Source organism: Carassius carassius, chromosome 50 (genome assembly GCF_963082965.1).
Source record: "Carassius carassius chromosome 50, fCarCar2.1, whole genome shotgun sequence".
Classification (NCBI taxonomy): Eukaryota; Metazoa; Chordata; class Actinopteri; order Cypriniformes; family Cyprinidae; genus Carassius; species Carassius carassius.
The window spans coordinates 16,260,412-16,375,766 of NC_081804.1; the positions used below are offsets into that span (position 1 = coordinate 16,260,412).

The following is a 115,355-nucleotide window of genomic DNA, read 5'->3' on the forward strand; positions in this document are numbered from 1 at the left end:
ATATGTTTTTTTGTAATTTGTTGTCATTTTTTTGTACTACTTATTGCAACATTTCTCATATTTGTAATGTTTACTGTGACGAGAGGGGCGTGGCCGAGACCCGTCGGAATGGAGCGAGGCCAGTGGAGTTAATGTTAATAGGCAACACCTGTGCCACTCACCGGTCTCGAGTCCCATGGAGGAGCTCCGGAAGGATAAAAGGAGGAGTTTGAACAGTGTTGGATGAGAAAGGACCAGGCCTGGATTTTATTTTGTAATTATGGTTCTGTTTGTGTGTGACAGTTGTCCGTGAGGGGCTGTTGAGCTGTTTTGTGTTTATTTTGTTATTAAAGTTTTATTTAAATGTTCACCAGTTCCCGCCTCCTTTTACCCATATTACAAACTTTGTTACATTAACATTTTTGTATTGTCTAAAAGTTTTTCATGTAATATTTATAATTACTTTTATTCTCGCTTTATTTCAGTTACTGAAAACTATATTAATAGCTTTAAATTTTTTCTAACAATAACAACACAAGTATTAGTTTGCTTTCATGAACATTCAGTTTAGTCACATTTTTTTCTTTGTCTTAGTTACATCGGCCATCATGGACACTCATCACTCATCATCTAACCAACACACCTGTTCATTTTCACCTCATTATTACACTGTATATTTAAGTTGTTGCTTCTCAGTCACTGATTGTCCAGTCACCATTATGTTTGGTGTGTTTTGCCCTGCCAGTATAACTTCTGTTAGAATAGTTCTCAATAAACTTCATGTTGGAACGCTACTCTTCGTCTTCCCTGCAACTACCCTTGACATATATACTCACTGGCCACTTTATTAGGTATACCTTGCTAGTACGGGGTTGGACCCCCTTTTGCCTTCAGAACTGCCTTAATTCTTTGTGGCATAGATTCAACAAGGTGTTGGAAACATTCCTAAGAGATTTTGGTTCGTACTGACATCACAGCATCAAGCAGTTGCTACAGATTCGCCTGCTCATCCATGATGTGAATCTCCCGTTCCACCACATCCCAAAGCTGCTCTATTGGATTGAGATCTGGTGACTGTGGAGGCCATTTGAGTAAAGGGAAATCATTTTCATGTTCAAGAATCCAGTCTGAGATGATTTGAGCTTTGTGACATAGTGCTGCTTATCCTGCTTGAAGTAGCCATCAGAAGATGGGTACACTGTAATTATAAAGGGATGGACATGGTCAGCAACAATACTCAGGTAGGCTGAAGCATTTAGTTGATGCTCAATTGGTACCAAGGGGCCCAAAGTGTGCCAAAAAATATCCCCCACACCATTACACAACCAGCAGCCTGAACCATTGAGAGAAGTGAGGATAAATCCATGCTAAATGGCAAATTCTGACCCTACCATCTGAATTTCAAAGCAGAAATCGTGACTCATCAGATCAGGCAACGTTTTTCACCCGGTGTGGTCTTCTGCTGCTGTAGCCCATCTGCTTCAGGGTTCGACAAGTGGTTATTTGAGTTACTGTTGCCTTTCTATCATCTCTAATCAGTCTGCCCATTCTCATCTGACCTCTGACATCAACAAGGCATTTTTGTCCCTACAACTGCGGCTCACTGGATATTTTATCTTTTTCTGACAATTTTCTACCAGAGCCTTGTCATGCCATGGATGCTATGCAAGTTTCCCCTAAGAATTTTTTTGGGAGAGAGGCTATAGTACCCGTGGATTCGGAGCTTGGGCCAGGACTGATGAGACTGATTGCCAGTGTGATTGACACACCACTGATGTCAGTGCGAGCAGCTGGCATCCCAGTTGTCTCTAGGCTCTCAAGCGAGGTGGGCATCCCACTGTCTGCTGCGCTGTCCGTGGTGGCAGTTACCATTTTGAATGTGTGGGCTGCACACTGCACTCCATAGGCCTCTCCTGTCCACAAGTCTGCCATAGAGACCTCTCTTGCCCATGATTCTGTCTCAGAGGTCTCTCCTGTCCACAAGTCTGCCATAGAGACCTCTCGTACCCATGATTCTGTCTCAGAGGTCCCATGAATCTGTCTCAGAGGTCTCTCCTGTCCACAAATCTGCCCTAGAGACCTCTCGTGCCCATAATTCTGTCTCAGAGGTCCCATGATTCTGTCTCAGAGGTCTCTCCTGTCCACAAGTCTGCCATAGAGACCTCTCGTACCTATGATTCTGTCTCAGAGGTCTCTGCTGTCCACAAATCTGCCCTAGAGACCTCTCATGCCCATAATTCTGTCTCAGAGGTCCCATGATTCTGTCTCAGAGGTCTCTCCTGTCCACAAATCTGCCCTAGAGACCTCTCGTGCCCATAATTCTGTCTCAGAGGTCCCATGATTCTGTCTCAGAGGTCTCTCCTGTCCACAAGTCTGCCATAGAGACCTCTCGTGCCCATGATTCTGTCTAAGAGGTCCCATGATTCTGTCTCAGAGGTCTCTCCTGTCCACAAGTCTGCCATAGAGACCTCTCGTGCCCATGATTCTGTCTCAAAGGTCCCATGATTCTGTCTCAGAGGTCTCTCCTGTCCACAAGTCTGCCATAGAGACCTCTCGTGCCCATAATTCTGTCTCAGAGGTCCCATGATTCTGTCTCAGAGGTCTCTCCTGTCCACAAATCTGCCCTAGAGACCTCTCGTGCCCATAATTCTGTCTCAGAGGTCCCATGATTCTGTCTCAGAGGTCTCTCCTGTCCACAAGTCTGCCATAGAGACCTCTCGTGCCCATAATTCTGTTTCAGAGGTCCCATGATTCTGTCTCAGAGGTCTCTCCTGTCCACAAATCTGCCCTAGAGACCTCTCGTGCCCATAATTCTGTCTCAGAGGTCCCATGATTCTGTCTCAGAGGTTTCTCCTGTCCACAAGTCTGCCCTAGAGACCTCTCGTGCCCATGATACTGTCTCAGAGGTCCCATGATTCTGTCTCAGAGGTCTCTCCTGTCCACAAGTCTGCCCTAGAGACCTCTCGTGCCCATGATTCTGTCTCAGAGGTCTCTCCTGTCCACAAGTCTGCCCTAGAGACCTCTCGTGCCCATGATACTGTCTCAGAGGTCCCATGATTCTGTCTCAGAGGTCTCTCCTGTCCACAAGTCTGCCCTAGAGACCTCTCGTGTCCATGATTCTGTCTCAGAGGTCTCTCCTGTCCACAAGTCTGCCCTAGAGGCCTCTCGTGCCCATGATTCTGTCTCAGAGGTCCCATGATTCTGTCTCAGAGGTCTCTCCTATCCACAAATGTTCCCTAGAGATCTCTCGTGCCCATGATTTTGTCTCAGAGGTCCCATGATTCTGTCTCAGAGGTCTCTCCTGTCCACAAGTCTGCCCTAGAGGCCTCTCGTGCCCATGATTCTGTCTCAGAGGTCCCATGATTCTGTCTCAGAGGTCTCTCCTGTCCACAAATGTTCCCTAGAGATCTCTCGTGCCCATGATTTTGTCTCAGAGGTCCCATGATTCTGTCTCAGAGGTCTCTCCTGTCCACAAGTCTGCCCTAGAGACCTCTCGTGTCCATGATTCTGTCTCAGAGGTCTCTCTTGTCCATGAGTCTGCCCCAGAGGCCTCTTTTATCCAATAATCTGTCCCAGAAGTGGCGGCTTCTGCTGCAGAACCTCCCGAGGTGGTGGATCCCTCTCATAATTAATTTATCTATTTATTTAATTCATTACATTTATATAGCGCTTTCTAGGCACTCAAAGCACTTTACATAGTCAAGGGGTATCTCCTCATCCACCACCAGTGTGCAGCATCCACCTGGATGATGCGACGGCAGCCATAGTGCACCAGAACGCCCACCACACACCAGCTTACTGGTGGAGAGGAGACAGAGTGATGAAGCCAATCAGCAGATATGGGGATTTTTAGGAGGCCATGATGGTCAGAGCCCAATGGGCGAATTTAGCCAGGATGCCGAGGTCACACCTCTACTCTTTTCGAAAGACATCCTGGGATTTTTAATGACCACAGAGAGTCAGGACCTCAGTTAAACGTCTCATCCGAAGGACGGTGCTTGTTGACAGTATAGTGTCCTCATCACTACACTGGGGTGCTAGGACCCACACAGACCACAGGGTGATCACCCCCTGCTGGCCTCACTAGCACCTCTTCCAGCAGCAACCTAGTTTTCCCAGGAGGTCTCCCATCCAGGTACTGATCAGTCTTAGCCCTGCTTAGCTTCAGTGGGAAACCGGTCTTGGGCTCCAGGGTGATATGGCTGCCGGCAACGTAAATAAACTCACTCGTTGTCCTGTCACCACTGTCTGTCCAGTCGCGGCCAAGGATGTCATTTTAGAGGTCCCTGCATGCTCTGTCAGTGGACAGTGGATTCCTGCTCTGCCTCCATGTTCCTCTGGATCTGATCCATGGCTCAGGACCTCCATTGATCCACAGTCTGTCTTTGCTCCATGGCTCAGTTCCTCTGGTGCTTCACGGTCTAGGTGTACCTCTGCTCCACAGTCTAGAACTGCCCTTGCTCCAGGTCCACCACTGCTCTAAAACCCATGGTCTTGCCCATTATTTAATAGTCCATGTCATGATCCAGGTCCTGTTCCCCTTCCCCTTCACGGGCCTGGCACTCCATCCCTCCCCCTGTTTCGCCTTCTCTCTACCACCCTCCTGGACTTGTTAGGTTTGGATTTGGGCATCTGAAGGTGGGGTGGGGGTGTAACGTGGGGTTTGGGTTTTGTTTGAGTTTCATGTTCATTGGTCTCATTAATTTTATTTTGGAGTTTAGTCATGGTTCCTGTCTAGTTATGTGGTTCACTTGCCCTCTTGTATTCTTGCTATTGGTTCTTTTGTTCATTATGTCATGTTCTGATTGGTTGTCCAAGCCATGTGTCTTGTTCCTCATTGGCTGGTTAATATCAAGTGACCATTATTGTTTGATATACTTAGCCCCTCATGTTGCCCTTGTATTTTGTCATGTACTGAACATATTAACCTCTGTTTGGGGAGTGGTTTCTTGTCTGTAATCAAGTCTTTGTTTTTTGTTTGGATTTCACGCTGTATAATAAAGCTGCACTTGGATTCATCTACAACTTGACATTCATTGGACAATTATTACAGTTAACGTTGTATTCTGGTTCCTAGAACGTTCCCAAAAAATACATTTTTAAAATGTTCTTTCTTTTCTACATAACATAACTCTAAAAATAAGCATTACGTGAAATTGTTAAATCTAAGTTATTTTATTTTAAAAATAAAAAAATAAACCTCCATACAACATTATTTTATAGTTGTAAAAATATAAAACCTAAATCTAGAATGTCATTATTTGGTACCAAAAGCTAACGCTAGGGAAACTTGGTCAATAGAGATGAAATTATTTTGTGTCCAGCTGAATTTCTATCAGCAATTTTCAATTTCACACAGAAATATGAGTCTCGTTACCTCACAGTGCGACACAAAGGGCAACAATTGTGGATGATAATCAAAACCTGCTTTAATTTACACCTCATTCCAACCAGAGGAATAAATATTGATTTCATAACTGACTGGAAAAAATAATTTTGATAAGGGCACAAACCCCTGTGGTGCCATAATAGCTGATGACATGAAGATTACAGTACTTACCAAGCAGACCTACCATGGTGCATCTCTGTGGAGCCTGATAGTCTTTATCAACATCTAATTGGGGTTAATTAGGCTTTAAAGTAACCTCACTGGAAATGCTGTAGTTATGAGGAGATTACATGATGAGCCGCTGTGAGCTTTATACATCCGAAAGACAAGGAGAGAGGGAAAAGTTTGCCTTACTTGATGGAGAGATGGTGAAAGTTGAAGCACGGAAGGAAAGAAGGCTGGCAGGATAGTGTCACATGGAACGGCAACATTTAATGACAAATGTAGGTGTGTGTAGCGTCTGTGTGGTCCAACGTAGTTTGGAGATCGAAATGAGACTTGCTGAAAGCTGTGATGTGATTATTTGCTCACTTCAACCAAGTCAATATGACTGTTGTGTTGCCGTCGGCCGAAAAAAGTCTCAAAACTCTGTGCAATAACCATGTAGTGGAAGCTCACCCCGAAGACATGAACGAATGTTTCATGATGGATTGAGAGTAAACAGTGGAGAAACAAATGAATTCTTTTCTCTTGAGTTAGCAGAGAAAATGCCAAGGTTAACACGTCTGTATACACTTTTTATATAGCAAAAGACAAAACAAAAAACAGTATTTTCTTTAAAGTTTGTTATTTATTTATTTGTTTTTTAATTATGTAGCTTTTTTATGTGTTCTTTTCTTCTTTTTTAGGGCTTTTCACACTGCGCTTAATCGCGTCATTCTAAGCCCTGCTTTCAACTCCAGGTAGAGAAGTGTTTTACACTTAATTTAGGGAACGTTTATATGACAACAATGTACTGTAAACAAAACCTTTTTTTCTTTGTGTTTTTGAAAAGTGTCACATACAGATGACAACATTGTCGAAAAGATCCCCGTTCACAAAGATCGGCGAAAACGACTAAAAACGTTGTATTATTCCTGCCCGGCCAGTAGTTGCCGATGTCAGTTTGTAAAGAAACACTGCACACCTGCACACATACCAACAGCATTTTTGTAGATTACACAAAATCAAATTTTCTCCTCCAACTTCAAAATCACCAACAACCTTTTTTTGTAAAGGACGTTTGACTTTCTTTGCATGTTCGCTTGTAAACACTTGCTACTTCTGCCTACGTCGCACGTGACCTTTACAACGTGATTACATAATGCGTGAAGTCAAGCTAGTGCAAGATGAGCATTTGTGGTTAAAAATATATAATTTTTATTTTTAAGACAATGACTGATCGTTTTGTTAGATAAGACTCTTATTCCTCGTCTGGTATCGTGTAGAGCCGTTTGAAGCTGCAATTAAGCTCTAATTTGGACCTTCGGCCCGTTGTCCACCATTGAAGTCCATTATATGGAGAACAATCCTGGAAGGTTTCCTCAAAAACCTTCATTTCTTTGCGACTGAAGACAGAAAGAAATGAACATCTTGAATGAGATGGGCGTGAATAAATTATCAGGAAATGTTTATTCTGAAAGTGAACTAATCCTTTAACATGATCAGAATGTGCATGTCTTCACGTACAAAAGAAACAAGTTCAAACAGGGCCCCTGCGTCCTAATTTTTATACCATCCATCCTAAATAGTATGAGAAATTACAATATGTGTGTCCTAAAGCATATAAATTGAAAAGAGTATGTCAGAAGACCCCGGATGGTCTTTGAAGTGTGGATCCGTGCACACTCTAATGGTTAATATTACCCACAATCCATTGCACTTATGCAAAGGATTTGGTTCAGAACTAAGAACATGAAAAAAAGTGATAGAAAAAGACTACAAACATGGCGATGTGGCAAGGTTTAGTTAAAGGGGCTTAAATTACTAATAATCAACATTTAAGCTTGTTTAACACAAACTCAAGATTGGTGAACTTTTATCTAGATATGCTACTATTTAAAAGTAAAGTCATATTGTTCTTAAAGGGACAGTTCATCCAAACATGAAAATGGTAACCATCTATCATTTATTCACTCTCAAGTTTTTCCAAATCTGTATAAGATAACAAATTAGTAAAAATCTTAAAGGAATATTAATCCAAAGAATGCTAGTTTGGGAATGACAAATACATTAGCATTCCTTAGGGCATTCCTTTCTCTTTTTTCCTCTATTATGCAATACCATGTAACTTGTCATGACCTGTCAGACTTGAATAAATAACACTAGTGCTATATGAACACTTTCCCGGGGAGAATTTTGTAACCGAACATTTATTAATTAGAGTACATGACTCAACCTGAAACTCTAAAAATGAAAACCCTTTATGAATATATAGCCTACAGCATTCATACTAAAGGAACTTTTCACACCACAAGATGGTGCAGTTTCATTACAAAACATATTTAAAACGGCACAGAATGAGCTTTTTACAACTTATAATAATCAGTCTGTTGTCAGTTATTAGGTTAACCTGCTAGCCTATTGACCTAGGCAACTTTTTACACATTATTTAGTCTAAAACTGATGGTTAACATTTCAATTGTCATCATGTATTAGATAATTACTGTATATATAAAAAAGCCATATTCTGTATGGTAAAAGATATTCAGTTTCTGCAGTACTGTGACAACACTAATCTACTGCCAGTAATAGTTTTCCTGTGCATGTTTTCCTGGAGCAGTCTGTGTTGGTGAAACCCTCACGCCAGCTCACTATGACACAGCACATCCTCGAACGAGGCTCATTCCTCTCGAGGAACACACTGTACTCACGGACTAGAAATATTCACAGCATCCTCTTGCCAAATTGCTTCATGTATTCATTTTTCTCTCTCTCTAATACATAGGCCTATGCATTTTCATTGTGAGGTTTGCTATTTGTATGTCACACCCAAAGAAAATTAAATAATCATAATAATAATAATAATAATAATAATTAGATTCATGGCTTCGGTAGTCTGCAACATTATGAGAGAAATAAAATACAATGTGAAAAATGGAAACTACAGGGCTACAGTTAAAAACAGTAAACCAGGCTAGGATTTTTATTTTGTTAAATTATATATTGAAGTTATATTATATTTTATATTATATAATATATATTTTTTTTCCTGTAACATTTTAGTTGGACTTTCATCTAACCTTTTATTTGTTTTATTTATTTATTTTTTATTTTACTACTTGTTTCATTCAAAACTAAATAATGTTCTCACAACCAAGACAAAACGTTTCTAAAACATGTTTAAAACCGAACGTTTTGAACATTTAGAATAAATAACGTTTGTATAACTTAATGGGAACGTTAGCATTACGTTCTTACAACATATTTATGTTAACTATGTTTTTTAGTTTACGAACAAATAAATACAAAAATAACAAGAATACTCGCATTAAACATGCAATATCATGCAATAAATGTTTTGTGGGCAGTTCATTTGAGACATTAAACGCGTTCTAGATACCATGAAGCTTTCCCCTGATGGACGTGACTTCCGACACGAGATGCGAAGCCACGCCCCCTGATTCATATGCAAATGAAGCATGTGAAGTGTGGCGTTCCTCGCTTTATAAAGCTGCGCGGATCCTCTTCCTTTCAGCACAGGTGCGGAAACATTCCTGCCAGACCACACTGAAAACCACTACAGAATCACAGCTACATACAGGTAAGACAGGTAGTTAGTAGTTTAAAACGCATTAAATAAAAAAAAAGCTATATATATATATATATATATATATATATATATATATATATATATATATATATATATATATATATGTGTGTGTGTATATATGTATATATATTTATATATTCTACCATTAGTATATTGTGTTGCATTCTCACTGAAATGTGCAGACAGTTAATTTTCATTCATTAATGATGAAAGCAACAGTTTAGCTGTGATGTGACAATGACGCACATCATAAAAAATACTAATAATTAGACGCATTTAACTCCTTTGAACTCAAACACGACCTGTTGATGCTTGTTTTAAAATAAACATTACGATCAGGTATCGACCTTTTAAGCAAATGCATTTCTTTAGTCGCGAGCGTTATTGGAGCATATGAATCTTGGTGCATCATTCGTGTTGTGCGTCACTGAAGCCTACGTGCTTCAAGAAGTCTGTACTTGTTTTCTGAATTGCAAAGAGGTCTGGGACTTGTGATGATGGGTGCATTTGGGGTCGTCCGCATGAGGACATAAGAGTCCCGGTTTGCAATTTTTTTCTTTCTTTTGCGCAAGATGAATCAGTATTTAATTCAGCATGTATAGAATTTACACCTCCACGGTCTCGAAATTTGTTGAGTTTGCGTCAGCTTAACCCCACCCTCCTTAAAATGACTTAATTACTGTGATAAAATAACGAGAATCGGTGTTATTTTATTATATAGTTGAGATTATATTATAGATTAATTTAACATTTAGAATTCGTTAATTTTACTTATTTTCGTGTTTATTATTATAATTATTATTAAATACGTCTGTACACCAAGTTACTAAACTAAATAATTCCATGGCAAAGTCTCAGGATCAAATACTTTTATTTTGCATATATTATTATTTATATATGTATTTATCCAACAATACAAAACCAACTGCAACTCTAAAATATTCTTATTTATTGGTTAAAAATAAAATGAATAAATGCAAATTTAATCAATTCATCAGTGCATGTTCTACAAGGTCTCTCAAGTGTTTTCTAGTGATTTTAAATGACTACAGATCAATGAGAGGCTTTTAAGGTGAGTTCAGCAGATCTTTTTTTTACGTGCTGTTTGTTTCAAAATGCGGTCTTCTAAGAAGCCATTCAGTCCTTCTGTCTTGAAGAGCATCGATACTGTAAGCATATTAATAATGCATTTAAAATGCATCCTAACTGATGAGTTTCTGAATTCACCTGTAGTTGAAGATGGCCTCTACAAAGGAGAAACTCATCGCTCACGTGAGCAAGGAGGAGCCCACGGGGCCCACTAACAAGGTGACCGTGGTGGGTGTGGGGATGGTTGGGATGGCCGCCGCCGTCAGCATCCTGCTCAAGGTCAGTGAGTCACATTACAGAACGCATTATATAACACAACAACACTCAAATATAGTGTAACTTCTATTCTGAATTAAACCAGTTGAGGTGAATGGGCAATAAAATGATATCATAAACTCAACATTTACCAGAGGTGGAGAGGATTGTATTATCAAGTCCGTGCATGTGTTGGTTCAGGGTCTGACTGATGAGCTCGCCCTAGTGGACGTGATGGAAGATAAGCTGAAAGGAGAGGCTATGGACCTGCAGCATGGAAGCCTCTTTCTCAAGACGCACAAGATAGTGGCGGATAAAGGTCAGATTTCATAATCTACTGTTACACAAAAATGTGAGTGGGAAAAAAGTGATAATTTATGGTTTATGATATGGAGCAGATCATTAAATTGGTGCTGGTTTGGTAATCATGTACTAGTGAGGTAACCCTGGGTCTGAAATATGTAATGTAATTACAGAATAGTTTACCATTTAAATAACAGTAGAAGTAAAATATTAAAATTTAAAGCAGCAATCAGCAATTTCAAAGGGAACTGCATTTTTATTAGTTATATAAAATATTTTGAAAAGGAAAGATTTATTTTATTTTCTTTACTTAACAAAAGTGCCCAGACACACCACACTGACATCAAAGTAGTAGCATCTGGGCCAAAAAGTTTTGCTTTGAACACACTGCAAAGTCTACAGACTATGGCCAACTAGCACTTATGTTCTGTGCCTGCGTGAGAGAAAACGACTCTCCATACCAGCAGGTGGCAGCAGTTTGTGTTTGTGATTTCAAAAGGAAAACCGTAAGAGTTAAAACTATGGATGTAAAAACCTTAAAGCTGCATGAGAAAATGAGAAGAGCTCTTGACTTTTGTTACTTCTGTTTTTCTTCTTGTATACTGGTTCACTAAACTGAACAGTCAATCAGAGGGATCTGAACCTCTGCAACAGGTTTTGCCATGAAATGTAACATGCTCATTCATCTAAAAAGCTGTGGTTCGACTGGTGCCAATGGTGTGAAACTCAATGCAAAAAAACATAGAAAAGATGCTCATCACGCAAAAAAAAAAAAACATAAGACTTAAATAACATTTGGTTCCAATAGATCCTACGTTAACATGTTGCTAAGCTAACAAAGTGCAAACGCACAAAGATATTGGTTGCATTGGATTGAGCTCATATTTACAGAGCAACTAATCTGAAGAACTCTTCATGCACAGCAACTCTTGATCCAACACACCTTTCTGTAATTATCAAGGGCTCCTGAAGGTTTTAATAGCTGGTTCGGATGTGTTTGATCAGGGTTGGAGCTGACTCTGCAGGGAGGTAGATTTTCAGGAACAGGAATGGGCATCCCTGTCTAAACCAATATTTGCAATTATTTAGTCTTAGGGTGCATTTGATAAAAACATCATGAGCATAATCAGATTGTAGAGACCATTGGTGCCAGGAATATAGGAATATAACAGGAATATAGAAACCAAGGGAGCATGAGATCTTTCCAAAATTGATCATTCCATATGATTTTCCAGACTACAGCGTGACCGCAAACTCCAAAGTGGTTGTTGTGACCGCTGGAGCACGTCAGCAGGAGGGCGAGAGCCGCCTGAACCTCGTCCAGAGGAACGTCAACATCTTCAAGTTCATTATCCCCAACATCATCAAGTACAGCCCCAACTGCATCCTTCTGGTGGTCTCAAACCCAGGTATGTCATTCCTGGGCCATTCTTTTGTGCTCAAAGTTTTCCGTTGACGTCATGTAGTCTCCAGAGACCGTAAACGGATGTCGTCTTCTCTTCAGTTGACATCTTGACCTACGTGGCCTGGAAGCTGAGCGGTTTGCCCAGGAACCGTGTGATCGGCAGCGGCACAAACCTGGACTCTGCTCGTTTCCGTCAGCTGATGGGAGAGAAGCTGGGCATTCACCCATCTAGCTGCCATGCTTGGGTCATTGGAGAACATGGAGACTCCAGCGGTGAGCACTGCAAAGATGATTGGAAGCACAGATGTGCTTCAAGAGCACAATGAACACCAATTATTTTCTTCATGAAATGTAAACTTTCACTTGCTTCTGTAGTTCCTGTGTGGAGCGGAGTCAATGTGGCTGGAGTGTCCCTCCAGAGTCTTAACCCTGACATGGGAACAAATAAAGACAAGGAGGACTGGAAGAGCGTCCACAAGATGGTGGTTGACAGGTGAATAATTTGTAACCAACTAGACATTCATATGTGGTTTAGAATGACATATAGAAGGGTTTTAGGGAGAGAGGCCAAGGGTTAGGAGTCGTTTCTCTTTATTTGTATATGATCTCTGATAGATGTGTACTCTGTTGCCATTAGAGAGTCTATAAATCAAGTCCTTGTGTAAATGTATTTAGTCTGGACTCCTGGTTGTTTATCTGTGTTTAACATAAATCTGGTTTGTATTGGCAGTGCGTATGAGGTTATTAAGCTGAAGGGCTACACTTCCTGGGCTATTGGCATGTCTGTAGCTAACCTGTGTGAAAGCATCTTGAGGAACCTACGCAGGTGTCATCCAGTTTCAACTTTGGTCAAGGTGAGATTCTCTTGTTTATTTCTGAAGACCAACCATATTCATTAACCAAATATTGTGAACCATAATTTTTCTAGCATGGAGAGTCGAAACATAAATATGCACATACTCCATATAATAATAATAATAAATTCCAATTTAAAACCACAAACTAATTACTATATAGGCAACTGCCTTCTATGGCAACATCCTGGTCCAAGTCCAAGTGAAGAAGTTGAGAAGCTCTTCATGGACACCAACTTGTATGCAACACAAACTTAAACTTTCACAGTCGGTTTCAGTATTTTAAGTTGAATTGTTAGCATTTTGCTACGCTAACAATCTTATGTACTGTGTACCCAATCTGAATAACTTCTTGTGTGCCACAGTGTTCATCACACAAAGAGCATTAGAAAATGCAATTATTGAGGCAGTATGCATCTACATTAGCGTAGCAACATGCTAATGGAAAACTATCAGAAGCCATTGCAGGTTGTTTTCAAACCAACCAAGTTTTCTTTGTAAGGTTTCATTGCACAATTCATAGTTTCATTCAATTCTGAATTCGTCTGTCCACCATTTTGGATTAAATGCTTCTCAGTTTGTCCCAGTGGTTTCTGGGAGTGAACTTCAGAAGGTACATGTGGTGCTGCTTTATATTAGGCCAAAATGAGGTATCTAATAAGGCCTGTGTTGTCTAAAATTGTTTTTTAGTCTATTTTGGGACTAAGCTGTTAAAAGCCTAGAGAGCTCCATTATCTGACACTTGTTGCATGTTCACAGGGACTGCATGGTGTGAATGAAGAGGTCTTCCTCAGCGTGCCATGCCTCCTGGGTAACAGTGGCTTAACAGATATTGTCCAGATGACCCTGAAGTCAGACGAGGAGAAACAGCTGGTGAAGAGCGCTGAGACCCTGTGGGGCGTTCAGAAGGAGCTGACCTTGTGAACCGCGGTTTCCTCCAAAATGTAGCCAGTGTCGCAAATTACAAACCCTGATGAGTCCTGCATATCTCGGTCCCGACCTCATAACCTCACAGTCTGTAATCATCATTTATCTCTACGCCAGTCTCAGACCTTCAGATTGTAAAATCTTATTTAAAGCGATTTTAGCTGTATAGGAGAAAGTTTAATCTGGTTGTCCTGACAAAGATCATAAACTTTGTAAAAGTTTGTGTCTGTGTGCGTACTATTGTATATTCAAGAAAAAAGCACTTGTGAACAAGATGATGTGCAATTTGAGATTCTTATTTTATTCCTTTCTGAGGTCAGCTAGCATACCGTACTTAAGTCCTGTATCACAAAATGTATCATTTCAGCAAGAACAACATGTAAAACCAAAGCTACAAAATATCAGTTTTATAAAACTTCATGGTATTTACATGTACAACAAAATACTAAATGTTTAAAAATCAGCTCAGAAACCAGGATTTTATTTTTAAGGCAGGATTTGACATCAAATTATTAAAAGACATGACCACGATAGTCCTTATTTGTGAAATAAGCAGAACAAAATGCATGTAAATTAGTCAAAACTTTTCATGCATAACTTTTTGCATTGAATTTCATTCAATGAATTGCCTTAGAATTTTTTTCACTTACAATTTTTAATTTCTAAATTAAATGCAACAACGCAAGAACGGTTTAGAAAATTATTTTTCATTTTTGCATTGAATTCGTTCCAACAATTTAATTTGCAACTGTTTTAAAAGTATGGAGTTGTGAACAATTTTGAAATGTCACATTGAATTTAAAGCAACAATTTTATCTTAGAATGGTTTTATGAACAATTTCTACATTTAAACACAACAGTTAACTCAAGAATGACTTTGAATTTTCGCATTGAATTTGAAGGAACAGTTTAACTTGGAACTGTTTTACATTTTCGGTTACATTAAATGACAACTAATGCAAAAACGGTTTTATGAGAATTTTTGAACTGTCATGTTGAACTACCTTAGAATGGTTTTACGAACAATTTTGAATTTCTACATGAAATCCGACAAATGATATTGAATTGTTGCCTTTAATGGAATGCAAGTTTACCTTCTATTCGTTTTTCATTTTGAATTGTTACAATGAATGAGAGTAAACCATTTTAAAAATGTTGTCTGAATTTAATGCAACAATTTGCATAATGTATTTACGAATGATTTGAATGAATTTGTTCAGTACATGTTACATAATTATTGTCCATTTAACATCATGACAAAATCCAAATAACAACATTTTGCGAGGAAATCACTTTACGAGTACAACACCGTTTAAGGCATTTTAGCATCATAAACATCTCAAGATTGCGCATGTAAACACATTGAATAACCCAAGTTACTGACTTTGTACTCAAGACAACCACAAGTGCACAAGTTTTGTCAACCAGAAAAAGCACTTTTACATCTATATCTTGGGATAAAACCTTTTAGAGTGGCTTAATTTGTTCTGAAATTCATTGTAAATTATGGTATAACAAAGTCATATTGAGGTGTTGAAATCTTATTGTTTAGAGAATCCATCATTTGTCATTTGTGTATGTATATACCTTACGTATCTGCTGGAAACAAAATGCTGTTGTCAGTGTATTTTTATTTCTATCAGTGTGGTTTCATAAGCGCAATGAAGCTCAGTTAAGTGGTGAGACACAGTGATGGTTACAGCGGTTACTTGAAGCGTGTGACTGAATAAACAGTGTGACTTATTATAAAAGCTGTCTATCTGTCTCAGAAATAAACTGGTTTATTGGACAAGGTTGGACTGTCTAAACTGTCTGTCAAAAGTTAACTAGAGCATTTCAGGTGCATTAAGTTATATAGCATCAATATCAGGCCAGGCTAAGGTTCAACACCTGATCATTTTTTATACATGCACTGATATGAAACCATGACCATTCACAAGTCAATCATGATTTAAGATCGTGTTCTTTTATTGATCTGCCCGACATCATAATCTACAGCCTGGTACAAATAGGAACAAATATTAGCAAATGAGGGGGTAAAGTCTCACTAAGAAACTCAAGTCTTAAAAATCCAATTCACATCCAAAAAGTGCATTAAGACAATTGACTGAAATGCAACATTTTTTTTTCTTTTTTTTTACATTTGGAAGAAAAAAAAGTAAAAAAAAAAAAAAAAAAAAACAATTACAGTGCAACAGTATAGCTTTTCAGTTTTCAAACATTATTAGTCACCAACCAAACTTTGTGTATTGTAATAACATTACAATAAATCTGGAAACAGTTCCCAAATGCAATGAGAAATAATAAATGAAATAAAATTGAAATATGGAACCATAAGTCGTCACTGAATGAATCTCACAGAAACCATATATATATATATATTTATATTATCCAAAACGTTTGGACTGAAATATTTTAATTACTGCATTACAGTACTGACTATTTTCTTATTACTTTAATGTGACATTTGTGGAGTAAATGTACTTAATTTGTTTCCAAATGTTTGACCTAAATGTACTTAATATTTTACACAATGTAAAAAAATCTTAATAGTCCTAAATGTTTTATGCAGAAAATATACGTATTTATTTTGAGGTGAATTTTTCTGTGAGATTCACATGGTTATAGGAGTATGACAACACTTTGAAACAAGTGTCTGAATGAAACCAGTAGTTGCTATCCACATTTGGGAGCAATTTTTTCATATACTTCTTGCAGAAAAGTTGACTGTGCACGGTTAATAACAGTACTATCTAAAGCCAAAGACCCAAACGCCTGCCAGTTTAACACGAGAAGCTCAAATGAAAGAAGAAACATGAAGTCTAAGACATCTCTTCTACTTCTAATGCTCAGGTCTAGTTTTTCCTTTTAGCTTTCAAATATTGTACCTGATTTCACCTTTTCCAAATCAAGAAAATATAGTTAACCAGTTACAGTAGCTAAAACTCTCACAGAAGTAAAATATGATTAACAGCTGAACTCCCACTGACATGTGACACTAACTGAGATTAGTGATGAGAGCTGGAGCGCAGGGTCAGTAAAGGTCACTCAGTCCGGCCGTCTTTCGCGCTTTCTGCATGAGCGCTCGCAGCTGGAACTGTTTTCGGGACAGCAGACGCACATGCTGAGGACAAAAATAAGACAAATGGGGATGTCAAACGAGAATAGTGCAATAAATGCCAAGGTTGAGCCAAAACTTGCATTGTTCTCTGAAAAGAGAGATCTAGATGGGCGAACAGACCTTGAGGAAGACCTCCAGGTCGATGACTCCTCTCCGAAGGGCTTCTCCCAGGTAAAAGATGGTGTCCTCTATGGCGTTCTCCTCTGCGTACAGGTTCAGGATCTGTTTGTAGAGCGGGGCTGTTGGGATGATCACGTCATCAATGTCATTGTTTTCCGACTGGTTCTCCATCTTCTCCAGAGCTTCGCTTAGTTCCTCGTCCTTCCTCTTGAGGAGCTCGATGTTTCTGTCCACCTCAGCCTGGGGGTGCCACAAAATGTCACGTTTCTGATCTCAAATGCAGAACCTATAGAGTAATTGCAAATGTTCATACCACTTCCTGGTCCAGACGGGACACCATGTCTTCCAGCTTCTGGTGTCCTTTCTTCAGGTCTTCTTCAGTTCTCTTCAGGGCGTCCAGCTCGGCTTGTGCTCTGTCCATCTCCTCTTTCATTCTCCAGCGCAGTTTATCGCTCACAGCTGAGATCAGCGATGCTCGGATGGTGTCCTCACCGATGGTGCCATCACGACTCGGACCTGCAAGGAGAAGACAGACACCAATTTATTGCCACTGATTTGATTTGGGGAATTACCAGCAAGATGGTGAATTAACATAAGTTTCACAGTATTTTAGTTTTTGCATGTTTTTAAGTAAACTTAGGTAGGAATGTCCAACATGCTGAATATTTTTTGATACATTAAGAGATTTTGCTGGCGTTCCTGCAGCTCAAACAATAGAGCATGACTTCAGTAACACCAAGGTCATGAGTCCAATTCAGTTTGGTTGAAATGAAACAATTCAAACTCTTTGCATTTACTATTGAGAAATTCCTATTGAAAAACCTATAAAGACTGGTGAATAAGAAACCATAGTCAAAACAAAAGTTTTATGTTTTAACAATGTTCGACTGTGATCATTCCCCCCATATTACATAATTTGTGCCCCTGAGAACGTCTTCTGTCTGCGATTAGCCCAGCTGAAATGGGTTCATATCTCAGCCATACAGAAACACTCATAAAGCAGTGTAGTTAATGTCATGGTTCAAACCTAAGGAGGAAAGTTCCCTGCCTCTCCTGCCTCTCTAAATATACACAGCACCCTCTCTGTCAAACGTGATGAACTGGATGAAGTTCTCTGACCTCTAGCAGCCCAGAATCTAGTTCTAGGCCCAACCTTTCAGAGCAGTCCAACAAGGTCACTGTAAAGCAGGCACACACAGCCAGGCTGAAGACCAGAGGTCAGGGTCACGAGCAGAGACCGATGTGTAGAGTGAATATGAAGGGTGAAGTGTGTTCTACTGGGTACTTTTATGAAGCTATGTGTCTTATCATTCAGGGAAGTCTGTGTCTTGTCCAATATGATATTTTAGATGTAGACTTTCGAGACTGCAATACATCTCCAATTCAGATTAACTCCAGTTCATACAGAATGTTGTTAATCCAGATTAACTCATATTCTCACCAAAAGATGCCAATTCAGATGAACTCACTCATTGAATGCTGCCTACTCAAATTCAGAGTAAAGGCCACTGATTCACATTAAGCCAAATTTAGAATAAATGCAGCCAATTCTAATTAATTCAGATTCAGTCTGAACGGTTCAGTGTTCTATATTCAGGCATAATGCTTGTTAATTCAGAGTAACACAGATTCGGGTTGAATGTTGCTAATTCAAGTGAATTCAGATTTTAACTGAATGTTACTAATTCAATCCTGCTCTGATTCATATTCAGTGCTGTCAATTCAGATCAACTAAGATTTAGACAGAATATTGCTAATTAAGATTGACTCATATTCAATGCAGCAAATATAGATGAATTCAGATTGACCATTTCTAATATAATTTCTGAGTAACTGCTACACATTTAGATGAACTCAGATTCAGACTGAATTTTGACAATTCAAATGACTGCAGAATTCAACCAATTCAGTTCAGCTCTGATTCAGATTCAGTGTTGCCGGTTCAGATCAACTCACATATTCATACTGAATGTTACTCACTTAAATTCAGTGTAGTTGTTATAAATTCAGATTAACAGATTCAGATTGAACATTGCCAATTAAAATGAATTCAGATTTAAGCTGAATGCTACCAAGTCAATTCAGCTCTGATTCATATTCAGAGCTAGTGATTCAGATCAACTCAGATTTGGACAGAATGTTGCTAATTAAGACTTACATTCATATTAAATGCAGCAAAGTTAGATGATCTCAGACTCAGATTAAATGTTGCCAAATCAAATGAAGCAAAAACTACGACTTTATTCAGCATTGTCTTCTCTTCCGTGTCTGTTGTGAGAGAGTTCAAAACAAAGCAGTGATATCTGGTTCACGAACGAATCATTCGATTAAACTGTGATTCAACTTCTGTTACCAATTCAGATGAACACATTTTCTGACAGAATTTTGCCAGTTCAAATGAATTCAGAATCTTCTTCATTTCAGCTACTCATGATTCAGATTAACCGAGGTTCAGATTTAATGCAAATTTACATCTACCCTTTTTTAAACATAAGTGTTGCCGCTTCAAATGAACTCGGACACGGATGAACTAATATTTAGACAGAACATTGCAAATTCACATCAATACACATGCATATACAATTACCAATTCAGATGGAAATAAGGCTAAGAACAAATCTGAAAAATGACGTCTGAAGACTACAACCTGAAACTGAAAATGGAACCCACGTTTCTTATTCCAGGATTACGGTGATTTACAGTATAACTGTATATGATGTAGTTTAGCAATAAAACCAAGCCAAAGGCAAACATGCCAACTCACCCACAGCAGTGACGGGAGTCTGGGAAGTGTAATGCGCTGGAGCGCCTGTGGCAGGATAAGCATTGCCTCCTGGGTAAGGGTAACCGGGATAACCACTGAAGTGGACACAAATCATTACATAACCAGTTAATCATGCTCTGTAATTATAACACAGGATTTCAAGTGTTGGAAAAAATTCAAATGATTTTAACCGGTTTATTAAATGTTGATTAGACTGTTGCATGATCTTTGACCAGACTGAAGGAGTCATTACCAGGGGTTTGGGTTTGGCCCGTAGGGAGATACTGCTGGCATTCCTGGCATATAGGACTCTGGAGGACACAAAACAAACACTTACATATGCACTGCTGGTGCTGGGAGACCTCTGCTGTTTAAAACTGGCAATAACTGGGAATGATCATGTAAAACTTATTTTATATTATGAGCAATCTGAGCTAAATAATTAAATTGCATAAATATATCTCCAGGTCAAGAAGTGTGTACTATTGCCAAAAACAAAATAAAAAAACAAGAAATTATATTTTGCATAAAAAAATCTGAACTGAATAATAAAATAAAACATATTACATTTAAAAAAAATAATTAAATTGAAACTTAAATTTAACTGAAATAAATAATAAGTATAAGGTTGAAGTTGAAGCAGAAACTAAAACTGAAATAAAACAAAGAAAAGCTAAATATAAATGACAAAAGCCATATAAAAATGACTAAATAACAAAACAAAATTACTTGAATTTAAAGAAAATTAAAAAGCAAAATGAAAAGCTAATTAAAACTATTAATAATTACCATAACATTACATAAGTAATACTAAAATAACATTGATGCATACATAAAAAACAAATCAACAAAATATTTCGATGCTTAAAGCTGCAGTCTGTAACTTTTGACGCTCTAGCGGTTAATAAACAGAACTGCTTGCGTCTTGCGGAAGAACATTGTAGCCGGAGCTACTTCTCTCTGTTTATGTCTATGAAGAATCACAAAGGTACCGGGTTACTCCGCCGCGGTACCCCCGAAGCAATCTAAAATAGTCCCAATATAAACACTTATTATAGGTGTACCCTAGTGATTCAGGACAGGCTAAAAACACGGTTTGGAAAATAGATTCATGGTGTACTCGCTTATTATATACATTTTGTAAATTTTGAACACAAAAAAAGTTACGGACCGCAGCTCTGATTGGTTGTTTCTTACTGGGAGCGGTGCATTTCTGCAAATGGCAAAAGGACCACTGGGAGGAGCCAGAGGAGCTTGATTTTTTCACAGATTATCGGTCTCATATTCTACTGTCAGGACATAATGACAGGTTTAACAAATATGTAAAAATATATTTTTTTACAAAAGTTACCTACTGCAGGTTTAAAGTTTCGTTTTCTTTATAAACAAAATACAGTACAGACCAAAAGTTTGGACACCTTCTCATTCAAAGAGTTTTCTTTATTTTCATGACTATGAAAATTGTAGAGTCACACTGAAGGCATCAAGGGCTATTTGAGCAAGAAGGAGAGTGATTGGGTGCAGCGCCAGATGACCTGACCTCCACTGTCACCGGACCTGAACCCAATCGAGATGGTTTAGGGGTGAGCTGGACCGCAGACAGAAGGCAAAAGGGCCAACAAGTGCTAAGCATCTCTCGGGGAACTCCTTCAAGACTGTTGGAAGACCATTTCAGGTGACTACCTCTTGAAGCTCATCAAGAGAATGCCAAGAGTGTGCAAAGCAGTAATCAAAGCAAAAGGTGGCTACTTTGAAGAACCTACAATATGACATATTTTCAGTTGTTTCACACTTTTTTGTTATGTATATAATTCCATATATAATTCCACATGTGTTAATTCATAGTTTTGATGCCTTCAGTGTGACTCTACAATTTTCATAGTCATGAAAATAAAGAAAACTCTTTGAATGAGAAGGTGTGTCCAAACTTCTGGTCTGTACTATATAACTACTTTGTCGATTGTATTGTGAGATTCACAGAAGAGGTGCTCACGGTTCGGGGGTCCGGCTGCTTGGAAGGCCTGGTAGGGAGGTTGTGTGGTGGGTCTGGAGAACACGGGCGGCTCCTCACCAAACACCACGATCATGACCTGGATGAGCCCGTACAGATCCGACTGAGGCTAATGGGCCAAGACCAAAGAAAAGTGAGAAATCTGACCTGTTCCGGCTTCCTCATATCACATACCAAAGAGTTTTACAAGGGCATAAAACATGTTTTTTTTATGTTATATTAGACAACAGAATGAAATAATTTGCTGTGACGCATGGAGTCGTACATGTTTCCACTCGTGCAGGTAGGGCAGGTAGATCTTGCCGTTGGCGTCGATGTGTTTGCCGGTCTTGATCATCATCGCACTGGTGGGCTTCACAAAACATATGGGAGGGTTGTAGGGATACGTATCCAGCAGCCACAAGCACACGGGAATATTATACACATTCCCTGAAACGGGAAAACATGCGTGGTTATATGATATAATGCTGCCTTCATCTTTACACTATAAACAGTTCTCTAACCCACCTCTATAACTGACTGGAACCGTTCCTGAGAGGCTCATCAGGTCTCTGGAGGATCCGTCATTAAATACTGTGCAGGAAACATCAGTTATTCACGGAAATCTCACAAGAATCGACTTACCAGAGACTCGGGATGAGAGGATCTTACCGTACGCATCCATAACAGGTTTGAGGTCTTTGTACTGAGAGATGACGTTTGTTATCTCCCGCACAGTGAGATCTCTGTATTTGTATTGCTGAAATATAGAAAATAATACACATATATAAATAACCCCACAAACTAATGTTTCTCCACTATCAAGCTTTATCACAAAGAAATGTCTGAAAATATATTGTATCAGCTATCAAAATATTTAAATGTGCATTCAACGATAAAAAATCATGGCAACTATTTCAGGATAAGAGTAGAAAAACTTAACTTAAAAGTACTAAAATAAAAAAAATAAAAATAAAGGGAAAATAAATCATAAACAGACAAAACAAACAAATACATAAATAGAAATTACAAAAAGTAATAATAAATAAAAATAATAATAATAATAATAAATAAATACACTAATTGTAAATATTACTTAATACTATATTTCACTCATATTTTGAAAATGTGCACCGCTAATATAACACTTATGTATAATATCAACTGTATGGTAGTTTATAATTTATTATTATCTCATTAACAAGAATGAGAAATTCTACACAAAAATCTTGATGCTAGATTTTATTTTGTATGAATAATTCTTATTTTTCATTTCTTATGTTTTCACAAGTCTGATCACAACTGTATGAAGCATTTAATCAAGATTATTTAAATGTAGATTCAACAATAATCTGCCATGCGTTATAGGTCTAAACGCGTTTGCTAATGTTATTATTAACGAAAGTTATTATTAAATATTAACTATTTTGACTTCAAAACATATGAAACCACTCAATTCCAGCATGACAACAATCTTATAAGAACGCGAATAACCTGCCAAATACAGTAACGTTAGATATGAGATTATTTCCCATTTTGACACAATAATATTAAACATCCATCATATTTTTACCCTATCAATTTAACAAACTTTTCACATTAAAGAATAAACACAATACTGACCTTCAGCATCTTTTTAAGAGCTCCTTCGTTGACAACAGCCATGACTTACTACACAAATATAAATAAACACACTAAACAGCAAATAAAAAAAACAGAATAAATTTGAAATAAACGAGTGTGTCTGAGCTCAGGCCACAAGAATCCGACCGAGCCTGAAATACTCGTATTAACGCCTGCTTTCCGACACAAACACACTCTAAACGCCTTAATGACTCATTAACACGCTCCGAATAATAATTACTTAATGAGAAAATAATAAATATAGGTGAAATCGACCAGCATTCATCTCGAGGAAGATAAACAATGCGAGCGGAGCGAGCAGCTTCACTTCCGGTGGGAGTGTGCTGGGCGTTTCAAAATAAAAGTCTGACAAGTGGTTTCTTTGAACATATTTAATTCACGTCATCATAATTCATAATTTATTATAATAAAATACATATGTATATTTTAAAAGAGTTTTTTTTTAATAAAACTTCATGTTCATAGAATTTGAGTGAATTTGTTGTGATATCCCACTGTAAATATCTGCATATTTACATATCTAGGTAGGTGTTTTTATAGAGGTCAATATGAATACATGAAGAATAAAAAAAAACATTTAACTGAGCATGAATCATTAGGAAAACCTTGCTTTACAAACGTGTATACTTACATTAAATGTACATTAAATTTATTTGAGTATTAACATTCATGCTGCTCAAATTTAACATTCATTATTATTATTATTATTATTATTATTAAACAAATATTTACAGTTTCATGCAAATGTCTACTTGTACTTCTACATGTGTACAAAATCACACTGCAGATATATCTAGCAAGCTAACAGACGGTTTCATTATGTTCGGAGAAAGGAAGATCGTCCTCTCTGTCCAGCATCACATGTGAGATTTCCTCAACTGAGGGTTTGTGATAAGCAGAACCTGCTGAACAGAAACATTAATGGTAATTTTACCTTAACATCCACACAAGTACACAGATGCATTTTCTTTAAGACTGCAAAACAATATGGCAGCCTTATTTAAATGCCATGTTTTTCTGTTGCTGTAGTGTTGGTGCAGAATGATAATTATTAAAACATAAAATCACATCAACCTTTGGACACCTTATCATATTTTGTTCACCTAAACTAGGTCAACTGCCTGTTTATCTGTTTCCTTGAAGTAATTAGGACAGAAGAAGGGATTCAGGAGTGAAGCTGCTCTATATTAAAATATATGATATGAGTTTATGGGAATGAATAACCAAACTATACTCACAGTCTTTTGGGTAAAGACACATACGTAGAGGAGGAACTTCACTAAACACGACCTTCATAACCTGAATCAAGCTGTGCAGATCACACTGCATCTGTAAAAAATAAATAATAATAATAAAAATGCAAATCATTTAATGAAAAAACAGAAAATTGTAAATGCTTTGTATTTAGGCAGGTCAAACCCATTGTAGCCTGCTCAGGCAGTAGACTCACATGTGTCCACTCATCCAGGTAAGGCATCAGGATCTCTCCACTGCCGTTGACGTGTCTGCTGGCTACGATCACCATCTCCGGCGTGGGCTTCACATAGCAGATGGGCGCAGTGCGTGGATAACTTTCCTTTAGCCACAGACTCACTGAAATATTGTAGCGTTTCCCTGAACCACAACATGTAGAAGTGTTTTGATTGCTGCATTATTAAAACATATGCAATAATAATCTCTTTTTTTCTTAACCGTGAAACCAAAGTAAAGTCCAGTTATCTTTATGGTGAAACTTACCTTCATAAAACACCTCAATTGTTCCAGTCAAACCGACCAAGGTCCTCGCTGTGCCATCATTGAAGACTATGAAGAAATTACAAGAAAAATACAAACTGATTTCCTTAAAGAAATAAGTAAATTCTGTGCATTGTGAACATATTTTTAACAAACACTTTTAAAAGAGTCAGTGGTTTTTTGTAAAACATTAGAATTGCACTCTAAACCTTTCTTTATATAAAATAACTGACGAAGCGCTGTTAAATTATTTAATATCATCAAACCGTACTAAATTTAATAATTTTTTAGTAAGTTTCTATGAAGTAATCTCTTAATTACATAAAATAAAAAAAAATCAAGTCATATTCTTTATTGTCAGTGTAAAAGTAAAACAAAATTTGATATTACTTTAAAATACTTTTCACATTGTTTAATTATTTAAAATATTGTATTATTATTGTATTTAGTTATTTTAAAATTATTATATAATTATATCTATTTATTTAAAGCTCCAAAACATTGTTATTTGGGTCTAAGTTGTAATGCCTAATTGTAATATCCCAGTTTGTGTGTGTGTGTGTGTATATATATATATATATATATATATATATATATATATATATATATATATATATATATATATGTGTGTGTGTGGGTGTGTGTGTGTGGGTGTAAAATTATATATTTTATATTCTATGTAAAGAACATAAAATGAACATTCTAAAATGAAAAAGGTCTAAATAAAAATATTTTTAAAAAGATGGATGAATCACTAGAAAACACTGATTTATAAACACATGACATGTAAAAAAAAAGTATAAAATATACATATCAACAAATAGCAGGCTACTAAACATGAAGCCACTTATTATAGTACATTTAAGTTAATAAAAGCTTATTAAGTGCTAAAAGTAATAATTCTGTATTACTTTAAAAAAACGTATTTTGTTATTTTTCTTATACAGTTATTTTGTGAAGAACTAAATGAATATTATATTATTATCAATATTATTTTAAGCACCAGAGCATTGAGAATAAGATGTTTTTTGTAGATCTTTTAGAGCATCAACATTTAAAACAGCTTGGCTTCAAAACAGGAAGTTGGATTTTTATTATTTGGATGCATATTATTTAATGTATAACAGCCAAATAAAACAGAAGTAAATCTACAGAGTTTGTATAGAATGCTGACAGATGAAAAGCGCTCTGAATTAACTGAACTGCTCACCAAATCTATCCAGCACTGGCTGAAGGGACTGATGCTGAGACAAAACTGTAGAGATCTCTGACAGAACCTCTCTCCTGTGACAATACGTCTGAAAACACACACACACACACGTCTTCAGCACACACTCACCTGCGACTCGTCAAAATGACTTCATATATATATATATAAGAAATCCTCAAATTGTACCCTAGGTAAGACCCTCTTCAGATCACGAACTGGTGTAACCGTCATGACTTCAGATGAAACACAAGCCGACCCAGAGGAAGTGTGCTTTCGCTCCTGAAGACTATCACAACAGGAAGAGTGTGAAGTTCTTAAGAGTCTTCGCTTCAGCCCAATAAACCATGTTATTGTCAGAAAGAGCCAATAGTGAGATTTACTGTGATGAACTGTGATCTACGAACTAAAGGTCATTCAGTACAAATAAACTGCACAGAAACATTACTGTCTATCTGTAGGACAACAAAAGCGTGGAAGGAAGTATTTATTCAGGTTAATGAATGATGTACAGCCACACAAACACACTTACACTGATAAATAAACTGCTGTCTAAAACATAAAAACTCGTGAAGAGCTGCCTTGATGCTCTATATACTGTATAATGTACAGTTCTGCTACTAACATTATTTTTTTTTTTTTTACTGTTACTAGTGATTAATGGTGTAATTAACACACACACACACACACACACACACACACACACACACACACACAACCGGTCAAAAGTTTGGAATAAATACCATTTTTAAAGATTTAAACAAGGCTTCAGTTACTTTTTTAAAAATGTAGTAAAATCAGTAATATTGTGAAATATTATTAGATTTTAAAATTAATGAATATCTGTTAAATTATCATTTATTTCTGTGATCAAAGCTGTATTTTCAGCATGATTACTCCAGTTTTCAGTGTCAAATGATCCTTCAGAAATCATAATAATAAGCTGATTTGCTGTTCAAGAAACATTACTTATTAATAATATTTATGGACACCAAATTAAATGTTTAATATAAGATTTTAAACAGGATGCATTAAATTAATTAAAAGTGATAAGTTAAAAGGTAAATACATTAATAGTGTAACAAAAGATTTATATTTCAAATAAATGCTGTTAAGTTGATCTTTCTATTAATCAAAGGATACTGACATTTCTTTTCATTTTCAGCACTCATAATAATAAGAACTATTATTAATAACTGAACACCAATAATAACTGATAAATTGATCATCAAATCAGCATATTATTATGATTTCTGAAGGACCATGTGACACTGAAGACTGGAGTAATGATGCTGAAAATTCAGCTTTGCATCACAGAAATAAATTATAATTTAACAGAAATTCACACAGAAGGTAGTTATTTTAAATTCTAAAAATATTTCACATTATTATTGATTTTACTGCATTTTTGAACAAATAAAGGCAGCTTTAGTGAGCAAAAGAGATCTGACAATTGCATTTATTTCAATGCCCATATTATTAATTATTAAATAATACATTAGACTTAACAGCCATACCGGGGTGCTTTTCTCGCCCCAATCCCACTTATGTTTCTACAACACCATTTTATTGTATTTTTTTCAGAAGTATATTGATGTAACTGCAAGGAAATATCTTTTAAATATTGTAAGATTTCCACAGACAGAATTTCAAAACAAACACAAGCTTCTTCAAACAACTCAACAGTTTTTATTTAGGAAAATTCAGTCAGCCCGTTTAATTTTCTAAAGGTAACGTTCGTTTAGAACATACACATTTACCAGCACACAGAACTACTGCTCCTGTTTGATTTCCACAAAGCCCTACTCACAAACGTTATGTTAAGACAACCTGCACGTTAAACAAAAAACACTTCTGATTATTTCTACACAGTTACCGCTTTACATACATATATGCTTTCCATGAGGTGCGACTGAGGCGGGACGGGGGTCGTGGGATGAGGTCACTAGTGTCCAGTCTTTTCCGTCGGAGCTGAGGAAGGTTTGTGTGTGACATTGAGGTCATGTGACGTGCCGAGTCCGTTTAAAACCAGTGTTGAGACTTCAAGAACAATAATTTAGCAGAAATCCATAGAGGCGCCCAGCGTTAGCAGACTGGGGTTACAAATAAAGAGGAGAAAGGAGTAAGTCATTAGTGGTGTTTATCAGGCAGACGTGGATGTCCAGAAAGAGGTCACCTGGGGGTCAACGCGAGACCGCTTCCTGTCGCAAATGTCTGTTACGCAGGAGTTCTCACTCGCTTTTGGTTAAAAAGTCGCGTTCAGATGATGAGACGCTATGTCTTCCCTCTCCGATCCAGTCTGCCGCACGGAACTGTGGGTAAACTCCTCCCAACACACACCTGTCAGCTGAGGACAAGAAAACAGGAAGCGATTACTGCAGATCACTGCAAACTAAAAGAAATATTATGTTTTGGATTTTTGTACCATTAAAATTTGTGGCATTTCGTTGCCAATTCTTATTAACGTAATGGTAAAAAAATATCATAATGTGTCTGACTGTTTTTTTTTTTTTTAATTATTAATAAATTAAAGTCAGTACAAAAAACACAATTATAATGTAAAAACATATGTTAATATTTAATAACATGCACATATTCATTAATAAAAACTTGATTTTTGTTGGTTATTGTCATACCATTCTCTGTTTATATTATTATTATTGTTATTTATTATTTTATTATTAATACATACATACATACACACATATATACATATACACACACATATATATATATATATATATATATATATATATATATATATATATATATATATATATATACAATGCATGCTGAATTATTATTTATTACATTTTTATTATAGTCATGTTATCAGCTAAAGACAAAAAAAGAAGGAAAACCATTTTTTCCCCAATGACTATACAATAATAATAAATATTATTATTATTGTTGTTGTTACAAATAGTTAATTTTAATTAATTTCAATTAACACATAAATAGAATAATATCATTAATATTTTAAAAAATTATATATATTTAAAAATTTATATAATTTCAATAAAATCAATAAAAAAGTTTCTGGTCAGTAAAATGTTTTATTTTTAATAAAAGTATAAATTTCTTCAGCAAGGAGGCATTAAATAGGCTCTTTTGAACTTTCTATTTGTCAAATAATACACAGAAATGTTTCTTGAGCAGCAAATCAGTAATGATGCTGAAAATTCAGCTTTGCATCATGAAATAAATTACATTTTAACATGCATTCAAGTAGAAAACAGTTAAATTGTAATAATATTTGACATTATTACAGTTTTTACTGTGTTTTTGATCAAATGAATGCAGGCTTGTTGAGCAGAAGAGACTTTAAAAAACATAAAAGCATGAACGGGGGTGTATATAAATCCCACCATATACATGAAAGATTAAAAAAAAAAAAAAGTTTTATAAAACATTTTTTAATAAAAAAAAATAGTGATGCTTGCTTTAGCAAACAACATTAATAAATACATAAATATAATCTCTCAGAAGTTCTGTCCTTGCAATCAGCATTTCTCATCAGTTGTGTAATTTCTACTGATGACTTGCGGTTTATTTAGTGTTGTGCAGTTTCACACAGTCCTTCTGTGTGTTGTGTCCTGACATGAGGTGTGTTCTGGCACCTGGATCAGGACACGACGCAGCGGCAGCTCATGCAGTCCTGTCCGCTCTCGTCCGGCGGGTTCAGCTTCCTCATCTTGTGCTGACGGATCTCTCGCACCAGCGTGTAAAACGCATCCTCCACACCCTGCACACACACCACACAACCAATGCGCATGCTATCAACAGATCCGAGAAACTTCTCACATCTCACAGATGTGTAACAGGTCTATGAACAGCACTGGAGATGACAACACACGAAAGTGACAGACATACTAGAGTAATGTGTGGTAAATTACTTGGTGTCTTTTTCTCACAGTTCTCATCAGATGAGGAAAACACAAAGTGGCAGTGAGTCATTTCCTGCAGTGTTATACAATACAGCCTGTGTGTGTGTGTGTGTGTGTGTAGGTGGCCGTGAGGAGAATTACAGTCAATCCAAAGAATCTTTCAGAAACATTAAACTTATAAAACCCCTGAGACTAACTCTAGACTCAGAAAGCCAATATCTAGATCCATCATAAATGTTGTCCTTGATAAGCTACAAACTGTAAAATCTTCAAGAAACAACCAGCACTTATGCATAGTACTTCATTACACATTACTTCATTTTTAAATATGAGACTTTACATTTAGACAAAATGACACAATTAAATGCACAACTTGTCTCCTTCACAAAAATATTGTTTTGCAATGCGTGTTATATCTAGTTTGAGGCAGGATTATTATAGTTAACTAGAACTATATCAAATAAATAAATAAAAATGTGCATAATTTTTCCATAAAATAACCCTTACCTAAAATAAAATGTAAAAAAAAGAAAGAAAATTAATTAACATTTTATGTCAGCTAACTGCCAAAGCAACATTTCTCATTTTTATTCCATTAAAACTTAAATAATAATAATAATTAAAACTATATAGATTTCACTAAAAACTAAAATAACTTAACTAAAATTAGACTGAAAAAAAAGAAAATGCAAAAAATTTTAAATAATTCAAAATATTAAAAAAATAGTACCTTAATAGTACCTCAATGTTCCTAAAACGTTAGTTTTATTTTTCAGAATCATTGATTAGATTTTATATATGTATAAAAAAATAAAAAATATACTACTATTGCAATAGCACTGTGCTGTAGTGGTGAAGCCCTTTCGAAATGCTGCTTCATGACGCTTCGAAACCTTTGCGAATCATTTGTTTTGATTCAGTGATTCACAGCGTGTTTGAAACCGACACCTGATTTCAGTAACATTTCAAAACGCTTCAAAGTGTCAGTGGTTCGGCGCGAGGATCTCTGTGAACCCAGTGTCTGTGGTATTTACCTGATCTCCGATCAAATTTATACATGTGTAGACACTTTTAATGAGACATTTATGAAATATATTAAAACGAAGAGAAGTTAACAGACTCTTATTGGCCTGTTTAGACAAAATCTCCATAAAAAAGCCCTGCAAACTAATAACACATTATACAGACACTTCGTAGTTAATGATATTAGATGATTTGTTTGTAAACATTGTTTTTACACCAGCATGTGGTGTTTAGAGCGAAAACATAAATCATTTTGTAAGGCAACTGGTTCAACTGATTTAAAGTTTTAAAAAGTTTTGTTTCTTCTATCAATACTGTGCTGTAAAATAAAATAAAAATAGTGTTTATTATTATTATTATTATTATTATTAATTTCAGTGCATTTATCACACGAAGCTGTGGTAGGAATTCAGAAGGCTTGGAATATTTGCATCGATAGTATTAGTATTTTTTTTTCTGCACAAAACAAAACCAAAAAGCAATAAATAAATAAATTAATTAAAATAATTAAAAACACGAAACAAAGCAAAAAACTAAACACAAAAGCAAAAAAGCACACAAAACAAAGCAATAAATAAATAAATAAATGACTAAATAAATAAATAACTAAAATAATAATAAAAAACACAAAACAAGGCAAAAAAACTAACACACAAAGCCAAAAAAGCACACAAAACACATAAATAAATAAAATGAAATAAATGACTAAATAAATAAATAATTAAAAATAATAATAAAAAAACACAAAGGCAAAGCAAAAAAACAAAACAAACAAAAACACAAAACTAAAAAACACAAAACACAGCTAAAAGAAAAGAAAGGAAGGCAAAGCAAAACATAAAATACTAAAGAAATACTGTATTGTATGTGGGTCAGTTATTTTGTATACATTTTATTCAGATGAGTATACTTTAAGAAATTTTGATGTTGGACACTGACTAGTTTTGCTCTAATAAATAAGTAAATAAATAAAATGACAAATGACTAAATAAATAAATACATAACTCTATCTTTAAAAGCCTGACTGAAATCCTCCCACTGACTGACCTGTCGTGTTTTGGCGGAGGTCTCGATGAAGGGGATCCCGTAGCTGCGGGCGAGCTCCTGCGCTTGCCGTGTGTCCACCGTCCGGGTCGGGAGGTCACACTTGTTACCCACCAGCACCATGGGCACATCATCCGAGTCCTTCACCCGCTTGATCTGTTCCCTGAGCACCAACACAAGACAAGGTCAAACACAACCAGACATTGGATCACAAGCAAAATGTGGACAAACACTGCTAATCTTGAGTTGAACAATTCATTTTTTTAGTTTTCAGCATCATTACTCTTCAGTCTTCAGTAGCTGTGTACTGCCAAAAATCCGGCAATACGATACGTATATTATATATTAGGACCTGCTTCACACGGGACGCGGCGGGACCGAGGCAGCGCCCTCGCCACAGTCCCACAGGGGACGTTACCACAAAAGCCCAAATGACGGCATACTTCAGCTTTGTACACCGAATCAGGAACAATCAGGGAAAATTCTTTCATCCTCCATTACTAGTAGCAAATAGTGATATTAATTTTATTTTTTCAAATATTGATATTTCGTTTTTGAGAATCGATACAGTATCGCCAAACAAAAGATCGCGATAGTCACGTGTATCGATATTTTCTTACACCTGTAGCATTTGGATCAATCAGACACACAAATGTTTGTTACATTTAACAAATAATATCTAACGCCTCATCATCTAACCAAAGGGTCAATGGACCATTCCCCCAAAAGAAAGCTATCACCTCAAAATGGACAGAACAGGCCTCTGGTTCCCTAGCAACCAAAGGCCATACAAATAACACTAGGTTTACGACGCCCAAAAATGTGTCCAAGCAACTCTTCACTCAAGTCTCTCAGAAACAGACTCTTCCCTAATTAATTCATAAAAAAACCTTTCTTATCCTGAACCCCCCCAATCTAATTTCATATGCACGACACTATTCTAGAGACAAAGAGTTGTAAAACTTCCCTCCATTGGCTCATTCACATCCTGAGGGTGTGACATCATCCCCCTATATAGATCAGTGATCACCAGATCAGGGCGGTTCTTCTAGATTCAGGAATTCGAGAAGATGTTGAGCTAAGAGCTCTCAAAACCACACTAAGCTTGTGCCAGGCTTCGGCCTTGACTATTCATTCATCAAGATCATCTGATTCAAACTGGTCTCATCAACTCACTTCAGCAGAGACCAACTGGAGCCCCAAAGTGCATCAGGACTCTTTTTCAAACAGGCGAGACTTGCAAGTATCAATCTCTTATTAACCGATACATTAAGTATCATATGCACCTTTTACAAAGGTGTGTTTGAACTAAGAAACTGATGTTTCCTTAAGGCTGTAGATCTGCTGAATATCAAGATAGCTTCATGTCTTTTTCTTCTCTTTACTGCTTAAGCTTGAGCCCTTTTTCCTATGCCAACTGTATGCATGTGTGTGTGTGTATGTTAGACTAGTTTAAGTGTTTATGTAGTTAATAAAGCCTTATTTGTATCACACTTGAAGTTGTTCATTGTTTGCTCATAACTGAAGTCCCTAATCATGCAGATTTTTGCTACATGCTCTGAGTAGAATTGTAGAGTAAGAAAGTTATTTTCCTTTACCAGGAAATTAATGTTCTTAGAATTGACAGACAGATGACAGTGAGAGGTCAAGTAAAAACTTACAGTGGATCTAAATATGTATAATTACTCATAAACAGTTATGATTGATTATTCATATTTCCACTTTGAGCTGATTCATTACACACCCCTAATCTTCAGTGTCACGTGATCCTTCAGAAATCATTCTAATATGATTATTTTGTGTTTAATTTGTGCCTTAATTATTCCAAACGTTTGACTGATAGTGTATATGATGCAAACTGATTATCGTACTCAAGTGCCACCTACGGCTGATATTAAACAGTGCATTACTGTTCCCATCTTGTACTGTACTTCATGTACTAAAAATCCATTACCCACAAACAACAAATGGATTGATATAATCCAGTTATTTTTTTCCCCTTTTCACCTTTCATGTCTCTCTCTCTCTCTCTCTCCTTTAGTCTAAATGAGTGCTCGATTTCATCCTCCATCTCTCTTTCTGCTGTCCTTTCAGGCACAACTACTGAATATTTTGTGACAGATGCTCAGTCATAATGCAATTTAAGGATCCGACGGGTGTAATCCAAGTTGTGTTTCTGTTGTTTCATCAAACGTGCTGATAAATAACACTAAGAGCCAATAGTGGGCATCGGAATCAATGCTAACGTGATTTCGGCTCACGCTAGATGCCTCTTTCTGTGATTTACAGTTGAACAGGACGCCTTCAGCTCTTGGCCTGAATAACACTAAAACATGTCTAAAACATGTATGGTTTAAATGTGACTTCTGTGATCTGTGCTTCAAACATCGACAATGGACCTTTGTTTGCACACAAAAATTTCACTGAAACTTTATTAATGTGACTGCGCTTTTAAACCGCATTAACACAGACATCTGACCTCCCAACTGACACAATCAACATTCAAAAAGGTTAGCCAATCATAACAGAAGTTATTTACATACAGAAGACTTAAAGGAAACGTTCAACATATAGTTGAAGGAATGTGAGGGCTATTGAAGAGTTATTTTGAGGGCTAGACAGCTGATTTTCAAACACACACACACCTGTACTGATGAATGTCCTCAAAGGACTTGGTGTTATTGATGGCGAAGACACAGAGGAAGCCCTCTCCTGTCCTCATGTACTGGTCCCTCATGGCGCTGTACTCCTCCTGACCTGCAGTGTCCAAGATGTCCAGGAGACACGTCTCTCCGTCAATCACCACCTGCTTCCTGTAGGAGTCCTGCAGAGAGACACCCAGCCCAATCAACACCAAACTCACGTTTGCTTCCATCAGTAAGACCGTTTCTTGTTTATTTCTTACCTAACAGCCAACAATCATAAGTTATTTCACACACATGGACATGATATGATGTCTTTAAAATTACTTTTCTTATAATGTGCCGAATAAAGGACTTTGGGGACAAAAAACGAGAGGGATCAAAGCAGCAAACGGGCAGTAGAGAAGGTTGAGTTGTGTCCTGACACATAAACAAGCATCTCTGTGCTCGTGTGTGTTAGCGCACAGCGACCCGGCCATAAAAAGATCATTGTTTGCCCAGAGATGGGTGTGGCGGGAAAAGAGGACAGAGAGAGCGTGAGGGACGTGTGGAAGCGCACACACACATCCCTCACATTGAGAGCAAACGCAGGTCAAGGGGAAACTCGTGCAGTTTATTTGACTCTGTGTGCTAAGAAACACACAGACTGAATGAATGAATGGTATTTGATTCATTGCCCAGTGATGATGTGAGATATAGTGAAAAGAGGGAACACTGGTCAATATAATAAAACAATGTACAGTACAAGAAAACTAAGGATGTACCAGAATCAAATCAAGCACAAGGTTCCATTAGTTAACTTACATTAGGGTTATAAAAAGGTGGAACATTTCCGGTAAATTTCCGAAAACATTCCAGAAATTTTGGAAACTTTCCAGGTTATTGGTTTTTTTTTTTTTTTTTTGGAATATTCCAGGAATTTTTGTAAAGTTTCCAGAAATTTTCCAGTCGACCCCTTTGCAACCTTAACTAACATATAGGAATAGTTCACCCAAAAATGAAAATTTGCTGAAAATGTACTCACCCTCAGGCCATCATTTGGAGAAATTTAGCATCACTGGCTCACCAGTGGATCCTCTGCAGTGAATGGGTGCCGTCAGAATGAGAGTCCAAACAGCTGATAAAAAAAAAAAGTAATCCACACCACTCCAGTCCATCAGTTAATGGCTTGTGAAGCAAAAAGCCTCCATCAATCCATCATTAAGGCGTTTTAACTTTGTTAAACTTTGCTTCCGGCCAAAATATGAGTCCACAATCCATTTATAACACTTCATCCAGTGAAAAAGACCATCCACTGTTGTCCCCTCACATCAAAATCCATTGATATAGTTTTGCAGAATTGTTTTGAATTGTCCGTTTTCAGATCAAGCACCAAACGGTGCTTGATCTGTGCAGATTTCTCTCCTGATTCAGGCCAGGTGAATTTTTTAATGGAGTAAGCAATATTATGAAGAGAGGACTCATGTTTTAGTGGGAAAAAATGGTTTGACGTTAAAAACGCTCTGATGGATTGCAGGTTTTCTCTTCATTAGACATTAACTGATGGACTGGACTGGAGTCGATTACTTGTGGATTATTGTGATGTTTTTATCAGCTGTTTGGACTCTCATTCTGACGGTACCCATTCACTGCAGAGGATCCACTAGTGAACAACTGATGCAATGCTACATTTCTCCAAATCTGATAAAGAAACAAACTCATCTACATCTTGGATGGCCTCGGGGGGTGGGGGGCTACATTTTCAGCAAATTTGAATGTTTTTCGGTGAACCATTCCTTTAATTATAGGCAATGATTACCTAAATGAGAAACACAATGTAGGCTACATTTCACTGCTTTCATTAAATGAAGAAAGTTTGTTCATTGGCATTGTGAAAGTTATCAGTATTATACTGACCTCTGAAATCTCTGTAACTCTGTACAATAAGTTTCCATTAGTTACTGCATTAACTAACAATAAACAATAACATTTTTACAGTATTTATTAATCTTTGTTAATCTTACAAGCCGATACAAATACAACTGTTCATGGTTAGTTAATATTACCTCAGTTCAATTAAATAATATAAATAGATATTTGATGAATTTTGACAAAGTTACAATTCTAATGAAGATGAATAAATGCTTCAGAAGTAGTTCGTTCATGCTAACTACTGCAAAAAAAGTAATGTTAAAGGAACACTCAACCGTTTTTTGAAATAGGGCTTATTCACATTATTTCCTACATTTAGATAGGTGGGCAAATGCATTTTTGCGTCAGTGCATGCATTGTTTAAGTTTGACTGGGTCGGCGTTAGCTTAGCTTAGCACAATGAATGGAATCCTTTGTTGCCAGCTAGCATGGCCTGAGTAAAAGTGATCAAAAAAATGTAAAAAACCCACCTAATTACTTCTTGTGGCCTGCGTATTCACAACGAGTACAAATAGCGATCCAGATTAACACTAGGCGATTTCCTAGGCAGATATTGACTTGGGACTATATTATGGGGAAGCACAGGCGAAGCACTGCTGCTTAGGCGAAGCACTGCTACTTCGGTGCAGAGATATCACGCAACACATGAAATCCCACGACTTCCGTCAACATACCGGCGTGAATAGTAGCTGCCTGGCTATTTTCCTTACAGTACACGAATGGCGATGAACATGGCTGATTTTGAGAGAGACGAAGAGGGTGACTTCTCAGACAGTCAAGAACCAGAACCATACCTATTTGAACCAGAGTTTACAGAAGATGAGCTGCGTGCTTTGGAAATAGAACGACAGGAGGAGGAGGTTGCGATCGCTCGTGATGAGAGCCAACATGAACTGGTGGTGTGAATGTGGGGGAATATGCCAATCTATGCCGACGGAAATAGAGTGTCTATGCTGTAGAGAGTGGGACATGTTTTTGCCATTGATGACCAGGCTCAACACGTCAGATCAAGATGAGTGTGCCCGAAGTTGTGTCACATCTACAGAGGATTTCACGGCGCTGATCCATTCTGCAGTACTCGATTATTTTTCCGGTGTGACAAAGTGAACTGGAAAAAACGCCCCACGCCGAATGGACCAAATGGACAGCTGTCCACAGAGTAAGTGATTATTTTAATCATGACGCATGTATAGATCGACCCATATTATAGCTGTATTCACATAGAGTTGATGTTTTCACAGGCAATATAGGTTATATAGGAAGAGAAATAAAAGACAACTTACATGTGCACTTTGTTCTTCCTGTGTTGTCAAAGTAGTCTTCTGGTGCAAAATGTTCTTCGCAAACACGATACTGCTTTATTTTGTTGAGAGGCGTTGAACTACAGATCTCCAGAGCTGCTAGCCATTTATTTCTCAGTTCCACATTAGGTGGAATTCTGTGAAACATTACATTCGTGTATGTCCTTTGCTTGTTCTCACAACCTTTTGCTATGCAGGTAATAACCATGTTTGCTGTAACTTCTCAAAATAAATCATCCAAAAGCGAAGACACTCGGTGCAGGTCACGCCGGTATGTTCTTCTTCTTCTGTTTTTTTTGACGCGTTGCACGCCGGTATGTTGACGGAATTCGTGGGATTTCATGTGTTGCGTGATATCTCTGCGCCGAAGTAGCAGTGCTTCGCCTGTGCTTCCCCATAATATAGTCCCAAGTCAATATCTGCCTAGGAAATCGCCTAGTGTTAATCTGGATCGCTATTTGTACTCGTTGTGAATACGCAGGCCACAAGAAGTAATTAGGTGGGTTTTTTTTTATTTTTTTTGATCACTTTTACTCAGGCCATGCTAGCTGGCAACAAAGGATTCCATTCATTGTGCTAAGCTAAGCTAACGCCGACCCAGTCAAACTAAAACAATGCATGCACTGACACAAAAATGCATTTGCCCATCTATCTAAATGTAGGAAATAATGTGAATAAGCCCTATTTCAAAAAACGGTGGAGTGTTCCTTTAATGAATAAAAGCCTATTGTAAAGAGTTACAAACAAAATTCTATTTTGACAAGATATTTCTACAAGAAAGCATGACATATTGTGGATTAGGGGAGTTGCAATATTGAAGATAATTACCATGGGATTTAAAAAGTAAAATACTGATGTCATGCCAGTAAGAAATCTGGTTGACACTCCAACGCAGTAGGTGGCAGCACTGCACATTAACCCCAGCTGCCATCCATCACGAAATGGGAAAAAAAGATGATGACTCAATGTATAGCAATTAATAATCCAATACAATAATTTAGCTAGAATAAAGAAGATATTTCACTGATTATTATACCCATTAACTCACACTGTATGGACAAAATACTCTAACTAGCTGCTACAGCATTGCAGACCTTCCCAATGATATACGACAGACAACTATACTATTTGTATGATGTTACGGTTTCTAATTATCATTAGTATGATCATATTTCATGAATTGTTAAATTACTGTCAGCAAAAGCGGTAAATAGAATTTGGCAAAAAATAATCACTTATTATCTAACAGCTGCAGTTGAAAGGGTAAAAACACAAAGTGCAGTTTTTGATTATGTACTGATATCGACCACAGTGCCCTGATGATATTTTATATATAGCTGATAAACCTTATATATTACTGGCGGAGATCACTCAATGAACACACAAACATTACCTCTATAGTGGGGTCGTATTCATCCACAAAGTGGTTCTGGATGAGTTGTATGGTGAGAGCGCTCTTGCCCACGCCTCCAGCGCCCACCACCACCAGCTTGTATTCAGTCATTCCTTCACTCCTCTTCAACCTCTCTCCACACCTGAGGAGAAACCAGCAGCACCATCAATACAGACAAACCTCCAGCAGTCTAAAGTCTCACTGTCTCACTTCCAAATCTTTGACTATTTGACTAAATATTTTACATTTTAACTAAAGCCTGCAGATTATTACAAGCTGGTTCATTTTGGTGCCTTTTCTGTGGTTATTCATCAATATTAAAGACCAGATACAGCAAGCCGACTTCAAAGAACTAGCAGAGACGAAGTCCGACTGAAGTCACCTACATCTCGGACAAAAAGATATGTTTGAACACAACACAAAGACTACAGCCAACAACGCATGTACATTCTGCACCTGCGTAAGAGGAAATTCCTCTCCATACCAGTAGGTGGCAGCAGTTTGTATGGGTCACTCGTAAAGGACTGTGAATATACAAACGACAAACAACGCAGTGCTGTGTATTTTGATTGCTTTGGCACTCTCACCAAATTTTTTGTCTTGTGTACTGGTTCACCAATGCCAAGTTCACACTGCACGATTTTCAAAGTCGTGGGATCACTGTTGTTTATTTTTCAGTCAGAACTCATTTTGCACAGCAGGATTTTGAGTCGCAGACAGGTCCAGATACTATTAAGCATGCAAAATATTTCATGGGTGTCTGTGATCATCTCAGATCGCGTCTTTGATCCTGTACACTGTGTGATTGTTACCTGCATGAACGAGCATTGATTTGCCAATGATTTTGGCATGGTCTACGTTTTTACAAAACCTGTCGGCGAGTAAAAATCGGGGCTAAAATCGTACAGTGTGAAATCATTACAAGCTTACCAGCCAATCTAGGATGTTTCCTAAAACCATTGTTAGCCAACTAGCGCAAGTTCCCTCATTGGAAACAAAGCTAAATGATTTGATGTTTTACGAAACCATAGTTGCAACGAACATTTGCAAACAGTATCGCAATCTTTTGTGGTCAGAACACCAGTTCGGCATGGTGTGTCACAGTCTTAAGGAGTGCATTAAGGTACGTTTACAAGACAATCATGTACTAAATATGAAAAACTCTTTTACGTATAAAAAGTTTTACGTATAGACAACAATGTTGTCAAAATGATCCCTGTTCACATTTTTCCAAATTGAAAATGACTAAAAACGTTTTATGCTGTTTTAGGCAAACCAGGCCAGTAGTTGGCGATGTCACTATGTACAGAAATATTAACATCTGCGCACATGTGCATTCCTATAGACTGATCACATATTACACATGCGCATGACATCAGCGTTTTCACAAATCAATGATTTTGTAGCTTACATGGAGACGATAATGATATACTTTACAAAAGCTTGTACTTTGAAATCCGTTTTAAAATGTTTGCTTTTCAGGCCACTCAAACCTTATGGAAATTAGGGCTTGGTGATAACACGTTTACAATAATTAATCACAATATATTTTAAATGTTCAATACAATGTCTACACGCCAAAAGCAGTACAAAACAGAATCCCATTAGAAGGCTTTTCCATGGATTTACTGTAGGAACGCTAACAGCACCATGCTATTGTGGCAGAAATGTCAGATTTAAATACGGAATTTTATTTTATTATTAATGTAGACATGTATTAAATGTATTAAAGGAGTAAGTTAAATAAAATTAAAATAATGCATTTAGCAGACGCTTTTATCCAAAGCGACTTACAGTGCATTCAGGCTATCAATTTTTACCTATCATGTGTTCCCGGGGAATCGAACCCCCAACCTTGCGCTTCATAACGCAATGCTCTACCACTTGAACTACAGGAACACTAAAGATAAAAACTAAAGAGTAAAGATTGTTATCTAGCTATAGCATTTGTGCATATGTATTTATACCCCACAGTTACATTTTACCATAGTATTGCAGTGATATTTGTGGTTTTACCTTTAGTTATCATGATCTAATTGTTTGATACTATAGATGACCAACAGTTAATTTTAATAATGTACTAACTCAAACAGTCAGAATATTTTCATATTACCCGATAAACATGAGGTTGTTATGATTTTTACTTTCACATGATTTCTATCCATATCATCCTGCCCTAATTAACAATGATATACACTTTTACTATAATAAACCCAGATAGCACGTACATCTCCAAGATGTTAAAGATCGCTTCATCTGAAAAGCAGCTGCGGTGTACAAACATCTGATAGACGTCTTTTATGATCAGTTTTACATACATTCTAAATCATAAACATCTTTAAGACATCTTCTAAACATCTGATAGAAAAAGTCCTATAGAAGTATTGCAGATGAGCGAACACAAAAAAATATGTCTTGTAGATGTAATGCAGATGCCAAATAGACGTCTCTGTGATTGTGCGTGTGCTGTCAGGAAAACTATGGTTAATTTTTCGTAGGAATACGCTGATTTTGTATAAAAGAATGGCCAAAAGACATAAAAATTATTCAGTTTTTTTTGTTGAAAACGGTGTCGTGTAAAAAGCAAGACCAAGAGTCTTGGAGAATTTCTCCTAAAGAAATCTGGAATGCTCTTTCATGTTTCACTGTTTAGTATTCAGTGACCAAACTCGCACAGAACTGCAAGGAAGATAAACTATGAAATATGAAAAGCATTCTGGCACTTGAAATAAGACCCAAGCTTGCAGTGCACTGAGCTTTAATCTGATAAATGATCATTTGGTGAGTTTCGGTTCAAGTTTCAACATGGTCTAAAACAACATTAACTCTAAATGTGATCCAGCAAGCGTCCCTCATTGGTTTTATTGTTATAGGCTGGTAGGTTTCGGGTGGTTGATGTTGTTTTGTGTGGTGTCCTGTGATTTCATCACAACTGGATTTCCAAAGAAGAATCAGCTCCTGAGAAATGCAAATCAGTGTCTACTATTTCGTAATGTGACTTGTTTTAGTTAGTTATTTCTGCCCCACATGACATGCGAGAGTTAAGTCAAAAATCAAGCATTCATTCCCACAACTTTTCCATTCATACCCTTATTCTAGTAAAATTTTAGCCCTAATTTTACTAAACAAGGAGACCAAATTAGTACAATGTTGCCACGATTTAACTAAAATGTTATAAAACACGGCCACAAATTACATTTGTTGAAAAATGAAACTCTTAACACACATTGCAAACTCTTAAAGGGACAGTTCACTCAATTACTTCACCCCATAGACTGTATAAAAACATGGACGTAGTGTCCGTGACGTCACCCGTAGACTTCTGAAGTATGTTTTTGAAGCCTAAAGTGTGCAGAGCGGGCCGTCGCCATCTTGGCAGCATGTCACCGTGCGACTCTGCCGGACAAATCAAAAATGGGCAAAAAGGCGGGAGCTAGTTGCTGAAGCCACACCCACCTAGCACGACGGCAGTGTCAGCAGCGGCAATCCACCTGTCACTCAAGTGGCCACGCCCTTAATTATGCAGAACTTTAAGTCTTAATATAATTTAAACGGATGAGTTATAAAAAAATTCACCCCCTCACAGTTGTCATGAAGGGCAAAATTAGCTATTTAGACCAAAATCATTTTTTGCACCAGGTTGTAAACATGTTTTTTACTGCTGTAAAGTTGGGTATTTTAACATGGGGAGTCTATGGAACTGACTCCCTTTTGCAGCCAGCCTCAAGCGGCCAGTCGATGAATTGCAGTTTTAGTCACTTCCTTATTGGCCTCACGAGAGAAAGCGGGAGGTTGGCGCTCGCTTCACCCCCATGTCATTCTAAACCGTTATGACTTTTCCTTCTGTGAAAGTCAGTGGAGTAGAAGAAAAACAATTCTTAAAATATAGTAGTTTTTGTTCCACAGAAGAAATAAAGCGATTCAGGGAAATTAATAAATGATGACTTCATGAAAGTTATTCATAAATATCCTCATACTTATTGAGTGGGGGTCGTGGCATTCTGCAAATTTAATTAAGCTAAAAAATAAAAAGATCAAACTATTTTCAATTCTGTTTTTCAAGGTTGTTATTATATAGTATAACAAATATCGTTAATCATTCAATTTTTTTGTAGAGTCTAAAAACTTTGTACATGTGTTTTAATTTTTTTTTGTTTTTCTTTATTGTGGACACACTTATTCGTCGTTGACCCTGCCTCAAATCACATAACACACTACAAGGTGCACTTTAACACACAACAGTGGTGAGCATCTAAAACAGCACCAGACAGACTATATTAGGCCCAGGGAGTGGAGTTTTATTATTAGATATCTATTTTTTCTTCATTGGACTGTAAGCACAGCTCAGGATCGGCAGAGGTGCGTCTGCAGCATTAATGGTTCATGAAAACACTACATTTCTTGGTACTATTGAGACTGAGACTTATGTCCAGTACAGTGTATCTGTGAGTACTGGATGATTAATGAGTAACTCTACAAACACACACACACACACACACACACACATGATTGAGCTATTAAAGGCAAAGGGCAGGGAGTTCATTCATTATGTATGACTGCCTTTAATCCTTGAAAGCCAAACAAAGCACTGGGGAAAATCCAACAGAAGAAATTAAGATTTAAGTAGTAATACATATAATATAAAATAATAATAATAATATAAAAAAATGGTTTTAAGTATGTGAGACAACATTCACATTAAACGTACCTTTCATAATGAGACATATTTCTGCGTGAAACAGAATATTCACCTGGAAATAATGTTGGGTGGGGCCAGGGTTATTTGAAATAAACTAAAACTAAAACCTAAAAAAAAAAAAAAAGAAATTATATAATAATACATTTATTTCAACTAATTTCCAAGTCCTTTTTCATCTTAATTTACTTTAAGTACTAAAATAAAACAGAAAAAAATAAATGTTTAAAGACAACAAAAAATAATAATAAAAATAAAAAATACTACTACTACTAATAATAATTACTAAAACGAACATGAAAGGCAGACAATCTTAAGATATTTAAATTAAATAAATTAAAAGTTGATTCAAATAATTTTTTTTATACTAAAATAACACTTGATCATGGGACTTCAGGAAAGCTTAATTTGAGTGAATTGCGCAAAGTATAATAGATATATATAAATATGTTTTGTTATAGCCTCATGCATTTGGTTACATCACAAGAAAAGGTGTTTCACTGTTACCTTTACATTACATTTGATTACATTTCAATGAAAGACTACAAAAAATAATATTTCAATTAAAATAGCATGCACTAATAAACTGTAATTAATAAAGTAAATATGTCATAATTTGTGTTTAAAAAAATACGATTTACCATCTAGTTAAATAAGAGTACAATGAAAGTCCAATAGTCATTCTCAAAAAAGCATATTATGTCTGCTGATGTTCAGAAGTAGTTTTGTAAAACCTGTGGTGAGTGACAGCATCACTTTCAGTTTCAGTTTAACATGGATGAACAATGTTTGGTCAAATTTAGGCCATGATTTGAATAAGCCTTCCAACTAAACTGGGGCACAGAGAGGGGAGGATGAAAGAGTAACACACACACACACAAAGAGGGCAATGAAAGTTTGATTAGGACCTTCTGTCAGAGCGACATGTTTTTTGGGATGAACATTGGATCAGTAGAGACAAGACTGCAGGTCCCATCGGGGAATCTCCATCCCACGCTCTCCAAGACTCACAATCAGAGCCAAAGCACCGGGGGCTTTCACAGGGTCCCAATGAAGTCCCGTAGTCCTGTACAGTTTCTAAACCTGACACAAGTGTTTTTTTCAGAGTATTTTAGACCCAAGGATGAATGTTCATCCATTTCTACTCACCCTCGAAGCATCCTATATGTGTGTGACTTTCTTCTTTCAAAATAATCCAATCTAAATTATTTAAAAAATTGTGCTTGCTCCTCCAAACCTTTCAAAGGGGTTAAGCGGGTGTTTGTTATAACCTTTAACAATTAGTGGTCAACCAATATACGAATATTTGGCATTTTTCACTCAGTTCTCACATCCTCCCTCTTGTTCACTGTCGTCATTAACAGTTCTGTCTAATACAGATAGAAGTCGGTCTAAAAATCAGACAGAACGGTTAAACAAAGGTATTACATGTATACAAATAAGTAATATAACAATTGCTTTTATATTATTAGTAATAGAAAAGCAGACATGTCTCGTTTGTTGTCAGCATTTAGCAAATACACATTTACATAATTTGAAAAATTATTATAAAACGATTCAGTTCGATTTGGTGAACTGGTTCAAAAAGAACCGGTTACAGCGAATGATTCGTTCGCGAACCGGATATGACAAACTGCTTTTTTTTTAACTCTCTCACAACAGACCCGGAAGAGAAGACAATGCTGAATAAAGTCGTAGTTTTTGCTATTTTTGGAACAAAATGTATTTTCGATGCTTCAAAATATTCTAACTGACCCTCTGATGTCACATGGACTACTTTGATGATGTTTTTCTTACCTTTCTGGACATGGACAGTATACCGTACACACAGCTTCAATGGAGGGACTGAGAGCTCTCAGACTAAATCTAAAATATCTTAAACTGTGTTCAGAAGATAAACGGAGGTCTTAAAGGTTTGGAACGACATGAGGGTGAGTTATTAATGACATAATTTTGATTATTGGGTGAACCCTTAAATAGAATTAAAAAGGATGAGTTATAAAAAAATTCACCCCCCTCACAGTTGTCATTAAGGTCAAAATTAGCTATTTAGACAAAAATCATTTTTTGCACCAGGCTGTAAACATGTTTTTTTCAGCAGTAAAGTTGTGCATTTTAACATGGAGAGTCTATGGAACTGACTCCCTTTTGCAGCCAGCCTCAAGCGGCCAGTCGATGAATTGTGGTTTTAGTCACTTCCGTGTTGGTTTCACGAGAGAGGTGAGAAGGGTGTCGCTTTCCATTAATGAACATTTAATTTCGCAAACTTAGTCAAATCTTGTTGAGATCTTGTGAGATCATTTATATCCTGCATGACTGCTATATATTTATATATATATGATTCCCAATGCACAAAAAACTTCCCAAATTACTTAGTGCTATGTTGGTTATAGTGTTGACTTTTTTATGAAATACTTATTTATTTGTGAAAAAAACATTGTCATCTAAAGCATGTTTATTTTACAAATTATTTAAAATTCCTTAAATATTGATTGAAATAAGTAAATTGATATCAGCCACCCTGCTTTCCAAGATATCGGCATCAGCTGTGAAAAAACCCAATATCGGTCCACCACTAGTAACATATATCTTGTCACAATATATTGAAGCAAAAAAAATGCAACAATATGTATCATGTATGGTTCAAACAAAAAGCAAGTTTAGACAGATTTAATATAATATCAGATAAGGCAATGGTGCATTAAATTTGATAAGCCCAGAAGATCACACATTAAATTAATTACTAAAAATAATTTTTAAGAAAATTTTTAATGAAATGCAATATTTAAAAAAAACAAATAACTATATGTAGTCAGAGACAGAGTGCAAGCATACATGTATAACACAATTCTGTATTTCTAGAAGTATGAATATTTCTATTCAGATATCATGAGGGTATCGTATCTTGAGATCAGCATTGTGTACTGAACCACACTGTGTATTCTTACATCCCTAATTTATTTTATTTCTGCTTTATTTCAGTAAATAAATTAGGGCTGAAATGATTCATCGAGTTACTCGATTACAAAAATTCCTCAAGGCAAAAACTCGAAGCCTCGTTAAATTCCTATGACGCACACCATAGCACGTGATACATTTTGAATTTAGTTGCCGTGATGGCGGAGACTAAAGATGTCCATAAACGGCAGAGAATGTCTCAAGTTTGGGATCATTACATTCTTAAAAAAGACGAGAACAAGGTGCAATGTGTCTACTGCAAAGTAGACCTGGCATTCCACAGCAGTACGACTTCAATGATTCAGTATCTGAACCGAAAACATCCAGTCCATGCTGTTTCAACGTAGCCTAAGCCTATACATTGATGTTCGCTGATTTTAATCCCATACTGTATTTGTAGCGATGTCGTGATGCAGTCTGACTAGATATGTTTAGCTTCGATGTTTTTAAGTAGTAAACATATTCACGTTCAATTGCAAGAGAATATAGCCTAAAATAGGCTTCGTTTTGGAGCCAAATGTTGGAGTTGGAATCAATACCTCTGTGTTTTTTTTTGTTTGTTTTTTTTAGAAATAAGAAACCAAATGCTTGATCTTTTCACAACCACATCATTTTCGTTATTCATTATTTGTTTTGGTTGTTTAAATACACAGCAAAAAAATGTAGCCGATTAATCGATTACAAAAAGAATCGATAGCTGCAGCCTTTGAATAAATGGTCTTAACTGGTTTAACCTGGCAGGTTTAGTGAAAAAATGGGTGGAAATCCTCTTTTAATGGAAGTCTAAGCAATTTTCCCCTTGTTTTGTAATCTGGCAGGTGAATATGGTAAGTTTGATTGCTTAGGAAAGCAGCAACATTCCTCTCGTCAGCAAGTGGCGTGATTTATCATTGAAAAACTACAGGCAAGGCTGAAAGCAAGAACTAGACATCAGCTCTGGGATCTGCCAAGGCTTTAGAGCCGCATACATACACCCTGTCACCATGAGCGGCCAATATGAAACCCTATAGTCTCTCTGGAAGCCCAGGATAAACGTACTGACACTATCAGCTCTGCGCTTTACTGACATGCATCCAATACCTACACTGTAAAAAAAAAAACGTAGATTCTACGGTAAAACGCTGGCAGCTGGGGTTGCCAGAATTCCACCGTAAAGTTACGGGTAAAACATTTTTTTCTTTTACGGTTGGCAGCCATTGTCATTGTTGTTTCTACGGTTAAATCTGGTGCTTGAGTCAATGATTTACTGTAAAATAAAAAGTATTAACTTTAGGAAAAAATATTTTTATAAACAACGGTTTTATACCTTAAAAAATACAGTTACATTGTTGTAGGTTTAACGGTTTTACTTTATATTTACAGTTTAATACCATAATTTAACTGATATAATATTAATATACGAACTTATTGAAGCACTGAAATCTGTTTTGTACCTTTGTATTACACTGGTAACCACCAAAAGCAGGTGGTGATGAGAGAGTCATGTGGTGAAACAAAGCCCATCACAAGCATCTTTTAAATAATAAGATACATAGAAGGTGCACGGTGTCATTCACACAAGCACTAAACACCATCATGGTGAGACTCATTAAACTGAAATATGCAATAAACATTAATTTAACAACATTTTATGTAACATACAAACCTAATAAACATAACAGATGAGAAAAAATTAAGAAGAAACATAGTTATTTCAAAGAAAAAACATCAAATTCAAACAAAATTTGAAATGCAACGCAGAGAATTCTGGGAACGTAAGTTTACGGTTTTTCCCTGTAAAGTTTACAGGAAATTACCGTTAACCAGTAAACAGGTTTGTACTGTAGCATTTTCACAGTTTTTTACCGTTAAAATCACAGTCATTTTTACAGTGTAGGATTTGAAACGAAAATGATTTGCCTAATTGTGATCCCGACAATTAGAGTCATTAAAAATCTTACATTTATAAACATTATGTTAGGGCACAAGAAAATGGTCTCAACAGAATCTGAAGTATCAATTTTCCCTAAGCCTCAACCCTACAACAGGACTAGGACTAAGTGATTTCCAGTTCGGCTCGGACAGTAAAAGGAATCTCACAAGGGAGACGAAGGAATCGAACACTGAGGAACCATAACAGATCCAGACTGAGCAAGCGACTGACATCATAGCCCAAAATAACCAGCACTGGCTAGATCATTACATCTGTCTAGCCTAAATGTGCTGCCCTGCACTGCAAACTCTTTAAGACGATGTTTGTCTGAATGCATGGGAAATACATTACTGTACACAGTAGGGCTGCACAATTCTGAAAAAAAAAATCACAGTTGTCAATTATTCCTTCGAAATTGTAATTGCGATTATTAATTACGATTATCACAATTTATATTGGATGATGTTTATACCATTGTTTGAAGCAACTGCACGCCATATTTTTATATGAAAATAAACAAGCTGAAAACACTAACACTGAAAAACTTGTATGGCTTTGGAACTTTGAACAATTACATAGTTGTGGCACCTGTGATTGTAATCGCGATTAGAAATTTGATTAACTGTGCAGTCCCACTTGCACCGTAATAATTAATTAATACAACAATATATCTCAAATAAATATAATAATAATAATTTTAAAAAGCATAAACTGGTTTTCCGGTTTTATAGTTTTTTCAACATTATTCATTTACGATTCTAGTATGTAATAATGTTTTAGCATTTATTTTTTATTTAAGTTTTAGTAATTTTACTAGGTGATTGTCATGTTTATTATTTTTCCATCTATTTATTTATTTTTTGTTTGCTTTAGTTTAATTTAGAACCCAAACACTAATTGTTTTTAGTTAGTTTCCAAAGCAACATTTCACATTTTCATTTAAGATTTTTAAAAGCATTTCCATCTAATATTAGTTATTAGTTATTATATTCAACCTTGATGATGCATTGCTTGCTGACGTATTATAAGACATATATAATCAGGTCATCACAAAATGTCCTGACTGTCAACATATTTAAATAATTTATGAAAACAATAAACCTGAAAAATAGCCATTGAAATAAAGTGCTTGATTTGTAATTTAAGACTGTCATGGTTTCAATTTTTTTTGGGGGGGGGAGGGGGGGGGGGGGCAAATACTTGAAGAACAAATATTTCTTCCTTTTATTCTTGCCAATTTTAAGGAATAACCAATAAAATGGCTCAAGTGAAAGGAGTCTCTTCAAATAAAGATTGTGTTGATTGCATTACTCCAGTAGGTGGCAAAAAGGACTGTTTTTTTTCATTTAATCAATTACTCAAGAAGACTCGAGATTCATTTAAAAAACTGTGAATCATCCATTAATTAAACAGGAATTTATGAATGACACTGAATTAATTTTAAGCGTGTTTGAATTAATGATTCAAATGAGTATTTTTTTTTTTTTATAGACTGGAACATGTTATTCTGTGTAGTTGTCTGATTTATGGAATCGTGATCTCTATTTTAACCAAAACAAAAACGATTTTAAAACAAATAGATTCTCAGTTAATTCTGAATTAGGAGCCGTTCACATATCGCGTCTAAAAATGCTTTCTCCTTCTTACAAGTGCTTGAGCTCCAAGGCGTCTGTCGTTGCTATGCAACCATGAACTGCGCTCTCCACAATGACGAAGAAGTATCAGCTATGATCAGCTGTTCAGCTGAGCTTTCGATGTTGTCATGGAAAGGTTAGTTGTTTTTATCACGTGACCTGCGTTCGCTTGCGGCATTCTGAAAAGTTGAGATGTTTTTTATCTCACCACGCTACAGCATAAGCGCGGACGGACAAACATCCGCGTCGCAACCGCGTCGCTTCTTTTAAGAGCACGCGTCCATACCACAGACAGGTGGTCGCTGAATAAAACTCCTACAAATACCACGGAATCACGGAACAATGTCGGCAACTCGGCATTATTTAATCCTATGACCAGTGTTCGTAACAGCTGCTATTACTTAGCTATTTGCAGCTCCCTAAATACAATGGCAAGCTGTTTTATAGATGAGGCATTCGCGTTTTCCATTTTGACCCACAGACTTTCTTAGCTATAGTTGCACGCACATATAGAGCAACGTGTTTCCACTTTCAAAGTGTATGGCAATATTTCAGCTAAGTCAAACAGTTAAACGATGCTTTGAAAGTTTAAAACGTACCAGAGCAGGCTTCCAGCACTCAGCTAGTGGGGGAGGGGCAGTGTGAACTGCAGCGTCTCCAGCAACACAGAGCTGCCTGTATCGGCGAACGCAGCAGCCAGTGATGCCGATACACGTAAAATCCTCAAAAATCGGCCCGATATATCGGTTGATCCCTACTCCTCTATGCCCCACCTTCTAAAACGTGTAGATTTTTACAAGGCTCATTGTTCTGAAAAGCGAGGTGTGCTCTGATTGGCCAGTTATCCAGTGCGTTGTGATTGGCTGAATGCCTCAAGCATGTGATGGAAATGTTACACCCTTTAAAACTTAAAAATTCCAACCTCAATACTGACAAGACAAAAACGATATAACCCATTATAAACAAGGCATCTGTAGCATCCAGTGGGGACATAATTACTGATTGTAATGACTTGTACTTTGTTTTTATGCATTGCATCGCAACACGTAAACATAAAACCATGTCTGCATTTGTGATCTGAGAAACAAAAAACAACAAGTGCTACTCTACACTACTCGAAACTCCAGTTGAATCGTCATTGGCAAATTTTTTAAATATAAAAACGTACTTACAGGCTGTGAGTCAAAAGTGCCAGACTGTCCTTGCAAAGTCGGAATTGCCCAACTTTATAGAAACAGACACCGGCATTGTAGGCTACTCTCACAGGAAACAGTTCTTGCCCTCTGTAAAATGGGCTGCACACATCTCAATATTCGGGTTGAATACAACGGTGTTGTAAATACAACTTAACCAGTGATTTCTTGTTGTGTCCTCTTTTGGAAGGCCAAACAATGTAGCTTAGCTTTCGCAAACAAACACAGCTTCTCCACAACATGGCGGCGGATGCGAGAATAACAGTTACACCTTCATTCTTTGCGTGAACATTTGGGCGGTGTTATGCAAATCTTCCCACACAGTGACGTGTTGGGGGGGGGCATGTTTAAATGAGGCGTTTTAGGGGAGCGTGGATGAGACTTAACTCTTATAAAGAATATCTCTTTGGATTTAAGACTTTAGTCTTTGCAACTTTACAGATCTTCTTCATGCACCAAGAGCTTGTAACACAAAAAAATGTAAACCGCATCATATGACCCCCTTAATGAGTTGGTCATTAAGGGGTCATATCATGCCACTGTGAATAGATAAGAATCCTAAAGTTGCAAACACTAAAGTCTCAAACCCAAAGAGATATTCTTTATAAAAGTTTTGACTCGTCACACCCCCTAAAGCGGCTCGTTTAAACACGCCCCACATATCTACATCACTGTATGGGAAGATTTGCATAACACTGCCCAAATGTTCACGCAAAGAAAGAAGGCGTAACTTTGATTCTCACTACAGTATTGTTGCTGCAGTCGCTGTTTCGTTATGAAATCGAAACTACTTTGTTTGGCTAGTTATAACTAGAAATCAGTGGTTAAATTGTATTTACAACACTGTTCCAGAACAGTTCATAATGTTAATTTACATATTTAAAGGATTTGCCACTGATGATTCAAACGCAAATTTTGAGCAGTGTAGAGTAGAGCTTGTTGTTTGTCGTTTCTCCAATCACAAATGCAGACATGGTTTTATGTTTACGTGGCTTGATTTCATTATAATCAATAATTATGTCCCCACTGGATGCAACAAATGCCTCATTTGTAATGGGTTTTATTGGTTTTATCTTGTCATGCTGGTGTTCTGACTGGGACACAGCTTCACCGTATGGTGAGGGGCGTAACATTTCCGTCACACGCTTGAGGCATTCGGCCAATCACAACGCAGTGGATAGCTGGCCAATCAGAGCACACCTCGCTTTTCAGATCGATGAGCTTTGTAAAAATGTATGTGTTTCAGAAAGGAGGGGCATAGAGTAGAAACAATAATGTACAGTATGTGGAAAATGTTTTTTGAACCTTTAACTGCATAAACACATTATATTACACCCAATACACCAAATAATGTTATTTTTAGCTACATCACACGACCCCTTTAATTGATAAAACCTAGTCTCTAATGTGACAGCACCTACTCACATCTTCTTAAACAGTCTTTAAGACTTCAGGAGAACATCTGGTTCCTTTCACTTTATAAACAGTGAAAATCCACAAAACACGCTGTAACAATCAACAACAGGTGCAGTAAAATATCAAACTTTTTTACTTAAGCGACCTTAACTTTATTGACCTGCGTTAAATCAGACAATTTAACTTCCGCAATGCTCTTTATCGAATCCTACTATGTTGAGGAATCTTAATATTCATAAGCGGAGCCTTTGCCATTGGCGCGTTATCAAGCGACGTCAGCGGATACTAATTAGTATTCAGCAAACGGTCCTTCGCAATTGGACCCTTACGACGCAAACTTGGGAAGGACTACTTAATATGCATGAGCTCGTCTTCGTCATAGTAGAATTTTCAATGGTTCGTCCGGTACTACGGGGCGTCACCCGAGTCTATACAGAGAGGCTCGTAACGGTCACATGGATGTCACTAAAACCTAACAAATAAGACAGCAGACAACATGTTTACATTTAGTGTTAGACGTGAAATCTTTTCCGTCAACAAAAAGAAGCAACGGTCAGTCTGATCGATTGCTGAGTCTGGTTCAATGTAAACTGATTCAGTGTTTACATGCTTAAACAGGTTTGGGTAACTACAATATAAACTAATTAAATAAATACTATATGATTTCTATTTTTTTTTTTTCAATTTTCATCAAATAGTTTAAAATAAAACGCTGATTATTAAAATTACTGGACAGTACTGGAATCCATAAGGACCATCGATGACTGATCGTTCACACAAATGTAAACATTATCCATGCATTTATAAAAACGCACCCATAATCACCATAAATATCGTCCAACTGTGTGTGTAAATTAATATAAATATGTGTTTTAGGTGAGCAATATTTCAACTATGAGTCGCTCCTCTTGGTCTCCTTACGATATTACATTGCAATCAAATGATTTATGCTTTAATAACAAAAAAATGATCACTTCACCTCTGATTCCCCGGATACAGTCACTCTTCAGGAGATTTCGATTCTTTCGAGATTTCCCTGAATTGCATTAGATGTAGCAGACAGTCCAGGGTGAACAATGTGCTCCGCTGTAGTGTGTGTATATGTGTGTGTGTGTGTGCGCGCGCAGTACAGCCTACGCCCAGCCCCACATCACACACAGCCACGCCCCTTCACCCAAATCACCAATCCTACTGCGGCAGAAGCTCAGCTTATAAATATTAAGTAGATCCTGGTGACGTTGCTCGGTATCTTTCGCCGATTCCAAAAAAAAAGGCTCATTTCATTTAGCGCCTGAGAGGCTGATCGACTGAGAACACAGCCAATCACAAGGCTTCGTCCCGCCTACTAAAACACAACAACCTTTCGGATTGGACAATCAAGACCGTCAGAACACGGATCCTTATCCTTGCAGCCTTGCACACAGCAATTCAAATAACTGGACAATTTTTTGTTACGTAAAAAAAATATTTATTTTTGGAGAGCAAACCTCATTATGGAGTTTATGACTAAACTGGGTCTCAAATGTATTATTATATATTTTTTTTACTGTTTTCTGAGTCCCTATGCCCTATTTTTTAAATAAATAAATAAATATCTAAATAAAAAAGTAGAATTATTTAAAATGTTGCTTCTAAACACATGGTACTGCTATCCATTAACATTTTGGTACTTGTATTATTGTTACTGGTAAATTTATATATTAGTTTTTTTTTCTTTAAAACATATTTTTAATTTATGTTTTAGGTTACATATTTATGCTGGCCCCTTTCAATACAATTTTGTTTGTTTGTTTCAATTTAATGTTTTATTTGAGTAATTTTTAATTTTAGCCTAAACCAATGGTACTCAAGTCCAGAGGCCAAGGGGGGCACATTTAAACCACATAAAATATGAAGGGCCACAAATTACAATTTGCTTCATAAGACTTTATTTAAGACAATATGTGCAGTTTTATTGATTTAAAGATTTTAAATTAATATTTTAAAGGTTTATTTGTGTGCTACAAGCCATCTCTGGTGTTTTCATAATAATACATTATATCTATAATCCAATGCTAATCGAGGTTTACTCCATGAGCTCTTGGACGTGATTACAGGTTCAGTCAATGTGTGGGAGCACTTTTTGCTTGCTTTAATCCATGCACAGTTTGTTTCTCATGCTATTAAGAGTGTTCAGGAGTATCAACTGCATTTAAATGACAAACACAATCACACTGCCTAATATTTGCGATATACTTTTGAGCATTTTATTATAATAAAAATAGCCTACATTAACTTTCAGCATGACGCTGGCCACAAAATTAATGCAGACAGGCCTGTTGAGTCCCCTAACCCTAGCACTTCAAAAAACAAACCATCAAAAATACATTTATTTAGTTAGTACATTCAGATGAGTTTTTAAAACATCCAAGTAATCAAGTCTTAATGATATGATCACATCATTATCACATCATTATAGTAAGAATTTTAGTAAGTCTCCTGAGCAGGCTTTTTTTCTTTCTGCAGATGTTGCTTATGTGCTCTGTTTAGGGAGAGACTGTTACATGGTGTTTCCACAGTGCACTATTTAGGGTGCCACAACAATACATAAAGAACACTTGTGTAAAAAAATAAATAAATAATAATTTATTCTTTACGTTTTTCGCTTGTTTACGTCCTAATGTAACCGTGAATGTAACATTAATCTACTATAGACATGTTTATGATTTTATACAACGTCACTTATTGTAATGGACTACAAATCCCACGTGGCCCCGTATTTAGTATCCAGGAAGTAGATTCCGTTGCTATGCAAACTTTCCCGCTTGATGACCGATGAGGCAAGAGATAAATGCTACACTGAATATCCCGTTATTTGGCTTCGAAAGGTAATAAATTAACTTAACTGTACGAAGATATAATGTAAATATGTAGTATATCATTTGAACAGCTTACTTAGGCTACTTAATTAATTTAATTTGCCGTTTACTCCAAAACGGTTAACCTTTATTCCAGATATTTTCATCGAAGTTCGCAGATGTCTCGTGAGTCCTCGCTGAAGAAGAGAGCGGGCTCAGCTGAGTTCAGTGGATCTGCTTTATTAAACCCCAAACCTGCTGCTGAAGAGCTGCTGCTCGACCAGAGTCTGTCTCCGGAGAAACTGGTACGATATGGAGGATTTATTGGGTCAAATTATAAACTAAAAGTCTAAAACTAAAAGCCTTAAACCAAATCTAAAAATCTAAATTTGAAACTTAAAGTCCAAATCGAAAATTAATTTGGTATTTAGGATAGGGCATTTTGTATTTAGGATTGGGCATTTGGTATGTAGAATAGGGCATTTTTTATTTAGGATTGGGCATTTGGTCATTTAGCCATTTAGGATTTAGGATTGGGCATTTGGGGATTTAGGATTGGGAATTTGGGTATTTAGGATTGGGCATTTAATCATTAAGCCATTTAGGATTGAGGATTGGGGATTTAGGATTGGGCATTTGAGGATTGAGGATTGAGGAGTGTATGCAAATTAGGAGGCATGGCCCAAATACTGGAGGCTGGGTTTGAAATGGCTGGTGCGCAGAGGCACCTTATGGACAGCAGAGGGAGCTCCCAGTGCTAAGGAGCACACTGTAATGAAAGTAATGTAATTGTAATGTAATTCTGTTTTTGTAATGAAACAGAGTGAGTGAGCGGCTTGAGCGAGGACTGTGTGATAACTTCAACTTAATGACAGCTTTGTAACATTTGTGGCCTCAAACACAAAGTCACCAGTGAAAGGAGGGCTATCGGTCTGACGACGAGAAAGCAGCAGAAAGTGCAGCAGGCAAGATGCTAACATTAGCTACTAGTTATATAAGCTGATATTGCTATCATGCAGACCGATAGCCCTCCTTTCACTGGTGACTTTGTGTTTGAGGCCACAAATGTTTCAAAGCTGTCATTAAGTTGAAGTTATCACACAGTCCTCGCTCAAGCCGCTCACTCGCTCTGTTTCATTACAAAAACAGAATTACATTACAATTACATTACTTTCATTACAGTGTGCTCCTTAGCACTGGGAGCTCCCTCTGCTGTCCATAAGGTGCCTCTGCGCACCAGCCATTTCAAACCCAGCCTCCAGTATTTGGGCAATGCCTCCTAATTTGCATACACTCCTCAGTCCTCAATCCTCAAATGCCCAATCCCCAATCCTAAATGGCTTAATGATTAAATTCCCAATCCTAAATGCCCAATCCTAAATCCTAAATGGCTAAATGACCAAATGCCCAATCCTAAATATCAAATAAATTTTCGACTTGGACTTTAAGTTTCAAATTTAGATTTTTAGATTTGGTTTAAGGCTTTTAGTTTTAGACTTTTAGTTTATAATCTGACTCAATAAATCCTCCATAGTACGAGACCCGAACACATCCACATCTTCACACACATCTCAGATAAACAGTGTTTCTCTTTCTGCAGAAAATCATCTCTGGAACAGAGGATCTACACGAGGTGACGTCACTGGAGATGTGTGTGGACACCCGAGAGGAGACTCTGGACAACTTCGGTCCGATTTAATACAGTTACTCTTTATTCACTTCTTATTCATTTAATTTGAGAGAACCGAATGTTTGCGTGTCATTAAACTGTAACTTTCAGATTGTGAGGAACAGGGAAGTGGTTTGAAGTGGTTTGGATTATGACTAAGAGAGTAAATAAGAATAAACACATCTCCATCAGAAAGATGATGAATCTGAGTGTTTTCTGTCTCGTCTCACAGGAATCTACTTGCCCAAACTCACACAGCTGAAGATGAACAACAGTCTGCTCTCATCTGTGCGGTACGAGCTTCTTTACCTTTATTACATCCATAAAGAGATAATAGTTCACCTGAAAATAAACAGGTGTGATCATTCACTCGCTCCAAACCCTCTTCTGTGGACCACGACAGAAGATATTTAGTGTAATATTAATGCTGCTCTTTTCTGTTCAGTGATAGTGGATGGGGACTTATATCTCATGATTTAAAAAAACATAATTGTTGTCAATCCAAACTCATAAAGTCAAATTACACAGGTGCCAGCATGAAGAGCTTGTGTTGCAGGCCTCAAGAACAAACAGAATCGATGAAAGAACACATTTGACAGAAGATGCTTTGAATCTAATAACAGACAGATCTCCGTGTGTCCTCAGGGATCTGGGAACCAGTCTCTCTCTCCTGCAGGTCTTATGTGTGGCTCGATGTGGTCTGACCGACCTGGAGGGCATCTCTGCTCTTTCCTCCTTAAAGGTGTCCAACAACATTTCGACTGAACCGATCAAACTCTGGTGTTTTCCTGATGTCAAAGTGTTTTCAAATCAAACAGATTTCTCTATTACTCATCATGAACTACAGTGTGTCAGTATTTTAAAGTCACTAAATAAAGCGAATGAGTTTTCTTCTTCAGGAGCTGTATGCGGCGTTCAACAGCATCTCAGACCTGAGTCCAGTCAGTTTGCTGGAGGATCTGGAGCTGCTGGATCTGGAGGAGAACGAGGTTGAAGATCCGGCTCAGTTGTGGTATTTGGGCCGCTGTGTGAAGCTCAGGACTCTTTCACTGGAAGGAAACCCTGTGTGCACCCGCCCCGCTCCAGGAGCCTCTGAGGTGCATGAAGGATCAACATCTTTCTTCTGTTTTTCTTCTTTAATGATGAATTTGGTTTGCAACATACAGTCATACTCAGATGGATTCCTCACGTGTGGTTTGTGCTGAAGGACTCGGGCTCCAGCTTCAGGGCTGCGGTGCGAGAGCTGATCCCGCAGCTGATCTTCCTCGATGATGTTCCTGTTGAAGAGGACACAGCTCCACGCTGCAGAGCTTCACTGCAGGACTGGACTCTTCTCAGAGAATCCATCAGAGACGCTTCGCTCACAGATGCAGACAGACAGCAGCGTCTGGAGACGGACTCAGCAGCACTCGAGGTGTTTCAGAAGCAGAGACCTGCTTCAGCCCGGCCTGGAGATCTGAGGGTCTCCTCCACGAGTCTCTCCAGACCTCTCACTTCCTGCAGCGGATCAAGACCAGCATCGACCCGCTCCGACATCGCCGTCCTGAACCACGAGGCCAGTGATCTGACGAACGGTAAACTCCTGCCCTCTGCTGATCGAGACTCACTTCTGACACTTCCACACAAATGAAGCCAAAATCAATCACTTAGTGGGATTTAAAGATGAAGAAGTAAAGAAAGCCATTAATATTAGTATGATTCGACAGTTCAACTGTAAAAGTAAAATAATTTTTTGTATGTTTTATTAAATACAAATTTTTACAATGAAATGATAGATTAGTAAGAGACGTTTTATTATATATATATATATATATATATATATACATACAGTACAGACCAAAAGTTTGGAAACATTACTGTGACGAGTGTGGCGGGGCCGAGGGACATGGGAGCGAGGCCGGTGGAGTGATTGGAGATGAGCTACACCTGTTCGTCCCACCGGTCTCGAGGCCCACGGAGGAGATGGAAGGATATAAAACTGGAGCGACGACAGTGAAGGACGAGAGAGGACCAGGCCTGGGATTTTAGTTGTGTTTTGGTTTTTATTTGAGCGCACCAGTCGTCCGTGAGGGGCTGGTGCGCGGTTTTGTGTTTATTTTTGTAATTAAAGTTTCATGTTGATTGTCCGCCGGTTCCCGCCTCCTTCTTCCGAATATGAAGGTTTAATTCATTACAATTACTATTTTTAATGTTTTTGAAAGAAGTTTCTTCTGCTCATCAAGCCTGCATTTATTTGATCAAAAATACAGACAAAAACAGTAATATTGTGAAATATTATTACAACTTAAATTAATAGTTTTCTACTTGAATATACTTTAAAAAAATAATTTATTCCTGTGATGCAAAGCTGAATTTTCAGCATCATTCCTCCAGCCTTCAGTGTCACATGTAACATCAGTCTATCACATGATCATTTAGAAATCATTCTAATATTCTGATTTATTATGAGTGTTGGAAACAGTTCTGCTGTCTAATATATTTGATGAATAAAAGGTTAAAAAGAACTGCATTTATTCAAAAAAAAAAAAAAACTTTTAATAATATATTTTCTTTACTATCACTTTTTATCAATTTAACACATCCTTGCTGAATAAAAGTATTGATTTTATTTAAAAAGAAGAAAGAAAAAATTACTGACCCCAAATTACTGACCAGTAGTGTATATTGTTATTACAAATATTTATATTTTAAAAACATAGCTTCATTTTTTTTTTTTTTTTACTTTTTATTCATCAAAGTATCCTAAAAAAGTATCACATGTTCTGAAGAAATATTAAGCAGCAGAACTGTTTCCAACTTTGATAATGAATCGTCATATTAGAATGATTTCTAAAGGATCATGTGATAATGATCCTAAAAATTCAGCTTTGCATCGCAGAAATAAATGATAATTTAAAGTATAATAAATTTAAAAATAATTATTTTAAGTTGTAATAATATATCACAATATTACAGTTTTTTCGGTATTTTTGATCAAATAAATGCAGGCTTGATGAGCAGAAGAAACTTCTTTCAAAAACATTAAAAATAGTAATGTTTCCAAACTTTTGGTCTGTACTGTATATATAATTACTACTAATAATAATACTTTTATAATATTATAATCATAATATTAATTGTTTTTTTTTTTTCATATTTTTATTTAGTAACAATAAATTAATATTTATTGTTATTATTAATGAATTGATCATATTTTCATAGTAATAGTTCTTTTTGTATGTTTTAATAATAAAAATAATATTTTAATGTTTTATTCAATAATAATAATACAATTAATCATATTAAAAATAATAATTATTATTAAATGAATAGTATTGCACTTCTTTTTTGTTCAGTGTTTTTAGTAGTAATAATACTAATATTACTATTAATAAGATATCAATATTTACTTTTGTCATTATTAATACAGTTATTATTATATTATTATAGTCATACTGATATAGAATAAACAATTATTAGTAATATTTCTTATTTGTTTTTTTTTTCTTAATATATCATCATCATCATTATTATCATTGATATTGTTATTATTATTATATTTTAAATGAGTAATCATGACAGTTATCATTATAAGTTGTAACACCTCCTTTTCTTTTAAAGATGTTACACTGAGGGGGTTCAACAGAAATTCGAATAGTACTGAAAATTAACCACTTCATTAGACAAATATTCTTTCTTTTCCTTTTTCTTTATTCCCACCAGTGTATATATTTAATTACCACCAAAATAAACAATAGAGCAGTCTTTGTCTCTGTTGTTATGCATTATCAAATATAAAGAAAACTTTCCAGTCCAGTCTTTCGGTGAGATGAGATGATGATGATGAATCAACAAGGTTATTTGAGTGCGACGCAATGTTATAATCCCTAATCCAGGGAATGAAGTGTCAGTGTAGAGTCAATGTGTGCAGGTGAAGGCCACACGTCATAGCCTCGCTACTCTATGGATGGTAATTCACAACTTCAAAACTATGCTTACACAAAACACAGTAAAGCAAATGCCAAGAGCAGGAAGGACCAATGGTAGTCAACTGAAATATAAGATTCTGCAAAGAAAGTCCTTTGTTTGAGCATAAACTCTAAAAGTTCTCAAATAATGACTTCCAACAAGTAAGCAGGTAGCAGCAGTTCCACCATGAGGTTTCCCTCTACCAAACGAACTCACTTGCTCTCTGACTACCAGGCTGATATCCTGTAACAATTACTCACTAGTGCCCTCAAGCGGCTCCTAGTGGTATTACAGCTTGTCAAATCTTAAGGCAATATACAAGGAAAATACAATATAAAACCCAAGTAAAACTTAGCCTGTTACAAAGTAATAATACATAAATATATATTACTACTACTACTAGTTTAGTATAATTTATTATAATAAATTTTTAAATAGCAGTAATTTAGTATTTCATTTAGTGTAATTTTCATCAGAAGAATCTAATTAGATTGTTAAGCCCTATTGGCTGACATAAACTGTTATAGCCGTGATGTTTATGCTTCAGTAACTACAGTATTAAGAGTCATATCAGATATTTAGTGGTTTGTTCATGTGCTCAGGTGTCGGTCGAGTTCTCTGTGGGAATCCACTACAAGCTGCTCGAGCTCGGAGACAGAAAATAAAGGTGAATCTAATCAAACTGATCCGAATCACCAATATCACTTTATTATATTATATATCACCCCATGAAAACTAAATCTTTCCATCTGTCCAGCTCCAAAACTCTGTGTCTCAAACTCGTCCCAGCACACGGAGCAGCTTCACTCCTGAACACACGCTTGAGCTTGAAGAGAGCAGAAGCCGCGATCACAGAGATGTTTTTACTCAACTCAGAAGCTGGAGGATTGAGCACAACAAGTACTGAACCCCCTCTCAAATATCACACACACACACACACACTTACACAAACAAACACCGATGCTCACACACACACACACACACACACACACACACACTCTCAAACGCTCACATACACACACTCAGACACACACACACTCAGACACTCACACACACACACACACTCAGACACTCACATACACACACTCACACACACACACACACACACTCAAACACACACACACACACACACACTCTCAAACGCTCACATACACACACTCAGACACACACACACTCAGACACTCACACACACACACACACACACACACACACTCAGACACTCACATACACACACTCACACACACACACTCAAACACACACACACACACACTTCCGGTTAAAACATGCTTTTCTTCTCCCAGACGTCTGCTGGTTATTGAGGAGCAGCAGCCGCAGGTGATGAAGATCCACCACAGCGATGATGATGAAGATGATGATGAAGGCAGTCACAGCCATAGTTTCAGCAGCGATGACATCACTAGAGACACGAGCTCTCCTGATTGGTCCGTTCAGTGTCCCTCAGCAGGTGCGTCAGGTTATTCCTCTCATCTATAAATGATGCTCATGAGTGTCTTCATGATTTAATCTTGTGCTTCTCTCTATCTGAATCTCTATCAGAGACGCTGAGACTCAGCTCTTCATCAGGCTGTTCGATGTCTCCCTCTCCTCCACCCAGAGCAGCAGCAGCGCCCCCTGCTGGCCGGAGGATCACACAGATCCGCTCGCGGAGACTCAGAGCTCATAATGCAGAGCTCAGTAAAGCCAGAGCATCAGAGGAGACTCATGGGACTGAGAGCATCATGACTGTAAGATCTCAGACTGCGTGTCCTCAAATCATCCACAAACCTCACAGACCCTCCAGCAGTCCTCTTAGAGCACAATTGCTAACAGGTGCGTCCTGTCCTTCCTGTCAAAGCTGATTTTGGTTGAATTATTGCTTGAACACATTTCTGACTTCAGAATATTCTCCTAATTCAGGTCAGAAGCTACTGAGGATCCTCAACACTCAGACACCCAACATAAACCAGTAATAGTCTCTGAAAAACTGACGCACAGACATCCAGCTGCACTGCAGAGACTTCTGAAGTGATGCATTGTGGGTCAGATTAGATCATACATCTTCACTGCAGGTCCACACACTTTCAGAAACACTTTAAAGTTGTCACTGAATCACTGTTTGGGCGCTGTTTGTCTCTTCTTTATTTTAGAAGTAGTTCAGGTTTGATTGACAGGAGAGTCTCAGCACAGATATCATGTGATCACTGACACAGACTGATGATAATGTCAGGTGACTGTAAACTCTGTTCTCCTGCGGTGGATCTCCAGCAGCACAGCTTCATCTGTGACGGATCGCTAGCATGTCTGCTCTCGCAGGTTCAGTGTTTGCAGACGCAGGTGCAGAACTGTTATTCCACGCGTCTCTGAAAGATCTTCCACAGACTCTGAGTCTTTTAACCTTTTCGGGAAGAATTTTGTAACAAGATTTTTTGTTCACATCCAGATATATGATGTTAATAAAGGCAAATGGAGAATGAAAGAAAATTGTTATTTATCCTAACATGTGGTTTTAACAGAGGTGGGTAGAGTACCCAAAAACTGTACTCAAGTAAAAGTAAAAGTACTTCTAGAAATATTTACTCAAGTAAAAGTAAAAGTACTAGTCTTGAATAGTTACTGGAGTAAGAGTATAAGAGTATCTGATAAAAAATCTACTCAAGTAGTTAGTTACTAGTTACTTTGGGTCATATATACTGAGCCTATTTTTATTTAGATATATAGATAAAATGTATGTAATGTATGTGTGTGTGTATAAATGTATATATTTCATCAGCCTTTACTCCAATTTATGTAATTTATTATAAAACCCTGTCTGTTTACTTAAGTAACAGATATAGGTGTCATGCCATAACATATTTTTAATACGACTGACTTTATATTAAATGTGAATTTAACATTGAAAGTTAATGTGATATAAATATTGCAACTAATCTTTCATTGTTCAGAAAGAGAGCAAATAACATTTACATTATTAAAGATCATTTTCACTCACAGTCTAGATTTCAATCACTTTCAGAAACTCCCATTAAAATCACTGAGCACCTCTGATTGGCCAATGCTTTAATAAGCTCAAAAGAATCATGTGTGATTTGTTATAATGCGCAGTGCTGTAAAAACACATCTATCTCTTGACTCCCCTCTGTTATAAGCCACACACGTACAACTTAATGTCACAGTGGTATCGTGTACTGTAATCGAATGTAGCCCAAATTATTACCTGTTGAACAGTAGACAGCACACCCGGTGTTCATCTAATACGGATCTCCATCGCAAGCAATGACCTTTGCAGATTTGCTTTCAATTCAGTGCAGTTCCAGCCACATTTTCAACGCTGCTGATGTTAAACGTTACAACTCCGAGTGAACCACTTCAGACGCTCAGCGCGTGCGGCAGGGAACTGAACGACTCATTCAAACTGATTCATGAACCAATTCACTCGTTTGCCAATTGGTTTGATCAAGCCTTTGAACAGAATTGACTCAAAAGAATGAATCATTCGCGAATGGGCATCGCTCATTACCCAGAGAAAAGTAGACGGCGCGTTTGGAATAAACTGAAGCATTTATAACATTTATTGCATTAAGATAAAGTCAGGGGCGCAACTATCCAGTGTTAGAGGGGTATGCAGCAAAACATTTTGCCCCACCCCCACTTCTAAATAAATAATTGCGCCGGACATCATCATGTATGGGCTTTTAAATAATAAATGTTTATTTTAAAGTATATCAGACAGCCACTGTAAGCCTACCATAATTATATGGTATATATGTACACACACACACACACACACATTCATACACACACACACACACACACACATATATATATATATATATATATATATATATATTATTATTATTATTATTATTATTATTATTGGGGTAGCACAGTTCAAATTTTCACAGTTCGGTTTGTTGCACGGTTCAAGGGTCACATTTCGGTACAGTTCGGTATGTGCTATGTTTATGGAGAAACTATAATTTAAAAAAAATCTAACTACGAGCAACAGCAAAAATAAATACAAAAGTTCTTTACTTTTGTATTTATTTTCGCTGTTGCTCGTATTTAGATTTTTTTAAAATAGTATTCTAGTAGGTCTAGTATTAGTTTTTAGGTACATAAATTTAATAAAGTAATGAAATGTAAAACAGCATCGCATATTTGACTATAAATTAAAGATTGTTCTTTATTAAAGTTACAAAAGCTTTATTTATTTTTTATATATATTTTTAGATATTCTTTTTATTAAACATTTTAATTATTACAAACAAAAATGTATTAAAACAAAAACACAGCACAGGAAATAATTAACATATTCATGAACATGTGGACAATTTACATACAGCATTTCATCATATGATTGTACCTAAATTTTATCCAGTTTTTGTTTATGACCGTTTAATCTTTAGACACTTAAAAATATTCTCCCATTTTTTAAACAGAAGCGATTTACCATTGCGATAATACCTCAATCTTTCTAGAGTTACAACTTCAGATATCATAGATTTCCACATTTGAGTAGAGGGGGCATCAGTAACAACCCATTTGACCATTATAGCGAGCCAACATTAGGAGAAACTGAACAATCTGTTACAAAAGCTTTTTAATCAAGAGCAATGAGTGATTTCTTTGTTGTTGCTGTTCAATTAATATAAAGAGAATGCACTGATACAGTGGCCTACGTTCAGCTGGCTGTCTGCTATACAGTAGGATACTAACCAAGACGGGCATTGCACAAATCTTCTCACTGCGCGCGCAAGCTCGCGTCCTCTGCCTCTTAAATGTTTAAACTGACAAAGCTTAAATTAGTTTAGTTTAAACACAGATATCAACGTGTGCTGTTTAGGTCTCATCTGTGCGCGCGCGCCATCAGCACCCGGGTGATGACAGAATAAATGACAGCTCATATTCCAGTTTTACATATTCTCCGACCATAGACGTCACATTTTAAATCCTACCTGTTGCCTTTCACCAATCACTTATTTAGCTGCTGTCGCATCCCTTGACATGCCATCTCCTTTTCCCTTTTTCTTTTTCTATTTTTAGCCCCCGAGAGGTTTTTTGTTTTATCCATCTTTTTCGAGTTTCAACGACAACGCACTAACGTTACTGCTGCTTACTCAGCGCTCACGGCGCCCCACCCACTCGCGAGGTTCTATGTCTAAATTCTATGATGGAATATTATGAGGGCACCGGCGCCTGTTAGTCCTCTAAAATCTATATATATTTTTTATATATATAACTTTTAATATACATTTTTATTTTTTATTATTAAAAAAAAAAATTAACCATAGCTTTGGCGCCCCCCATGGTGTGGCGCCCCTATGCACCGCATATGGCGCATACCCACTTTTTGCGCCACTGGATAAAGTAACGAGAGGAGCGTCGCCCACAGTAACGAAGTAAAAGTACAGATTTTTCCCCAAAAATTTACTCAAGTAAGAGTATAAAGTTCCCATCTTTAAATATACTCCGAAAAGTATTAGTTACCCCCAAAAATTACTCAAGTAAATGTAACGAAGTAAATGTAACTCGTTACTACCCACCTCTGGGTTTTAACGATATAGTTAATGTATTTCAAACTTTATTAACAACTAATATTTACAAATTATGTCATTTGAAATGTCATAAAGAAACACTACTGTTTAAATGTTTAGGGCTAGGGACATTTATTAATTGATTGATTTATATTAATTGATCAAAAGTGCATTACATTGATCAAAAGTGACTGTAAAGACATTTCTTAACTTGCAAAGTATTCTTATTTAAAATGAATGCTGTTTTTTAAACTAAGAATAAGGAAAAAGAAAAAAAAATCCACAAAAATATGAAGTTCAACTGTAAAGAAATGAATATATGTATGCAAATATAAAGTACAACATTGATAATAATCAGAAATGTTTTCTTAAGCAGCAGATCAGTACATTAGAATGATTTCTGAAGGAACATGCAACACTGAAGACTGGACTAATGATGGTGAAAATTCAGCTTTGCATCTGAACAGAAAACAGTTCTTTTAAACTATAAGAATTTCACAATACTGTTTGAACTTTGACCTGTAATTTTTAATAAATCCAGCCTTTGTGAGCACAAGAGACTTTAAAAAACATTACAAAAATCGATGTCCAACTTTTCAGCGGAAGTGCAATGTATATTTTATATATATATATATATATATATTGTAGCCTATATATTTATTCAATTTATTTATTTTGCAGTTGTATATGTAATGACACAACAGAAATATACAAACGTGTATGTCTGTAATGAAATTTATAATAAGCTTTGGAAAAGACTTTGATAATCCCCAAATATATATCCAAATTAAAAACCTAATAAAATTAAGCAAATATGTCTAAAAACACTGTTCTAAGTAAGTAGGGAACACACCGTATATTTATAAATAGGGCTGTACAGGCATCTAGTGTTTACACTGTGGTTTTACAGACGATTTTATGTTTTCCACAAGGTGACACTAATCTACCTCAATTCAATGGATTTTTAAGTGCTTATAATTTTTTACTTAAATATTGCATTCATTGAAAAATAGTATAAAATGTGTTTTTATGTTGTTTTTTAACATTTTATATAGAATTACATTATCCATAATTTAGATGTGAATATTGTTTAGTACATGAAATCCCTTCAAAATACCACATATTAAAGAAAAAAGCATTATTGAAATGAAATATGCTAGTACGTTCATTTCATGAAAATTAACAATCTCTGTTAATTTTCTCTGTTTCTCGGATCTCTGTTCAGCACACAAATTATATGAAATAATTGTCCAGAATTAAATAATAATAAAAGTTCTGTATATTTAAGGTAGAAATATGCCTAATGACAGCGACAAATTGTTTGTTATATTGCAGAAATCAAAGTCTGAGCACAAAAAAGAAATGCTATTATCCGCTTGATGATCAATGATGCACACTTGATTCAGAAGACAGAGCAACATCCACACACTGTACTGTACCGCTTTACACTGCGCATCCAGTACCGAAAGAAATGACCGTAAAATGCGTACAAATAAGTGAGAACAGATGCTGAATTCTGATGATGATCTGAACAAATACACTTATATGTTTCAGCACATCTCAAACCGAGATTCAGTGCACTATGCATATGGTTGCTATTACAAGAAGCCACGCTATGGCTGCTGCTCCCTGCTGCCATAAAGCGCTTGAATATTATATTTATTTCGCAAGTTTATGTACTAAAATTTATTTATTTTTATTTTTTGTTTGTTTTGTAATAATTGTAATATTTAAAGCAGAGGTGTTGTTTTAAGACAATTTTCCGCCAATGAGATCAGTGGATGGTCCATTGTTTACGTCATAATGATCGCTGCATTCCATTAGAACGTTCGGCGAGTCCTCTATAAATATGACTGCAGACGAATCAGGCATTTTGTAGCGAGTTGTGGCGAGTGATGTTGAGTATCGTCTTTATAATTTGGACATCAGAAGTTTTATCAATATTTTCAAAACTTGGAGAAAAATCACTGAGATAAATAAACGGGAATGCTACACAGAGGAGGTCTGTGTGGACAGTTTCAGATATGTACATTAGTAATGATCAAAGCAATAACTGATTTCAGCATTTTTACATTTATAATGGAATTGTTGATAATTATACACAGATTATATTCTCCAATATTCTTGATACTTCATGACGCATTATAATCTCTCCATCAACACTATTTTCAGTTGGCTATATTATATTAACAGAACAAATGTTGCGCTGCCAAATACAGATATGACCATTTTATACATTTACTATTAAATACAGTCTCCTTCCACCACATTAGTTATAAAACTGATATGCACATTAGTTGGAAAACTGATAAAAACTGAGCTGATAGATCTCCTCTGGGCATACAGAGGAGCTGGTGGGCAATAATGGTGGTTTCTTCTCCTATATCTGAAGAGCCTGAGTATGGGAACCTCACCTCAGTGCAGTGGCAGGGAACAATGGAGCAGAGGTGGGTAGAGTACCCAAAAACTGTACTCAAGTAAAAGTAAAAGTACTTCTAGAAATATTTACTCAAGTAAAAGTAAAAGTACTAGTCTTGAATAGTTACTGGAGTAAGAGTAAAAGAGTATCGGATAAAAAATCTACTCAAGTAGTTAGTTACTAGTTACTTTGGGTCATATATACTGAGCCTATTTTTATTTAGATATATAGATAAAATGTATGTAATGTATGTGTGTGTGTATAAATGTATATATTTCATCATCCTTTACTCCAATTTATGTAATTTATTATAAAAGCTTGTCTGTTTAATTAAGTAACAGATATAGGTGTCATGCCATAACATATTTTTAATACGACTGACTTTATATTAAATGTGAATTTAACATTGAAAGTTAATGTGATTTAAATATTGCTACTAATCTTTCATTGTTCAGAAAGAGAGCAAATAACATTTACATTATTAAAGATAATTTTCACTGACAGTCTAGATTTCAATCACTCTCAGAAACTCCCATTAAAATCACTGAAACTGTTAACACTGTGAAATCAATATCTTAATTAAAGATTCGCACACACATCTGCACTTTGTTGTTTCTGACGAGAGAATTCGCCAGAAAGAGGTCTCCAGTCAGTGAGCGAGTGAAGGAAGCACCGGCATTTTAGCGATGACTCATCGGAACACCTCTGATTGGCCAATGCTTTAATAAGCTCAAAAGAATCATGTGTGATTTGTTATAATGCGCAGCGCGGTATAAACGCATCTATCTCTGGTTCAGCGCCAGCAAGCGATCACAGATCTGAATTTAGCAGCTGACTTGCACCAGTGTGATTGTATTAAAATTAATAAAATCTTAATCGGCTATTTTTTGTCTTTTGGAAGCTGCATTCAACTTGACTCCCCTCTGTTATAAGCCACACACGTACAACAAACTAATGTCAGTGGTATCGTGTACTGTAGCTAATCGAATGTAGCCCAAGTTATTACCTGTTAAACAGTAGACAGCACACACGGTGTTCATCTAATAAGGATCTCCATCGCTAGCAAATAATAACCTTTGCAGATTTCAATTCAGTGCAGTTCCAGCCACGTTTTCAACGCTCTTTCTGTTCTTAAACGTTACAACTCCGAGTGAACCACTTCAGACGCTCAGCGCGTGCGGCAGGGAACTGAACGACTCATTCAAACTGATTCATGAACCAATTCACTCGTTTGCCAATTGGTTTGATCAAGCCTTTGAACAGAATTGACTCAAAAGAATGAATCATTCGCGAATGGGCATCGCTCATTGCCCAGAGAAAAGTAGACGGCGCGTTTGGAACAAACTGAAGCATTTATAACATTTATTGCATTAAGATAAAGTAACGAGAGGAGCGTCGCCCACAGTAACGAAGTAAAAGTACAGATTTTCCCCAAAAAATTTACTCAAGTAAGAGTATAAAGTACCCATCTTTAAATATACTCCGAAAAGTATTCGTTACCCCAAAAAATTACTCAAGTAAATGTAACGAAGTAAATGTAACTCGTTACTACCCACCTCTGCAATGGAGGCAGGAGAAACTTTGTGCCCCAAGTCTGTGGTCTTCAGGGATGAATGTGAGAAGGCTGAGTCCCAGCACTCAGGCTTCCAAGCTGCAACACTGAAGACCAAAGAGCTGTGGAGGAAGAAGAAGACACAGGGTGCACCGGTGCCTCCCAAGTCCCAACACGGTGCCCCTGTGCCTACAAATAGCTACCAAGAAAAGTGACCACAGCTCATCCCTGGTCTTCAACTATGCATCTAAGAAGGCTGAGTCTCCGCACTCAGGCTTTACAGATGCAGCCCTGAAGACCAAAGAGCTGTGGAGGCAGAAGAAGCCTCAGGGAGCACCTGTGTTTGCTGGATCTGGGTTCACTAATGAAATACTGAAGACCACTAAGCAGGGGAGGCAACAGCAAAGGAAGTGGAACGAGATGAAGCCTCAGGTAGCACCTGAGCCTGCTGGGTCCCCTCAAAGACCACCTGTGAGCACTGGCTCTCAACGAAGAGGAAAGCTCAAGATCCCCGAGAATCTGAGGCAACATCTGCTAAAGGCTGCTTCTGAACTGGAATCACCTGTGCCTGCTAGGTCCCCACAGAGAGCACCAGTGCCCACAGTGTCTCCTCAAAACACACCCATGTGCACAAAGTCTCTACAGAGAGAAGCTATGCCTGCCCCAGAGGTGCCAAAACCAAAGATACCTGAGCCGCTGAGACAGGAGCTGCTGCAGCAGAAGCCCAACAAGATCCAAGAAAAAAAAAAAACGAAAGATACCAGAGCCGCTGAGACAGGAGCTGCTGCAGCTGTCGGCTCGAGCCTCTTCTGTTCAAGGAGCACCTGTAACCAACAAGAGCCCAGGGAGGCAAAACCTTAAAATCCCTCAGTCGCTGAGGCAGGTGCTGCTGCAGCAGAAGCCCAACAAGACCCAAGAGAAGCAAAGGCTGAAGATACCTGAGCCGCTGAGACAGGAGCTGCTGCAGCTGTCGGCTCGAGCATCTTCTGTTCAAGGAGCACCTGTGCCTTAAAAGACCCCAGAGAGACAAAGACTTAAACCCCCTCAGTCGCTGAGGCAGGAGCTGCTGCAGGTTTCATCTTGTGCCTCTTCTGAGAAGGGAGCACCTGGACCCAACAAGACCCCAGAGGCAAAAGCTCAAGATACCTGAGCGTCTGAGGAAGGAGTTTCTGCAGCAGAAGCCTCAAGCCTGTCCTGTACAGGGTGATCCCATGGCTTCAAAGTCCCCACAGGAAGCACCTTTACCTGACAGGAGCCCTGTGTATGTTGGGACCCCACAGGGAGCAGGAGTGTTTGCCAGGTCTCCACCGGCAGAGGCAGTGCCCGCTGAGCCTCCGAAAGGAGCGACAGTTACCTCCAGAACCACGAAGACAAGAAAAGGGAGGCTTGCTGAGCATCAGAGCATTCGTGTCTCTGCCACCCAGGTACTACCCATGTCCTCAAGCGTGGTTCCTGTGCATTCTGGGACCCTACAGGGAGCACTTGTGACCAAAAGTTCCCCACAACAGGGATCAAATCCCAGAATGACTGAGCAGCAGAGGAAGAAGCGCAGGGAGCAGTGGAGACAGCAGCAGAGACAGCGGAGGCAGCAGAAAGCATCAGTAAGTCCCTTCCATCTCTCGTTTTTACTTATTTTCAGATTTATTCAAATTGTCTATCTGAAATTGTATTACATTATATTTCAAAATGATAAAAAGATAGATAGTTATATTTAAGAAGTAGGGGTGTAACGATACGCGTATTCATATTGAACCGTTCGGTACGAGGCTTTCGGTTCGGTACGCGGTACTCATTGTAGACCGAACGGTTCGTTGGACTAATTAATTATAATTGGAAAATAAAAAAAATTGTAAAATATAATGATATGCGTTCAACAAGGTAGCCCAATAACCCAAACGACGTAACAGGCAACGCCCCTGACACCCCCGAAGAAGAAAAAAACACCAACTTATATGTTTATGTTAGGCTACTCAGTCAGGCGCTCGCTCACTCAGTACGCGCTGAAGGCTCGTTGCAAAATGGCCAATGCGTTTAACAGACCAGAAATAGAAGATTCTCCAATAACCAACAGGTCTGGTGTTTGGGTGCACTTTGGATTCCCTGTAAGCTATAATGGTGATGGCAAGAGAGCGGTGGATAAAAAAACAACAACGATATGTCGCATCTAGGGTTACACCAGCGGGAATACAAAAAAAAAAAAAAACACCAGCGGGAATACTTGAAACATGTCAACTCATCTACGCCGACATCACCTTAGTGTGTCACTATCTGGAAAAAAGACGGAAAAAAGGAGAAACATAAATGCAACAAACTATCCCCGCAGCATTTAGACAGACATTTCCAACGGATTCAAACAGGGCAAAAGACGAAACCACAGCGATAGGCTACATTTACGTTATAGCCGCGGATATAAGACCTTACTATTTACAATTCCTTCTATCATCACCATTATAGCTTACAGGGAATCCAAAGTGCACCCAAACACCAGACCTGTTGGTTATTGGAGGATCTTCTATTTCTGGTCTGTTAAACGCATTAGCCATTTTGCAACGAGCCTTCAGCGCGTACTGAGTGAGCGAGCACCTTACTCTGTAGTGGAAAACGTAGGTTTTAAGAACATGCTTAATGTAATTGAGCCCCGTTACAATATTCCTTCACGAGCCCATTTCAGACAGACCGTAATTCCTGCTTTGTTCCAAAAAACATAAGCCCTATTGAGAACCAATTGAGTAAAAACACACTCAATATAAAGAGTTATAGAGTTCCATATAAAAAGTTACATCTTTGTATTTGTTCATAACTAATATAACATTTTCATTTTTTTTTATAAGGAGCTGTTTTTGTTTTATACAGTATGCTGCTAAGAAAACACCATAGAAGATGGGTAAAGAATAGCTCCAATCATTGTTCAATGTAAAAAAAAAAAAAAAAAAAATACTTTGTTAGTTTTAATAAATAAATTTTTTTTTAAAAAACAAGGAAATTTATCTGCCAACTTTTTCTTTTTGCTGTATCTAAAACGTACCGAACCGTACCAAACCGAACCGTGACACCAGTGTATTGTATCGAACCGAACCGTGAATTTTGTGAACCGTTACACCCCTAATAAGAAGTATTCCTCAAACCTGCCCAGCTTTACATGATTATGTCTGTTCCTTCAACAGGACAACGTCGAAGTTTGTGAGCCGCCTCCAAAAAAAAAGCTGGGTGTGGAAATCGAAAAGGTGCAGCTGAAGCTCAAACTGGGGAACCATCAAGCCCCAAAGCCCAGGTCCCAGCTCACCCTGATGATGGTTAGTCCCTTCTCTCTCTCTCTTTTACTAAGACATATTTAAAAACTGAAACACTAAAGCTAAAGTTTTCTAAACATATATATTTCAATAATTAAGTTAATCTGGGATGAGTATCATATCTTTTCAATTCATAACCCCCCCTCATGACAGAAGCAATATATCTTTAGACTTTAATGAAATATTTGTAATTATGTATTATTTGAATATATTGTGTTTGTGCATATTTAATATGATTGTATGCATAATAAAAAAATATATAAACTTTGTATTATTGATTGATTGATTGATTTAGACAGCACATATATTAACACTTTAAGCCAATATGTCTCTAAATATGTATTTATTATTATATTTTTTATAGATTACACTATAAAATAAACTTTCCTCTTATCTGTTTGTTCAATCAGCAAACTGTATGCACAAAATACCACAGGGACATTTGTAAAATCTCCTCTTTTGTGTTTGTCTGTTCAAAGCTGCTTGATTTAGAGCTGCTCTTAGAGCTTCTCTCTTGAAAGGATGTTGAACTTTGACCAGGATCCTTCATTTGTTCAGCTTCAGGTTTTTTGGTTTCTGCTGCTTGATGGCGACAGAGACCTCTTACATCTGATTTACAATAGGCCCAGTGCTGCTGAAGGGAGATTTTTTCGTGATAATATTTTGAGCATATGACAGTAATGTTTAGAACATAATCTTATATGCTGAAAAATATTGATATTTTGTGCTGAAGATCAGAGCACAGGGTTTGATTGGTGGTGGCTACATAAGGTAAATACTACATACTTATTTGTTTATTTAATTTACATTCAAAATATGTTACATTTAGCATGCGCTATTTTAGCTGTTTATTATAACTGAAAAACACATTATTAATTTGTTCCAAAGCCACAAATCAAATGATGTTTTTGAGTAATAAAAATAAAACTATCAAGTCCTCAATGTAGTTAATTTTTTGTTGTTGTCATTGTTGTTGACCCAACTCATTATTTTTTAATGTGCATGATGCGCATTGTCTGTGTTTTTACCACAGAAGTGTACAGATTAAAAATTAAAGCGCTTGCTGAATAATGTGCACTAATGTAAATTAAACATCTTAATCTTTAACCACAGAATCTTTTAAACAGTTTCCAAAGGGTTTCAAAAGATTGGGATCAGCAAGAGATGCCACAGTTATGTTCTAATATTAAAATGATCATATACATGTCACAGCAGTATTATCCTTCATTTTTATAGTTTTTACTACAATAAAAACTATAAAAGGTATAAAATATCCAATGAGTTGAAAAATACATTATATGTCGTTGTAATTTTTATTTATTGATAACAGGTTAACATTTCACCTTAATAATCAGCAGTTATAGAAAATTAATTAATTAAACTTCTATATTTTAAATTTTCACCAAACAGAAAAAAAAAACAAAAAAACGATTTGTTATAATTATTGACACATTTAGCTTGGGAACAGATAATGTTTCTTAATTTGCACACCTTGACTTTCCCACAGTTTAAACAACACAAATGCAGACATGGTTTTATCTTTACGCAGTGCGACACGCAACACAACATGCAAAAGGTAATAAAATCAGTAATTATGTCCCCACTGGATGCAACAAATGTTTTGTGGGTTTTATTGGTTTTGTCTAGTCCTGGACACAGCATCACAGTATGGTGAGGGGCGTAACATTTCCGTCACACGCTTGAGGTACTCGGTAAATCACAACGCACTGGATAGCTGGCCAATCAGAGCACACCTCGCTGTTCAGAATGATGAGCTTTGTAAAAATCGACACATTTCAGGAAGGCGGGGCATAGAGGAGCAACGATAATGTACATTATGTGGAATATATATATATATATATTTTTTTTTACCTTAAACTGCATAAACACATTGCATTACACCAAATACACAAAATATTGTTCTATTTTTTTAGCAACGTCATATGACCCCTTTAAGATGAACTATCGACGCGACGCACGCGCAAGCTAAGTCTTTGATTGGTCAACTGGCGTCGACGTCACTCGGGCGTCTCGTTCATTCTCAGCGTATGCTGGTTGCGTGTGGCTTGTTTAGAGTACATATACGGACGAAATTGCATGCAAAAAAGTGCGAAGAAATGAAGTGCGTTAGCGGTAAGTGTGAATGCTCATTCTTAATTTGGTATAATATATGGTTTATGTTTGTACGTCTTACAAATCTACAGCTAAACGCTTCTTCGGACGCTTAGTGTGAACACTTGCCAGGAAACTGAATATCCACTTCATACAAGCCCCTAAATTCTACTTGACATCAGTTGGGTAAAAAAAATACACAAAAGAAATGGCTCAGAAAAGTGCAGATCCAGTTCTGAGAAAAGCTGCGGTATTTGTTTGCTTTGATATTTTGTTATAATGCAGTGGCAATTACTATTAGTAGTAGTAGTAGTAGTAGTAGTAGTAGTAGTAGTAGTAGTAGTAGTAGTATGTATGTATGTATTAATTGTTTAGTTAACTAAACCCGTATGTTCATAGATTGATCTGAACTAAACCATCCTCTTAATGCATTTTAGTTTTATACAGCAGACTAAGTGTAGTGGCTTGTATCCAGTTGCTGAGGTGAGCAAGAAAGGTACGTTAACTAGAATAACTGAGTTCATATGTCTGTTATGTGCTCACAGATGATCATCACTGTCATTGAGCTCATGTGTGCTAATGATAACAGTGCCATGCTGGAGATTTGATGTTTTGTGTCATTTCAGATGCGCAGTCATTATTTGCATATGTGGCAAGTGATTGATGCAGAAATGACATCTTTGAAAGACTGACGCATTAGTAATTTTGACCGATATGTTTGAAATGATGTACACTCACGTAAGATGAATTCTCCAGCCGTGTCCAGAAAAAGATGTTTTAGTGAACATAAGTGAGGTCACCCTTGTGTTGGTCACCAGCCAATACTTTAATCTCTTTAACACTTGTGTAATTAGATATATGTGGTTGCAGACTAAGCTTATGATGGGTGGCAAATTCAACTAATAGGGTGTTTTGACTGTTGTCAATTGGAAACTTTTCATTTGAGACTAATCCCCAGTTAGCACAGGAGTATACAGGAAATTCACACAGTTTGTGCACATATATACTGCAGAAATACTACAATCAATGTGCTATGCCAAACTTAGCCTTAAGGTGTGGTCATATTTACCGTTGTTTGGTGAATCTTTGCAGACAAAACCAGTATTTAAGGAATTTTAAGGAATAAGGAATTTTGAGTGATGGCAAAACATTTGCCCATGAAGATTTTGCAATGGGTTCATTTAGGCATGCGATTTAGCCGTGACAGACAACAAGTGACTTCTGTGTGAGCTGGGCTTCATACATTGCTATACTACCTTTTTTGCCCTAGAAATTTTGCCGAAATTAGGCAAATTTGACAGTACAATGAGTGCATCTTTAAGGAAATAATTGACCCAAAAATTTTAATGTACTGAAAATGTACACATCCTCAGTCATCCAAGATATAGAGTAGTTTTTTTTTTATTAATCAGAGCACATTTGGAGAAATGTAGCATTGCATCACTGTCTCACCAGTGGATGCTCTACAGTGAATGGGTGCCGTCAGAATGAGAGTCTGAACAGCTGATAAAAACATCACAATAATCCACAAGCAATCCTCACCACTCCAGTCCATCAGTTAACATCTTGTGAAGTGAAAAGCTGCGTGACGGTAACCATTCACTGCAGAGGATACATAGCTGAGACAGTGATGCAATGCTGCATTTCTCTAAATCTGATGAAGAAACAAACTCAACTACATCATGTCCTGAAAGTGAGTCATATTTTATTTTTTGGCATACTATTCCATTTAAGTAATTTTGCAATATTTCTTCACAATTCCATTCATAGCATAGTGTTTCGCGATTTCCATGATGATTTCCTTGATTTACTGTGTTCTTTCTGGATGACATGGGGCTAGTTTTAGGCTTTGGTGGGAATCAAATCGTGTCGGTCTCTCCCTCCTGCCAAAGCTCTTCACAGTGACTCATCTGTCCAGCTGCAGGATGGATCGAGAACAAAAAGCGCTTCTGTACCAGCTGGAGACAGCGCATACTTCTTCACAGGCACCAGCTTCACATCACATACACACGCATGAGTTATGCTTCCGCTTTACCTTTCCCATGAGAGAAATATGTTGGGAATTTCCTCATTAAGATTCCTTAAATGCAATCTTTGATTACTGCTTTGATTTATATGTTCTCCTTTTCGAAAAAGGACAGTTCAGAAGAAATAACAAGCGTTGCAAAACAATTTGAAGTGGTATTCTGTCCTTATCAAATCAGTTACAGAGCTTCATATAAGGGAGTCTTTGGTATTTCTACTATTTAAAAAAACAACAACAACAACATTAAAGGAATAATTCACCCAAAAAGAACAATTCTTTCATAATTTACCCTTATGTCATTCCAAACCTAGGTGACTTTTCTTCCATGGAAAGCATACTTATAACCTCCTCTACAAATATATTTTGATATTTTTTGGGAGTATAAATTAAAAATGGCAGAGTGATGAATGATATAATAATGAAGGAAAGATGTTTCATTAAAAGGATGTTTCATGTGCAAAAAAACTCACTTTTTTGTTCCACCGCGTAACAAGTTTTCTTTGACCATTGCACACACGTTTCACATATTATTTAGCAGTGTATTTGCTCCACATCTTGCTTTTTAACCACAAAAACACATTCTGTGTGAACGGCCTTTAAGGGGTTTTTGCATTCCACGGTGCTGCTTTTACAATTGTTTCTCGGTGTAAACCCTATTAGATGGACGTCTTGGACTGTTGCATTTGCGGTGCTCAGGTTAAAAGATCGTGCTTTTTAAAAAAAAAAATAATAATTTTGGTGTCCTGCATTTTTTTATGCCAGAATGTGTTCTGTGTGAAAGACCCCTAAGTAATTTAGAATATATAATAATTTAGGAAAATAAGCAGTGAAGCCGCTTTGTTGTTGTTTAGTTTTTCAAATTACGGTCATGTGGTCCAACAAATGAACTAGGGGTTGAAAAAAACCACCGACAGGAATTATTGTGATAAATGCCCGTATGATACTTTCAGCTGTTCATTATAGAGCAATCATGTCTCTTCAGAAGATTTGGATTAATCTTTACAATTCATGTGGATTTTGTCTTTTTGTACTTTTTAATGCATGAAAGTTGTGAGTGCAAATTAAAAAATATCTTCAAGGGTGAGGGTCGGCAAATGATGACAGAAATTTTATATTTTGGGGAAACTATCCCTTTCCAAACGTTTTAATTTTTCGAACTGTCTTCTTTAGTTTTTTTCCACTTAAGAAAGGCATACAGGTTTGAAACGAAGTGAGATTTGGTGAATAATCAGAGAATATTTCAGCTTAAGTGAACTAGTAATTGACTTATTTAATTGTAATAGAGCTTCGCCCTTTGCTTTTGCTTCTTGTTAATCTCCATGGTTTAAATCAGTATTGCCAGTCTGAATCTTTCTGTCCAGTTCTTCTTGAAATCTTCAAGGTTGCATGTTTTGTGTCCGAGTCATTAGTATTCCAGTCACAGACAGATCAATCAAGAAAAAAATAGACCATTTCAATGGATCAAACTGACAATTTAGCTCCCAGATGAACTGTTGTTCAGTTGCAAGGAGCGTCTTATTGCTTCATGATTACATCAGAGTCAGTGCAGTGTTTGTAGGGCACTTAAAAGATGATGAACCTGATGAAAATCACGAACTCATTCGAAGCAAGGTCGGTTTAATATTTGGAGGGAATGTTGGTACAGTTTTATGATCCGATCCCAAAGTGCATTTTTAACCCTTTTCCTAGAGTCTGGTTTTGAAAGTAACAGCATTCAATAGAAAAGGAATGTGTTTTTTCAGATTCTCAGGGATGGTTAAAGGTCACTGGACTCGTTTTGGCTGAACGAACGGCCCCCAAACAAGCCTAAAGTTGGTGCCTCACCACGGTGGGATCGCTTGCCGTTTGATTTCTTTTGTGACTCTTCCAAGCGTCCATTCCTCCCCCAAACACCCCGACAACTCCTGCCCACCCCAGCCCCCTGCACTCTTCAGTTTTTGTGTGCTGCTCAAACCCTGGTCATGTGACTTCTGTCCCAGCACAATCGAGGCTCCTCGCCATTGGTCGGCCGCTTTGAAAGAGCATCGGTTTCCCAGGTAACGGAATGGCGGCTCCACTTCAGATCATCTCCTAACGTTTCACACGGACTCTCACGTACAGGATCAGGTGCCTGCGACGGTCTCTCGCGCTCAGACCAGTCTTGCGCTTTCTAAAGACAGCGTTATAGGTAAGTAACCTGTTTTATTGGCATAAAGGGCTTCTTTTTTTAAAGTCTTGGAGTTCATGCAAACTTGTAGGGTGTAAAAATGTTAGATTTGCAAGACAGTTTGAAAAAATAAGCTGGATTTTTAGCTGTTCTTTGTGATGCCACGGTAATGTGATTCAGGGAGAATAGGTGAATTTAAGAAATGTGCAGGAAACACTTTTTTTTTTTCTTCCCTTTTTTAGTGCAGGTTCAATTGTTGCCTCCAAAATGCATTACATAAAGAATATCAAACCATCTGAAAATAAATTCAGCAAAGACAAAGACAAAAACCAAAAAAAAGGTTTTTGGCTACTAAGATGCCTTTATAATATCATAGCTTGAAGAAAATGTATGTGTGTATTTACTTATATATATGTATATATAATATGTATGTATATGTGATTCAACTGTCAGTTTCTGGGCCCAATGTACAGTACATTAGCTCTTTTGTACACTGCTGAAGATGTAATGCTTGTTGAATGACAGTGTGTCGTAACTTGTTGCTTCAACAATCCTGAAATTCGTCTTTACCTGTTGCCCTCGGGAATGATTCCCTGTCTGGAATCCACCCATGTACTGTCATTTACACAAACCGGCTTTATTATCATCGTCTCCTGAAGCCAAACAAAGCCTCATTCATACTGAAGATCTGCTGGCTCAGATTCAGTAACATCTGTTGGATATGTTCTGAAACTGTAGTGACATTTGGTTATCAGGCTCAAATGGATCAACAAGACTAATTCCTGTGAAATGGAAGAAGAATCTCTTTCTGTGCGTTTGCTGCGCTGTCTGAAGCTCTTTGATGGTGATGAAGGATGGAAGTGAAATGTTTTGAAAGCGTCTTTGTTCTCTGTGTTTGGATGTCTGTCAGTCGGCAGTGCCGGGGGCCTTTGAAGGATGAGTTCACATGGCTTTTGTTTCTCGTGCCCCATGACCCTCAGGCACATGACAGGTGATTTTGTTCTTACCCCTCTTCCTGAGCTTTTGAAAGCCTTTCTGACGGAAAGAAAAACAACCGTCCCACCCAAAACCACCCCTCTGACTTTTCCACCTCTCTCTGGAGATGAGATCTTGAAATGCTCACAGTCCCACAGATCTCCAGGTGCACAGTTAGTAGTGTTTGGCAAGGCAGGCATCACTATCGTCATTGCTTTTACTTATGGTTGGGGATTTACTGGTTTAGTTGGTCTCCCGGTTTGGCCAAGCTGGTGTTTATCTGGTTTCTCTGGAGAGCAGCTGGTCTCCCAACATGACAAATGCCCAAAGGCTCTCTAAAACCAACAAACAGAGCAGCTTGACCAGGATTGACCCCCTGCTAACCAACTAACTGGCTATTATAGACCTGGGTGTTTTTAGTGCAAGCTTATCTTCTATTGAACGATGAATGTTTCTTTAAAATCTCAGATGCTTCAGGACTGCGTTTAAAATAGACCTGGAACTCAAGCCGTTCTGAATTGTCCTGAGCCTGAGGAGAAAGCTTTCATTGTTGACACTGTGATTTGGGGCTGTGCTTTGAGTTATGGGAGTTTAACTACAGAATGAGGAGTGTAAGTTGCACTGCACACAAATCCCAGCGAACGACAAAGAGCTCTGTCATCATGTGGTGACCGTAATGACAGAGTCGGGCTATATTTAACCACGCCGCCTATAAACAACAATCAAGCAGCGCTACCTTGTATTGTTCCGGCTTTCACTTCATCCTGCACTTGACCCCAAAGCTACTCATCTACTCACCTAGTGAACTACCTACATAGAATGCAGTTTTTAAAGCATCATGTGTGCTCTTTTGACACAAAGGTTTTGCATTGTAAAATGTGATAATGCAAAAAGACAACAACCAAAAAACAACACCACCAACTTGACTTAACTTGCTTTCAGTAGTTTGATGTTAAAAACTAAATCAGTCAGATACCAAACAGTTGCTGGTCCCCACTGACTTCCATGGGGGGGAAATACTGTGGAAATCCATGGCTACCATCAACTGTTTGAAAATCTTTTGTGCTCAACAAAAAATAAATAAAAAAACTTTTTTTTTTTAACAACTTGTAAGGTCAACTTGGTCAACTCTGGAACAACTTGGAGCGAGGTTAAATTGTTTCATCAAGCAAAAAATGTTTCACTTCCCTCTTGAAGAAGCATTTTGCTGGTTATCTGTAACAAGAAAGCTTCATAGCCTTGACGAAAACAGTCATCCGAGGTCACTAGATGTGGACTTAAAGGAACATGAACATCTCACCATCATGTTGTTCAGTGATTTCTTCTGTGAATTGTGAAGGGAGTTTGAGTGTTTCGATGATCCACTTAATCGTAGTGAAGTGCTGGTGTGTAATGCTGAGTCAGTGTTGTGGGTTGTTAATGAAGTCTGCATCTTTGGCATTGCTCTGTTTTGAGCACCTGTCCACGGCCATGACTCCAGTGTCTCCGGATTCTTTAAAGTGCACCTGCGCTTTGAAAACATGAGGAAATCTGTTTGGAGGAAACGAATGGATGGCATCTGTTCACGTTTAATGTTAAAACAAGTTTAACTGCTGGGTGTCCTTTCTTTATTGGAGCATTTATTATTTTACAATGCACCGAGCGGCTTTGTTTGCCAGTAGAAATACAGTGACGAGATAGAAAGGTAAGGAAGCAGTCATGTTCATATTCAGGCCAATTCTTTCATGGTTCACTTGTTTCCTCACAAAGTAGGTCATGCTTTCTGATGTCTATAAAAGTAGATGACTTTGAAGTTGTTGCTGTTGTTGTTTTATCTTTAAAGGTGCACTTATTTTTGCTTAAAAAGAACAAATATTACTCTTTGCAAATATATTTAAAATGATAAACTCACCAGATTGTTTCAAAGCGGCTTCACAGATAAACTGGGAAATAATCGGTTATGAAAACTCAACTAAGGAGAAAGTTTGAATTCTTCTGTAAAGCAACTCTAAAAGACACTAATATCATTATTTAGTCAGATAGAGCTGCACAATGAATTGGGATTTATAATCAGGATCATGATTTCTGCTTCTCTCGATTCATTAAGCATAACAATAACCTGCTGGTTATTTAACCTGACAAGTTTTATTTTAATTTGGCATCTGCATGATCTTGTGTTAGTAGACTAACAGCCCTCCACGAGCTTGTTACGGTTGCCAGATTTCAAGAGTCTGAATCCCCCAGTCTGAGCTTTATTTCTTAAATCGATAGATTTTCTGCCCAACTGTTTACTTGCTCTTCCCAACCTGAGTTGCAGAGTTGATGCTCTCTACATTATGGAAAAATCCCACATGAGCTGAAAACAACAATGAACATGAGTGAGCTGGAGTTCAGTAACCTCTATTGAGAAATTCTACTCTTATAAAAGAACTGATCTTGAACTGATTCATTAGTGCTCCACCATCTGCTTGACGTCATTAACAGCAGTTCAAACTAATGTGATTTCATGATTAGTTAGCTACAATGCATTGTTCTGTGCTAGTTAATGTGTTATGTTGTTATTTGGGAAGCACCCCCCAGTGCGACGCTACATCCACACCAGTAGGTGGCAATATATAAACTCCAGGATCGCTGATGCCCAGCATTTATACACACACACAAAAAATATTTTGTTTTAAGTTAAATCCACACATTTTGAAAGAGGATTGTAACCTGATACTGAGGGAATGTAAACTCGCCCCGGGACGGCTGTAGAGAGTGTGGGGGGTCTGAGGTCCCGCGGGGGAAGGGCTGAGATTACAGGTTTAGGGAGTTTCCCTCAGGAATGCCAGTGTCAATGGGACGTAAAACAGACAAAAGCAAGGTTTATAATCACCTTAATCCCTTGATGTTGTCCTGATTCACACCTCACTAGATTACAGTGACCTGACCGTGTCGATCATGGGCCGCTGCTGTTGTTATGAAGCACTGGTGCAAAAGCTGATGGTTTTGAAGTAAGAGGATGCATTAATAATTGACTGCTGGTTTTGTCGTGTGTACATGTTTGTGTGTGTCGCGTGGACAAGAATATATGTTCATCCTGACTGTGTTGTAGACACCAGATGCTTACGTTTCCAGTAGCTGTTGCTTCTGTGTATGTACGGTTGAATTTCACAAACGTCTATATAGGCCACATTTCCCAAATTCAAAAGACATGCAATAGGATTACATTGTATTGTGCTTGAATAAAATGATGTCCATTTATTTATTTACATGGTGATTATTATTATTTTTTACAATAAATCACATTTCCCACATTCTCATTACCACAATGTATAACAATGATATATTATGTGGAACTTTATATATCATGCTAGTATTTGAACTGCCTTTAATTTTATGAATAATCAAATATGTAAATACAAACATAAAAAAGATTATATATTTGTCCCGATCTTTATTTCTTTAATTCATTTTCCATATATGTAGAAAGAAATGACTAAATGTAAACAAACATATATATTTGCAAACCAGTGTCTTGGAAAATCTGAGCACAATTTGAGAACATGCTGAGACTCATTTGAGATTATATGTATTTATTTAGTAGGTTTTCTTTATTTTCAAAAATGTGTAATGCATTTATTTGCATTGATTTTTTTTTTTTTTACCCTGCTAGAATTAGGTTTATCTTAGCAAAGTTGGCAATTATAATTAGTTTAGCAGAAAACCGGTCTAAAACTGCTCTAAGTACTGTACTCTATGCTCATCTACATATGGATGGGCGTCCATAGTGAGGGACCGAAACTGAAGAAAACAAAACAAGACACTCCTTCTACCTGGAGATGTGGGCGGAGCTTTGCCAAGTCAGCAGATTTGAGTGAGAGAGAGAGAGAGAGAGATGTAGCTGCGAGTGGGAAGTGCTGTCAGATGCCAGAGCGTTCAAGAGCAGAACACACACACACTCTCTCTCACACACACTGCGCTACAAGATCTGCACATCTGTCTCATGCTCACTGAAGAGCTGTGTGCGTCTCTGAGGAGCTACAGGAGATTTCTGCTTCTGTGTGAAAGCCAGGAGGAGCTGTGTGTTTAATGAGGTAAGAGAGCTGTGTTCAGTCGCAGCTGTAAATCAACCTGTGGCTTCAGATCAGTCTGTCAGGGTCAGTCATTTCACATCGAGAGGAAAACTGCTGCTCAGAGGCTGCTCTTTAACAGTTCAGGAGACGCAAGAGAGGCCATTGTTATATTTCAAAATCCGAGATATGAAATAAATATGAAACCCATATGAGTTGATGAGATGTTTTAATCGCAGATGTTGGTAGCTTGGTAAATCTGAGCATAGTAGATGAGAATCATACATGACGGAGTAATTTTCCCTCAAGAATAATCTGAGCAGAACACTTGAGCAAAACTACTTTGCTTTCCATTGAATCTAATTTTGGTCTAGAGAAAACATTGATTTGTGAACTTCTTTGGGGAAATAAAAAGCCAGCATGTAAAGGAGCCATAAAAGGAAATAAGATTTTAGAAGGGTTTGATAAGAAATGTATGCGTTTACAGTGAGGCTTTAAATTGCAACCTCTGCTATCTTTATAATTGGAGCACAGTTTGAGACATTGTTGTGATTTCTTCTGAAACTCCATGAGTTTGGGCTTTTCTCTTACTCAAATCTCCATTTAGTCCCACCGTGCTGTAGTTTTGATTATTTGAAGATGTAATATGTAACCTAAAGTTTTTCTTAAAAAAAAAAGTCTTCAAGAAATTCTTTAATAACATTAGTTAAAAGTGAAAAATGAGATGTGGCCTGAAATGTGATGGCTAATGGATGTTAGCATGGAGCTTGGATTTGATTATGTGTCCATGTGTTTAGATCTACATTAATCATCCTTCTCTAACAGGCCGCTTCTCACTAACTCCTGTTTGCTTTTAATCAAACCAGATTCTTCTGTCAGTCTGTGTTTAACCACTGTCGGCCTGCTAATGACCAGACTGCATGCTTGAAAGTCCAGCACGGCCACCAAATCTGTTTAATACATCATTAGGAGTCCTGTGATATCATTATCTTATTCCAAACATAAAACCTTCCCAAGCATTTATGACTCCAGGCGAATACTGCAAATGCAGCACTTGTGGAATATGGGTCACGTGATGTTTATTCATGACGAATCAAAGCAAATCTGGTGACGTCAAGTCACAGGCAGCAGGTCATCTGGTGAAGCGCTCAGCTCGGCTCTGGTTAAAGTGACAGTTCAGCACTTGTTAAGATGATCAGGGCGATGCTGATGTGATGTACTGTCAGGTGGCTCTGTTCAGCCTGTTACTGTTGAGAAGCAGCAGGTCTGAGAACACAGCTAGCTTTAGAAATGCGGTGCGGTGCTAAAACATTGATCGAGAGAGAGTGACTTTTTTTCCTTTGCATTAATCCAAAAAAGTTTAGCGTTCACACAGATCCGCAAAAATGGCTCAAAGCGCTGTGTTTTGCATGCCAGGCCAGTAGATGGCGATGTCACTGTGCAAAAAAACTTAAATGTCGTCTAGTTTAAATTCGCTGCTTGCTAGCAACTGTTCAAATATTCAAATATTTCAACTCAAATCAATAATTTGTGTCTAATTATTCACATATGTGGCAAGTAGCCGTGTAATAAGTGGGATAATGTACATCGAGCCGCTTTCCCTAGAAGTCGGGGAATATTCTTCGATAACCATCGGCTGGATGTAAATTATTGCTTTCTTAAAATGTCAGTCTTCTGTTTTTTTTTTTTTTTTGTTTCTGGTTATTCCGAAGTCACCCCAAAAATAAAGAATAGAAATGAATGAATAAATGAATGGCTAATATATTACTGTAATTTTTGTGCATTGTAACATTATTTTTCTGCCCAAGGTTGAGATATTAGGTATCTCCTTTGTGACTTTTTTTGTCAAAGAAATAAAAAAATACTGTATGCACACTGATATTGAGCTATTAAAGCATTGTGAAGAGCATAGAAAAAAAACCTCTAATAATTTGTTGGGAAATATTTGAGTTTATAATGAGATGTTGGACTTATAATTACAAGCTTGTATTTTGGAAAATCTGAGCACAGTTTAAGACACTGTTGAGATCTCTTTTGAAATACAAAATACAGTAAATACATAAATGTAATGTGGATCTTAGAAGAATTTGAATTATCTAGAGAAGCAGTCAAGATATTAAGCATCTCCTTTGTGTTTGTTCAAAACTTGTACTTACTTAAAATCAAAATGTTCTTTAGATTGTGGGATCAAATGTGACCAGGGCATGTTCTGTTCATATCCCTTGTTCTTGGAAAGACATCATGGTGGAAAGTGATGCACAGAGTGAGGTTCATTGACTCTTGTGCTGACCACTAAAGCTTCCCTGAGTTCTCTGGAACTCAATGTGCAGAAACACACAAGCTTTCCTTAGGGTTTGTGAACGCTCCTTTGCTTTAGATGGACAGTTTCACCTTGCATGCAAATACTTCACTTGCTTTGTAAGTATTCGATAAAAACCTCTCTGTTTCTCTGTCGTTATCTGTGGATCTTTCTATAGTTCTCTGCATCTCTGTAGTCTCACCCCGTTGACAAACTCAGAAAGGTGTAAAATGTGTGTTAGAAAGTGTGAAGATTCCCAGATAACACGATTAAAAGCCTTAGATTTGCTCTCAAGGTCAGAGTTTCTAGACAAATCAAACCCACATACATTTTCTGTGTGTGTGTTTTCTTTTAGAAACATTTCCAAGCGTTTCATTTTAGAAATGGCAGCGGAAAGTTTTAAAAGTTTTCTTAATACAAGTAGAAATTTGGCATAGCGTTTCTTGAAATGTCTCCTTAGTGTTTTGTTTTGTTTTGTTTTTTACTTTATAATGTTAAATAGAGACTTGTGGTGTTGAATATGTACAAAACAAAGGGCCTTACCATCTACGATGAAGTTTACAGACAATTATTGTGGGAACTCTGCAAATGCTTTTTTACTGTATTTAGGTGGTGGTTTCTGAGATCATTTCTTAACATAATTTGTGTTAACATCTTCAAAACACTGATTTATAATTATCCCAAAGTATAAAAATATATACAAATAGAAATACTGTCACTTTGAATATTTATCAAATAAACTCAACAGACGAACCATTTTTGGTTTTCCAAAGAACCAAAAATTTCAGTGAACGGTTCTTAAAATAAAAACGTTTTTCTTAGTGTGAACAATGTTACTGATCTGACTAATATTTTTCCACTATAAGGAACCTCTCTTGAAGTGAAAAGGTTCCATGGATTTTAAAGGTTCTTCATGGAACCATCAAAGCCATTTTTGAAGAGTGTACTAATTTATCTAGATCAGTTATTGAGTGATTAGTGTGTTATTTAATGTATTAAGGTTGGCAAAATGTTCCTAAAATACATAGATTTGTATTAACATTCTTGGAGAATAGAGTTGTAATGCTCCAGTATTGTTATTTTCAATATTTTTAAAATTCTATCTCATTTAAGCGGTTTACCATCCACATTCTTTCAACGTGTGTGACCACAAAACCAGTCTTAAGTCAAAATTTTTAGAAATGTAGATTTATACATTGCGATTTGTGAAAGCTGAATAAATACACTTTCCACTGATGTATGGTTTATTAGGATCAGACAATATTTGCCCAAGATACAACTATTTGAATATCTGTAATCTGATGGTGCAAAGAAATAAAAATACTGAGAAAATCGCCTTTGAAGCTGTCCAAATGAATACATATTATTAATGAAAAATTACGTTTTTATATATTTATGGTAGGAAATGTACAAAATATCTTCAAGGAACATGATCTTTAGTTAACATCTTGATGATTTTTGGCATTAAAGAAAAATCGATAATTTTGACCCATACAATGTTTTTTTTTTAGCTATTGCTACAAATATACCCCAGCGACTTAAGACTGCTTTTGTGCTCCAGGGTCACATATAGAAACCATTGTTGTTGGAGGAAAAATTTCTAATACATTTCCCATAGCCGGTTTTTGTTATTTATCTTGATGTAACATTCCAGAAAATGTCTTTGCATTGATTTGTAATGTTTCAGAAGTGTGTTGCTGAAAATGTCCTCTGGCAGGAACGGAGATCTTTACCTACGAGAGCAGGTGCAGTTATTCTCCTGCTGATTTAGTGATTATTGAACAGCACATAGGAAAGATGAACCAAAACCAAAAAAGTGTCTGTATGTGCACTTCCCTTGGCTTTGTGTGTTTGGGCAATCCTAGAAAGAATTAACATAAAATGTAAATGCTTGTTAGATATGCATCATCTCCGCCATACTCGATGAGGGAAGAGAAAGGTGTTTGTGCTTGACATTGACTTCTGCAACAGCTCCTGTCTGATGTGAGCAAGAGATGGAAAAGCGTAGCAACCACAAACACTGACTGCCTGCTTACTCAACACACAACGGCCGCTGACAACATCCTCAAAACAATTATCATCCGTCACAGTCTGCAAGAACACCCAAGATTTTATAATCATAATTCTTTTTTTCTTATTTTTGTAAGCATAATAAATGTAAAAATAAAATATCAGATAGTTTTAACTTTCCATGACAAAAGTAGTTCAGGTTGTAAAATGTCATATTGTACGACCTCTTCCAATACTGAATATCATAAAGTGATATTTATGATTTAATCATTTATTATATTTGTAGGAATACTTTTATATCTCGAAAACATATTAAAATAACTTTTTGAATGTCATAATATGTACAATATTCAAGATGAACAGGAAATGTTATTAGACTAATTTTTAGTCTAAATTTATATGATATAAAACTCAATCCAGAATACAAAGATTACAATTTCTAAGAACTTGTCACATGCATTTCAAACTAGAATTTTAATCATCTTGAATGCGGTTTATTGTAAATGTTGGATATTCTCCGATTCCGTTGTCTGGTTCCCCACTCCAAAAACAAATATTTTATAAATGTCACAAAGTGTGATTTTGCAAGAAAAAAAACGAGGTTATTTTTAGGGAAGCACAGTCTTAATGTTTTTGAAGGCGAGAGATGCTTCTGTTTTCTTCCTTGTCTCAACATCTGCTGTTAATTATATTCTGCACAATCAAAGTTCAGAGAAAGGTTCAGTCTCATTTTCTCATGTTTCATCCTGACACCCTTTCCAGTTTTTCTCACAAAGCTCAGTTGTTTGATAATCTTTGATAATCTGAAAGATTTTAGATCTCAATCCTCCGTTCCCATGTCTTGACTGAAGAATCAATCTCATATGGGACTCAGATTTGCATCCATACTAATTTAAATGCTTGTCTGTTCCGGGACACCGGCATAGACAATACCTTTCTGCAAGGAGACTCGTAATCATGTGAAAACTTTGAGTGTTGACGCTTTCCATGTCCCAAGGCTGTCTGAGTAATTATTTAGCAAAGCTCACATAATGAGAGAGTGAGTTGGCTATGCTTCGGCAGGCTTCACCCATATAAATATCCTCCCTTGGAAACCACAAGCTGTTCACCACTGTTGCTTAGAGCCGTTGCCCCAAAGTTCCCATCTGTGCCGCTGCTTGACTGCATAAGTAGACCAGCCATTGATTGGCAGTTTAATGCATTACCAACAACACCATTAGTGAACACCATTAGATCTGTATTGAAATGTTATTTTCACATAAAAAGTACGTGCAAAGCTCATTGCGATTTATTGGATGGGAGGTGCTCAACAAAAAATGTTTAGTGAAGTTTATGCATCAATTTAAAACAATCTAGACTAAAAGATTTTTGGATTTAAATTAAATGTCAATATCAGATTCATGGAGTCAATGACGGTTTATCCAAATGAAAATAGATTCAAATCGAGAAATCTGTATTTCAAATCCCTGGTTTTTACAGTATTACAGAAATTTCTAAATTATTTGATGGCGAATATGAATGGGATTTGTGCGGTGAAATGTTTGAGCATACTCTTTTTATTTTTGTTTCACAACTGTTGAGTTTTGTTGGTGATAGAAATTGATGTCGCCTCATCCACTCTTTTGGTTGGAGGAAACACTTTGTCGTGACTTTTCAGCTTCATTACACTTGCTGGAATAGAGCAGATGGGGGGATGTCAAGAATGCACACACTTCTCAGTGCTCCCACACCAGGAATGTGATGTTTCGTAACACATGCATACTTTGACTGTGAATCCACAGTGAGGTTTCCCGCCACTTGGACTGGATGTGTCACCTGAAATTGCACATTCCAGACCTTTGCCAAACATTTTCTGAAACTTAAAAGGGCCGAATACAGACCCCTGACCTTCACCAGTGGAGGAATGTGGAAAGGTAATGAACTGTGCTACATTGCTGGGGGTTGAATTGAACATGGTTTTTGAACAAATCTTACTTCTATGGAGTATAAAGATAGAATTGGTCAGTATTCAACTTAGAATGGAGTCTATAAATGGTCGTTTTTGAATATTGAAAAGAAGTTATTCGATGGATTGTCTGAATGACTTGCTTACTAGTATCTTTAAAAATCCCCAGGTTGGTTTAAGCTCTTTAATATAGTGACAGATATAACTAATAAATATTCTAAAGGACAATAACTTTATTGCATGAAATTATCATAATCCTCACGAACAAATAAACTGTGTCATATGTATAGTGATGAGAAATTTGTATGATGGTAATACTATGGAACTTTATTTTTGACAGACGTGAATGTTAAAAATTGTGGGGTTTAGAATTTTACTGTTCTGGTGATTACTGTTAGCATGCTAAAGTAAAGCACAGTGTTAGTATGCTAGTAAAAGGTGGTAGAAACCACACTGAGAAGTTGTCTTTAAAATGCATCCTCTTTAAACCACCACAACTAGTCCGTTAGTAAAGATCACTTGCCAAATCAATTCTTTATAATAGTGTTCTTTATAATACCACCTCTAATTAAAAAATAAAAATAAAATACAAATCTAGATAAACTTGCTAGTCAATCTTACTAACCAACTAGTTGGTTGAAATACTGTTTATGAAGTTTATTGCAAAATATTTAAATTTAATCTCCAAATTGTTCCACTTTAATGCATCACCTGTACAAAAATGTAGATTAACGTTCTAATCAACCTCACTTACTGACTAGTTAAGTAAGAAATGTGGTTTGTAAGTTTACGGCAACCTATTGAAATTTAATCTCTAAATGTATTCAAGCAAATATTGATAGTTTTGAATAAAAAAAAAGAAAGATAATTTAAATGACTACATGGCTAAATTATATATCAAATTATAAACTATTAAATTATTTAAATTATATGAATTATGAATTATATACAAAATACTGGAATTTCATCTATCACTTCATCTTTAAAGCACCACCTACATTTTAAGCTAAATAAAACTACAAAAATACAAATACAAGTCAAGTCTGCTTTATTGTCAATTCTCCACATGTACAGCACATACATACAGAGAATCAAAATTGCGTTACTCTCAGACCCCCCGGTGCACACAGATAACATTAACATTAAAGCCTAAAGATCTAGATCAAATATACAACTATACAATAAGGGAATGTAAAAAAGACATATAATAAAATTAAAAATAAAGTTAAATAAAGCAGCGCAAGGCACATGGCAGATAGAGTGCAAATCAAGCAAGTGAAGAACAGTGCAGATAAAAGATTTTTAGTGAAAAAAAAAAAGCTTATTTAGTCTGATTAAAGTGACAAAGAGCTCAAGAGCAGTTATTTTATTTAACTGACTGATGATGTAGTGGAATGACGTCAGTTCCATGCTGAATGAGGTAGTGACCAGACCAATGCTGCACAAAGTGACTGGTGCATGCCATCATATATTAGTGGGAGTGGGGGGGGGGGGTGTGGAAGGACCTGGGGATGTGGGATCTGGGGGGGGGGCAAGTTCGGGAGGGAGTTCAGCTTCCTGACAGCCTGGTGGATGAAGCTGTCCTTCAGTCTGCTGGTTCTGGCCTGGAGACTCCGCAGTCTCCTCCCTGATGGCAGCAGACTGAAGAAGCTGTGAGACGGGTGGGTGGGATCACCTGTGATGCAGAGGGCTTTGTGAGTGAAACGGGTTCCGTAAATGTCCTCGAGGGAGGGGAGAGAGACAACAACGATCTTCTCAGCTGCTCTCACTATGCGTTGCAGAGTCTTTCGGCAGGACGCGTTGCAGGCGCCATACCACACAGTGATGCAGCTCGTCAGGATGCTCTTGATGGTGCCTCTGTAGAAGGTGTACATGATGGGGGGTGGGGCTTCTCATCAGTCGACTTGTAACTGACTAGTATGTTGTTAACATCACATAAAAATGAAATTACAATTAATAATAATTGGAAGTCGGGGCCTAGTGGTTAGAGAGTTTGAATCCTAACCCTACGGTTGTGGGTTCGAGTCTCGGGCCGGCAATATCACAACTTAGGTGCCTTTGAGCAAGGCATCGAACCCCCAACTGCTCCCCGGGCGCCGCAGCATAAATGGTTGCCCACTGCTCCGGGTGTGTGTGTGTGTGTGTGTGTGTTCACTGCTGTGTGATGTGCACTTCGGATGGGTTAAATGCAGAGCACGAATTCTGAGTATGGGTCACCATACTTGGCTGAATGTCATGTCACTTAATAATAATAATATTAATTCATCTTTTAAGCACATCCCATTCTAAGGTAAATAAAATATCCAAAAAAGAAAAGATAAACTCGCCTCTGATGAGTTACTAGTTGACTAGTCAACCATCCTGACCCATTCCTAGTAAAATTTCATCACTTATAGATTACAAAGACAAACTTTTTATATAAAAAATAACCTGCTTCATTGAATCCTGCCCAACGAAACTACTATTTTAAAGTAAACTAGGTCAACTTTGATTTCACGTTGACTTCAAGAAGTTTCACTTCAGAAGGAATTTGGTGATGGATGTACAGTTTGTGCACCTGTTAAAAAAAAATCCACTTCTTTACAATTTGACCACGAGGGAGTTTGGTCTTGTTTTAATATAGCCACACACATTAGGTGCACCTGTTCCGTCTTCCATTGAAAATAGGCCAATGCCTCAGGACTTACTTTGTTGGCGATCTGTCTTTTACACCTCAGGCTTTGATATTCATCATTTCGGTAATTTTGGAACTGAATGCAACATTATAAAAAGTGCAGAACACAGTTTTAAAATATTTAGCACAGCCAGCGTGCAAAAAGAGTACTGAATAACTCATGAACCTGAAGTCTCACGCTGCATGCAAGCAAATTTGCAGAATAGAGACGGTCTGGAAGTGAAGACGACACATACATGGGCTAAAATTGGTACGGTTGTTTAGTAATGTCAGTAAACAGATACTCCTGATTTCATTTCCTCAGTGGAAAAACACATTTAGTTGGTTATGATGAACAGCAAAGCTCCACACAAGAGAAAATAATGTTTCAAAGCTCATCTAGGGCTTGTTGTACATGGCTAATGTTATTTTCCATGCAGATTCCCTTATGGTCTGCTTACACCTGGATGGTTCATCTAATGAGAAGTGAAAACCGCCCACCTGTCTTTAAGTCTAAGAAATTACAGCCCATGCTTTATACTTAACGGCTAACAGATTCTTGCGGTTGCACTCAGAATTGGTTTTCCAGATGGTGTCGGACTCAAGATTGGCCTTAATTTGTGATGTTTTTGCAACGTTCATTTAGAAGTCCAAAATGCAACTTCCCATTGGAGGCTTGACAAAAATGCTTGCCCACACACTTACAGTCTATCTCACTCTGTGTTTATCCCACTTGTTGAAGCCAAGATTGGGATTTCTGGGCAGCGAGTGGAGACAGCCTCTTTTGTTTTCCCAGGCTGCCTTTGTTTAGGTTAGGGGTGAAGCCTGGTCACTTTTGGTGCCCTCAGCATTCCTCTGTCTTAAGGCAAAGGCTCAGCGCTGAATTCATGCAGTCAGAGAAGGATAAAACTACATTTATTAACGAGAACATTTACTAATTTTTGTTACTATACAGTATTGTTATGTTCCACTCAAACAGATTGCAGTTCCATTCAGTACCACTAGTAGTGCAGAAATGACATGCTTCACAATTTATAGCATTGCTACTTTTACTTAGCTGGTTCAAAAGCTGTACAGAACTGTGATAGATCAGATTTATTATAAAACTACGTCTTGTTTGGTGTCTGTGATGTTAACTTTGTGTATCCTTCGTGGTTTGTAGTGTTGGGATACGTGTTTATAATTGGTCTCAAAATAATATCTGCTACATTAATGTACAGTAAAATGTTTATTTCTATGAAACACGACTGATTATGTGCAAACCTTGGAGAGCGATTGTTTAAGGGGGTTAAGAGAAACACGCAACACTAGTTTAAAAGAGTACAAATAAATGTATCGGTCATAATGACTGGAGAGAAATAGCACAAACACTGGAAAAGGATGACCTTTTCTAGTGTGCATGTGTTGAGCGTGCACATTATCAAATAAAGTATACTTTGAAAGTCTATGCATTCAACTATACACATATGCTAAGTGTTCATGTCAAAACTGAAGTACACTTTAGTTTATACGTTAAAGACCCAATCATATGACTTGACAAGCACAGTTTTCCTTTCATCGTTGACATATTTCCCACTGAAACAAGAATTTGGGCTAGAACTACTAGCCATTCAGTTTAAATCAAGCTATGATCCATGATTAACTACTTGTTATTGCCAGTCAGTTACAGATGGTATTGGGGTAGTAACATTGTTACTCTAGAAAGCATTTTTATTGGTCAAAAGTTGGCACATGCCCATGAGTGCAAGGTGATGTCAACATTTTTTTGTTTTAAGAGGAGAAAGATTGGATTTTAAATGTGTGTGTTTGCCTTGTCAGATTTTAGGTGTACACTAATGTCTTGACCTATGTAATTTTATGAGAACAGAAAATATTCTTAATAATTACAATAACAAACCCAAACTTGACAAAAAAAGATGATCCAAACATGGCTCGAATCAACGTTTTTGTTTAAGGCCATGTGTTTGTGTCAGAGTAGGACACAGATGTGTTCTCACTCTGTATTTTTTAAGAAAGAGCAGTTGTTGTGTATAAATGGGGGCTGAAGATGACATGCACCATGGGATATATACACCTCAACAGCTGCGACAGAAAACAATGTCTGTACTGCATGTGATAGGCTACAAATGGCCTTTTGCGTGGGTTCATATTGTATAAATCGAGAAAATACATGTAATTTGCTAGGGCGAGTGACCCGGAAAATGTCTCACAATCCACAAATGCACAAATGTGTGCTTCTAGAAATGGCTTTGATTTATATAGTGAAGAACAGACAGAACTGTCAGTAACAAGCTTTTCAAAGAACATACATTTGAGGAATTTATTCCACCTTCTGAGTTTAGACATTATATTGTGGCTTATACTTGGCTGATTACCAAGCTAGGTGATTGCTAAGGTGTTGCTAGGCATTTGTTGGTTTTGCTAAGAAATTATGTCTTGCTTGGTCTCTCATAGCTAGACCCTCAGACTGACGCTTTGAATGGCCAAGGCCCGCCCAAGAGGCCATATGAGTGACAGATGAAGCAACCAATCACGTTTTATTTTGTCATGTTTTGGGGTCTGGGTGTAACAAACCTTGGTTTGTGGGTAGTTGAAAGGGTGTTGCTATGCAGTTTTGGGTTTCTGGTAACATGGTTGATAGGGTGTTATGGATAGTTGCTCTGGTGGTTCGTCTTTAGCACAACAAGTTTAGATTAAGCAATAGACGAAGCTGTCGAGTGTAATGTCAGCGTTGGCTTATGAATCATTTACATTTTTGCACTTGTGTATTAAAAAGCTGAATTGCTAACAGAGAGTGTATCTCTCCTCCTTTGAAGTGCAAGATGACGTTTACATGCTACATTCTACAGATGTGTGCTCATGTGAAACTCTTCTATCTGTCACTAGAGGTTCACTCCTCTTACTATTTAATGCATTTGCAATGATTTATTAACGGCAACGTTGCACAGTAGTAAAAAACAAAACAAAAAAAACACTGGCTGGTGTTAAGAGAAAGCACCACTCCTGCACAATAACAGTGTGCTTGCTCCTCAGTACATATTCCCAACAGCCCGCAAAACACAAAGAGGATGATGAGAGAGAGGAATGGGATCATTTCAGTAATCATAGCTTTTGGAGGACGCGCTCAGAAGGGAGGAGGACAGGGAAGTTATAGATGTGTCTGGGGTGGGTCTGCGTTCCTGAAGCAGTGGGTCTGGACATGTGCAAGTGTTTTTGAGAGATGGAAGTCAACAGATCCAAGCGTGTGACAGCGATCCACCCTAATCTCAAACGCAAGCCTGCTTTGAGTCAAGTCGCAATGCTAGAATATATCTTTTTCTGTTTTAACATGAATGCAGTGAACTTAAGCCCGACTAGCCCGGTGCATCTGGCACCTGTTGATTCCTCTGCGATTCATCTTTCATGTCTAGTACTCTGTTTTCATGGCAACCGCGGGCTGCGTTGAGAAGTGTACCCTGAGGCCACGGACTTGATTTAGTGAGATCGAGCCTGGTCGAGGTACAGGAGACAAAAGAAGATTTGTTTTACTCTCCGCTCTCTACACGCAGGCCAACAAGGTAGCATTCCTCCGCTTCAGTACGAATGGGAATGGGGAGGAAGAATGCTTCAGAGTTGGCCAGCACTGTCTGAGAGTTTTTGAAGAACAGAGAAACAGTAGATCAAGAGGCTTACAAGAGCAGGTGGAAAGAAAACGGATCTCAAACTTTAGAAGATTCAAGGCTGGGACTTCACTTCTTTGTGTTTTATGTCCAGTGCCACTAGGTTTTGTAATCTATGTTGCTGTTGGAAAATGTACACATTACAAACTCTGTTTGTGGCCTAAATATCAAATGACTCTTGCAAGTTGGTGTTCTCAGGGTGGTTTCGAATTATTTATTTAGATGACTCAAATGCCATGTGGCTTCTTTCAGAAACGTACTTCTCACTTTATTCTGTCTCTGGGTGATGAAAAATAGTTGTGATAAAATAGTTATTAGAAATAACTAAGTTTTAGAAGATGTTTTACTTGCAGAAATGTATATTTGCAGTGCAATATTGACAGTTTGGGAAGCCATTGTGCATTGTCCATTAGTCCTATGAAAATAACACAATTAAATTGCATACAAAACTCTCTATTTAGAATTTGAGGACGAATATGACCCTGACATGCTCTTTTCACTTTAAAGGGGTCATGAACAGTTTTTTATTGTTTTGTACTGTTCTCTGAGGTCCACTTATAATGTTATCAAGATTTTCACCTAGAAAAGCATCATTTAGAAGTGCAATATTTTCGGTCCTGTTTAGACCCCCTCATCAGATTGCTCTGTTTGAATAGGTGTGAAGGATTGTAGATATGCTGTGATTGGCTAACAATTGTGTATGTTTGACAGACATCCTTCATAGATCACTGCTGTGATTAAGGTTAAAAATGTATCAATATTTAGTACATACATACAGACAAAGCAATAGTGACCACGTAATAAAAAACTTTACTCACACTTGTGTGGTGGGGCATTACTGTCAGATCCAATATATTCACAGCATTGTAGACTCAATCTTTCTGAAACTCCTGCGTTGAATTGTGCAGCTTTGTTTATAAACTAATCCGTGGGTAAAATAAAGTGAATAAAGGACCAAATTCTTACTGAAACATCTTCTGAGGCGGCACATTCCATAAGCTGTCGCTTTGGCGGATTGGCTTTAATATAAGCTGTTTTGAAACTTACAGGATGTTTTTATAGTACAATGACCTCTTATATATCAAAACATCAAAGGAATTTTGATTTCTCAGTTCATGACCCCTTTAATTGTATTCAATCTCTTTTAAACTTGTCTTTAAGGCCTGGAGATGGAGCATCCATCACTGGGTATTTGGCAGCTGCTAAATGTTCTGCTTAGCAGCTTAATGCTGCTATTAAATGTTTTCATAAGTTAATGCGGTAGACTTTACCATAGAATTTCCTCATAAAGGGTGTAATATGCAACAGTCAAAGTGCACCGAACCAACATGTCGCGCTTGTATTAATCTCACAGACAGCGGTTCATTCAATATTTGCATGGCTGAAGCATTTGGATACTACACCTTACCTTAGCAGCGCCATCTGTTCCTGCTGTGGGGCTTCAAAGTGGAGTCAGACACACATGCAAGCACATGCAGTCTCAGAACAACAACGTTCTGCCTGTCTGTTCCTTTCAGCATTCATCTGCTGAAATGTCTTTGAAGAGAGCCAGCAGTGCATTTAATTGGAGCAGAGCTATGAGTCTATCAACCTCCTGCTAATAATAACTCTTGAAATTTGCTTACACACTGGACCTGATTTTCAATCACAATTTCATGTCTCATGGCTGGGTTGGAGCAATAAGGTAGAAACAATTAATGTAGAAAATAACTTGAGTGTTCTTTATGAATGTATTTTGGAGTTTAGACTAAGATTGGTCTTAGTTTGGTCAGTTTTGTCTACTCAAGTTCTGAATTCCATATATGATTTTTAACTAAGTATTTCAGTACTTCAAGTTGGGACAGGGGATTCTTGTGCACTGTTTGGTTAACTGTTCTATGCATATGTGTGCCTTCAGCCATTAATGCTTTTTAAGATGTTGTGTCATGTTAGAAAAAAAGGCAGACCTGCAGTGTACCACAGAAATTAGGGGGTTTTAATTATCCTAATTTTTCGCTCTGTCAAGTCACCTTTATTTATAAAGCGCTTTAAACAAAATACATTGCGTCAAAGCAACTGAACAACATTCATTAGGAAAACAGTGTCAATAATGCAAAATGATAGTTAAAGGCAGTTCATCATTGAATTCAGTGATGTCATCTCTGTTCAGTTTAAATAGTGTCTGTGCATTTATTTGCAATCAAGTCAACGATATCGCTGTAGATGAAGTGTCCCCAACTAAGCAAGCCAGAGGCGACAGCGGCAAGGAAGCAAAACTCCATCGGTGACAGAATGGAGAAAAAAAAACCTTGGGAGAAACCAGGCTCAAAGTCAGATTGTGCAGAAGAATCATCTGTTTCCTGTGGTCTTGTCCTGGTGGTCATCTGAGACAAGGTCTTTACAGGGGATCTGTATGTTGTAATGTAGTCTTTTTCAGACTGTGAAGGCACATTGCATTAACTTGTCACTATTGCTGTTTTGTCGTTTCAGAATCCAGACGTTACCATGCATTGCTGATGTAAGCTGATCTGTGTTCATTGTCTCTGATGGAGCTGAAAGTTTGGGTGGATGGAGTTGTACGAGTGGTTTGCGGCCTGTCAGAGGAGACATCATGCCAGGACGTGGTCATTGCACTCGCCCAAGCCATTGGTAAGTACCTCTAGGTTTAGAAGTTCCTTCTCAATCAAAAACACCTGACCTCCTTCAGAGTCTTCAGAGTTACTAAAAAATATAAGAAAGTAAGCTTGATCAGATTTAAAGTTAAAACTCTGGGTTAGCCCTTTAAAGATCTGGGCTAGTAACCAGTAGGTTGGAAGTTGGATGCACACAATGTGGTGGTTCATGAGCCCTTGCCATAATGGCCTTCAGCAAGACACTTGAAGTAACCTTAGGATAGTTCCCCTAGATCCAGTGGGACTGTCCCCATAATAATAGCACAGATTGTTGGACTCTAACTACTGTACCCCTGTGATGTCTTTGCAGGCCAAACGGGTCGTTACGTTCTCATTCAGAGACTGAGGGACACCGAACGCCAACTTCTGGCCAATGAGCGCCCACTGGAGTCCCTGGCCAAACTGGGCCAACACAGCAGCGAGGTGCAGTTTTTCCTGCGGCGGACTGGACCCAGTAGCAATGAAGAACAGAGTCTGCACAACCGCACCCTCCCTCACTCCAAGCCTCCCACATCAGAACCCAAACGGGGATTGCCAAAGAAATCTTACACCTTCAACTTGGGCCCCTCCAGTTCTCCCCGTGTAAAAACGAAGGACTCTCGTACAACACCCTCTCCTGAACAGAGTGCGTCCCCAGTTCCATACGCGCTGTACCTTCCGGGGCCTTCTAAAGAGGAGGTGCTCCTGCATGTTCTCCAACAGCGGGAGCAGCTACATGCCCTCGAGTCTCGGCTGTTGGCAGTCGACAAGAAATGCAAGACTTGGGAAGAGTCGTCTGCTGAGGAGTCATCCCTGCAGGCAGAGATGGAAGTTTTGGAGAAGACCCTGTGGAGGAACCAGCAGGAGTTGGTGGACGAGGAGTTCTGGGAGGAGGAACTAAGGATAGAGACCGAAAGGGAGCGTGGGATGAAGCTCCGTTTAGGAGAGCTGCATGCTAAACTGGATGATTGCGGGCAAAAGTTGCACAAATTCAACAATCGCGCCATGCAGATTGAGGAGGAAATTCAGAGAGAAATGCTACAGGCGGACATCTTGCCCACCCAGTCCGATTCAAAAGACTCTTTGGGGGCAGTCGAGGCAGATCTTCAAAGTCGACAAAAGCAAGGGGAGGAATTGGAGGCAAAACTTTCAGAGCTTGAGAAGACTTTGGGGAGGGCGGAGACTCTGCTGAAGGTAAGCAGAGAGGGCGTGGCCCTAGAGAGAGGTTTGTAGTTGTTGGCTGCAAATGCAGGAGGGTATTACAGTCCCCTCTGTGGAGGTGCATGATCAATGAACGAAAAAATTTGAAAGTGAACAAAGGTACCCATCTTTTGAAATTATTCATATGAACCTTAGTTCACACTCAGTTCAAACGTATGGTTTCTGACTTTTCTGTGCACAGAAACAAATGTTTTTATTTGGACACACATGCATTTCTTTTAACTCCTGTGCATTTTATGCATTGAAAAGACAAAATAAAGGTGTACACCTATTAAATGAGTTTCTTTTCCTGCTCTGCATGCATATATTTTAAACTGTACGTAATTATGCACCAGCCTGAGTTTTATAACAGCATTTCAGTATTACAGTGACTTAAATCAAAGATTTGCAAGTCTGTGAAGATGATCTAAACTACTTCATACCACAGTGGCACTCCAGAAGCCTGCCTTTATGTGTTCTGCCAGAAAGCAAGACAATTAACCATGACTAACCGGATCTTACATAATCAGAATCTATTCCTTTTAGACAAGTCATGCATGCAAATTAGGTTGATCCTTCAACAGAACATGGTGAATTATCATAGTTTTCAAATAGCAACTCAGGTGATTACTTGAGTCAAATACTTTGTGGTTAGCATTAACTTGTCTGTATTTGAATTTGGCTTGTCTTGTTAAACAAATGAAAACTACAGCCGGAAAGGTGTCAAACGTACCCATAGAGAACAAATCATAAGATTACTGTAATCAGAGCCACAGGCCACATATTACTGCCTTGACTGTTATTGCTGTTAAAAAATACGCCCTCTTCTGACTACAGGTTGAATTACAATTAAGGAAAAATCAAAACAACACAAACAACGAAAAGTGTACAGGGATTGATTAAAAGTACTAATTAAAACATTGCTGCTAAATTTAAAAACAAAATATAAATAAATAAATAAAAAACATTAAAAATGCTAAATTATTCAAATATATTCTAAAATGTATCTGATAGTAAGTTGTTGGCCACATACTACAATGCAAAAAAAAAAAAAAAAAGATAGTTTTTAATAATTCGTATTCATAATTGTTATTCTAGTAAGCAGGCTGTTTGTGATTGTCTGTTCTCTCTGAGTGTAGGCTAAGCAGGAGGAAGTGGAGGATTTGAATAAGGAGCTGAGACAGTGTAATTTACAACAGTTTATCCAGCAGGCCGGAGCCCTGCCTACTCAAACTCAACCCCGCACAGACCTCGGTGAACACCCAGAACAACTGGACCTGACTCAACAACAGCACGACAAACACAAAGACAGTGGTATGGCATCCACACACACACACACACACACACACACACATTAAATCTACTGCAGCTGCATATACCTAACTGAACAGAGAAAATCAATTAATAATGGAATACTAGCATACTGTTTACTGCATACAACACATTATATACTGCCAACTAATTGTAGTTTTGTTTTGATTGCATACTTTAATTGTAAATGTTTAATTGTACTGTATGTGTGCATAAACGCTTATGCACACATACAGTACTCACACATTTTTAGTATACTTTGAGTACCTAAGTGTTTTAATACATTTATTATAATTATGCATTATTCAGAATACACTCAGTGGTATACTGTATCCCACAATGCATTGTGCTCAACCTGAGCCTACAGTTTTGATATAACAACTGAACTGCAAACATGTGATGTGTGGTTTTAAACGGTTGACTTTAAAACAGCGTGCTGTCATACTACTCTTACTGTTTCTAGTAGTATGCTACAGTACAACCTGCACATCTGAAGATTTTTACAACAAAATTGCACTACAAATGAAAGCTAATCATCTGATACCTGGATGATGTTTGCTAAATTAAAAGGAAACATTTGATGATAAGAGATAAAGTGAACCTTAGTTATGCAGCACACAATGCTCACTTGACCTCATTATGTTTGTTTATGCATATTTATTCAGAAAATAGCAACCAGTCTTCATGAAGTTATGCCGAAGTTTCAATTTAATGTGAATATGTCTTGTGTAAAGAAAGAGATGCTAAATGCAGAAATGGAAAATGCATTGCATTGTGGGTTACAACATTCCTTGTATTGATTTCTGGTTGTATACTAAACAAATAATACGGTCATATTGTGGTTAATGTTTATATGGACTGATGTAGTTGTATATTTTACTCCGTACTTCCCCCAGATTCGCCCCCACGTCCCACTGCCAAGCAGTTCCTGGGTCACCCGCGCAACCTGCAGCACCCCCTGGTATCCAGCCTGAACCCTGAGGGTGTGTATGTGTGATAGATGCTTCCCTGCCTTCACCCCAGCTGCCACACGCCGTGGTGCAACCCTTTCTGGGTGAAGGTGCCTGCATGGTGGCCCTCTTCTGATCAACAGGCCTGATTATTGTAGCACTTTAGCTGAAAGGCATTGCATCAACTAATTTACGCAACATTACCGTATTTCAATCCAAAACCGATATATTTTCAGTGCTACTAATGTAAAGTAAATGCTAATTTTGTCTGTAAATATAGATGTTACATATGCTATCAAGTCAGTATGTAGTGCCTTTCAAAAAGAAGTGTTACCACAAGCTGTGCTCTTCAACACTTTAGTTTAAAGGGATAGTGGGTTGGTTTTAAATTACATCTTGACAAGCTGCTAAAAACGTTTGTTGAAGTCGAGATATTTTTGCTTACAGAGATGTAATTTGACTTCAAATTGGATGCGAACTAAAGTGTTTCTGCCATGTTCCCTTGAGTTCTACACTCTTTTTCTTCCTTACGCTCTTCTGTCCCAGTTTGGTGTCCTTACATTTCGAGTCCTACCAGCTGTTCTGTTGATTTATCATGCAGCTGTGTGTGTGTTTGTGTTATTAAAGGGATATTTCATCCGAAAAAGGAAAATTTCAGTTGTCATTTACTTTACTTGGTGTCCCAGATTTATATGCAAGACATTTTAAAGAATGTTCACGTTGCTTTTTTCCAACCAGGAATGTTTTTCGCGACACGGTTATGTCAAACTGAGGCGACATCAATGTGAGAAGTTTAAATATGCATAAGTGCGTGCAGATTATCATTTAATAATGACTTCAGCCTGGGTCTCTTTCTCACACAAATATATCATGTGACTTCAGAAGACTTATAAACGTGAAATATAGTGCAAAAACACTTTTATGATACTTTAATGGATTGTTTTTTTGAGCTCGACAGCCTCAGAGAGTCTAAATTTCAAAATAATCGTTTTGAGAAGAAAACGTCAGGTGATATTTTAATTATATGGTGGGATTTGTTGAACACGTTGAAAAATCATAATCATCTCTAATAATGTATTATATGTAGCTAGTCTTATGTTGTAATGCTTAATGTTCAAGTAACCCAATAAATTGATTAAACGTCTCATATTTGTGGATTTTGGGAAGTTTTAGTCAAGGGAATTTTAAGAACATTGTTTTCAGGATTTCAAATGCAGCTTCCATTTAGTCTTTAAGAAAAAACCAGATAAAAACATTCTTAAGAATTGTTTGAATTTAGAATAGAATATATTTTATTCGTAAGAATAAAAGAGCACGTTTACTTTAAGCTTCTGAATAGAAAAGCAGCAGCTTGAACATTCTATTAATCATCTCCTTTTGTGTTTTATGTAATAAAGGAAGTCATATGATTTTGGACATCACGAGAGTGAGTAAACGATGAAAAATCTTCATTTTTTGGGGGGTGATCTATCCCTTTAGGATGGCTTTCGTGTGTGAGCTCTTGTCTCCTGAAAGAACAAGGATCCAAACCGTCTGAATGTTAATGCAAAGATTGTGAACTATTTCTGTACTCATAGACTTTGAAACAATTACAAAACGGAGACTTTTTGAAAGTCGGACTAGTTGAAATATTGTAAAGGGGAACTTTCCCATAATGACTTTGTCTTTGTACAAACAACATATAAATGACAAAACTTCATATTTTAGTAGATGTTTATCCAGTGATGGATTGTTTTTCTGCTCTGTATCTGTTCCTTTCGGGACACTCTGAGTGAAAGTACGTCTCGGTTTGTATTTGCTGTTTCCAAAGAACAAATGACGTTAAATTCATGTTTCCCTCACATTATCAATGCCTTGGGCTGTACTGCATATTCACTACACGATTGAGGCCGTATGTTGCCGGTTTAGCGAGAGCTAAAACTCAGGGTTCATACACTGTATAGTGTATGGTTTGGACGTTTCTCTGGGTCTTTCTGTTCTCTCTCGGCTGCTGTGTGCATGGGAATGTGTCTGAAAGCCTGCAGATGACGTATTTTTGTACTTCTCATGATTGAACGTCACTCAGTTTACTCTTCTATGTGTCTTACAGTCCTGACATCCAGAGATTCGTCTTGGCGGTAATAAAGCTGAAGCACAGGGCTAAGGATTTATAATGACTCTCTGCTTACATTCGTTGTCTATATAACCATTCATGTTATATATTCACTGTATATACGAAATATATATTTACAACTTTTTTGCTACTTTTCAAAACATGTATTTACTGTAAAATAAATACAAATAGAGTTTATCTCGAGAACTTGTACTTTTGTGTACGTATTTAAGGACAATAAAGACTGTGCATTGTGTCTCAGATGATTCCTGTTTGATGGAAAGACAAGCTTTTATAAAGGGATTCTCTCAATTTCCAGTCATTAGTCTGTTTATAAAATATCTTGCCTTCTGATCGAACAGATCTGTTCTTGATCATGTCACCACAAAGGCGTTCAATTAACTGCGGCCATATTTTTCTGAAAGTCTTCTTTGAATATGACTGAGCACTGTGATACAGTAAAAGCCCAGTGAGTTTAAGATGTTTGTCTGAGCTGTTCGGATATTGAGATATCATGATTAACTGTATGAGAGTGGATTGTGAGGATCAGATCAAGAGCAGAGTGAGACTAGACCCGATCCTCATCAGCACTCGCTGACAGACGCTATACAATACATCCATACTGATTAACACAAAAACAGCCGTGCCTCACGCATCTCCATTAATCATGAGAGTGACATGTTTTAATTCTTTTCATTGAAGGGGATAATCACAACTGAAGGCCGTTCAGAAGAGATCCAATCAAATCAGATCAGTAATCTGTGATGATTTCCTTTATGTGGGCTAGAACATTAACAGATAAGCTCATGATCGTTATCAGCCATACATTAGAATCGTTTTGCTTTTTAAATATACATATTACCCAAATCGTCTGAAATCAGAGAGATCTATGTTTTATGAAGTGGCATTTGTCAAAATAATATGATTGTTGCCTGTTAAACATTTATTTCACAAAATCACACAACTTTTAATATTTTGGTGCTGAATGTTTGTATTGTGAAACATGATTTATTTGATCTATTTATATATATATATATATAGGATTTTTAATTGATTATGATATAGTACAATATATTTTAAACTAAAAAATTCTGATTTATTTTGTATGTGATATAATTTAATGAAAACAGTGAAAATTATTAATAATTTTAATAAATTTATATATTATATATATATTACCAAATGTAACCTTTATTTATTGTTTTTTTTTATTGTTAATGCACCACCCATTTCTTTAGCAAAATCTTACAGCTTTTAATATTTTGTTGCTAAAAGCACATTTTCATACTCAAACATTTTTTTCTTTATTTTCTATATTTTTAGATTTTATAAAATATATTTGTATGTACACAGAAACATTGGGATTTATTTGAATCTTTTTGATTTTATTTGACTCATTTTCTTAATATTACATAATTCTGAAACCAAAACTGAAAATGCTGATCAGAATGAAAGTTGAGTTATTATTGTGATTAATTAAAGGAGAGGACCGCTAATAGCCCGAGCGTGTTAAACGTGTGAATATGATTCAGTCCAGCTCAGACACTCCCACAGCTACTGTATTTCCATTACTGTACAAGTTCAACAGTTCAGAGCTGCTGGTTTAGAAAACAACATTGTTACATCTAAATTATGAATGAGTGAAGCAGCTTCATCAAGAGATGCAAGTTAAATCAGGAGCACATCTCTGTGACACGCTGCACATATGCACTGATGTCAGACCACATCTCCATTGATCATAGCACACGATGCTTGAGCTACAGGAGCAGAGAGACCCGTGGAGGGACGGGGGACCCTAAAGCGTCCCTCCAGTGACCATGTCCGCCTCAACCCCTTCAGGAGTCTCCAGTGGGACGTCCCCATGGCTGCTGGAGTCAGGCACACATCCAAAAGCTGGTTAGCCGCTGTCACACGCACAGTGGAGTGGAGAACAGGCGCAATGTGCGTTAGTCAGTGGCTTACCTGCTTTCAGAAATCACAGGATCGGACGCCACGGGATCCCTGTAAACATCTGAATACATACAACAGAGTTTAGATGACAGTTCTGCAACTCTGCGAGATGACGAGCATGGGCAAATATCTTCTTTAGAATTAATTTGCATAATTATATTAATATATGATAATTATATGCTAATCATATGAGGTAAAAAAAAAGAAATGAAAAAAAAGGATATATTCTTCGACAATGTGGCCTGGATGAAACACTGTGTTTTTTAATTTAATAAAAATAAAATTGTTTTGTTAAAATAGGTCTCAATTTTTAATTTAGCACTGATTGTGAAATATTAATGATAATACATTACGTCCATATTTCGCTATACAATTGTCTAAAACAAGGAAAACGAAGCAGATATATTAAAGGATAAAATTATGTAAGCATATCTGTCCGTCACTTTCAAATAAAGCGATTATTATCATTTTTATTATTTTGATAGACAACTAAGCAAAAAGCCACACTTACCTTAACTTCCCGATAAACCCGTTAATTACTGGATGAAGAGCAAATCCAACAGTTTTCAATGGAGATGATAAAAACACACAAGGCTACAGCAGTTTTGGTTAAATAAAATAATTTCTGAAATAAAGTATTAAACACTACAGCAGCAGAAGTTCAGCTCACTGGCGCTATCTATCCAAACCCTGCCCACTCCCCTGCAACTGCAACCTGACCTGCTTATTCAAATCAGCATTTGATTGACGTGACCCTCAGCCAATAGCTGGCCGATCTCTACACTGAAAGCCCGCCTATTAAATGGAACTATCGAATTACAGCGTCGCAGGGGCTTGACTGGGAGCATCATAGGTTCGGTGGATTTTCTCAGAGTTATAGCGGGGTGCGGCGCGTTCGGTTTTGCACGTCGTACTTTAGGAATGAACCATTTTCAGCGTTCTTATTTCCCGCTTTTGTGGTATGTCTCTAGAAAGTTACACATCATACTTTGCGTTTTAGTTATTGCAAGCGGAATCTGGTGTCAAATTGCTCGGTCGATACAATTATGTATTGATTTTACGTGTTTTAGAAAAAAAGAGCTCCCCCCGCGTTCCGAAAGTGGTTGGTCTCTGTTCGCCCGTGTATAGTAAAGCCATGAAGCTAGTGTGGATGTGCACGTACGAAGAGAGAGAAACAGAGAGAGAGAGAGAGAGAGAGAGAGAGAGAGAGAGAGAATGGCGCGAAAAGTCATTTTGAAAGTTAGAATGGCTTTTTGTTTACATTTGTTATTTAAGCTAATACATACATTTTAGGATTTTGAAATGAAGATAAATATATAGATAGATATATAATGATGTAGGGAGGGCATGGCGTTTGCGTTTTCAAATAAACGTTTGATTTAGAAAAATGAAAATATGATAAATTAGGGTGACCATATTTTAATTTTCCAAAAAGAGGACAGTGGATGCAGGGTTTCGCCTAAAAGTATATGTAGCAAGGGTTGTGTGTGTGAGTGTGTGTGTTTGCTTGTTTTGTTTATAATAAATGAAAAGAAAACAAGTAGATAGAATAGAAAAAAGAACAAGTAATGCTAGTGTTAGAGGGTCATTTTTAAATAAAAATATAACAAGTCAATAGAACAGAAAAAGAATAGATAATGCTTGTGTTAGAAGGTCATTATTTATAATAAATAAATAAAAAAATAAGTAGAAAGAATAGAGAATGCTATAGTGTCAAAGGCTCTTTTTTCTTATTAAATAAAACAAGTAGTTAGAATAGAAATAGTATATAGAGTGCAAATGTTAGAGGTCAATTTTGTAATAAAAAACAAGCAGATAAAATTTGAATTAGCATTATAATAGAGGGTGATAGAGTTAGAGGATCAAATGAAGATGAAAGAGATGTTTTCAGCTGTTTCTTGAAAATGATTAAAGTCTGCATGAAATCAAAATTGACTTTATTTACTTTACTAGCGCACATTACTATTCTTGATGTAAACAATTAATCAATGCAAGTTAATCAGCTGAAATTTATTTTAATCGAAATCTGAATATTTACTTCCCCTCTGGAATGGCGTTCCTTTTCTTGATGACGTCAGTGTGACAGCTTGGGCAGTATATCCTTAAAACACACTCCTCCAACCGTTAGGTATGAGTGAAAGACGCGGAGCACAAAAATAAAACCATGCCCTCTATTCAATATTCTGTTTCAGATGGAAATACGTCACTTACTACACTGAAATAAAGTTGGCAGCAACTTCTGGTTCATGCGGACTTTAAGGACTCGGCTGCTTGGATTGAGTTGGGCAGGTCATTCCACCACGAGGGAACAGTTAATGACAAAGTCCATGAAAGTTTTATCACAGGTAGAATGCAAAATGTTTCAATACAATCATTTCAGTTAGATGTAATTCATGAAATATTTCAAACCTTTAACCCACTTGGGAAAATCAATCCATGGCAACAGTTTAAAAGCAGCCCAATTCTGTGGAAAAAACGCAGACTTGGCAACCCTGCATCCAAAAAGAGCTGCAGGAGTCAGATTTGACTTATCTCAGGTCAAGAATAAGGAGAGCTGACTGACAAGACAATGCTGGAGTATTGGCGACCTATGGGAAGATGGGAAAAAATTACGGGAGGAAAAAATATATTCCATGGCTTTGGCATTCACTAGCAAAACTTTAACATTCTCTCGCAGCGTTGCCCCAAGAAACTTTGCATTTGCTAGCATGTGGGAGACACACACACACACATATCTGCTTCGTCAGGCCTGGAGCTGATCCGTGCTGGTCACTGAGGAAATACATCAACTTCGCGCTGTGGATCGCAGCATCGACTTTCACTGTGGACGAAGCGGAGTCCAGCCTGGGGTCATCACATGTGTCCTTCATCGAATCTTCGTGTCCTTCGTTCCTCACTCAAGCCTGTGATGCTGTGTGACGCATTTTATGGAGGACCGTTTCCTGAGTTTGCAGAGTAGCCTACAATGGATTCTGTGCTCAAAGGCTGTTTTAATAAAGATGGGCAGTTCAGACATTGCAGGGACAGTCTGGTGCTTCTGACTCACAGCCTGTAAGTAAATTTTTTATATTTAAAGAATTTGCCACTGATGATTCAAACCCAAGTTTTGAGCAGTGTAGAGTAGTTTCTACGATCACAAATGCAGGCATGGTTTTATGTCTATGTGGCGCAATATGCAATGCAACGCAATGCATAAAAACACAGTACAGTATAAGTCATTATGATCAGTAATTGTGTCCCCACTGGATGAAACAAATGTCTCGTTTGTAATGGGTTTTGTTGGTTTTTTCTAGTCCTGGACACAGCATCACAATATGGTGAGGGGGGTAATATCTCCGTCACACGCTTGAGGTATTCGTCCAATCACAATGCACTGGATAGCTGGCCAATCAGAGCACACCTTGCTTTTCTGATCGATGTGCTTTATGTGTTTCAGAAAGGCGGAGCATAGAGGAGCATAATGACATAAGATACATGAAATAATGTTGTTTTTTTAACCTTAAACTGCATAAACACATTGCATTACACCAAACACACAACATAATGTTCTTTTTAGCAACGTCATTAAGCAAAAAAAAAAAAAAAAAACTACAATTAATAAAAAAAAAAAAAATGTAAACAGAATACCTGAAGACTGCTCGAAAGGGCTGTGCCTGTTGCTACGGTCTTCAACAGCTGAACGTTTAGTGCATTAATATTAATCTAGTCATGCTAAATTTACCTGGTCATTTTGCTCATTAATATTCATAATCCCAAACCTTTACCCAAGTAGGATTGAATGTGAAATCTGTCAGTTTATTAGCGCCCGCTTTTGGTCAATCGTAGAACGCCTATTGGGCGGACCTCGCGTCACCTAATTAATATTCATGAGCAGCTCCTCCCCATAGTAGGATTCGTAGTTTCTCTAGCCAGTGTTCTGAAATATTCGGTTTCTGAGATTTTCCGTGACGCTGGGCGGAGCATACGTGAATATTCATGAGTTTCCTGTTTGGCGTTAAAGCGACTCAGAAAATATTAGTACATTTTTATGGAGGGTTTATTGGGTCAGATTATAAACTAAAAGTCTAAAACTAAAAGTCTTAAACCAAAACTAAAAATCTAAATTTGAAACAAAGTCAAAGTGGAAAATTAATTCGGTATTTACGATTGGGCATTTGGTATTTAGGATAGGGCATTTGGTCATTTAGCCATTTAAGATTGATGATTGGGGATTTAGGGATTTAGGATTGGGCATTTGAAGATTGAGGATTGGGCATTTGAGTATTGAGGAGTGTATGCAAATTAGGAGGCGTGGCCCAAATACTGGATGCTGGGTTTGAAATGGCTGGTGCGCAGAGGCACCTTATGGACAGCAGAGGGAGCTCCCAGTGCTAAGGATTAGAGGCTGACATTTTTTCGGGATTCCTGCGGGTCACGGGAATCCCACGGGAATCCTGCAGAATTGGGAACAAAATCACTATTAATCACGGGATTGGGACGGGACAGTAAAAAATGTCAGCGGGAGTGGGCGGGACCGGGAATACACTTTGATCCCCAACTTTATACACAAATATAGCCTACCTTTTATATAAATAAACTATAAACTAGGGGTGTGCGATATGATGATTTTTGATTGTGGACGATAAAAAGGTCTTTACAATCTGCTTTTGAAGAAATATTGTATATTGTATATATATATATATATATATATATATATATATATATATTATATTGTATAGTCAACGGGGACCTGACTCAACTCTGGAGGGTCAACGGGGACCTGACTCGACTCTGGAGGGTCAACGGGGACCTGACTCGACGCTGGAGGGTCAACGGGAACCTGACTCGACGCTGGAGGTTCAACGGGAACCTGACTCGACTCTGGAGGGTCAACGGGAACCTGACTCGACGCTGGAGGGTCAACGGGAACCTGACTCGACGCTGGAGGGTCAACGGGAACCTGACTCGACGCTGGAGGGTCAACGGGAACCTGACTCGACGCTGGAGGGTCAATGGGAACCTGACTCGATGCTGGAGGGTCAACGGGAACCTGACTCGGCTCTGGAGTGTCAACGGGAACCTGACTCGGCTCTGGAGGGTCAACGGGAACCTGACTCGGCTCTGGAGGGTCAATACACAATACACATTTTAATGCTATAAAAGTGTGCACATTGAGAGAAATAAACGGCAGATGTTCACGGTAACAACTTCTTTAACTTGAGCAAACACTGCTAATACACATATACATTTGTTAATAAAGTAAATAAAATGAAAACATGCATGTTTTAATGCTAGTGAATAAACAATCCACTCACAAGCCTCTGCTCTTCATGACAGTACCTGGATCAGTGAGCTGTGTCTCGGGCTGATGATGTCACTTCCAGTGTTGTACACGCCCCCGTCCCTTGACTCCACCACCTCGTCAAAACAGTGCCACAAAGCGAGACGCGCAGAAAAGTGAAGCGCAAAGGGAAAACGGCATTGCAAGCTCAAACTAGACTGACATGCAAAATAAAAGCAGCATTGCAAATAAATTAATATATATGACCATGGAAAATATGTATTGCAAAATCATTGTTTCGCAGTGTTTCATTTGTTTTGTAATTCTTTATTTTTGTTTGCAACACTTCATTTTTTTCTCCCAATACTTTTTCTTTTGCAATTCTTAATTTTTATTTGCAAAAGGCAAAATTATTTTCCTCAATACTTTAATTTTCATTTGCAAAACTTTATTTTTTTGCATATATATATATATATATATATATATATATATATATATATATATATATATATATATATATATATATATATATATATATATATATAAACATTTATTATTATTATAAGAAACATTTATTATTATTATCAATGTTTAAAACAGTTGTGCTGCTTCATAAATTTGTGGAAAATGTGACCCACCCACCCCCCACCTCCCGATATTCTTTGATACATAGAAAATGCAAAAGAACAGCTTTTATTTAAGTATAAATCGTTTGTAAATGTCTATACTGTCACTTTTGATCAATTCAATGTGACCACTTCTGGTTCTCTTTGTTGTTTCTGTCTGATATATATATTATATTGTATAGTCAACGGGGCCCTAACTCAACTCTGGAGGGTCAACGGGGACCTGACTCGACTCTGGAGGGTCAACGGGGACCTGACTCGACTCTGGAGGGTCAACGGGAACCTGACTTGACGCTGGAGGTTCAACGGGAACCTGACTCGACGCTGGAGTGTCAACGGGAACCTGACTCGACGCTGGAGGGTCAACGGGAACCTGACTCGACGCTGGAGGGTCAACAGGAACCTGACTCGACGCTGGAGGGTCAATGGGAACCTGACTCGACGCTGGAGGGTCAACGGGAACCTGACTCGGCTCTGGAGGGTCAACGGGAACCTGACTCGGCTCTGGAGGGTCAATACACAATACACATTTTAATGCTATAAAAGTGTGCACGTTGAGAGAAATAAACGCCAGATGCTCACGGTAAAAACTTCTTTAACTTGAGCAAACACTGCTAATACACATATACATTTGTTAATAAAGTAAATAAAATGAAAACATGCATGTTTTAATGCTAGTGAATAAACAA

The 115,355-nt window shown here is 37.3% G+C and overlaps 7 protein-coding genes across 10 annotated transcripts; 4 read left to right on the forward strand and 3 right to left on the reverse strand.

Annotated features, from left to right (window-relative positions):
* The first annotated feature begins 9,005 nt into the window (after window positions 1-9,005).
* On the forward strand, window positions 9,006-13,993 carry LOC132133204 (L-lactate dehydrogenase A chain-like). Its single transcript, XM_059545967.1, has 8 exons — window positions 9,006-9,110; window positions 10,353-10,487; window positions 10,665-10,782; window positions 12,002-12,175; window positions 12,271-12,444; window positions 12,547-12,664; window positions 12,902-13,025; window positions 13,785-13,993. The coding sequence occupies exons 2-8, from the start codon at window positions 10,359-10,361 to the stop codon at window positions 13,947-13,949; spliced, it is 1,002 nt and encodes a 333-aa protein (XP_059401950.1). The 5' UTR covers window positions 9,006-9,110; window positions 10,353-10,358; the 3' UTR covers window positions 13,950-13,993.
* Window positions 13,994-16,961: 2,968 nt separating this feature from the next.
* On the reverse strand, window positions 16,962-23,913 carry LOC132133138 (tumor susceptibility gene 101 protein-like). Its single transcript, XM_059545870.1, has 10 exons — window positions 23,571-23,913; window positions 22,620-22,707; window positions 22,476-22,541; window positions 22,234-22,397; window positions 21,951-22,077; window positions 20,211-20,268; window positions 19,958-20,052; window positions 17,507-17,709; window positions 17,194-17,433; window positions 16,962-17,076 (listed from the first exon to the last, which is right to left on the reverse strand). The coding sequence occupies exons 1-10, from the start codon at window positions 23,610-23,612 to the stop codon at window positions 16,987-16,989; spliced, it is 1,173 nt and encodes a 390-aa protein (XP_059401853.1). The 5' UTR covers window positions 23,613-23,913; the 3' UTR covers window positions 16,962-16,986.
* A 40-nt stretch (window positions 23,914-23,953) lies between these two features.
* zgc:123278 (uncharacterized protein LOC641569 homolog) lies at window positions 23,954-26,926 on the reverse strand. Its single transcript, XM_059545872.1, has 6 exons — window positions 26,722-26,926; window positions 26,536-26,623; window positions 25,329-25,394; window positions 25,042-25,205; window positions 24,830-24,920; window positions 23,954-24,496 (listed from the first exon to the last, which is right to left on the reverse strand). Exons 1-6 carry the CDS (start codon window positions 26,764-26,766, stop codon window positions 24,393-24,395), a joined length of 558 nt encoding a protein of 185 aa, XP_059401855.1. The 5' UTR covers window positions 26,767-26,926; the 3' UTR covers window positions 23,954-24,392.
* A 1,272-nt stretch (window positions 26,927-28,198) lies between these two features.
* Window positions 28,199-54,674, reverse strand: hrasa (HRas proto-oncogene, GTPase a). Of its 2 annotated transcripts, none has more exons than XM_059546055.1 (6): window positions 54,522-54,674; window positions 39,734-39,875; window positions 35,132-35,310; window positions 32,490-32,649; window positions 30,153-30,277; window positions 28,199-28,879 (listed from the first exon to the last, which is right to left on the reverse strand). In XM_059546055.1, the coding sequence occupies exons 2-5, from the start codon at window positions 39,842-39,844 to the stop codon at window positions 30,158-30,160; spliced, it is 570 nt and encodes a 189-aa protein (XP_059402038.1). In that variant the 5' UTR covers window positions 39,845-39,875; window positions 54,522-54,674; the 3' UTR covers window positions 28,199-28,879; window positions 30,153-30,157. The 2 variants fall into 2 exon arrangements, with proteins under 2 accessions (XP_059402038.1, XP_059402039.1); XM_059546056.1 differs by having other exon boundaries at window positions 39,734-39,863; window positions 54,522-54,667.
* Window positions 54,675-56,277: 1,603 nt separating this feature from the next.
* On the forward strand, window positions 56,278-63,813 carry LOC132133361 (leucine-rich repeat-containing protein 56-like; the record flags this gene model as incomplete). Its single annotated transcript, XM_059546147.1, has 11 exons — window positions 56,278-56,409; window positions 56,537-56,684; window positions 57,980-58,067; window positions 58,281-58,341; window positions 58,694-58,790; window positions 58,948-59,145; window positions 59,256-59,622; window positions 62,599-62,663; window positions 62,754-62,896; window positions 63,298-63,461; window positions 63,554-63,813. Coding segments are annotated over exons 1-11 (1,644 nt in total), but the record flags the coding sequence as incomplete, so codon positions are not given.
* An 8,534-nt stretch (window positions 63,814-72,347) lies between these two features.
* LOC132133362 (uncharacterized) lies at window positions 72,348-80,946 on the forward strand. Its single transcript, XM_059546149.1, has 3 exons — window positions 72,348-73,102; window positions 74,666-74,798; window positions 80,801-80,946. The coding sequence occupies exons 1-3, from the start codon at window positions 72,713-72,715 to the stop codon at window positions 80,944-80,946; spliced, it is 669 nt and encodes a 222-aa protein (XP_059402132.1). The 5' UTR covers window positions 72,348-72,712.
* Window positions 76,797-107,101, forward strand: rassf7a (Ras association domain family member 7a). 3 transcript variants are annotated; one of them, XM_059546128.1, is made up of 6 exons: window positions 76,797-76,924; window positions 101,117-101,275; window positions 101,609-102,471; window positions 103,617-103,791; window positions 104,685-104,771; window positions 106,828-107,101. In XM_059546128.1, exons 2-6 carry the CDS (start codon window positions 101,173-101,175, stop codon window positions 106,857-106,859), a joined length of 1,260 nt encoding a protein of 419 aa, XP_059402111.1. In that variant the 5' UTR covers window positions 76,797-76,924; window positions 101,117-101,172; the 3' UTR covers window positions 106,860-107,101. The 3 variants fall into 3 exon arrangements, with proteins under 3 accessions (XP_059402111.1, XP_059402112.1, XP_059402113.1); XM_059546129.1 differs by lacking the exon at window positions 76,797-76,924 and adding an exon at window positions 80,962-81,096; XM_059546130.1 differs by lacking the exon at window positions 76,797-76,924 and adding an exon at window positions 85,940-86,105.
* Window positions 107,102-115,355: the final 8,254 nt, after the last annotated feature.

Excerpts from the sequence above, each read along its gene's own strand:
- LOC132133204 (XM_059545967.1), top strand. The coding sequence starts at position 10,359 with ATGGCCTCTACAAAGGAGAAACTCATCGCTCACGTGAGCAAGGAGGAG. Across the intron at positions 10,488-10,664 it reads CCGTCAGCATCCTGCTCAAG|GGTCTGACTGATGAGCTCGC; the intron begins GTCAGTGAGTCA and ends GTGTTGGTTCAG. Across the intron at positions 12,176-12,270 it reads TCTGGTGGTCTCAAACCCAG|TTGACATCTTGACCTACGTG; the intron begins GTATGTCATTCC and ends TCTTCTCTTCAG.
- hrasa (XM_059546055.1), bottom strand. The coding sequence starts at position 39,844 with ATGACTGAATACAAGCTGGTGGTGGTGGGCGCTGGAGGCGTGGGCAAG. Across the intron at positions 32,650-35,131 it reads GAGGACATTCATCAGTACAG|GGAACAGATCAAGCGGGTGA; the intron begins GTGTGTGTGTGT and ends GTTGGTGCTCAG. Across the intron at positions 30,278-32,489 it reads CCTCCGCCAAAACACGACAG|GGTGTGGAGGATGCGTTTTA; the intron begins GTCAGTCAGTGG and ends GTGTGTGTGCAG.
- rassf7a (XM_059546128.1), top strand. The coding sequence starts at position 101,173 with ATGGAGCTGAAAGTTTGGGTGGATGGAGTTGTACGAGTGGTTTGCGGC. Across the intron at positions 101,276-101,608 it reads TGCACTCGCCCAAGCCATTG|GCCAAACGGGTCGTTACGTT; the intron begins GTAAGTACCTCT and ends ATGTCTTTGCAG. Across the intron at positions 102,472-103,616 it reads GGGCGGAGACTCTGCTGAAG|GCTAAGCAGGAGGAAGTGGA; the intron begins GTAAGCAGAGAG and ends CTCTGAGTGTAG.
- zgc:123278 (XM_059545872.1), bottom strand. The coding sequence starts at position 26,766 with ATGACGGTTACACCAGTTCGTGATCTGAAGAGGGTCTTACCTAGG. Across the intron at positions 25,395-26,535 it reads GCCAGTGCTGGATAGATTTG|TCTTCAATGATGGCACAGCG; the intron begins GTGAGCAGTTCA and ends ATTTCTTCATAG. Across the intron at positions 24,921-25,041 it reads ACCTGGATGAGTGGACACAT|ATGCAGTGTGATCTGCACAG; the intron begins GTGAGTCTACTG and ends TATTTTTTACAG.
- LOC132133362 (XM_059546149.1), top strand. The coding sequence starts at position 72,713 with ATGGCTTCAAAGTCCCCACAGGAAGCACCTTTACCTGACAGGAGCCCT. Across the intron at positions 73,103-74,665 it reads GGAGGCAGCAGAAAGCATCA|GACAACGTCGAAGTTTGTGA; the intron begins GTAAGTCCCTTC and ends TTCCTTCAACAG. Across the intron at positions 74,799-80,800 it reads GCTCACCCTGATGATGGTTA|CGTCCATTCCTCCCCCAAAC; the intron begins GTCCCTTCTCTC and ends GACTCTTCCAAG.
- LOC132133138 (XM_059545870.1), bottom strand. The coding sequence starts at position 23,612 with ATGGCTGTTGTCAACGAAGGAGCTCTTAAAAAGATGCTGAAG. Across the intron at positions 22,708-23,570 it reads CTCTTAAAAAGATGCTGAAG|CAATACAAATACAGAGATCT; the intron begins GTCAGTATTGTG and ends TCTATATTTCAG. Across the intron at positions 20,053-20,210 it reads GGGCCAAACCCAAACCCCTG|TGGTTATCCCGGTTACCCTT; the intron begins GTAATGACTCCT and ends TGTCCACTTCAG.